At 42.3% G+C, this 144,179-nt stretch overlaps 7 protein-coding genes and 1 long non-coding RNA gene across 8 annotated transcripts; 1 reads left to right on the top strand and 7 right to left on the bottom strand.

Annotated features, from left to right (window-relative positions):
* Positions 1–3,679: 3,679 nt before the first annotated feature.
* LOC116376555 (uncharacterized) lies at positions 3,680–26,064 on the bottom strand. Its single transcript, XM_031837830.1, has 6 exons — positions 25,532–26,064; positions 24,963–25,093; positions 18,331–18,495; positions 17,443–17,554; positions 17,148–17,245; positions 3,680–4,860 (listed from the first exon to the last, which is right to left on the bottom strand). The coding sequence occupies exons 1-6, from the start codon at positions 25,812–25,814 to the stop codon at positions 3,940–3,942; spliced, it is 1,710 nt and encodes a 569-aa protein (XP_031693690.1). The 5' UTR covers positions 25,815–26,064; the 3' UTR covers positions 3,680–3,939.
* A 4,298-nt stretch (positions 26,065–30,362) lies between these two features.
* LOC109901197 (zinc finger protein 112-like) lies at positions 30,363–32,989 on the bottom strand. The gene is made up of 3 exons (XM_020497250.2): positions 32,483–32,989; positions 31,986–32,116; positions 30,363–31,778 (listed from the first exon to the last, which is right to left on the bottom strand). Exons 1-3 carry the CDS (start codon positions 32,769–32,771, stop codon positions 30,636–30,638), a joined length of 1,563 nt encoding a protein of 520 aa, XP_020352839.2. The 5' UTR covers positions 32,772–32,989; the 3' UTR covers positions 30,363–30,635.
* Positions 32,990–41,440: 8,451 nt separating this feature from the next.
* Positions 41,441–46,981, top strand: LOC116376554 (uncharacterized). The gene is made up of 3 exons (XR_004212001.1): positions 41,441–42,003; positions 42,104–42,142; positions 45,600–46,981. It is a non-coding gene; the product is annotated as an uncharacterized LOC116376554 (long non-coding RNA).
* LOC109900449 (uncharacterized) lies at positions 41,695–56,191 on the bottom strand. Its single transcript, XM_031837821.1, has 7 exons — positions 55,356–56,191; positions 54,449–54,585; positions 51,585–51,758; positions 46,379–46,543; positions 46,018–46,129; positions 45,647–45,774; positions 41,695–44,983 (listed from the first exon to the last, which is right to left on the bottom strand). Exons 1-7 carry the CDS (start codon positions 55,621–55,623, stop codon positions 44,042–44,044), a joined length of 1,926 nt encoding a protein of 641 aa, XP_031693681.1. The 5' UTR covers positions 55,624–56,191; the 3' UTR covers positions 41,695–44,041.
* A 6,319-nt stretch (positions 56,192–62,510) lies between these two features.
* LOC116376553 (zinc finger and SCAN domain-containing protein 22-like) lies at positions 62,511–97,021 on the bottom strand. Its single transcript, XM_031837825.1, has 6 exons — positions 96,532–97,021; positions 95,895–96,025; positions 95,534–95,695; positions 66,970–67,134; positions 66,540–66,651; positions 62,511–66,382 (listed from the first exon to the last, which is right to left on the bottom strand). Exons 1-6 carry the CDS (start codon positions 96,785–96,787, stop codon positions 65,490–65,492), a joined length of 1,719 nt encoding a protein of 572 aa, XP_031693685.1. The 5' UTR covers positions 96,788–97,021; the 3' UTR covers positions 62,511–65,489.
* Positions 92,616–95,527, bottom strand: LOC109901228 (zinc finger protein 502-like). Its single transcript, XM_020497283.2, has one exon. The coding sequence runs from the start codon at positions 95,522–95,524 to the stop codon at positions 94,592–94,594; it is 933 nt and encodes a 310-aa protein (XP_020352872.2). The 5' UTR covers positions 95,525–95,527; the 3' UTR covers positions 92,616–94,591.
* Positions 97,022–110,946: 13,925 nt separating the features above from the next.
* On the bottom strand, positions 110,947–122,023 carry LOC109900447 (zinc finger protein 813-like). Its single transcript, XM_031837827.1, has 3 exons — positions 121,449–122,023; positions 120,927–121,057; positions 110,947–112,321 (listed from the first exon to the last, which is right to left on the bottom strand). The coding sequence occupies exons 1-3, from the start codon at positions 121,723–121,725 to the stop codon at positions 111,038–111,040; spliced, it is 1,692 nt and encodes a 563-aa protein (XP_031693687.1). The 5' UTR covers positions 121,726–122,023; the 3' UTR covers positions 110,947–111,037.
* A 2,124-nt stretch (positions 122,024–124,147) lies between these two features.
* LOC109900446 (uncharacterized) lies at positions 124,148–135,429 on the bottom strand. Its single transcript, XM_031837823.1, has 7 exons — positions 134,921–135,429; positions 131,188–131,318; positions 130,820–130,987; positions 128,084–128,248; positions 126,929–127,040; positions 126,569–126,696; positions 124,148–125,532 (listed from the first exon to the last, which is right to left on the bottom strand). The coding sequence occupies exons 1-7, from the start codon at positions 135,195–135,197 to the stop codon at positions 124,594–124,596; spliced, it is 1,920 nt and encodes a 639-aa protein (XP_031693683.1). The 5' UTR covers positions 135,198–135,429; the 3' UTR covers positions 124,148–124,593.
* Positions 135,430–144,179: the final 8,750 nt, after the last annotated feature.

Raw genomic sequence — 144,179 nt, 5'->3', positions numbered from 1 at the left:
GACCTGGAGCCAGTGGGTCTGGCGACGAATATGTAGCGAGGGCCAGCCGACTAGAGCATACAAGTCGCAGTGGTGGGTAGTATAAGGTGCTTTAGTGACAAAACGGATGGCACTGTGATAGACTGCATCCAGTTTGCCGAGTAGAGTGTTGGAAGCCATTTTGTAGATGACATCGCCGAAGTCGAGGATCGGTAGGATAGTCAGTTTTACTAGGGTAAGCTTGGCGGCTTGAGTGAAGGAGGCTTTGTTGCGGAATAGAAAGCCGACTCTTGATTTGATTTTTGATTGGAGATGTTTGATATGAGTCTGGAAGGAGAGTTTGCAGTCTAGCCAGACACCTAGGTACTTATAGACGTCCACATATTCTAGGTCGGAACCATCCAGGGTGGTGATGCTAGTCGGGCATGCAGGTGCAGGCAGCGACCGGTTGAAAAGCATGCATTTGGTTTTACTAGCGTTTAAGAGCAGTTGGAGGCCACGGGAGGAGTGTTGTATGGCATTGAAGCTTGTTTGGAGGTTAGATAGCACAGTGTCCAAAGACGGGCCGAAAGTATATAGAATGGTGTCGTCTGCGTAGAGGTGGATCAGGGAATCGCCCGCAGCAAGAGCAACATCCTTGCGAATGATTCCCGACTATTTGCACATTCAGATTGAAATGTTTGTTAATTAATATCATCACACCCTTCAAGTTCCTTTGTCCATGACAGAAAATTATTTCACCACCCCATTCCTTTTTCCACGCAACTTCATCTAAGGATGTAGAGTGAGTTTCCTGTAAACAGTATATGTTATATTCCTTTTTTTTGCCATGTAAAGACGGATCTTTTTTTATAATCTACTAAACTATTACAATTATAACTGGCTATACTTATTTCACCTCTTACCATAACTAGATACTATTTTCAGTCTAAATTGACCATAATTAGTGCTTGTAAAGTTACTGCCATCAAAGGTATTATGACAGTCAAAACTAGAGCTTTCAAATGTCTGATATTTAGAATTCAAGAAATAGGTTCTAGCAATATTTATTTTATTCCCTTGCCTGTTTGCCTGTGAGCCAATACCACAGATGTTAGAAAATTGAAACAAGATATTATGTGTGTAGTAAATCTGAGTAGGTTGATGTGTATGATATTGGATGTAATTTATGATGTGTGTACAATGTCTGTATAAGACTATAATGTGTGAAGTCCAAATAAATATTAACTCTGCCAATTTGCATGGTTGAGTGTCTGTGTGTAACATGTAGTGTGTATAGCCTTAATATTAATTATGATAATTGTAATCCATATCATATCACCATCATAATTACCTTTAACATAATTGAAAAACACATCCCAGCATTTCCATAGCAATTGACATCTCTTTCATGATCATGTGAAACCTTGCATTACTCTAGAGATGGCTTCACTACAGTACAAATGTATTTCGTATAATATGTTATTATTCCTCAATGCCCCAATTCTGATATCTTCACCTTGCTTGTTGTAAACATATATAAACTTGTAGACAAATACATTAAAAAGAAAAACAAACACATTAAATTATAAAACAGTTTGACAAGAGGGAGAGAAGAGAAAAGAGAGGGTGAGAAGTGAGCGAGATTAGGTGTGTGTGTGTATAAATCCATATGTGTAAGCAAGCATGTAATTGAGTACGTGTGTGTCCATATCCACTTCATAATGTTCAGATATTTTTACAGTTCCCATACCTTCTTTTCTTTCGTAACCTGAAGTCCCTGTAGAATTTAGTACAGCCATGGTGTTATGGAGCTGTCTCGGAATAGCTGTCCATTTATAAAGAGTTTGTCCATAATGATAAAGACACACTTACCCTTCTCCCTTTGTAGTTTTTGTACTGGATACAGTCTCTTACGACATTCGTTTATCTCCCTTGGAAATTGGTCATTGAGACCGAATTTGGTCCCTTTAAGCTCCCTTCCCCTGCTTTTGATCAGCTCCTTTTGTTAGTAGTGCTCAAATTATGCGATGATCGGTCGGGGACCCTTGGTCTTGTCACTCTGAGCTCCAAGTCTGTGTACTCGGTGGAAGAGCCACCTTGTTTACAGTCTCTATAGGAAGTTTCAAGGCAGATTGCATGAATTCTCTGGATTATTGGATGGGTCCTCAGGAATCCTAGAAAAAAATATATTTTCACGCATGCTACGACTTTGTTTGTCTAGTAGTGACTCCATCACCCTGTTTTCCCTGAATAGACCATCCTTGTTGGAATCGTGGATTTTTAACCTTGGCTGTGAGTGTCTTGTTTTCTCTTTGGAGCGTGATAATTTCACTCTGGCTGAACTCCAAACTCCCCCTCAGCCCTGCTACCTCCTCACACAACTTTTCCAGAGTTTTATGGATTCCAGCCAGAGCACTAGCCTCTACTTCAACGGTAAGCTAATTGTCCGTGTCTGTAGATGAATCTGTTTTTCTTTTCTTTGTGTTATTTTGTGAGGTAGTCGGATCTTTCCATGATGGAGTATGTTGTTCCTCTATAGCGTAAAGCTGTTGGTAATCGTTGATTTCCCTCAGGATCTCCTTAATATCCAGGTTGGCTCTTTACTGCAACCAGTTGTTTTACAAAAAGATAACAAGTCTTCCCCCCAACGACGACAGGTGTCTGTAGTACAGCCACCTAGCACTCGCGGAACACACGCAAAGGAACACAAACTTGCAGTCCCAGCCTTAACGGCTAACCGCATCGTGGAATCCTTAGCAACAAAACTTTAGTTCTGGTTAAAATTGATTTAATTAAAATGTTTTAACATAAACAACAAACCGAGTGTAGACAGTACAATGTTCTGTTGCACGCTCTGATGACGTATCTGATTACGAACAGTGCTGTTCCTATTTTCCTGTCCCTTAATTGTTTGAAACATGGACGTTTTGTCATATTCTGAGGTATGTCTTACCTTGATTTAAAGTAACACAGCCAAAATCCCACCATATAAACAGGTAGTCAATTATTTTATAACAACTTCATCATATTCTCCAGTTCTATTGGTTTTCTTTCTTTCATTGTCTAGCAGCCAAGGCATTATCCTTGTCATATTAGCAACCCATGATAGTTGTTGCATCTTTCTTTCTTTTTACATTCCTTAACAAACCATCTGTCCATCAAATCACTTGCATGTGCAGTGCACATATTAGAAAGGTGTTTTCCCGCAAATTGCATTTTTGAACATTCACACTTAGGCCTAATGCCGTGTGCACATTGCTGCACCTAAAATGTGAAGCAACAATAGTTTATCAACATTTTATGCTAAACATTCTGATCTGTTCCATCAGCCTTATTGATGCAGCGTATACCTCCACTGCACTACTTTGACACGCATCGTGGGGATTAAGAAGCGAGTATACTCAATGCACACTGAAAAATAAGTGGGTATAGGTGTATAACTGCATATACCCTACACTACTGCAAAGGATGGACTTTTGCCCAAATAAGAAAAGACCAGAGAGAACTAGACAAATCAAGACACACCACTTCCGTTTAACACTGAAAAGAAAGGATCTCATTGGTTGCCGTCAAAGCTCAAAGGGTGTGGCTAAATTAAAAAAGGCTCGCTGTTCTTTGAAATACAGTACTGCTTCTTATAATACATGTCAAATCTGCTATGATCAGTATCTTTCAAGCTGCGAGCAATTGTTTAGAAAGAACAGTGTGTTAACAAGAATAGAGTAGAAAATTATAGAACAACTTTATTCCATCATCACCTCAGCAAGGTACATTTTCAACTGTTCTTGTTTTAGCCTAGGTTTATGGTCTCTCTAAAAACATGTATTTACGCAAGCCTGTTTCAAATGACAAGTTAACAAAGGGTTAATAAGGGGTATGTGGTTAATTACCCTCTTACCCCAAGACACTTCACAATATAACTATGTCAGCTAAAGAATGGTTTCCTGACATCCCCTGTGTACATCTCAATCCACACTGCTACGATTTCTCCCCATTGTGGACACTCCTATGTCTGATGAGGTTACTCCGGAAGGGGAAGCTCTTGTAACATAGTTTGCACTTGAAAGGCCTCTCCTTGGTGTGAACGGTCTGATGCTCCTTCAAATAGTTTGCCCTAGTAAAGTGCTTCCCACATGTGGCGCAGCTGTACGGCTTGTCGCAGTCAGTCCTAATATTCGGCCTCCCACGTTGTGACCCAATGACACCAGAGGAGGTAGAAGCAGGAGTTTTTGAGCTCCCTCCTTGACCACTTGCCATTGTTTGGGTGTTGCTGGGATTGTGTGCTATGTTATAGGCTAAATACTTCTCGTGGTGAATGCCCATCCTGACCCGGTCTGTATTGGTGGGGTAACCCTGAGGCAACTGAGGAAGGCTAGACCCAGGCCCAGGATTTCTATGAACCCAGTCACTAGGCATTAGACAAGACCCTGAAGGAGAAGACAAACTTGCTGATAGACTACCACCAAGGGTGTCTCCCACCAGTCTCTGTGAAGACTGAAGCCCAGGGTGACCTGCTCTGTTCATCATGGATACTGTGGTGTTTTTATCATAGGAACAGGAGGGTCTATCTCTATCAGCCCCAGGCCCTGCTTCATCCCTGCACTGAGACTGTGAAGAGAAGGGTCTGGGCTGCAGACTGGATCCCTGACTGGAGCCTCCGTCTCTCTGATGACCACCAGGACTGAGGTTGTTCAGTCCACCTGTCCACTGGTTGTGTTCTGTGTGGTGGTGGAGTGTCTGTCCCTCGCGGTTCGGTTCTGGTTCTGACTCGGGGAGGAAGAGCGACGGCTCCTGATCCAGGATCCTGATCAGGGGCCAGGTTTTGTGACACGCCGCTTCAGAGGTCCAGTCTCTCCCGCCAGCAACACTGGATATCAGCAGGTCCTCATGGACTGCAGACTGTAAACACAAATTGTACAGAAGAGCAAATAAAGGTTATATAAAATAAACTCTTTATTGTAGACACAGAAACATGACATGATATTACAAAATGTTAACCACAGTCAAGCCCATCTCTAAACACTGTGATTCAAGTACCCAACAATATGGAGCCATTGGAGTTTATTATAAAAAATTGCCATATTAAGTATAATGGAAACTCAGTCCCTGCAATGATACAAAAATAACCAAGTCAGTCAACACATTGTTAACTTTGACCATTTTGTTTAAATTAAATACAAACACTCACATAAGTACTTTGCATGTGTGTGATGCGTCTAGTGCCGTAGTGTAGTGGTAGTTAGTGATTGCCGCCTGCCTGCTTGTTGCTTGCTACTTTATGCTTTCAGCTACTGCCGCTGGCTAACCCCAAGCAACTCTGTGTAGCAAAAGGAGGAGCCATGTACAGTGCATTCAAAAAGTATTCAGACCCCTTTCCTTTCTCCACATTTTGTTATTTTACAGCAATATTTTAAATGGATTAAATAAATAAAAGTCCTCATCAGTCTATACACAGTACGCCATGATGACAAAGCCAAAACAGATTTCTAGAAATGTTTGCACATTTATAAAAAAACAAAAACAGAAATACCTTATTTACATAAGTATTCAGACCATTTGCTATGGCACTCAAAATTGAGCTCAGTGGCATCCTGTTTCCATTAATCATCCATGAGATGTTTCTACAACTTGATTTGAGTCCACCTGTGGTATATTCAATTGCTCGGACATGATTTGGAAAGGCACACATCTGTCTATATAAGGTCCCACAGTTGACAGGGCATGTCAGAACAAAAAACAAGCCATGAGGTCGAAGAAATTCTCCATAAAGTTCCGAAACAGGATTGTGTCGAGGCACAGATCTGGGGAAGGGTGCTCAAAAAATGTCTGCAGCATTGAAGGTCCCCAAGAACACAGTGGCCTCCATCATTCTTAAATAGAAGAAGTTTGGCACCACCAAGACGCTTCCTAGAGCTGGCCGACCTGCCAAACTGAGCAATCGGGGGAGAAGGGCCTTGGTCAGGGACGTGGCCAAGAACCTGATGGTCACTCTGACAGAGCTCCAGAGTTCCTGTGTGGAGAACCTTCCAGAAGGACAACCATCTCTGCAGCACTCCACCAATCAGGCCTTTATGGTAGCGTGGTCAGACGGAAGCTACTCCTCAGTAAAAGGCACATGACAGCCCGCTTGGAGTTTTCCAAAAGGCACCTAAAGGACTCTCCGGTGTGATGAAACCAAGATTGAAATCTTTGGTCTGAATGCCAAGTGTCACGTCTGGAGGAAACCTGGCACCATCCCTACGTTGAAGCATGATGGTACCAGCGTCATGTTGTGGGGATGCAGGAGACTGGTCAGGATCGAGGAAAAGATGAACGGAGCAAAGTACAAAGAGATCCTTGATGAAAACCTGTTCCAGAGCGCTCAGGACCTCAGACTGGGGCGAAGGTTCACCTTCCAACAGGACAACGACCCTAAGCACACAGCAAAGACAACGCAGGAGTGGATTCAGGACAAGTCTCTGAATGTCCTTGAGGGGCCCAGCCAGAGCCCAGACTTGAACCCGGTCAAACATCTCTGGAGAGTCCTGAAAATAACTGTGCAGACAACTCTGGGTCCTAGCTTTGGACGCAGAGAGAGTGGCACTGTCCCAGCGCAACAGCTCTCCCACTATAATCAACTCACGCGCAGGTATCTCGTGCTTACACCACAGCCCTACAGCAGTGGAGGAATGGCGAAGGGACAGGGAGAGATGTTCACTGGCAGTCATAGCCACGAACCTGTATGTTGGCGGTCTAGGATATTGGACACTCATCTTTGTAACCAGGACAGAGAAAATGTTCAGCAGCACCGTGGATATCTGAGCAGCCCTTTTTATGACAGCACTGTTCAACCTAACCTAGGGAAGGGGCTAGAAAAGGTGCCTTAGAAATTGCCTGCCCTACTGAATCTGGCCAGCTTACTGTGGCTGGCAGATCATCCCCAAATGGTAGAAACACAAGCAATGGGCCTCCAGAGTGGCGCAGAGTCCAGACTCTGTCGCAGACTGGAAAACCAGTTAAACCGGACAAAAAGAAGCTCGTAATAAATGCTTGGAACGTTAGAACAATAAATGAACAAAAACTCTGTCACACATCACGAGAGAAGAACTCTCTTGCTGTCCAGAGAACTGAGCAGATGTAAGATGACATAGCAGCTCTGAGTGAAACAAGGTAAGCTGACGATGGCACCATCACTGAATGTTTTTCTGGAAAGGGAAACCAAAAGATGAAGACTAAATACAGGGGTTGGGACGTGCCATAAGAACCAACCTTCACAGGCACCTGCAAGACTTACCCTCCAGAATAAATGAGAGGCTAATGAAAATCAGGATTCCTCAACAAGACCAGGCATGCTACAATAATCAGTGCCAATGCACCTACATTACCAAGCCCTGCCAATGTGAAAGAGCAGTTCTACTCATCCAACAACTCCCTGGAGTGACAAACTAATCATTGCTGGAGACTTCAATGCCAGGGTGAGCAAAGAGAGCACCAACTGGCAAGGAGTGATTAGCAAAGATGGAGTGGGAACCATGAATGGAAATGGGCTCCTACTCCTGAGCAAATACTCAGAGCATAGCCTCACCATCATAAACACCATCGTTGGGCAAACAGACAAGTACAAAACTACATGAATGCACCCAAGATCCAAGCACTGGCACCTGATGGATTATATCATTGTGCGACAGACCGACATTAAAGATGTCAAGAATACAACAGCCATGCATGGCGAAGAGTGCTGCACATAGAATGGTGAGAGTGATCCTTGGTATACACATCGTGCCAAACCACCCAAGGCGGCACATAAAAATCTACACCCTCCCCAGGGAAGCTGCAAGAAGCTCAGTTGCAAGGCAGCTTGGATACTCAACATGCAATCTACATCAACCCCACGGATACCCCTTCGGAAAAATGGGAGGAGTTCAAAGAGACTGTACAGGAATCAGCAACAAAACTCCTTGGCACTAAAAAGAGAACCCACCAAGACTGGTTCGATGACAAAGATGACGAAATCACGATGATCCTGAAGGAAAAGAACGCTGCATTGTCTTTACAAAACAACCCCCAATCTGCCTCCTAGAGAAACAAGTTCAAACACTTGCAGCAAAGACTGCAGAAGCAGCTCCGATCGATGCAAGATCAATGGTGGATGGGACTAGCAGAATGCACACAAATGTATGCAGACACACACTGCACCAAACAGTTATTTGAATGCCTCAAAACCATCTAGGGACCGGTGAAGTCTTGCACATCACCTCAGATCTGCAGATGGCAAAACCCTCCTCAGAGACGAAACAAGTGTTGCAGAGAGGTGTGTGGAACACTTAAGCAATCTCCTGAACAGACCATCCACTGTCAACCCCACAACCATAAACCTGATGCCCCAAAAGGCCATCCAACATCACCTGGACGAACCACCTATACTTGAGGAAACTGAAAAAGCTATCCCCATGGTATCGAGTCATTCTGAGTCATCCTCAATAAGTGAACCTCTCAGAAGACAACCTCCCAGAAGCGCAATGTGGATTCAGGCCTGGTCACAGTGGACATGATATTTATCATCAGGCAAATACAAGAAAAATGTATTGAGCAAAAGATGGACCTCTACTACATGTTCATAGATCTCACCCAAGGCTTTTGACACGGTGAACAGGGGGATTATGGAAGATCCTCCACAAATTTGTCTGCCAGCAAAAACGAGTCAACATTATCCATGTACTCCATGACGATGCAAGGCCAGATCCACTGTGGTGGTGATATCTCTGAAGCTTTTCCCATCTCCAATGGCATCAAGCAAGGACTTATCTTGAGCCTGATGCTGTTCAACTTCTTTTACTCTTGTCCTAAATCTCACCACGAAGGACCTTAACAAATTAATCTACATCAGATACAGGGATGATGGTTCAATCTACAACCTGTGCAGGCTAAGAGCAAAGACCAAACCACAAGAACCCTCTATGCTGATGACTGTGCCCTACTTGCACACACAGAGGCAGACCTCCAGTATTTATCAGACAACTTTGATAAAGCTTGGGAAAAAACTGGAATCATCAACCATCACCCCTGTCCAACCCAGTGGTCTCCAGCATCCACCTAAGTGGAACCGAGCTCCAGAATGTCGCCCACTTCACATATCTGGGGAGCACCATCTCCAAGGACGGCTCACTTGACCAAGAAATAACTAGCAGAATTCAGAAAGCAAGCCAGTCATTGGGAAGGCTGAGGAACAGGATAACACCATCACTCTTTCCACAAAAGTGAAAATCTACAATGTGGTAGTCATCATAACTCCGTTGTATGGCTGTGAAACTTGTACAGTCGCCACTTCAAACAGCTGGAAATATTCCATACACAATCTCTGAGATCAATTATGGGTATCCGGTGGCAAAACAAGGTCTCCAACCTGGAGGTACTGCAGAAAGCTAACAGCACCAGAATTGAGGCTACCGAAAACACAACCTCAAGTTCTGCAATATCCAGCCCAGCCAACTCAGACATTTCCTCTACCCGATCCATCTGGCACTCAAACGCTCACCGCAGTAGACAACTTTGAGCGGGACAGAAACAACTATCTGCAGCCAGAGAAAAGCGTCATACTCGCACAATCACAACACCACCAGAAGCACGTCTGTCCCTCATGCTTCAGTCTGCTCTTCAAAAAAAAGCAACTCAAGAACCCACAACAGAAATGACATCCACGAGTCGTCATCGTCGAAACCGACGGACTACTAGAGAGAGATAAGGGAAATAGCCAAGGCAGCCGACACCTAGTTAACGTTGTATTTAACAAAATGGTCACACATACTCACATAACATGAAGTATAGTACTTTTATTGCACAGAATGATGTGACAAGTAGAATAACTTTTGTCACTATGGTAACACTTGACCTTTTCTGTAAATCTGGTACCCTCGCTTTGATAAAATGAATTTTAGAATACTTAGGAAAAGGTTCAACATTACAGTACACACATCTTTACTACTCCATGTCAAGTAAACATTAATTAAGGCACGATCATTATCTGACTATAAAAGACCAGTATCAAACTAAGGTTGTCACTCTTCATCCGTGAAGTATTTTTACAGAAACCATCACACCAACCATCACCATATAATCTACTCTGCCTCATCATCATAATAATACATTATATTTGGCAGATGCCTTTCAGGGAAATCTTACATTAAAAGTAGGCCTACATTAAATAAAGTGCTGTACGAAAGATCATAAAATCAAGTGCATCAATCCAATTAATATTTAAATAAAGGACCAGATGAAACAGGTCAGATAAAAAGAGGGAGGGATTGGGTAGAGGATACGAATACGGTTTAGGGTAAGGTTTTATGTTTAAGGGGTAGGATTGGGAATAGGATACGGACCCGGTTTTGGGTGCGGGTTAGGGGGACACATATAGTGCATTAGGAAAGTATTCAGAACTTTTGACATTTTCCACATTTCATTACGTTACAGCATTATTCTAAAATTGATTCAATTGTTTTTTCCTCTCATCAATCTACACACAATACCCCACAATGACAAAGGCAAAACAGGTTTGTAATTTTTTTGCAAATAAAATATAAGTAAACAGAAATATTCCCTTTACATAAGTATTCAGACCCTTTACTCAGTACTTGGTTGAAGCACCTTTGGCAGCGATTACAGCAAAGTCTTGGGTATGACGCTACAAGCTTGGCACACCTGTATTTGGGGAATTTCTCCCATTCTTCTCTGCAGATCTTCTCAAGCTCTGTCAGGTTGGATGGGGAGCGTCACTGCAAAGCTATTTTCAGGTCTCTTCAAAGATGTTCGATCAGGTTGAAGTTCGGGCTCTGGCTGGGCCCCTCAAGGACATTCAGAGACTTGTCCCGAAGGCACTCCTGTGTTGTCTTGGCTGTGTGCTTAGGGTCGTTGTCCTGTTGGAAGGTTTACCTTTGCCTCAGTCCTGAGTGCTTTCGATCAGATTTTCATCTAGGATCTCTCTGTACTTTGCTCTGTTCATATTTCCCCACAGCACGATGCTGCCACCACCATGCTTCACCGTAGGGACGGTTCCAGGTTTCCTCCATATGTGACGCTTGGCATTTAGGCCAAAGAGTTTACTCTTGGTTTCATCAGACCAGAGACTCTTGTTTCTCATGGTCTGAGAGTCCTTTTCGGTGCCTTTTGGCAAACTCCAAGCAGGCTGTCATGTGCCTTCTTACTGAAGAGAAGCTCTGGCCAGTCTACCATAAAGGCCTGATTGGTGGAGTGCTGCAGAGATGGTATCCTTCTGTAAGGTTCTCCCATCTCCACAGAGGAACTCTGGAGCTCTGTCAGAGTGACCATCAGGTTCTTGGTCACCTCCCTGACCAAGGCCCTTCTCCCCTGATTGCTCAGTTTGCCCTGGCAGCCAGCTCTAGGAAGGGTCTTGGTGGTTCCAAACTTCTTCTATTTAAGAATGATGGAGGCCACTGTGTTCTTGGGGAACTTCAATGCTGCAGAAATGTTTTGGTACCCTTCCCCAGATCTGTGCCTGGAAGCAATCTTGTCTACCAATAATTCCTTTGAGCTCATGGCTTGGTTTTTGCTCTGACATGCACCATCAACTGTGGGACCTTACATAGACAGGTGTGTGCCTTTCCAAATCATGTCCAATCAATTGAATTTACGAGGTGGACTCCAATCAAGTTGTGGAAACATGTCAAGGATGATCAATGGAAACAGGATCCACCTGAGCACAATTTCAAGTCTCCTAGCAATGGGTCTGAATACTTATGTAAATGTGTTATTTTTAATTATAATGCACAAAAAAATCCAAAGGATGGAATAAATTAAAATCTCACCCATCTACACACAATAACCCATAATGACAGTGACAAAAAAGTGACATTTTTGCAAAATGTATTAAAAATGAAGTACAGATATGTAATTTACATAAGTATTCACACCCCCGAGTCAATGCTTTGTAGAAGCACCTTTGGCAAAGATTACAGCTGTGAGTGTTTCTGGGTATGTCTTTCAGAGCTTTTCACACCTGGACTGTGCAACATTTGCCCATTATTCTTTTCAAAATACTTCAAACTCTGTCAAATTGGTTGTTGATCATTGCTAGAAAATCCATTTCAGGTCTTGCCATAGACTTTCAAGTAGGAACGTTCATTTTCCACTCAGGAACATTCATTGTCTTCTTGGTAAGTAACGCCAGTGTAGATTTAGCCTTGTTTTAGGTCATTGTCCTGCAGAAAGTTGTCTGGTGGAAAGCAGACTGAACCAGGTTTTCCTCTAGGACTTTGCCTGTGCTTAGCTCTATTCCGTTTATTTTTATCCTGAAACTCCCCAGTCCTTCACGATTACAAGCATACCCATAACATGATGCAGCCACCACAATGCTTGAAAATATGGAGAGTGGTACTCAATAATGTACTGTATTGGATTTGCCCCAAACACAACAGTTTGTATTATGCAGTATTACTTTAATGCTTTGTTGCAAACAGGACGCATGTTATGGAATATTTTGATTCTGTACAGGCTTCCATCTTCTCACTCTGTCTATTAGGTTAGTATTGTGGAGTAACTACAATGTTGTTGATCCATCCTCTGGTTTTTCTTATCACAGCCATTAAACTCTGTAACTGTTATAAAGTCACCATTGACTTCATGGTGAAATTCCCGAGAGGTATCCTCCCTCTACGGCAACTGAGTTAGGAAGGACGCATGTATCTTTGTAGTGACTGGGTGTATTGATACACCATCCAAAGTGTAATTAATAACTTCCTCATGCTCAAAGGGATATTCAATGTCGTTCAACGATGTTTTTTTACCCATCTGTCAATAGCTGCCCTTCTTAGTGAGGCATTGGAAAACCTCCCCACTATTTGTGGTTGAATCTGTGTTTGAAATTCACTGCACGGCTGAAGGACCTTACAATTTTCTGTATGGGTGGAGTACAGAGATGAGCTGGCCATTAAAAAATCAAGGTATTATGTGACTTGTTAAGCGACGGTTTACTCTTGAACTTACAGTTGAAGTCTGAGGTTTACATACACCTTAGCCAAATACATTTAAACTCAGTTTGTCACAATTCCTGACATTTAATCCTAGTAGGAATTCTTAGGTCTTAGGTCAGTTAGGGTAACCACTATTTTAAGAATGTGAAATGTCAGAATAATAGTAGAGTGATTTATTTCAGCTTTTATTTATTTCATCACATTCCCAGTGGGTCAGAAGTTTACATACACTCAATTAGTATTTGGGAGCATTGCCTTTAAATTGTTTAACTTGGATCAAACATTTCAGGAAGCCTTCCACAAGCTTCCCACAATAAGTTGGGTGAATTTTGGCCCATGCCTCCTGACAGATGGTGTAACTGAGTCAGGTTTGTAGGACTCCTTGCTCGCAAACACTTTTTCAGTTCTGCCCACAATTTTCTAGAGGATGGAGGTCAGGGCTTTGTGATGGCCACTCCAATACCTTGACTGTGTTGTCCTTAAGCCATTTTGCCACAACTTTGAAGTATGCTTGGGGTCATTGTCCATTTGGAAGACCCATTTGTGACCAAGCTTTAACTTCCTGACTGATGTCTTGAGATGTTGCTTCAATATAATCGACATAATTTCCCTCCTCATGATGCCATCTTTTTTGTGAAGTGCACCAGTCCCTCCTGCAGCAAAGCACCCCCACAACATGATGCTGCCACCAGAGCCCCAGAGTGAATGAGAGGAGGAGGAGGGCGGCGGAGGGAAGAAGCATGATGAGCGAGTGCCTGTTTTTTCTAAATGTTTTCCATGTGTGATTTTTGTAAATAGTAGATCTTTGTTATGCTAAAGTCTTTAGGAATACACTGTTTGTACATATTTATACCGTGCTTCACGGTTGGGATGGTGTTCTTCGGCTTGCAAGCCTCCCCCTTTTCCTCCAAACATAACGATGGTCATTATGGCCAAAAAGTTATATTTTTGTTTCATCAGGCCTGAGGACAAAAAGTACAATCTTTGTCCCCATGTGCAGTTGCAAACCTAGTCTGTTTTTTTTAATGGCGGTTTTGGAGCAGTGGTTTCTTCCTTGCTGAGCGGCCTTTCAGGTTATGTCGATATAGGACTCGTTTTACTGTGGCTATAGATACTTTGTACCTGTTTCCTCCAGCATCTTCACAAGGTCCTTTGCTATTGTTCTGGGATTGATTTTCGCTTTTCGCACCAAAGTACGTTCATCTCTCTTTAACAGCGTGGATTTTTGCTCACCATTCTTGTGATCATTTTGACCCCACGGGGTGAGATCTTGCGTGGAGCCCCAGATCGAGGGAGATTATTATGCTGTTGTTTTGGGATTGATTTGCACTTTTCGCACCAAAGTACGTTCATCTCTAGGAGACAGAACACGTCTCCTTCCTGAGCGGTATGACGGCTGCGTGGTCCCATGGTGTTTATACTTGCGTACTTTTGTTTGTACAGATGAACTTGGTACCTTCAGGCATTTAGAAATTGCTCCCAAGGATGAACCAGACTTGTGGAGGTCTACAATTTTTTTCTGAGGTCTTGGCTGATTTCTTTTGATTTTCCCATGATGTCGAGCAAAGAGGCACTGAGTTTGAAGGTAGGCCTTGAAATACAAATTATGTCAATTAGCCTATCCGAAGCTTCTAAAGCCATGACATCCTTTTCTGGAATTTCCCAAGCTGTTTCAAGGCAGTCAACTTAGTGTATGTAAACTTCTGACCCACTGGTATTGTGATACAGTGAATTATAAGTGAAATAGTCTGTCTGTAAACAATTGTTGGAAAAATGACTTGTGTCATGCACAAGGTAGATGTCCTAACTGACTTGCCAAAACTATAGTTTGTTAACAAGAAATTTGTGGAGTGGTTGAAGTGAGAGTTAATGACTCCAACCGAAGTGTATGTAAACTTCCGACTTCAACTGTATTTAGGCTTGACATAACAAAGGGGTTGAATACTTAATTCCACTTTGACATTATGGGGTATTGTGTCTGTAGGCCAATGTAATTGTGTAACACAACAAAAATGTGGAAAAAGTCAAGGGGTGTTAACTGAATACTTTCAAGGCACTGTAGCTATACTGAGAAGACACGGGGGTCGGGGGGTTAAGTAGGACAGAGTCAATGACAGACCACAGGTAATAGGTTATAGGCATCCTTGAAGAGATGTGTTTTTAGGAGGTTTTTGAATGAGAATACTGTGTCTGCATATTGTATGTGTGGGGGGGGGAGTGCATTCCAGAGCCTGAGGCAGAGCAGTTGAAGGTTCAGGCAACCATGGTGGAGAGGCGGCAGGTAGCCTAGCGTTTAAGAGTATTGGGCCAGTAACCGAAAATGTTGTTGGTTCGAATCCTTCAGCAGACTAGTTGAAAAATCTGTCGATGAGCGAGGAACTTAACCCTAATTGCTCCAGTATTGCCGTCAATAATGGCTGATCCCTGGCTGTGACCTCATCTCCCAGGGTGTCTCAGATATAAAAAAAAAAAACATATTTCCATTTCACATCTAACACTCACACTGGTTAACCACTAATACATGCAGTGAAACAGGACAAATATAAGCACCCCCTATTTGACCTGTGAATGGGGGGTGACATGGAAACCAGCAGAGGAGGAGCAGAAGGGGCACGTGCTGGGTGAAGGTCAGAGAGGTAGGTGGGTGCCAAGTTGTGGGGTGCTTTGTAGGTGTCGGTCTTAAAGTTAATACGGGATTGCACAGGGAGCCAGTGTGGATTGATGAGGATTGGTGTGATGTGATCGGTTGATCTGGTGCAGGTGAGGATTCTGGCAGCAGAGTTCTGGACCAGTTGAAGTCGGTTGGTGAGTTTGGGAGGTAGAGTGTTGCAATAGTCCAAACGGGAAGTGATGAGGGCATGGATGAGGGTTTCGGTCCAGAGTGACACCGAGGCTTTTGACTTGTGTTGACAGAGGGACCGGGAAACTATCTATGGGGATGCAGAGGTTATACTGGTGTAAGTAGGTGGTGGTGGATGTCATGGATTTTCAGGAACTTGTTGCTGAAACTTGTTGCTGGGTTGATGAGGTTGCTGAGTTGATGAGGTCGGAGTAGTAAGATGTTCTTGCAGCTGAGAGGGCGTTCTTTTATATTTTAACAGGTGATCTGTGTATGCTTGAGAAGGACGTACCAGACCAGTCCTCTTGCAGCCGTCCACTGGCTTTTAACTGGCGTATCTCGGCGGCGTACCAGGGAGCAGTGGGTGAAGGAGACTGAGCAGGTTTTGAGGGGAGCGAGGGAATCCAGGGAAAAGGAAAGGCAGTCATTGCAGTTAGTGATGAGGGGACAGGGAATAAGGACTGGGGTATGTATTAATAAGGCTCATGAGATCAGTGGGGTTTATGTCATCATACTCATTTTTTCCCTCAGTTCAGCTCTTCCAGTTCCTTATATATCCAAAACCAACATAATTAACTACAAACTAACTAGTACTACATTACATGTCACTATACTATACATTGGCCATGAGCATTTTCTGCTGGTGTATTCTGAGGTAGCTGTATTCTCTCTCCTGTATGGACCTTAAGATGATCTTCAGGTGGGAGAACCTCTTCTCACACTGGGTGCAGCTGTAGGTTTTCTCCCCTGTGTGGACCCTCTGGTGCCTCTTCAGGTTGAACGAGCGGGAGAAACTGGCATGGCTCAGATAGCAGCCGAATGATTTCTCCCCCATGTGTAGCCTTTGGTGGAGCTCCACCTGTTTAGGGAAACTGAAGACTTTCCCACGGGAAGCGCTTCTCTTTTCCACCAGATCTACTGACAGTGTTACTACTACTGTCATTTGTCAATGGACTTGTGTATCCATTTAGTGTTGAGGCACTGGCATTGTCTGAGGTCTGGTTTAACATTAGGGGAGTGTGAGGAGGATGAAGGCCAGGTAGTGTCTGTGATGTCACAGGGTCCATGTTCCAGTTGATAGATCCTATAGAAGGCAGGCTGAAGGCAGCACCTGTTAGGGGGTTAATCTGAGACACCATCAGTCTCTCTGAATCACAACTATAGGAGCAGGTCGGAGCATTTCTAGCAGAGTCTGTGTCTGTTCTCTCCTGCCGCATATGGACACCTCCCCGTCCCTGCAGAACAAATCTAAACCTCGTCCTGGTCTCAGCCAGTCTGTTTCATGGAGACTAAGTTCAGACGTGGTTTTCTACTGTCTGTTTCTGGTTGTGGTTAACAGTGTTGTTCCCCAGCCCAAAGTTGAGGACGCTGTCCCATCCACTGACCTCCACTATGTTGTCCCGCGGGCCCTTGGCTGCACCTGTCTGGGTCTGGGAATCCAAGATGGCCGCCCAGTCTCCTCTGTCATCCTCCAACCAACCACCTGCAGAAAGAGGTTATAAAATAAACATGGCAGAGAAAACTTTACATATGTTTTTTTTGGTTAATTACCTGGTCAAGTTCATACATTGTGTTTTTTTAATGTAAACATAAAATTGTATTGATTTCATTTTATGTAAGTGCACCACTATTCCCATTGAAGCATATCTATTATGTTCTGTATACGTATGTCTCCCTTACCTTGCTCCCCCATCTTTATTCCACTCAGCAGGTCAATGCTCTCTGGTCCGTCTTCTACTGTCTCCTCTTTGACCAGCAGCAGATCAGGCTTCCCATCCTCCATGTCTACTGACTGTAAGAGATACAGAGTGAGAGGATGTTGGATCAAGAATTAAGGATTGCTATGAGTACTATGCAAACGTGTTAGTTGATTTGATTATTTGACACACTTTAATGGTTTGATAATTCAAAGACATGGTCCCACACTTAAGACAAAATGAATCAAGACCTGGGCCCGTATCCACTGTTGGGTTTTGAGAATGTGAAATATACTTATTCATGTCACTGATGGAGTGCTGAGGTTTAGAGGGTCTACACCAGAAGTTAAGGGTTATAGGAGGAAGGTATATAGTGTGTGCAATTAAGCTTGGTATGTGTTGAGTGCAGGGAAGCGATTACATGTGGCAGGCATTGATAAGGGAAGAGAGCCATGGATTAGTGACAGATGGGGGTTGAGGTCAGGTCAGCTTAAGGGAGAAATAGAAGTTTATGGCCCATATCACTAGTGTCCTGCCTAGGAGTAAAGAACAATGTTTGTACAGATGGGTAGGAGGAGACTCAGCCTAGGAGAAAGGGTTAAATATCAGTGCTTGTGTGAAATGTCTTTTGTCTGAATCCAGCTGTTTGGTTAAGCTTCTCTAGTGTCCGTCGAGTTATTTACTCTGAAAATAAGAACCTAACACCACAAATCATCTAAGAGTAAGAGTGCTGATCCCCACTTGTCTATATAGTCTTATTCATTAAGATCTAAAAGGCAAAGGCAAAACTGATCCTAGATCAGCACTCTGATCTTTGTGGATACAGATCCTGACCTAATACCATTCAGACAGTAGTTTACAGTGGGCTCACCTCAGTGAGACTCTGTGTAGTCCTGTGCTGCTCAGCTGGTGCCTCTGTGGGTTCAGGAGGAGGTGTCGTCTGGTTGTCCTCCATGACCATGGTCCCCTCAGGGTTCCCCAGACCCTCCTCACACCCCTCCTCCTTCACCAGCAGCACCTCTGGACTCTCCTCCTCCTGGAAGAGACAGGTGATACAGACATACACTCCCTCAGGTACGTACACACAGATAATAAACAGACTTTCAACATGGAGTGTTTACCCATCCCCACTATGTTTGAGTCCTATACTGTAGTTACAAAATGACTTCATTGTTAAACCCATCATGGTGGACATAAGTGGTTGTGGTGTACATTTTGACGTGTACAGTAGGTGTTTGTTAGTGTGTGGATATATTTTTTTATTTTTAAGTGTATATTGGTTATATAGCGCTGTCATGTTTATGCAGAATAGACTGAGATCAGATGTGATGCATACTAAAAAGAGTCTCAATGAAAGTCTGAATAAAACATCCCATTTTGTGTTCATTAAACAAACAAGTTTTAAATGACACCATATGAAAACCACACATACCCGTCTCAACAAAAAATGTGCATGAACTTGATAAACTGTAGGGGCTGTGGTATATGGAGGGGGTGGTATATGGCCAATATACCACGGCTAAGGGCTGTTCTTAGGCACGATGCAACGCGGAATGCTAGGACACAGCCCTTAGCCGTGGTATATTGGCCATATATCACAAACCCCTGAGGTGCCTTATTGCTATGATAAACTGGTTACCAACGTAATTAGAGCAGTAAAAATAAAGGTTTTGTCATACCCGTGGTATCTGATATACCATGGCTTTCAGCCAATCAGCTTTCAGGGCTCGAACCACCCAGTTTATAACAGGCTATAGGCCTAGGCTATACAAAGTGCGCGGAGAAGCACAGGGAAAAGTTATACGTCTAACTTTGTTCCTGAGTTTTTGCGCTGCTGGGATGTTGTAAATAAAAACTAGGCTACACTGCAAGTGATATTCCAATCATGAGCCCTGGTCTTCCCTGCTCTTGCTGATGTAAACATTTTTGTGCTGTCTAACTAATGGCTGTGCATGGTGGCACTTCACGAGGCAAGTCAAAGGCTTCTTCAGAAAATCATTTTTTATTTGTCCATAAAATGCAATATACTGTATCTGTGGAGGGACTGGTAGAGGGTGGACCTAGTGCTATAGTAGGATTTAACTGTACTGATTTTGACACTGTTGTCTGTGGTGATAGTTAACTGTGGAGAGGACCGTACTAGAGGTCGACCGATTATGATTTTTCAAAGCCGATACCGATTATTGGAGGACAAAAAAAAAAAAGCAGATGCCGATTAATCGGCCGATTTTAAAAATATATTTGTAATAATGACAATTACAACAATACTGAATGAACACTTATTTTAACTTAATATAATACATCAATAAAATCAATTTAGCCTCAAATAAATAATGAAACATGTTCAATTTGGTTTAAATAATGCAAAAACGAAGTGTTGGAGAAGTAAGTAAAAGTGCAATATGTGCCATGTAAGAAAGCTAACGTTTAAGTCCCTTGCTCAGAACATGAGAACATATGATAGCTGGTGGTTCATTTTAAGACGAGTTTTCAATATTCCCAGGTAAGAAGTTTTAGGTTGTAGTTATTATAGGAATTATAGGACTATTTCTCTCTATACCATTTGTATTTCATATACCTTTGACTATTGGATGTTCTTATAGGCACTTTAGTATTGCCAGTGTAACAGTTTAGCTTCCGTCCATCTCCTCGCTCCTACCTGGGCTCAAACCAGGAACACAACGACAACAGCCACCATCGAAGCAGCATTACCCATCACTCCACAAAAGCCGCGGCTCTTGCAGAGCAAGGGGAACAACCACTCCAAGTCTCAGAGCGAGTGACGTTTGAAAGCTATTAGAGCGCACCCCGCTAACTAGCTAACACCAACCTAATCTCTGGAGTTGATAGGCTTGAAGTCATAAACAGCTGCTGGCAAACGCACAAAAGTGCTGTTTGAATGAATGCTTACGAGCCTGCTGGTGCCTACCATAGCTCAGTCAGACTGCTCTATCAAATCATAGATTAAATTATAACATGATAACAAACAGAAATACGAGCCTTAGGTCATTAATATGGTCGAATCCGGAAATTATCATCTCGAAAACAAGACGATTATTCTTTCAGTGAAACACGGAACCGTTCCGTATTTTATCTAACGGGTGGCATCCATAAATCTAAATATTCCTGTTACATTGCACAACCTTCAATGTTATGTCATAATTACGTAAAATTCTGGCAAATTAGGCGGCCCAAACTGTTGCTTATACACTGACTCTGCGTGCAATGAACGCAAGAGAAGTGACACAATTTCACCTGGTTAATATTGCCTGCTAACCTGGATTTATTTTAGCTAAATATGCAGGTTTAAAAATATATACTTCTGTGTGTTGATTTTAAGAAAGGCATTGATGTTTATGGTTAGGTACACATTGGAGCAACGATACGCACCACATCGATTATATGCAATGCAGGACACGCTAGATAAACTACTAATATCATCAACCATGTGTAGTTAACCTGTGATTATGATTGATTGTTTTTTATAAGATAAGTTTGATGCTAGCTAGCAACTTACTTTGGATTACTGCATTCGCGTAACATGCAGTCTCCTCCTGGAGTGCAATGAGAGGCAGGTGGTTAGAGCGTTGGACTAGTTAACTGTAAGGTTGCAAGATTGAATCCCCCGAGCTGACAAGGTAAAAATCTGTCGTTCTGCCCCTGAACGAGGCAGTTAACCCACCGTTCCTAGGCCGTCATTGAAAATAAGAATGTGTTCTTAACTGACTTGCCTAGTTAAATAAAGATTAAATAAAGGTGTAAAAAAATAAACAAATAATAAATAAATTGGCCAAATCGGTGTCCAAAAATAAAGATTTCCAATTGTTATGAAAACTTGAAATCAGCCCTAATTAAATCGGCCATTCCGATTAATCGGTCGACCTCTAGACCGTACTGATAAATGCATAGATCTGAATAACTTGACACAACAGATGAGAAATGAAAATAATGCTGTTGAACCACCAAATCTGAAACAAATTGTATGGGGGTGGCAGGGATGTTTGGGAGGACCAGAAAGTTAATCATAATTATTTTTTTTAAATACATTTTTTGGTTACCATGCTATTTCAACGGCAATACATTCTGTTATGCAGCATAATGAAACATTTAATTTCCAATTTTGGGAGGAAGTTGCGAAAACTTTGCAATGGCGGATTGGAAAACTGTTTGTCACTAAACGTAGTGTCAAATCTTAGTCATATTTGGGACAAGAATAGAGGTCATATTTATACATTCTATTGCTAGTGACAAGGTGAAATTAAACAAAATGGTAGAAACAGAGAATGTATATGAGGCCCAGCTACAAAACCTACTGTCTGTCGAGAGTTTAAATGAGGGAATGTCAACTGCTCAGAGAAGACCCTCAGGCTGCCAACTTAATATGCAAAATGTACACACTTTGAGGATAAAGAGGTCTCCAAGAGTGTCAGTGGTGCAGCCACCCAAGACACCCAAGATATTGGGAATGAATACTACCACAGAGACAAAGTTGTAGTAGAGATTTATCAGATGAGGAAATCGTAGTGGTGGGCACCAATATTGATAATTTTATATAATATCAATACCATTTGATATTTATTTGAGTGAGGCATATCGTGATATTTGTTTATTCTTCCTTTGAACCTACACTGTTCTCTAAAGAAAGCACACATGACTGTTCCTGCATGAACAAAACCCTCTCACTGCTTAGCATACTTTTTTTAAAACGAACACTGAAACAGGCTGCCTAGCATACTTAATTGCCTGCTGATGGACCGTCAATTGTGGATGTCAGTGTGTGAACAGGCTGTGGCTCGGGTAGTAGTTGTCCTTTTTGGCATTCCTGTGACATCTGGTGCTGTAGGTGTCATGGAGGGCAGGTAGTTTGCCCCCAGGGATGCGTTGTGCAGACCGCACCACCCTCTGGAGAGCCTTGCGGTTGAGGGCAGTGCAGTTTCCAGTACCAGGCTGTGATACAGCCCGACAGGATGCTCTCAATTGTGCATCTGTAAAAGTTGTTGAGAGTTTTAGGTGACAAGCCAAATTTCTTCAGCTTCCTGAGGTTGAAGAGGTGCTGTTGCGCCTTCTTCACCACACTGTCTGTGTGAGTGGACCATTTCAGTTTGTCTGTGATGTGTATGCTGAGGAACTTAAAACGTTCCACCTTTCCACTGCTGTCCCTTCAATGTGGATAGGGGGGTGCTCCCTCTGCTGTTTCCTGAAGTCCACGATCATCTCCTGTGTTTTGTTGACATTGAGTAAGAGTTGTTTTCCTGACACCACACTCCCGAGTGCACTCACCTCCTCCATGTAGGCTGTCTCTTCTTTGTTGGTAATCAAGCCAACTACTCTTGTGTTGTCTGCAAACTTGGTGATTAAGTTGGAGGCGTGCATGGCCATGCAGTTGTGGGTGAACAAGGAGTACAGGAGGGGGCTGAGCACGCACACTTGTGGGGCCCCAGTGTTGAGGGTCAGCGAAGTGTAGATGTTGTTTCCTACCGTCACCACCTCGGGGTGGCCCGTCAGAATGTCCAGGACACAATTGCACAGGACGGGTTGAGACCCAGGACCTCCAGCTTGATGATGAGCTTGGAGGGTACTATGGTGTTGAATGCTAAGCTGTAGTCAATGAACAGCATTCTTACATAGATATTCCTTTTGTCCAGATGGGATAGGGCAGTGTGCAGTGTGATGGCGATTGCGTCGTCTGTGGTCCTGTTGGGGGGGTATGCAAACTGAAGTGGGTCTAGGGTGGCCGGTAAGGTGGAGGTGATAGGATCCTTGACTAGTCTCTCAAAGCACTTCATGAAGACTGAAGTGAGTCCTACAAGGCGGTAGTCATTTAGTTCAGTTATCTTTGCTTTCTTGGGTACTGGAACAATGTTAGCCATCTTTAAGCATGTGAGGACAATAGACTGGGATTGTGAGCGATTGAACACACCAGCCAGCTGGTCTGGGAATGCTTTGAAGACGCGGCTCGGTATGCCATCTGGGCCAGCAGCCTTTCGAGGGTTAACACATTTAAATGTTTTACTCGTGTCGGGGGGGGGGGTGGGGTGGCAATCCTTTTTAGCGGGCTACGACGGTGACACGGTATTATCCTCAAAGCGGATAATACACGTCACGGACACCGACGTCACAACTTCCAGTTTGTCTGGAAGCGTGACGTCGGTGTTCGTGGCGTGGTTTGGATCTCTTTTTGTAGTACGTTATTTTCTGTAGACCCTGCCACATGCGTCTTGTGTCTGAGCCGTAGAATTGCGACTCCACCTTGTCCTTGTACTGGCATTTCACATGTTTGATTGCCTTGCGGAGGGAATAGCTACACTGTTTATATTCAGATATATTCCCAGACCTCTTTCCATGGTTAAATGCAGTGGATCGCGCTTTCAGATTTGTGCAATGCCACCATCAATCCACAGTTTCTGTTTAGGGTAGGTTTTAATAGTCACAGTGGGCACCACATCTCCAATGCACTTTTTTATAAACGCACTCACTGAGTCAGCGTATAGGTCGATGTTGTTCTCGGAGGCTGACCGGAATATTTTCCAGTCTGCCTGATCAAAACAAACTTGAAGCGTTGCTTCCAATTGGTCGGACCAGCGTTGAATGGTTCTCGTCACCGGTACATCCTGTTTGAGTTTCTGCCTATAAGACGGAAGGAGCAAGATGGTGCATTGGTCAGATTTGCCAAAGGGACGGCGGGGGAGGGCTTTGTATGCATCACGGAAACTAGAATAGCAGTGGTCGAGGGTATTGAGCATGCGTGTAGCACAGTCAATATGCTGGAAGAATTTAGGTAGACTTGTTCTCAAATTTGCTTTGATAAAATCCCCAGCTACAATAAATGCAGCCTTAGGATGTATGGTTTCCAGTTTGCATTTTGTCCAGTGAAGTTCCTTGATGGCCGTCTTGGTGTCTGCTTGAGGGGGAATGTACACAGCTGTGACTATAACTGACGAGAATTCTCTTGGTAGGTAAAATGGCCGGCACTTGATTGTACGGAATTCTGGATCGGGTGAACAGAAGGACTTGGGGCATTGCAAGGTGGTTTCTACAGAACATACTGAGTACTCCCAACCTGAATTTTACCTCTGCACATACAATAGTCTATTTCTCTATAAGCCAATATGTAATGTAGGCCTACAGTGTATTGCATTGGGACCAATAGAGTAGGTGGAGGAGGAAGTGTTCCTGTATATAGACCTCAGTCCCCCATAAAATAACACAATTTCTAGATTCTGTTTTAAATCCACATTTAATATCACTTAAATATGCACAAATATGAATCATTGTTACTGTTATGACAATTATTTTTCATATCATCATTTAGAAAAATGTTGAAGTACTTTTTAGTGTTCCTGATGAGACGCTAATAGACGAGAGGAGATTTAACAAGCTCTCCTATGGCAGATACATTAGGATGTACATGTATGCAAATTAATAGCTATGTGGAGCCTTTCTGAAATAAAACGGGACAAATTTGATGTACTGTAACTTTTAATGTAATACTATTACACTAACCTCTATCACAATAACATGCTGGGTTGAGGTTCCACTCCCCTCATCAACAGTGATTGGTTGGTGATCTCTCCATGTATTGTGTCCCGCTGGCTTCGCAAAGCTCCTGTGGCCTCCAGTGAGATGTCCTTCACCTGAGAAAATGATTGGGTAAAAGGGGTGGTTCAATTATGTACTGTCAATGCTCAATTGTATGGTGTACATTATTGACACTGTCTACAATTGGCAAGGATGTAAAGTAACACTTCTTATGACTTCTTGATATACTATTTATTGAATGATTATGTTCCGTGCATCACATTCTTCTTGAGTATGATAATAGGACATTCAGTAAATCAATAATCTACTTGGAATATGATCTTGTCTTTGTGCAAGAATAATTAGTTCATAATTGGCCTGCCTAGTAAAAACAAACAAAGCTCAAATAAAAAAGTTGAGGATGATAGTTAAGTAATAAGGGGAAGTATTGCATACTATCCAAAAACTGTCCAAGACCAAATTCTGGACAACACACACGAGCAGAGGAGAACCGGGCGACAGGCCCCGAAGCATCGGCCTTCTGCAAAATGTACCTCTTGCCATTCCTCTGTATCGATCGAGGATCTTGACACTACTGGGACGACTGGCGAGGGCGCGCTCTCGGATTGTCCTTTCTGCGCGCTCCCGTGCCACCTTCAGTTCCATTAGCTGAAGTTTCCTCCGCAATGCCCTGTTTTCTTTCTGGCTTTGAGTTATTTCCAAACGAAACACTGCATAGTCGTCGTCTACGAGTTTACAGATATCTGCCACGGCTGAATTCGCTAGCACCTCCATGATGGAGGCTATTTGAGAGTGAAAAACCATACAGTTAGCCATTGTTATTTTTAGCTAACGTTAGCTGGCTAGCGTTACCTATATAACGTCTGTCAACCAAGTCCTGTAACCAACGCGAATTAAATACAACATCGGGTAAGTATGTGATGCTGTGTAGTTAAATTAGTCAAATTGAGTTCCCTCGTGTTAATAAACGTCTAAAATAACAATAAAAACGCTGACGTGGAAGTGCTTCTTGGTCATTGTTTACTTCCGTTTACGCTCTTCTTCATTTGCGTTTCCAGCAGACTAGATGCTGTATTGCTGCCTTTCTCAGGTCAGAGCGCGAATTACACATTTCAATACTCTACATGACCAAAAGTATTTGGACACCTGCTCGTGGAACATCTCATTCCAAAACCTTGGGCATTAATATGGAGTTGGTCCCCAGTTGTATCTATAACAGCCTCCACTTTTCTGTGAAGGCTTTCCACTAGATGTTGGAACATTGCTGCAGGGAATTGCTTCCATTCAGCCACAAGTGCATTAGTGAAGTCAGGCACTGATGTTGGACAATTAGGCCTCCAATTCATCCCTAAGGTGTTTGATGGGGTTGAGGTCAGGGCTCTGCAGGCCAGTCAAGTTCCTCCACACCGATCTCGACAAACCATTTCTGTATCGACCTCGCTTTGTGCATGGGGGCATTATCATGCCGAAACAGGAAAAGACCTTCCCAAAAACTGTTGCCACAAAGTTGGAAGCACAGAATCGTCTAGTATGCTGTAGCGTTAAGATTTCCCTTCACTGGAACTAAGGGGCCTAGCCCAAACCATTAAAATCATCCCCAGACCATTATTCCCACCTCCACCCAATTTTACAGTTAGCACTATGCATTGGGGCAGGTAGCATTTTCCTGGCATCCGCCAAACCCAGATTTTGACACTAGAAATAATGGTTGTTTTTAAATGGCCTGAGGGGCAGTTGACTTTTAACAAATCACATAATCAGTTACATAGACTCACTTGGTTAAATAACAGGGGTTGACATGATTTTTGAATGACTACACCTTCCGCTGTCCCCCATACATACAACATCTGCAAGGTCCCTCAGTCAAGTAAAGCACAGATTCAACTACAAAGACCAGGGAGCTTTTCAAAAGCCTTAAAGAAAGGCCGTGGTTTGTAGATGGGTAACAATAACAAATCAGACATTGAACAACTATTAAGCATGCTTAAGTTAATTTCCTGTACAAAAAAGATTTGCAGTTTTGAAACTACAGTAAAAGTGCAATAACTGCAGTTGACTGTGGTATTTTGGACACAGTAATTGAAGAATAACTTAATTATATTAAGTTATACTGCACTCTAACAGCAGTTGCATTGCAAAATTACTGCAGTCAAAAAACAAAGTATTTTGGTCGCAGTATTTGCAGCATACTGCAGTTATACTGCACTCTGACTGCAATATTTTTTGTAAGGGTTATGCTGTGGATGATGTATTAAACCACTCAAACATATCAAAGATGCAGTTGTCCTTCTCCACTGAGCTGCAGGAAAGGAAGGAAACTGCTCCGGGATGTCACCATGAGGCCATTGGTGATTTTAAAACAGCTACGGAGTTCAATGGCTGTGATAGAAGAAAACTGAGGATGGATCAACAACATTGTAGTGACTCCACAATAATGACCTAAATGACAGAGTGAAAAGAATACAAATATATATATTTCTCTCCAAAACATGCATCCTGTATGCAACAAGGCACAACAGTAATAGTACTCTTTTTGCTTAAACGCAAAGCCTTATGTTTGGGGCAAATCCAACACATCACTGAGTAACCGCCTCCTTATTTTCAAGCGTTGTGGTGACTGCATCATGGTATGGGTATGCTGGACATCGGCAAAAACGGGGTTTTTCAGGATGAAAAGAAACGGGATGGAGCTAGGCACAGGAATTTTGGGGGGGGGGACCTGCTTGTCACCAGACACTGGGAGAGGAATTTACCTTTCAGCAGGACAATAATCTACAACACAAGGCCAAATCTACATTGGAGTTGGTTACCATGAAGACAGGGAATGTTCCTAAGTTACAGTTTTGAATTAAATCTGCTTGGAAATGTACAGTAAGACTTAAATGGCGGTCTAGCCATGATCCTCTACTCCTTGACAGAGCTTGCAGAACTTAGAAAATAATAATGGGCAAATATTGCACAATCCAGGTGTGCAAAGCTCTTACAGGCTTACCCAATAATACTCACAGCTGTAATCACAGACTCTGGGTGATTAAAATGTTAGAATTATTCTTCCACTTTGACAGCATATGTCGTGTAGATCATTGACAAATAAATTACAATTCAGCCTCCCGAGTGGCGCAGTGGTCTAAGGCACTGCATCACAGTGCTAGCTGTGCAACTAGAGATTCTGGGTTTGTGTCCAGGCTGTCGCAGCCGGCCGCAACTGGGAGACCCATGGGGCGGCGCACAATTGGCCCAGCGTCGTCCAGGTTAGGGGAGGGTTTGGCCGGCAGGGACATCCTTGTCCCATCGCGCACTAGCGACTCCTGTGGTGGGCCCGAGCGCAGTGCACGCTGACACGGTTGCCAGGTGTATGGTGTTTCCTCCGACATATTGGTGCGGCTAGCTTCCGGGTTAAGTGGGCATTGTGTCAAGAATGCCCACTTGGTTGGGTTGTGTTTCGGAGGACACACGGCTCTCGACCTTCGTCTCAACTGAGTCCGTGCGGGAGTTGCAGAGATGAGACAAGACTAACTACTACCAATTGGATACCACGAAAAAGGAAAAAGGAAAAAAAACAACACAATTCAATCCATTTTAATCATACTTTATTAGAAAATTTGAAGAAATCAAAGGGGTGAATAAAAGTCTTCATGAAAAGTCCCATTATATGTTTATTAAACATAAACATGATTTAAATACAGAATACGAAAACTACATATACACGTCACAACTAAAAGTCTGCATGAACTTGATACTGCATTCATTTTCTCAAAGTGTTTTTGGAAAAAAATTAAGTAGTTGAATGGAAATAATGAAATAGGCATTTATGAACATTATATATCCTCCACAGTACAAACCCACTATGTAACAGACTTTTTAGGCTTGTATACATTGTGATATACACTGCTCAAAAAAATAAAGGGAACACTTAAACAACACAATGTAACTCCAAGTCAATCACACTTCTGTGAAATCAAACTGCCCACTTAGGAAGCAACACTGATGGACAATAAATTTCACATGCCGTTGTGCAAATGGAATAGACAACAGGTGAAAATGATAGGCATTTAGCAAGACACTCCCAATAAAGGAGTGGTTCTACAGGTGGGGACCACAGACCACTTCTCAGTTCCTATGCTTCCTGGCTGATGTTTTGGTCACTTTTGAATGCTGGCGGTGCTTTCACTCTAGTGGTAGCATGAGATGGAGTCTACAACCCACACAAGTGGCTCAGGTAGTGCAGCTCATCCAGGATGGCACATCAATGCGAGATGTGGCAAGAAGGTTTACTGTGTCTGTCAGCGTAGTGTCCAGAGCATGGAGGCACTACCAGGAGACAGGCCAGTACATCAGGAGACGTGGAGGAGGCCGTAGGAGGGCAACAACCCAGCAGCAGGACCGCTACCTCCGCCTTGTGCAAGGAGGAGCACTGCCAGAGCCCTGCAAAATTACCTCCAGCAGCCCACAAATGTGCATGTGTCTACTCAAACGGTCAGAAACAGCCTCCATGAAGGTGGTATGAGGGCCCGAAATCCACAGGTGGGGGTTGTGCTTACAGCCCAACACCGTGCAGGACGTTTGGCATTTGCCAGAGAACACCAAGATTGGCAAATTTGCCACTGGTGCCCTGTGCTCTTCACAGATGAAAGCAGGTTCACACTGAGCACGTGACAGACGTGACTGGAGACGCTGTGGAGAACGTTCTGCTGCCTGCAACATCCTCCAGCATGACCGGTTTGGCGGTGGGTCAGTCAAGGTGTGGGGTGGCATTTCTTTGGGGTGCAGCACAGCCCTCCATGTGCTCGCCAGAGGTAGCCTGACTGCCATTAGGTACCGAGATGAGATCCTCAGACCCCTTGTGAGACCATATGCTGGTGCGGTTGGTCCTGGGTTCCTCCTAATGCAATACAAAGCTAGACCTCATGTGGCTGGAGTGTGTCAGCAGTTCCTGCAAGAGGAAGGCATTGATGCTATGGACTGGCCCGCCCGTTCCCCAGACCTGAATCCAATTGAGCACATCTGGGACATCATGTCTCGCTCCATCCACCAACGCCACGTTGCACCACAGATTGTCCAGGAGTTGGCGGATGCTTTAGTCCAGGTCTGGGAGGAGATCCCTCAGGAGACCATCCGCCACCTCATCAGGAGCATGCCCAGGCATTGTAGGGAGGTCATACAGGCATGTGGAGGCCACACGCACTACTGAGCCTCATTTTGACTTGTTTTAAGGACATTACATCAAAGTTGGATCAGCCTGTAGTGTGGTTTTCCACTTTAATTTTGTGTGTGACTCCAAATCCAGACCTCCATGCGCTGATAAATTTCATTTCCATTGATAATTTTTGTGTGATTTTGTTGTCAGCACATTCAACTATGTAAAGACAAAAGTATTTAATAAAAATATTTAATTCATTCAGATCTAGGATGTGTTATTTTAGTGTTCCCTTTATTTTTTTGAGCAGTGTATATATCACAATGTCTGGATGCAATATTCTACCGAGGAACATTCAACACTGAAATCTGTTACTCTTGTTATTCCAAATGCATCTGTGAATCTTTTCTGATGGCGACAATGAAAATGAATCTTTTGTCTTTAATGCAGGGTTTGATCTAAATGTCAGAAGCTATCGAGTGGAATGGTTATTTTCTATGTTATAGAGTGGAATGGTTTTTCTGCTGGTGTGTCCTAAGGTAGCTCCTCTCTGAGAACCTTTTCCCGCAGTGTGTACAGGCGAATGGCCTTTCTCCCGTGTGGACCTTCAGGTGCATCTTCAGCTGGTCCTGGCGGGAGAACCTCTTCTCACACTGGGGGCAGCTGTAGGGTTTCTCCCCTGTGTGGACCCTCTGGTGCCTCTTCAGGTGGTGCTGGTGGGAGAACCTCTTCTCACACTGGGTACAGCTGAAGGATTTCTCCCCTGTGTGGACCCTCTGGTGACTCTCCACCTTCTGGAGGCAACTGAAGCCTTTGTGACAGAACATGCAGAGGAACCGTTTCTCTTTACTATTGCCTGATGTGGCTCGCCCTCCCTGAGCCTTGGCTCTAGCCCTGTCGTTTGAGTTCAATACCTGATCGAAAAGGACCCGGCCATGTGAATCGGAAGGCCCCATTGACGTAGACACTGTGTCGTGATCCCTGAATGCATGTAAAGGGGAGTGGGTTGCGACATTTGAATTTGTCTCTAAGCTTTCCCTGTAGTCTAAGAAGTCACTGGTGTTGCCCTGCGAGTGTCCTCCTAAGTGAGTTTCGTTTGCATTCCATGTCAGAGGAGTGTCGTCCTCCACTTTCACAATCATGTCATCTAAGACTATAACCTCCCGTTTCTTATTTAGGCACCCTTCAGAGTATACACTACTACTGTACCGGTTCCAGTCACCTCTCATTGGATTAGTCTGTGTATCTAAGTCCACAGATGTGTCACCAGGTATCATCTCAGTCTCTGTAGCGTATGAACAGGACGGATCATTGCCAGTCTGTAATGCATCACCTGAGTCCTGATGGGATAGAACCGGGCTCGGGTTACCGTAAAGTAAATTCTCAGAGCGGGGAGCAGGACAGCCCAGTTGCCCCAGCCCCATTAAAGTCTCTGTGTCGGTCTCTGACTTGAGTACGGTGTTCGGCGTTCCACTGACCTCCGTGATGCTACGTCGGGTCCTGTGCTGCGCTGGGGAAATGGTGGAATCATCCGTGGCTACAGGGGGCGCTCCAGTCTGGATGTCTCTGCTGTGTCGTGGGTCATCCTCTCCTTCAGACCTCTCCAGCTTGACCCCAGGACCAGCAGCTTCTGCATCTGCAGACTGATAAGAAGCGAGGAGGTTATTACCAGTACATGAGTAGAATTTTATAAATATGTTGTGAGGAAGTCTCACAAGCTCCACTATGGCAGATAAATGATGATGTACAAGTAAGCAAGTGAATTCCTAAGGGAAGCCTTTCTGAAATAAATGAGCCACATTTGATTTACAAAGTAACTATAATTTGTAATGCAACACTATTACACTGACCTCTATCATGATAACATGCTGGGTTGAGATTCCACTCCCCTCATCAACAGTGATTGGTTGGTCATCTCTCCATGTATTGTGTCCTGCTGGCTTCACAGAGATCCTGTGGCCTCCAGTGAGATGTCCTTCACCTGAGAGTGATTGGAGGAAAAGAGGTGGTTATTTGAGCTATTGTCAATGCTATTCACAGTTTTGACACTGTCTACAATTGGCAAGGATGTAAGGTAACACTTCTCATAACTTCATGATATACTATTTATTGACTGATGTATTATGTTACATGCATCATACTGTTTTCATTGAGTAAATAATAGGAAATGCAGTTAATCAAGAATATGGTTAGAATATGAAATTGTGTCTATCGTAAGGTAGCTAAATAAATAAATCAGGGGAATTATTGCATTCAAGCCAAAAAACTGATCAAGACGCATCTGAACACATGTGCAGAGGGGAACGTGGCGACAGGTACTGAACTGTACATGTTATGCTAAATGTACCTCTTGCCATTCCTCTGTATCGGTCCAAGATCTTGACACTACTCGTAGTACTCCCTGGGACGATGCGCTCTCGCATCGTTGTCCTCTCTGCGCGCTCCCGTGCCACCTTCATTTCCAGTAGCTGTAGTTTCCTCCTCAGTGCCCCGTTTTCTTTCTGGCTTTGAGTTATTTCCAAACGAAACACTGCATAGTCGTCGTCTACGAGTTTACAGATGTCTGCCACGGCTGCATTCGCTAGCACCTCCATAATGGAGGCTATTTGAGTGTGAAAAACCATACAGTTAGCCATTGTTAGCGTTAACCGCTAGCTAGCTTTACTTATATAAAACCTATAATTTAAGTCCTGTTTCCAACGCAATTAAACACTAACTTGGGTAAGGATGTGATGCTGTGCAGTTAATTTAGTCATATGTTGAGTTCTAGGGTGTTAATAAACATCTAAATACAACAATAAAACGCTAACTTGGAAAGTATTGTTCACTTCCGTTTACGGTTTTTTCTTGGTGTGGTTTTCCGGCAGATCTTTTTAATTCCGGTTGGCATCCAATATTAACGTTGCATTACCGCCATCAACTGGACTGGAGTATAAATGGGAAAAGTTCAAAGGAAAAACCTTGCCAACTAACCCAACATTCATTAAAAACCCACCTCCCATTCCACTATGTTGACCCTATCTGATCCTACACCACGCCGACAGCCTGAGAGGACAGAACACTATCATTCACCACACGGTGTAACTCTTCTGTAGTAAATTATCCTAATCCCAAGCACTTCTCTGCAGCTGCCACCACAACACCTATTTTCTGTCATTTACATTCCATTCCTGCGGTACAGTTGATAACCATGGAATTGAACATTGAAAAGCCAACCGTATCTTTCGTTCGTCGGCCTATCGCTCTGTTCTGGCAAAAGTCTACTACTCAACGGGAGCCTCTTAGGAACCCTCACGCTTGACCCATCTTCACTGCCTCAGCAAACAACACCTTCTGACTGGATACTTTGTTGCCTTATGCTGCCCTTCACAGGTCGGAGTGTTAAATACACATTTTGTTCACGGGCCTGGGTGGATGGAACCCTTTCTCTCAAAATTCCCTGAAGTTCTTCTGCACTAACATCTCTGACACCCAAAAACTTCCCTGCAGCTGCTACTACAAAATCAATCTTCGGGGATTTCCGTTACGTCTTTGCTGTACAATTAATGACCATAGCAATAAACACCAAGAAGCCAACCTTACTAAAGCACAAACTGTTGGGGTCACTCTGTACTGGCTTACTACTCACAGGAATCCTCTCAGGCTCCCTCACCCTTAGCCCTTAGCCCTCCATCCTCTACTTTCCTCACTGCCTCAGCATGACACTTTCTTCACTGCTCTATACCTGGCAACCTCAACCTGTCTCACTCGCACAGGACATTTCTGATCCCCATCAACATGGGCACCCCAACAATTGACACACTCCTTTATCCCACTGTAGGGGGTTCAGAACAAAAGCTCTCACCGGATAACTTACATATCCTAACATTACTTTATCAGGTAATAACTCTGTATCAGAACTCTAAAGTACCAACAGGGTCACTTCAGCCTTGCGTTCTCCACCGGGTCTGCATCACACCAAATGGTGCGCCCCTTTACACTGAAGAGAAAGAATCTTATTGGTTGGCATCATAAGGTACATTTGAGTCATTTAGCAGATAATCTTATCCAGAGAGACCTACAGTTAGTACATTCATCTTAAGATAGCTAGGTTGGACAACCACATAGCACAGTCATAGTAAGTACATTTTTCCTCAACAAAGAAGCTATCAGTAAATTCAATAGGTACTGCTTATTACATTCACATAAAATCTCCTATGATCAGTATCTTTCAAGCCGAGTGCAGACTTGTTTAGAAAGAACAGTGTGTTAGCAAGAATAGAGTAGAAATGAATGGCCGTTCCATTTGATTTCAATGAGTTTTTTGATATGGTGGGATATGCAAAATGGATCAACTTTAAGCACCTCTATCACCTCTATCAAATGTTTTGGCAATCAGGTCCAAATAGTCCCTTTCTGACCACTTCTACCATGTGTAAAGATGTATAGAAAGCTTCCTTCATTCAAATCAAAAGCGGTGCAGTTAAAAAGTGATTGAAATCAGATGGAACGACCCACAAATGACTATTCCATCTACATCACCTCAGTAAGGTAAGTATTCAACTGTCCTTGTTCTAGCCGAAGTTGACCGTCTCTCTAAAAACATTTACTCAAGCCTGTTTCAAATGACAAGTTAGCAAAGGGTTAATGAGGGGTATGTGGTTAATTACCCTTTTTACCCCAAGACACTTCACATGATAACTATAATATGTCAGCTAATATATCCCCTTTGTAAATCAAATAAAATCAAATGTATGCGTCACATACACATGGTAAGCAGATGATATTGCGAGTGTAGTGAAATACTTGTGCTTCTAGTTCCGACTGCAGCAATATCTAACAAGTAATGTCTAACAATTCCACAACAAATACCTAATACACACAAATCTAAGTAAAGGAATGGAATAAGAATATATAAATATATGGATGAGCAATATCAGAGCGCATAAGATGCAATAGATAGTGTAGAATACAGTATATACACTACCGTTCAAAAGTTTGGTGTCACTTAGAAATGTCCTTGTTTTCCTTGAAAACATACATGAAATGAGTTGCACAATGAATAGGAAATATAGTCAAGACGTTAACAAGGTTATAAATAGTGATTTTTAATTGAAATAATAATTGTGTCCTTCAAACTTTGCTTTCATCAAAGAATCCTCCATTTGCAGCAATTACAGCCTTGCAGACCTTTGCAATTCCAGTTGTCAATTTGTTAAGGTAATCTGAAGAGATTTCATCCCATGCTTCCTGAAGCACCTCCCACAAATTGGATTGGCTTGATGGCACTTCTTACGTATCATACAGTCAAGCTGCTCCCACAACAGCTCAATAGGGTTGAGATCTGGGACTGTGCTGGCCACTCCATTATAGACTTCCCTAAATAGTTATTGCATAGTTTGGAGCTGTGCTTTGGGTCATTGTCCTGTTGCAGAAGGAAATTGGCTCCAATTAAGTGCTCTCCACAGGGTATGGCATGGCATTGCAAAATGGAGTGATAGCCTTCCTTCTTCAAGATCCCTTTAACCCCGTACAAATCTCCCACTTTACTACCACCAAAGCACCCCCAGACCATCACATTGCCTCCACCATGCTTGACAGATGGTGTCAAGCACTCCTCCAGCATCTTTTCATTTTTTCTGCATCTCACAAATGGTCTTTGTGATATGAACACCTCAAACATAGATTAGTCTGTCCATAACACTTTTTTTTCAATCTTCCTCTGTCCAGTGTCTGTGTTATTTTGCCCATCTTAATCTTTTCTTTTTATTGGCCAGTCTGAGATATGACTTTTTCTTTGCAACTCTGCCTAGAAGGCCAGCATCCCGGAGTCGCCTCTTCACTGTTGACGTTGGGGCTGGTGTTTTGCGGGTACTATTTCATGATTCTGCCAGTTGAGGACTTGTGAGGCATCTGTTTCTCAAACTAGACACTCTAATGTACTTGTCCTCTTGCTCAGTTGTACTCCGGGGTCTCCCACTCCTCTTTCTATTCTATTTAGAGCCAGTTTGTGCTGTTCTGTGAAGGGAGTAGTACACAGCATTGTACAAGATCTTCAGTTTCTTGGCATTTTCTCGCATGGAATTTCTCAGAACAAGAATAGACTGACGCGTTTCAGAAGAAAGCTCTTTGTTTCTGACTAATTTGAGTCTGTAATCGAACCCACAAATGCTGATGCTCCAGATACTCAACTAGTCTAAAGAAGGCCAGTTTTATTGCTTCTTTAATCAGGACAACAGTTTTCAGCTGTGTTAACATAATTGCAAAAGGTTTTTCTAATAATCAATTAGTCTTTTAAAATGCTAAACTTGGATTAGCTAACACAACATGCCATTGGAACACAGGAGTGATGTTTGCTGAGAATGGGCCTCTGTACGCATATGTAGATAATCCATAAAAAAATCTGCCATTTCCAGCTACAAGTCATTTACAACATTAACAATGTATACACTGTATTTCTGACCAATTTGATGTTATTTTAATGGACAATTTTTTAAACATTTTCTTTCAAACAAGGGCATTTCTAAGTGACCCCAAACTTTTGAACAGTAGTAATGCAAGATACGTAAACATTATTAAAGTGACTAGTGTTCCATTTATTAATGTCGGCAATGGTTTCAAGTATGTATGTAGGCAGCAGCATCTCAAAGCTCAAACCACACTGCTATGATTTCTCCCCATTGTGGAGACTCCTGAAGGGATCTTCCTTTCTTGTAGTGGTCCTCATGAGAGCCAGTTTCATCATGGTGCCTTTATGGTTTTTGCGACTGCACTTGAAGAAACTTTTAAAGTTCTTGAAATGTTCCTGATTGACTGACTTCATGTCTAAAAGTAATGATGAACTGTCATTGCTCTTTACTTATTTGAGATGTTCTTGCCATAATATGGACTTGGTCTTTTACCAAATAGGGCTCTTCTCTATACCAGCCCTACCTTGTCAAAACACAACTGATTGGCTCAAAAGCATTAAGGAAAGAAATTCAAAAAATTAACAAGGAACACCTGTTAATTGAAATGCATTCCAGGTGACTACCTCATGAAGCCGGTGGAGAGAATGCCAAGATTGTGCAAAGCTGCCATCAAGGCAAAGGGTAGCTACTTTGAAGAATCTCAAATATAAAATATATTTTGATTTGTTCAACACTTTTTTTGGTTACTACATGATTCCATATGTGTTATTTCATAGTTTTGATGTCTTCACTGTTATTCTACAATGTAGAAAACAGTACAAATAAAGAAAAACCCTTGAATGAGTAGGTGTTTTCAAACTTTCAACTGGTACTGTGTATATATACACTGTTCAAAAAAATAAAGGGAACACTTAAACAACACAATGTAACTCCAAGTCAATCACACTTCTGTGAAATCAAACTGTCCACTTAGGAAGCAACACTGATTGACAATAAATTTCACATGCTGTTGTGCAAATGGAATAGACAACAGGTGGAAATTATAGGCAATTAGCAAGACACCCCCAATAAAGGAGTGGTTCTGCAGGTGGGGACCACAGACCACTTCTCAGTTCCTATGCTTCCTGGCTGATGTTTTGGTCACTTTTGAATGCTGGCGGTGCTTTCACTCTAGTGGTAGCATGAGACGGAGTCTACAACCCACACAAGTGGCTCAGGTAGTGCAGCTCATCCAGGATGGCACATCAATGAGAGCTGTGGCAAGAAGGTTTGCTGTGTCTGTCAGCGTAGTGTCCAGAGCATGGAGGCGCTACCAGGAGACAGGCTAGTACATCAGGAGACGTGGAGGAGGCCGTAGGAGGGCAACAACCCAGCAGCAGGACCGCTACCTCTGCCTTTGTGCAAGGAGGAGCAGGAGGAGCACTTCCAAAGCCCTGCAAAATGACCTCCAGCAGGCCACAAATGTGCATGTGTCTGCTCAAACAGTCAGAAACAGACTCCATGAGGGTGGTATGAGGGCCCGACATCCACAGGTGGGGGTTGTGCTTACAGCCCAACACCATGCAGGACGTTTGACATTTGCCAGAGAACACCAAGATTGGCAAATTCGCCACTGGCGCCCTGTGCTTTTCACAGATGAAAGCAGGTTTACACTGAGCACGTGACAGTCTGGAGACGCTGTGGAGAACCTTCTGCTGCCTGCAACATCCTCCAGCATGACCGGTTTGGCGGTGGGTCAGTCATGGTGTGGGGTGGCATTTCTTTGGGGGGCCGCACAGCCCTCCATGTGCTCACCAGAGGTAGCCTGACTGCCATCAGGTACCGAGATGAGATCCTCAGACCCCTTGTGAGACCATATGCTGGTGCGGTTGGCCCTGGGTTCCTCCTAATGCAAGACTATGTTAGACCTCATGTGGCTGGAGTGTGTCAGCAGTTCCTGCAAGAGGAAGGCATTGATGCTATGGACTGGCCCACCCGTTCCCCAGACCTGAATCCAATTGAGCACATCTGGGACATCATGTCTCGCTCCATCCACCAACGCCACAGACTGTCCAGGAGTTGGCGGATGCTTTAGTCCAGGTCTGGGAGGAGAGCCCTCAGGAGAACATCCGCCACCTCATCAGGAGCATGCCCAAGCGTTGTAGGGAGGTCATACAGGCACGTGGAGGCCACACACACTACTGAGCCTCATTTTGACTTGTTTTAAGGACATTAGATCAAAGTTGGATCCGCCTGTAGTGTGGTTTTCCACTTTAATTGAGTGTGACTCCAAATCCAGACCTCCATGGGTTGATAAATTTGATTTCCATTGATAATTTTTGTGTGATTTTGTTGTCAGCACATTCAACTATGTAAAGACAAAAGTATTTAATAAAATAATATTAAATTCATTCAGATCTAGGATGTTTTATTTTAGTGTTCCCTTTATTTTTTAGAGCAGTGTATATATATATAAAAATATACACACATATATACACACACAGTGGCGCAAAAACGTATTTAGTCAGCCACCAATTGTGCAAGTTCTCCCACTTAAAAAGATGAGAGAGGCCTGTAATTTTCATCATAGTACACTTCAACTATGACAGACAAAATTAGAAAAAGAAATCCAGAAAATCACATAGTAGGATTCTTTATGAATTGATTTGCAAATTACGATGGAAAATAAGTATTTGGTCACCTACAAACAAGCAAGATTTCTGGCTCTCACAGACCTGTAACTTCTTCTTTAAGAGTCTCCTCTGTCCTCCACTCGTTACCTGTATTAATGGCACCTGTTTGAACTTGTTATCAGTATAAAAGACACCTGTCCACAATCTCAAACAGTCACACTCCAAACTCCACTATGGCCAAGACCAAAGAGCTGTCAAAGGACACCAGAAACAAAATTGAAGACCTGCACCAGGCTGGGAAGACTGAATCTGCAATAGGTAAGCAGCTTGGTTTGAAGAAATCAACTGTGGGAGCAATTATTAGGAAATGGAAGACATACAAGACCACTGATAATCTCCCTCGATCTGGGGCTCCACGCAAGATCTCACCCCGTGGGGTCAAAATGATCACAAGAATGGTGAGCAAAAATCCACGCTGTTAAAGAGAGATGAACGTACTTTGGTGCGAAAAGCGAAAATCAATCCCAGAACAATAGCAAAGGACCTTGTGAAGATGCTGGAGGAAACGGGTACAAAAGTATCTATATCCACAGTAAAACGAGTCCTATATCGACATAACCTGAAAGGTCGCCCAGCAAGGAAGAAGACACTCCTCCAAAACCGCCATAAAAAAGCCAGACTAGGTTTGCAACTGCACACGGGGACAAAGATTGTACTTTTTGGAGAAATGTCATCTGGTCTGATGAAACAAAAATAGAACTGTTTGGCCATAATGACCATCGTTATGTTTGGAGGAAAAAGGGGGAGGCTTGCAAGCCAAAGAACACCATCCCAACCGTGAAGCATGGGGATGGAAGCATCATGCTGTGAGGGTGCTTTGCTGCAGGAGGGACTGGTGCACTTCACAAAATAGATGGCATCATGAGGAAAATAAAATTACGTGGATATATTGAAGCAACATCTCAAGGCATCAGTCCCGAAGTTAAAGCTTGGTCGCACATGGGTCTTCCAAATGGACAATGACCCCAAGCATACTTCCAAAGTTGTGGCAAAATGGCTTAAGGACAAAATGGCTTAAGGACAACAAAGTTAAGGTATTGGCCCTGACCTCAATCCTCAATCCTATAGAAAAAATGTGGACAGAACTGAAAAAGCTTGTGTGAGCAAGGAGGCCTACAAACCTGACTAAGTTACATAAGCTCTGTCATAAGGAATCGGACAAAATTCACCAAACTTATTGTGGGAAGCTTGTGGAAGGCTACCAGAAACATTTGACCCAAGTTAAACAATTTAAAGGCAATGCTACCAAATATTTATTGACTGTATGTAAACTTCTGACCCACTGGGAATGTGATGAAATAAATAAAAGCTTAAATAAATCTGAATGCACAGAGATACCATGACGAGATCGTGAGGTCCATTGTCGTGCCATTCATCCACTGTCCTCACCTCATATTTCAGCATGATAATGCACGGCCCCATGTCGCAAGGATCTGTAAACAATTCCTGGCAGCTGGAAATTTCAGTTTTTGCATGGCCTGCATATTCAGACATGTCACCCATTGAGCATGTTTGGGATGCTCTGGATCGACGTGTACGGCAGCGTGTTCCAGTTCGCTTGCCGTTAGCTATCTCTTTTAAAATAATAGCTGTGAAATATTGTTGCATTTAAACTTTAGATTACCTGTTAATGTGATGAACAAGATAAAACATGTTTGCAATGGGAAGTAGGCCTAATAGCAGATTTGTTCATTTCATTTTGGAAATTAAATGGTTGTGCTTCTGTATTGTTATGATTTCATGGCACCTACTGGAGTGAATGGGTTGCTTATTCTTTTAACATTAGGGACTGTACATTATTTATAAATGAGATTTACCTGGAGAAAATCGGACCTCAAATGAAAATGGATGGCCCTCCCTTCAGTAAAATATATTTTTACCCGACCCACCCTGAATGCCTGAAAAAAAAAAAAAAGTGACTCTCCCCTATACCCAAAATAATAATTAAAACATGACGTGGGTAGCAGAGAGCATGCCTACCGTTTACCAGGGATTAACACCGGTAACGGGATCCCAGAACTGTCCCAGCACCACTCTTCACATTTCCAGAAAAAAGACAAATGACAAAATGTTTGTTTATACAAGCCAGAATGTGAAATAAAATTATATTTACAGTTACTTTAGTTGTACATGCTTTTGGTCATTTTGGTAGCTGGAGGTGGAGATTAGGGTATACACAGGAAAGTGTTGTTTACCCGACTTTTTGCAATGCCGGTAGGTTCTATCGCTTGACGCATTGCACAATATGTAAACAATAGCCGAATGTCGTCAACCGGAGCACCCTTCCTCTCAATAAACTGGAAGTGTTTGCTGTTCGGCCTATAGATCGGTTAGGGTCACCCATATTGTGCAAGTGTTTGTCAGGTGTGAATTGCATCAGTATTGAAAATAAAAACATGAAATACATACCGATATAAAGACCAGCGTACTGAATGTCGAGTTGATAATACTGCAATGACCTGACTAGATCATAAAGGAACAATTGTCCAGACAGAGGATTGAGTTTACGAATTGACGGTTTATTAAACCAACTTTACACAGGCTACTGTTTGGCCGTAGCCCACGCCAAATAAATTAAAGATAACCCACAAGCCAATCGTGACCTTCTCTTGTGAAGCCCAGACGTAAGAGAGAGAACAAAGGCTAAACCTGGTCTTAACTTCCAATGCTCCATCCCCCTGCCCAACCCCCCTCCACGCCACTCCGCCAAACGCCAGGATGCCCGGCATCAGAACATTCCAGGCTTTACTGTGATGGGCAGATAGCAGGTTGATTGGCATGTCGGACTCCGCGAACACTGGGTACTGGTAAGTACAACACAACCACCTACTAGCCTAACACATAACACACAGCTGTCTGTGCGGGTCGCTCCAATACTAATACTTCCCTGTGGATATTTTGAATCAGATTACCTCCGACATATGGACAAACTCAGCGGACAAACAGGTAAAGTAAATTGAAATGAAGTCTGTACAACATTCCGCCTTGCAATGGGACTGTTCAGGAATGCTGAGCCTACATGTTAGAGACAAGTGCATAAGTATTTCACTCTTGGGTTATAAAAGAGGCAACCACACCGCTAACCTTATGCCTAACTCTAACCTTAAAGACCAAAAAGTACATTTTTGTTTTCATGAACTTCCAAGATATAGGCAATCTTTACTTTGTGGCTGTGGAATATAGTGGAAACCCTTTCCAAGCTCAGCGCAGTCAGTAATTGACCCAAAAACGAAAGACTGGCTAGAACCCATCTGTTATGGGTGTAAGATGGCACAGTGATGCCATCTGTTGGTAAATGTTCATTACTGCAACTCTTGTGTTTTACCGGGGTGCTTGAGATACTCGGATGGGTTGTGATGTACTGAACAAGACTGGTTACTCGCATCAATGCCTCTGTCTCGTCATTTAACATTCAAACACCATCTGTGGCAAGGACAGAAACCTAGAGGTTAGAAGGAACCCAAGGAGACTTAGGCCATTTTAATTCTAAATTATAAACAAGCAAATCAAAATCAACACATCAAAAGGACAACATGAATTCTCATTTATTAACAGATTTGATCACCTAACTATAGCACATAAAGGAACAGGTACCACCTGACTATATCAAATAATGTTTTGGGCGGGGGTGTTATAGCCTGAGTACCAGTCTCTTTAACTAACATTCCACTCCTGCCATTTTCAAAAATGAACATTCTATCATGAGCTGGAGGTTAACAGATGAGTGGATCCTGATTAGATAACCCTCACAGCTTTCCTCCAATCACAAATATTATCTAAATATTGGAACTGTCGCTTTTTACCCCCACATAACTCGCTGGTATCCGGTTGCTAAGCAATCGTTCTTTGTTTGTCCAGAAGTAACCAGTCTGATAAATTGTTAGCTCAAATCTAAACTCTCAAACTAAATACATACTGTAATTCCAGCCACAAAGCCTATTGCATAGCGAACAGCAACATTTTAGATTTTGACGTTATATTTCTATTTGAGGCTCCACATGTCGTGGGAAATATGAATGTTATTTCCAACAACCAATGAGCAACTCCGCTGTAAATCCAGCTGCATATTATTGAACGTTGAGATTGCAGAAAGGCCAATCTCCTGCCATTTTCAAATATGAAAACTCTACAATGATCTGGAGGTTAATAACAGAGGAGTTGATCCTGATTTGTTGAAACGTCAGAAAGGCCAGTCTCTTTGGCAATGACATGGAGTGGAAAGTTAGCTAAAAAGACTGGTACACAGACTAGGCGTGTTATAAAAACGAGGGACATTATATTTGTTATGAATAGAATTTAGGCAAAACTAAATTCAGAGGGTGAATATAGGGCGTGTTCGTACGTAAACTCAGAGCATTGGCAAATTGTCCGTCCCTCAATTCTGCTCGCACACTGGGACACGTTGATCCGTGCGTCTGACTTCACAACGGCAGTCAAGCACCCATGCTAACTGGCTGAAGTTGGCTAGCTTGCTAGCTACTTCCAGAAACAAATAAGAGAACACCTCACTCTGACCATTTTATTTGCAATAGCAGAGCTGATTAGGCTGTTTTCATGTTATCTGGAGCGTTGGTGACTGTAACTGTGCTGCTGGCAACAATTTAATGACGTTTTTTTAAGTGTTTACTGACACCAGTCATTAAATCGGAGTAGATAGCCAGAGTGAGTTTACTTACGAACTGATAGTGTTACACTTCAATTACAGTGTTATTTACTATGTCAACACACCAAACAAGTATGTATCGTGTGAGCGTACCCAGGACACTTCACATGATAACTGGAATATTTCAGCTAAAGAATAGGTCCCAGACATCCCCTATATAGCCTACATCTCAAGCCACACTGCTATGATTTCTCCCCATTGTGGACACTCCTATGTCTGATGAGGTTACTAAGGAAGGAAAACCTCTTGTAACACAGCTTACACATGAAGGGCCTCTCCTTGGTGTGAACAGTCTGGTGCTGCTTCACATAGTTCACCTTAGCAAAACGCTTCCCACACGTGGGACAGGCATACGGCTTGTCAGCGTCTGTCCTAACACTCGGCCTACCACATTGTGACTCAGTGACACCAGAGGAGGTAGAAGCAGGAGCCACCACCCCCAGGTGGTTGGTCTTTGAGCTCCTACCATGACCTCTAGCCATTGTTTGGGTGTTGTTGGGATTGTGTGCTGTGTTATAGGCTAGGTACCTCTTGTGATGAACACCCATTCTGACCCTGTCTGTATTGGTGGGGTAACCATGAGGTAACTGAGGAAGGCTAGACCCAGGTCCAGGCTTTCTATGAACCCAGTCACCAGGCATTAGACAAGACCCTGAAGGAGAAGACACACTTGCTGATAGACTACCACCAGGGGGGTCTCCCACCACTCTCTGTGAAGGCTGAAGCCCAGGGTGACCTGCTCTGTTCATCATGGATACTGTGGTGTTTGTATCATAGGAACAGGAGGGTCTATCTCTATCAGCCTCAGGCCCTGCTTCATTCCTGCACTGAGACTGTGAAGAGAAGGGTCTGGGCTGCAGACTGGAATCCTGACTGGAGCCTCTGTCTCTCTGATGACCACCAGGACTGAGGTTGTTCAGTCCACCTGTCCACTGGTTGTGTTCGGTGTGGTGGTGGAGTCTCGGTCCTTCGTGGTTCGGTCCTGGTCCTGACTTGGGAAGGAAGAGAAACGGCTCCTGATCCAGGGTTCTAATCCGTGGCCAGGGTTTGTGACCAGGTGCTTCAGAGGTCCAGTCTCTCCCCTCAGCAACACCGGATATCAGCAGGTCTTCATGGACTGCAGACTGTAAACACAAATTGTACAGAAGAACATAAAGGTTTATATAAGAAGCTTTTGCTGTACACAGAAAAACATGACATGAAATGATTAAATGTTAAGCACAGTCTAGCAATCTAACACTGTGATTCAAGTACCTAACAATATGGAGCCATTTGAGTTTATTATAAATAAATAATGTGTGTTGATTCAAGAATGAAGTATAATGTTTTGGTTCCACAGAACAAAAGGAGAAACTAAAGGCGTTCCCTTTCCTACTGTCATTTATCAATGGTCTTGTGAAGCCATTTAGTGTTGAGGCACTGGCATTGTCTGAGGTCTGGTTTAACATTAGGGGAGTGTGAGGAGGATGAAGGCCAGGAAGTGTCTGATGTCACAGGGTCCATGTTCCAGTTGATAGATCCTATAGAAGGCAGGCTGAAGGCAGCACCTGTTAGGTGGTTAACCTGAGGTACCATCAGTGTCTCTGAATCACAACTATAGGAACAGGACGGAGCATCGCTAGCAGAGTCTGTGTCTGTTCTCTCCCCCTGCATACAGACACACCTAAAATCGACACCTCACCCAGTCTGTTGTCAGTTTGGTTGTTGTTTTATGTTCAACTGTCTGTTTCTGGTTAACAGTGTTGTTCCCCAGCCCAGAGTTGAGGACGCTGTCCCTTCCCACTGACCTCCACTAGGTCTCCTCTGGTCCTGGCCTGCTCAGTGATGTCATTCCCCGGGCCCTTGGCTGCACCAGTCTGGGTCTGGGAATCCAAGATGGTCACCCAGTCTCCTCTGTTAGCTTCCAGCCAACCACCTGCAGGAAGAGGTTGCAAAATAGACTTTACAAACATGCCAGAGAGAACTCTACATATGTTTTTTTTGTCAATTACCTGGTCAAGTTCACACATTATAATGTGTGTTTTTGTATGTAAACATAAGCTGTATTGATAAAAACATTTGAATGAAGAAAATTAAGAAAAAAAACAATAGCCAGGTGCATCATTATTCCCATTGAATATCTATTACTGTATGTAAGCTACATTTATTTCTCCCTTACCTTGCTCCCCCATCTTTAGTCCACTCAGCAGGTTAATGCTCTCTGGTCCATCTTCTATGGTCTCCTCTTTGACCAGCAGCAGATCAGGCTTCCCATCCTCCATGTCTACTGACTGTAAGAGATACAGAGTGAGAGGATGTTGGATCAAGAAATCTGATAGGAGCATCCTGCTGTGGAGCATCTTCTGATTGGACAATGAAGGATTGCTATAAATACTATCCAAACATGTTAGTTGATTTGATTAGTTGACACTAATACTTGGATGATTCAAAGGCATGATACCACAGCTCTCCTCTGAGACTCTTTGTGGATACAGGCCCTGACTTAATACCATTCAGACAGTAGTTTACAGTGAGCTCACCTCAGTGAGACTGTGTGTGGTCCTGTACTGCTCAGCTGGCTCCTCTGTGGGTTCAGGAGGAGGTGTAGTCCGGTTGTCCTCCATGACCATGGTCCCCTCGGGGTTCCCCAGACCCTCCTCACACCCCTCCTCCTTCACCAGCAGCACCTCTGGACCCTCCTCCTCCTGGAATAGACAGGTGATACAGATTACACAGACATACACTCCCTCAGGTACGTACACACAGATAATAAACAGACTTTCAACATGGAGTGTTTACCCATCCCCACTACATTAGAGTCCTATACTGTAGTTACAGAATGACTTCATTGTTAAACCCATCATGGTGGACATAAATATAATGCTGTGGGTTAAAATAAGTCAGCTATGTTAAGTCAAAAGACATCAGACAAACCTTACAAAACTATTTTTATGTGTACAGTAGGTGTTTGTTAGTGTGTGGGAATGTGTAGGTATATTTACTAAGTGTTTATTGGCTATAAAGTGCTGTTAGTGTATGCAGCATAGGGTGTGTTCAGTCGTTTACTAAAGGGAGTTTTAATGAAAAGTCCCATTTTGTGTTTATTAAGCCTTTTACACGGCCTACAGCGCCTCCAGAAAGTAGTCATTTTCCACAATTTGTTGTATTACAGCCTGAATGCAAAATGTATCAAATGTAGATTTTTTTTTTTGTCACTGGCCTACATACAAATACCCCATAATGTCAAAGTGGAATGATGTTTTTAGAAGTTCTTACAAAATTAATAAAAAATGAAAAGCTGAAATGTCTTGAGTGAATAAGTATTTAACCACTTTGTTATGGCAAGCCTAAATAAGTTAATGAGTTCACATTTGCTTAATTAACAAGTCACATAAGTTGCATAGACTCTGTATGTAAACATGCTTTTTGAACTCTCAGTACCCCACAGGTTTTCCAATGACTCGCAAAGAAGGGCACCTATTGGTAGATAGGTTAAAAAAAAGAAACAGACATTGAATATCCTTTTGAACATGGTGAATTTATTAAATTACACTTTGGAATGTGTATAAATACACCCAGTCACTCCAAAGATACAGGCGTCCGTCCTTCCTAACTCAGTTGCCGGGGAGGAAGGAATCCTCTCGGGATTTCACCATGAGGCCAATGGTGCCTTTAAAAACAATTTGGAGTTTAATGGCTGTGATAGGAGAAAACTGAGGATGGATGAACAACATTGTAGTTACTCCACAATACTAACCTAATTGAGAGAGTGAAAAGAAGGAAGTCTGTAAAGAATAAAAAATATTCCAAAACATGCATGCTGTTTGCAACAAGGCAGTAAAGTAATACTGCAAAACATGTGTCAAAGCAATTTGCTTTTTGTCCTGAATACAAAGTGTTATGTTTGGGGCAAATCCAGTACAACACATTACCAAGTACCACTCTCTATATTTAAGCATAGTGGTGGCTGCATCATGTTTTGGGTATGCTTGCCATCACTAAGCACTGTGGAGTTTTTCAGGATAAAAAAAGAAACGTAACAGAGCTTAGCACAGGCAAGTGCCTAGTTTCCACCAGATACTGGGAGATTAATTCACCTTTCAACAGGACAACAACCTAAAGCATAATACCAAATCTACACTGGAGTTCCTTACCAAAAAGACAGTGAATGTTCCCGAGTGCCTGAGTTACCGTTTTGTAAATCTACTTGAAAATCTATGTCAAATCCTGAAAAAGCATGTCTAGCAAAGATCAACAACCAATTTGACAGAGCTTCAAAAATAAAATGGGAAAATGTTGCACAATCCAGTTGTTGAAAGCTCTTAGAAAATGACCCAGAAAGACTCAAAGCTGCAATCACTGCAATCACTTGCTTCCACAAAGTATTGACTCAAGGGTGTGAATACATATGTAAATTAGTTATGTCTGTATTTCATTTAATAATTTGCTAACATTTTGGAAAACATGTTTTCACTTTGTCATTATGGGGTATTGTGTGTAGATGGGTGAGAAGAAAATACTTTGAATGAAGGCACTGTATAGGGCAAAATTTTAATGTTTTTTACAGAAGAAATATGAAATGCATAAGCATGGTAGCAATTGAAAGGGAACAGTTTTGAGATTATGGAAACTGTTGTGTCCAAAGTAGAGGACACAACAGTTCACCTAACACAATACTGAATCGCAACATTCCACTGTTGATTTGATGTGCATTTTACATTTACTGAACTTTTCACCGCATTTGTTGATAACGAAATCAATAAATACTCTTGATTCATTCAGTAACATGACAACAATATTCCTGGAAAATGTGGGGTAGAAAAAGGCAGAAAAACGACAAGGGTTTGATTGAGAGGACTAACTGGTGTCTCCAAGTGGCAACACACCTCTCCAAAGTGTGCACAGTTCCTAAGTCATTTCAATGCATTTGTATGACTCAAAGAACAGTCTCCAAATACAAGGTGATTTTTTTGTTGCTCTCCTAGCTGTGCCGTTGAGGAACTGCAGCAAGCACACTTGTTGTCGCAATCCAAAACCGGACCATTTTAAAATGGCAATCGGGATGAGGTGGGCATCATTTGAAAGCTTGTTCTATTGCCAACATCATTCGCTAAATTATAAAATACGATATTACAGTGTTAGGCTTTCACAAGACAATTCAGAGAAACAGATGGTCATTTTGGTGAGCATAGAAAGGAGTCATGAGTGCATTCAGGCGCGTGTTCCATGGCTAATAGACTCATTATGTTCAGAACAGGTTCTGACACCATGTCATCTTGTAACTGTACATCAAATGTAGGGATCATAAACATTGACACTGTAAACAGTGTACAAGACATTAGGAAAGCCTTCCTACTGTTGAGTTGCAACCCCTTTTGCCCTCAGAACAGCCTCAATTCGTCTGTGCATGGACTCTGCAAGGTGTCAAATGTTCCACAGGGATGCTGGCTCATGTTGACTCCAATGCTCCCCACAGTTGTGTCAAGTTGGTTGGATCTCCTTTGGGTGGTGGACCATTCTTGATACACAAGGGAAACTGTTGAGCGTGAAAAACCCAGCAGCGTTGCAGTTCTTGACACACTCAAACGGGTGCGCCGGGCACCTACCATACACTGTGTATTTAAATATTTTGTCTTGCCTATTCACCTTCTGAATGACACACAAACATAATCCACGTCTCAAGGCTTTTCAAATCCTTCTTTAACCTCCTTCATCTACACTGATTGAAGTCGATTTAACAATAAGGAATCAAAGCCTTCACCTGGTCAGTCTGTCATTGACAGTGTTCCTAATGTTTTCACACTGTGTATATGGCATGAGTTATCATATGGAAATGTGAAGTGCACATTTTGACTTATGAGTGTTTGGTTTGCTTGTATGAAGGCAAAGCTGTATTTATTATAATCCTTAACATCTCATCTTTCAAAATACATAAGAGTCCTCTTAATTTTCAGCATTTCCTTCATTCAGACAACAAAAAGTTGCACAATTAGTGGGAGGGATGGGTGCAACTTGTCACGTGTTGTGCTCAAGTTCAGAACAGCTGTCAGTCAAAACCCATACAGAGCCTGAGCACTGACGTCATTTATTGCATGTTACTGTACAGACACTGTAGTTACAATTTAGGTGCTTATCAGTGCCCAAATCTGTCACTTTCAACCCGTATGTATACAGGTACATAAACAAGTTAAATACACCATATGAAAACCACACATACACATCTTAACAAAAAAAATCAACATGAATGTTCTCATTAAAAGTGTTGTGGGAAAAAATGGTAGTAGTTGAATGGAAACATCATATATCCTACACAGTACAAACACTACATGTAACAGACTTTTAAGGCTTATTTATATATGCCTTAGAAATCACACAATGTTTGGATGCAATATTCTACTAAGGAATATTCAACAGTAAAATCTGTTAGTCTTGTCATTCCAAATGCATCTGTGGATATGTTCTGTTGACAACAATAACAATTCAGCTTTGTCTTTAATGCAGGTTTTTGATCTAAATGTCAGAAGCTACAGTATCAAGTAGAAATGGTTACGGTCTTTGTCAGGGTTGATACAACTAGGCACCACACCTGATCAACTAAGCTAATTGATCAGTGATTGCCTAAATTCAACACACCTGGGCTTCCAGGTCAGTTAAATCAAAAAATGAAGTGCCTATAGCCCTCCAGGACCAGGGTTGCCTACCCCTGTTCTATGTTATAGAGTGGAATGTTTTTTCTGCTGGTGTACCCTGAGGTAGCTACGCAAACAGCCTTTCGTCCATGTGGATCTTCAGGTGCATCTTCAGCTGGTCCTGGCGGGAGAACCTCTTCTCACACTGGGGGCACCTAAAGGGTTTCTCCCCTGTGTGGACCCTCTGGTGCCTCTTCAGGTCACCAGCCTGGGCAAAGCGCATGTGACACTGGGTACATTTGAAGGGTTTCTCCCCTGTGTGGACCCTCTGGTGCCTCTTCAGGGTGCCAGCTTGGGCAAAGCGCATGTGACACTGGGTACAGATGAAAGGTTTCTCACCTGTGTGGACCCTCTGATGTATCTCCGACTTCTGGGTGCAGCTGAAGCCTTTGTTACAGAACTTGTAGAGGAACCGTTTATCTTTAATATTGCCTGATGTTGCTCCCCCTCCCGGAGCCTGGGCTCTAGCCCTGTCGTTTGACTTCAATATCTGATCGAAACGGACACGGTTGTTTGAATCCGAAGGCCCCGTCGATGTGGACACTGGGTCGTGACCGCTGAATGCGTGTAAAGGGGAGTGGGTCGCGACATTTGGATTTGTCTCTAAACTTTCCCTGTTTTCTAAAAAATCTCTGCCCTGTGAGTGTCCGTCTCCTATGTGACTATCTGCATTCCATGTGGGAGGAGCGTCGCCCTCCACTTTCACAGTCACTTTATCTACGACCAGACCCTTTACGCACCCTTCAGAGTATACACTACTAGTGTACTGGTTCCAGTCCTCTCTAGACAGATCAGTGTGTGTCTCTAAACCCAAGGGCATGTTGCCAGGGTCCATCCCTGTAGCGTAAGAACAAGACGGATCATTGCCAGTCTCTAACACGTCACCTAAGTGGTTACCGTAAAGTAAATACTCTGAGCCGGGAGCAGGACAGCCCAGTAGCCCCAGTCTCTCTGGGTCTGATCTGTGGTCAGATCCTGTGTGCAAAAGCCTTTGTGTTACAGTTAAAGTCTCTGTGTCGGTCTCTGACTTGAGGACGGCGTTCAGCGTTCCACTGACCTCCGTGATGCTGCGTCGCGTCCTGGGCTGCGCTGGGGCGGTGGTAGAGTCCTCTGTGGCTACAGGGGATGCTACTCCAGCCGCTGCTCCAGTCATGTCTCTGCTGTGTTGTAGCTCCTTTCCTTCGGACCTCTCCTGCTTGACCCCAGGACCTACAGCCTCTGCATCTGCAGACTTGACACAAGAAGGCTGCGTTTAGACAGCAGCCCAATTCTGATATTTTTTTCCCCTTTTGACCAATGAGATCAGCTAGGAAAAAGATCTGATGTGATTGGCCAAAAGACAACAATGACAATGTCGTAGGGATGTCTCACAAGCTCCCTTATGGGTCGTTCCATTTGATTTCAATTACTTTTTGACCGCACTACCTTTTGATTTGAATGAAACTTTCCATGGTAGAAGTGGTCAGAAAGTGACTTTTTGGACCTGAGTGCCAAAACATTCAGGAGATAGAGGTGCCCAAAGTTGACCCATTTTGCTTTCCCCACCATACCATGAGACATCCATGTCTTAATCACTGGAAAAGATAAACGGTTGAGTTTGATATTATTTAAAAGCTATACAAACAGGGTTGTCTATTTTTTTGATATCTTGAAAAATGTCTACTTTTCTTGCATACGTTGTAGCTTAGACTATTTTACATCATCTAAGATGTTTGTGTTGTGCCTGTCATCAGTTGAGGCACAGCATGCTCTTGAAAACAGGGTGGAGGGTGTCATGTTTTCTGACTGATAAATGTACTAAAATGGAAATACAATTTCAACTTTCAATTGGTACCAAAAAGATGGTTGACGGTCCATAACAATTGGACCGTCAACCATAACAAGAGAATTTTGACTTGAATGGGAATATAAGATGTTATATATTATACTGTGAATCATCCATAGGAAACCTATTGAAATCATAGAAATATAGATGACAGAATAGATATTCTTACTTAAGTTGACATTCAACTGTGAAACGACCAGCGGCTATCTTTGTGGTAGTAATTGGAGGTTTAAATGCCCACACCAGTAGAAAAACTTTTTAGAGCTGAAAGATGATGGCCACAGCTTACCCATGATTTTGCACAACGATTTAAGTCAATAAGTCATCGTTTTAGTCAAAGTATGATATATTTGGGCATGTAGTGACATCTGAGCTGCCCACTTTGTGCAAATCCGTGTGAATGCGGTGTGTTTTCCTATGATATGACATACAAATGCTTTTCAAACTACATTTCATTTCAGGGCTGGTTTTATTTGAATGTTACCACCCACCATTGTTCCTTAATCAGAAACAGCTGCAAGATTATTCAAATTAATTATTTGCCACTGAGATGAGACAAACAGCCTTGTGTCTGTATTAAATATACATTTATCTGAACATTTTATAAATGGTATAATTGCGTGATATGATGGCATTATGCCAACCCGTCACCGCAAAATGAATGGTTTTGACCATTAACATGATGGACCTAAAATGAACACCCGCATAGGCGGGTGGTCTGGACTCAACAGTGCGAGCATTTCACTTGCGTTTGTGAATAAAAACGGTAAAGTATGATCACATTTATAGTAAAATAAATGCTGCAGTAGCTGTTTTCAAATGACTTCCGCTGTTTTGTTTCATAGCTGGTACATTAAAATCGCACAAAGTCAAAGAACTACAAATGCTATATAGCCTATTCCACCTCGTCCTTCCTGGATGGAAGCTGTGCCCACGTTTAGAGCTGAGTGAAATTGACATTTTTAGAAAAGCTGTAGACAAAAGTCGACTGAAGTGAGATTTTGTCCTTGTGTTTCTTGGCTATTGAAATTATTTTGTTCACAAGCTAGTTTGTCAATGAACAAAGTCATTATAGCCTATACTTTCACTTCCCATGAGAACCATGAGCACGAGCTGACTTGGCTTTGCTATAGCAGCAGCCGAAGCATACCAGCAGCCTACCTAGCTACCAAAGGTTGCAACGTGTCCATAACAATGTAGAAAAACGCATAACAGCTATCGTTCAATAGTTATTCATATTACCGGAGTTTCATCTTATTATTTCTAACTATTTCTATAGCGGATTTGCGGCCACAATTTATGGAAGATGACAAAACTTTGGAGATGACAAAGTCAAAGATAGGCCAGTGGTTTCCATCTGTGGCAATGTTTTCCCTAATTCAGCTCCAGAACCAGACACAGAGCCAGCTGGCTAATATTTTGAATATGGTGTAGTAAGAAAATAAAAAAACAGCATCAACAAATAACATTAGCTAGCTAGATAAGTTTAGCATGCTAGGTAGCTACACTGACAGTGCCCTATTTGTCAGTGCCCCAGCCTGTAATTTTAATGAAGTAGCCGGAACTTAAATGTGCATTTCCTCTTTAGGACAGGAAATTACGTCAAAATAGTGGTAGCAACCTCTAATTAAAATGTCAATGGTGTACCAGCTAAATTGCAGTGGTCTGAATGGATAGGTCAATTTTTATGAATTAGATTTCTAGAATTCAAATGACACCCGCCATGTTTTCAAGAGTATGCTGTGTCTCAACTGATGGCGGGCACAACACAAACACCGGCAATTATGTAAATTAGGGTCTAAGTTGAATGTAAGCTTTAAAATTATATTATACTCAACTGTCATTTTTTCCCCAGTAGTAAAGACATGGATGTCCCATGGTATGGTGGGGTATGCAAAATGGGTCAACTATCTCCTGAATGTGTATGGAAAGTGCTGTTCAAATCAAAAAGGGGTGCAGTCAGAAAGTGATTGAAATCAAATGGAACGATGTAAGCAAGTGAATAGCTAAGGGGAGTGTTTCTAAAGAAGAAAAAAAATCAGGACACGTTTGATTTACAAAGTAACTAATTGTTAATGCAACACTATTCCACTAACCTCTATCACAATAATGTGCTGGGTTGAGGTTGAGGTTCCACTCCCCTCATCAACAGTGATTGGTTGGTCATCTCTCCATGTATTGTGTCCCGCTGGCTTCACCAAGCCCCTGTGGCCTCCAGTGAGATGTTCTTCACCTGAGACAGTGATTGAGGGAAAAGAGGTGGTTAGGTTAGCTACTGTCAATGCTATATTGTACACTGTGGACACGGTCTAGAATTGGCAAGGATGTAAGGTAACACTTCTCATAACTTCTTGACATACTATTTATAGGTCAATTGATTATGTTCAATGCATCAAATTGAAAATGCAGAAAATCTGGTTAGAATATTATATTGTGTCTTTGGTGTCTCAAGGCAATCAGACTGCTAAACAGGAATCACTAACTCAGAGAGGATGCTGCCTACATTGAGACCCAATCACTGGCAACTTTAATAAATGGATCACTAGTCACTTTATACAATGCCACTCTAAATAATGCCACTTGAATAATGTTTACATATCTTACATTACTCATATCACATGTATATACTGTATTTTATACCATCTATTGCACCTTGCCTTTGCTGCTCATCCATATACTTACATGTACATATTCTCAGTTTAGCCCTTTATATGTGTGTATTAGGTAGTTGTTGGAGAATTGTTAGATTACTTGTTAGATATTACTGCACTGTCGGAACTAGAAGCACAAGCATTTCGCTACACTCGCATTAACATCTGCTAACCATGTGTGTGACAAAACAAAACAAAAATGATTTGTGCAAAATATCGAAGTTGCATATTATCCAACAACTGACCAAGACCCAATTCTGGTTAACCATAATGTGGTTAACGCATCTAAAGTCACGCGCGCAGAGGAGGATGGGGACACGGTCCCGCAGCCTCAGCGTTCTGCTAAATGTACCTTTTGCCATTCCTCTGTATCGGTCGAGGATCTTGACACTACTGGGACGACTGGCGAGGACGCGCTCTGCGCGCTCCCGTGCCATCTTCAGTTCCAGTAGCTGTAGTTTCCTCCGCATTGTCCTGTTTTCTTTCTGGCTTTGAGACATTTCCAAACGGATCACTGCATAGTCGTCGTCTACGAGTTTACAGATCTCCGCCACGGCTGCATTCGCTAGCACCTCCATGATGGAGGCTATTTGAGTGTGATAAACCATACAGTTAGCCATTGTTAGCTCCTTGCTAGCGTTAATTAGATAATATTTGTTAAGTCCTGTCTCCAACGTGAATTAAACACCACCTGGGGGTAAGTATGTTATGCCGTGCAGTTAAATTAGTAATATTTTGAGTTACATGGTGTTGATGAATGTCTAAATAACAAAAATAAAAACGCTGAAGTGGAACTTGTACTCCGTCACTGTTCACTTCCGTTTACATTGAAGAGAAAGGATCTTATTGGCGTGGGTCATAGCTCAAAGGGTGTGGTTAAATGAAACGGGTACGATGGCAGCGCGCTGTTCTTTGAAATGCGGTACTGTTTTATTAAATTAGCTACACGTTCAGGGCTTTATTTACGGCTGGCGCAAACACAGCGTTTTGAGCAAAACCGTCTCCAAAAGATTGGCTGCTTCGTGGGCAAAGGTGTGAACCTATCAAAGTAAGTACATCCATTTTTACATACCGTTAGTCAAATATCACATCACTAAGTGTAACCGATGTGAAATGGCTAGCTAGTTAGCGGTGGTGCGCGCTAATAGCGTTTCAATCGGTGACGTCACTTGCTCTGAGACCGTGAAGTAGTCGTTCCCCTTGCTCTGCAAGGGCCCCTGCTTTTGTGGAGCGATGGGTAACGATGCTTCGAGGGTGGCTGGTTCGAGCCCAGGTTATACTGTTACATAAGGAATTAACATGGTCCACACACACCAACAGTGGTGTTGACAATACAACGCCTCTTCCCCCTCAGGAACCTGAATAGATTTGGCAGATTCTCAAAGTTCTACAGCTGCACCAGTGAAAGCATCTTAACTGCCAGCAACTAATTGGTATCCGACTGCAAGGCAATGACACATGTTTTATCTGGTTCAAGAGGTCAAGAGGAAGAAAATTCAAACATTCTTAAAAAAGGAAAGGGTTTCAATTGCTATGCTACAGGAGACTCATTTATCTTCAACAGAACATGCTAAATTGAAGAGGGACTGGGTGGGCCAGGTGTACTTTTCTTCTTTTAGTTCAAACAAAAGATGCACTGCCATCCTCAAATGTCCCATTTTATATTTGAGCACCAAGATACAGATCCTGAAGGATGATTTATTTTGATTACAGGTAATATACTTGGTCAACATATTACTATACTAAATGTATATGCCCCAAATACAGACTCCTCCAAATTTATGTCTGACATGATTTTATTATTTAACCAACAATGCCAGGGACTATGGCTTATTTCAGGAGATTTTAATTGTACTTTGGATAAATTGGATAAATCATCAACTGTTCCAATCTCTAAACATTTGTGATTTATGTGGTTTAGTAGACGTATGGAGAGAGCTAAATCCTAATGTCAGAGATTATACTTTCTACTCTAGACCCCATCATTCATATTCTAGATTGGACTATTTTTCATGCCTTCTTACATGCATGTTGTCCAGTCATGTGCTATTGATTCTATAGTAACTTCCGACCATGCCCCAGTGTATATAGATATTGGCAAAACAATTCCCAAAATGAGATATTGGAGACTTAATACGTCTCTGTTTAACAATGAAGGATTCTGCTCTGTGATAAATTATCACATCACTGGCTCGACAACCAACTCTCTCCTGTCTCAGCTGCAACTATCTGGGATGCTGTTAAAGCAACCAAAATGGGTCATATAATTTCCCAAGCCTCTCTGATCAAGAAGCTTAGAATTGAAAATAGGGGGAAAAAAATGGAGGCTGAAGTAAAGCATTTATAACTTCTTCATTAACAACCAACCCAGGCAAACTAGAATTCACTAGCTTGTGCTGAGGCCAAACTATGTAGAGCATACAAAACATGTCAAATAAATAAAATTAAAATTTACCAAGCAAAAATATGAGTTTGGTAACCGTCCGAGCCATCTACTTGCACACCAACTTAAAAATTAACAAAATGAAAGCTCTATTAATTCTAAGAATGGCAAATGGCTCTATTTCTTATCAAGAATATGTTTCTCTTTATACTTCACAATGTACAAGATCGAATAACAAATCAAATCAAATTTATTTATATAGCCCTTCGTACATCAGCTGATATCTCAAAGTGCTGTACAGAAACCCAGCCTAAAACCCCAAACAGCAAGCAATGCAGGTGTAGAAGCACGGTGGCTAGGAAAAACTCCCTAGAAAGGCCAATACCTAGGAAGAAACCTAGAGAGGAACCAGGCTATGTGGGGTGGCCAGTCCTCTTCTGGCTGTGCCGGGTGGAGATTATAACAGAACATGGCCAAGATGTTCAAATGTTCATAAATGACCAGCATGGTCGAATAATAATAAGGCAGAACAGTTGAAACTGGAGCAGCAGCACAGTCAGGTGGAAGTTGAAACTGGAGCAGCAGCATGGCCAGGTGGACTGGGGACAGCAAGGAGTCATCATGTCAGGTAGTCCTGGGGCATGGTCCTAGGGCTCAGGTCAGTTGAAACTGGAACAGCAGCATGGCCAGGTGGACTGGGGACAGCAAGGAGTCATCATGTCAGATGGTCCTAGGGCTCAGGTCCTCCGAGAGAGAGAGAGAAAGAAAGAGAGAAGGAGAGAATTAGAGAACGCACACTTAGATTCACACAGGACACCGAATAGGACAGGAGAAGTACTCCAGATATAACAAACTGACCCCAGCCCCCCGACACAAACTACTGCAGCATAAATACTGGAGGCTGAGACAGGAGGGGTCAGGAGACACTGTGGCCCCATCCGAGGACACCCCCGGACAGGGCCAAACAGGAAGGATATAACCCCACCCACTTTTCCAAAGCACAGCCCCCACACCACTAGAGGGATATCTTCAACCACCAACTTACCATCCTGAGACAAGGCTGAGTATAGCCCACAATGATCTCCGCCACGGCACAACCCAAGGGGGGGGCACCAACCCAGACAGGATGACCACAACAGTGAATCAACCCACTCAGGTGACGCACCCCCTCCAGGGACGGCATGAGAGAGCCCCAGCAAGCCAGTGACTCAGCCCCTGTAATAGGGTTAGAGGCAGAGAATCCCAGTGGAAAGAGGGGAACCGGCCAGGCAGAGACAGCAAGGGCGGTTCGTTGCTCCAGAGCCTTTCCGTTCACCTTCCCACTCCTGGGCCAGACTACACTCAATCATATGACCCACTGAAGAGATGAGTCTTCAGTAAAGACTTAAAGGTTGAGACCGAGTTTGCGTCTCTGACATGGGTAGGCAGACCGTTCCATAAAAATGGAGCTCTATAGGAGAAAGCCCTGCCTCCAGCTGTTTGCTTAGAAATTCTAGGGACAATTAGGAGGCCTGCGTCTTGTGACCGTAGCGTACGTGTAGGTATGTACGGCAGGACCAAATCAGAGATAGGTAGGAGCAAGCCCATGTAATGCTTTGTAGGTTAGCAGTAAAACCTTGAAATCAGCCCTTGCTTTGACAGGAAGCCAGTGTAGAGAGGCTAGCACTGGAGTAATATGATCAAATTTTTTGGTTCTAGTCAGGATTCTAGCAGCCGTATTTAGCACTAACTGAAGTTTATTTAGTGCTTTATCCGGGTAGCCGGAAAATAGAGCATTGCAGTAGTCTAACCTAGAAGTGACAAAAGCATGGATGAATTTTTCTGCATCATTTTTGGACAGAAAGTTTGATCTTTGCAATGTTACGTAGATGGAAAAAAGCTGTCCTCGAAATGGTCTTGATATGTTCTTCAAAAGAGAGATCAGGGTCCAGAGTAACGCCGAGGTCCTTCACAGTTTTATTTGAGACGACTGTACAACCATTAAGATTAATTGTCAGATTCAACAGAAGATCTCTGTTTCTTGGGACCTAGAACAAGCATCTCTGTTTTGTCCGAGTTTAATAGTAGAACGTTTGCAGCCATCCACTTCCTTATGTCTGAAACACATGCTTCTAGCGAGGGCAATTTTGGGGCTTCACCATGTTTCATTGAAATGTACAGCTGTGTGTCATCTGCATAGCAGTGAAAGTTTACATTATGTTTTCGAATAACATCCCCAAGAGGTAAAATATATAGTGAAAACAATAGTGGTCCTAAAACGGAACCTTGAGGAACACCGAAATTTACAGTTGATTTGTCAGAGGACAAACCATTCACAGAGACAAACTGATATCTTTCCGACAGATAAGATCTAAACCAGGCCAGAACATGTCCGTGTAGACCAATTTGGGTTTCCAATCTCTCCAAAAGAATGTGGTGATCGATGGTATCAAAAGCAGCACTAAGGTCTAGGAGCACGAGGACAGATGCAGAGCCTCGGTCCGATGCCATTAAAATGTCATTTACCACCTGCACAAGTGCCGTCTCAGTGCTATGATGGGGTCTAAAACCAGACTGAAGCATTTCGTATACATTGTTTGTCTTCAGGAAGGCAGTGAGTTGCTGCGCAACAGCCTTCTCTAAAATTTTTGAGAGGAATGGAAGATTCGATATAGGCCGATAGTTTTTTATATTTTCTGGGTCAAGGTTTGGCTTTTTCAAGAGAGGCTTTATTACTGCCACTTTTAGTGAGTTTGGTACACATCCAGTGGATAGAGAGCCATTTATTATGTTCAACATAGGAGGGCCAAGCACAGGAAGCAGTTCTTTCAGTAGTTTAGTTGGAATAGGGTCCAGTATGCAGCTTGAAGGTTTAGAGGCCATGATTATTTTCATCATTGTGTCAAGAGATATAGTACTAAAACACTTGAGTGTCTCTCTTGATCCTAGGTCCTGGCAGAGTTGTGCAGACTCAGGACAACTGAGGTTTGGAGGAATACGCAGGTTTAAAGAGGAGTCCGTAATTTGCTTTCTAATAATCATAATCTTTTCCTCAAAGAAGTTCATGAATTTATCACTGCTAAAGTGAAAGTCATCCTCTCTTGGGGAATGCTGCTTTTTAGTTAGCTTTGCGACAGTATCAAAAAGGAATTTCGGATTGTTCTTATTTTCCTCAATTAAGTTAGAAAAATAGGATGATCGAGCAGCAGTAAGGGCTCTACGGTACTGCACGGTACCGTCCTTCCAAGCTAGTCGGAAGACTTCCAGTTTGGTGTGGCGCCATTTCCGTTCCAATTTTCTGGAAGCTTGCTTCAGAGCTGACTGAATAAGATAACCTTGCCCACTAGATCAGAAATAGACTAAATGCTCCCTTTACTCCTGAAGAGGTTAGGGAAACTATTAAGGCAATGCCTTAAAACAATTGTAAAAATTACTTGCACAAAGTAGATGTCCTAACCGACTTGCCAAAACCAGTTTGTTATCAAGAAATTTGGGGAGTGGTTGAAGAACAAGTTTTAATGACTCCAACCTAAGTGTATGTAAACCTCCGACTTCAACAGTATCAGTTTGCTAGGAGTTGATGTTAAAATAGTCACCAAGGTTTGTCAAAGCCAGATTTGGAACGGACAATGTGAGACATGCTCTGAATATCATAAACCACCTTGGCAGAATTAAAGACTCTCTCAATGCCGAAAAGGCCTTTGATCGAGTTGAGTGAATTATTGTATTTTTATTTTTTAACCTTTATTTAACTAGGCAAGTCAGTTAAGAACAAATTCTTATTTTCAATGACAGCCTAGGAACAGTGGGTTAACTGCCTGTTCAGGGGCAGAACGACAGATTTGTACCTTGTCAGCTCGGTGGTTTGAACTTGCAACCTTCCGGTTACTCGTCCAACGCTCTAACCACTAGGCTACCCTGCCGCCCCATGCTGTATTAGAAAAAGTTTCTGGGTGACCATTTTATTAATTTAGTAAAATGACTTTGTTCTGACCCATCAGCGGCAGTTAACACAAGTGGTAAATTAGAGATGTCCTATCGATAGGGGCTGTCCTTTTTCTCCTGCTCTGTTCTCGTTAGTCATAGAACCACTGGCGGAGGCAATAAGGTCTAGCAATAACATCAGGGGCATCTTTATGGGTGATTGAAGAGCATATAATTTCATTATTTGCTGATGTGCTTTTATACATGTCTAAACCAGAGACCTCGGTCACTGCAGTAATGGACATCATACCTGAATATGGTAACCTGTCAGGGAACAAAATTAATGTGGATAAATCCATGGCATTACCTTTGTATATCCCCTCTACAATCAACTTAGAAACAATATATCCATTCCAATTGACTGAAACAGGCTTAATATACTTGGACATATGTGACTCCAAATGATATACCTTTGCTCACAAAGATAAAACAGGATTGGATTAACTGGTCTACCCTACCAAACTCTTTTTGGCAGGATTAATGTCCTTCCTCGGCTAAATTTTTATTCCAAAATATCCCCTGCCATCTATGTCCTTTTTTCAGGAGAATCTGGATACAGGGCAATCGGTGACCAGAGTGATGTTTGGAATCTGCAGGTACCTCCTTGCATCCTTCCAAGTTAAGAGTGTATTGTAAAATTGTCAGATAAGGAGTATTGGACTTCTGGACTGGAAGTTGAAGAGTTGCTGACCTCATGCCTTTTTATTTACTCAGGACACCAATAAAAACTGAGTTTGACTTACACAACAAATATTTTTTTAAGTACCTACAACTGAGACACTTCAGAGGGTCAGAAGAAAGTTGAACTACGTTTTCAAATGACTGAAGTTGAAAAACTATTTACAAATCTTACTGTTTGAGAGGTTTAATCTCTGACATTCTCTTATCGAACAGAAGTGCCTCATTGAGACATGTTTGGGAGAGACATTGGACATGCATTTGGTGAGGAAGAATGGGCTTCTATCTGCAAAAGGGTTTACCCCAAATGCACCTCCATATGCATACGAGATACATTTCTGCCTTTTTGTATCAGATTTAGCTTTTTATTCATGTTATTGTACTTAGTCTGTGTGGTGCACTCTTGTCTGTGTAACCCCTGTTAAAAGAAAATAACATTCTAATAAAAAGATGATTACAAAACAATAACCAAGTCAGTCAGCGTGAAGTACAGTACTTTAATTACATAAAATAGTTAAATGGTATTGAAAAAAACATTCCATGCCCATTTCCAAATGCCCCAGTATTACCGCCCAAGCCTACACTTAGGTACTTGACATTGAGATAAAGGCCCAATGCAGCCGTTTAAGATGAATACACTAATTGTAAGTAACTCTGGATAAGAGTGTCTGCAAAATGACAAATTAAGTAGAATTACTTTCTCACTAAACCCTACCTTTTCTATAATATGGTACCCTCGCTTGGATAAAAATAATTTTAGAATACCTTGGAAATTCTTACATCTTCACTACTTTGTCAAGTAAATTAAGGCATTATCTCACTATAAAAACACCAACCTAAAGAAACAGGTACTCATATGCTTAATTTAGAGTTATTTAAGTAAATGTGATATACATTAAGGCTGCATGGTGCAACTAATGAGGGTTTGAAAAGGAATGTGCATGAAAGGCATGAGCTCTGCTTTAATTTTTTGTGTGCAGGATGTACACATTTTAGCTGCCTCAAATACAATTTGGCAAGCACTTGATAATGCCTCGAATTTCCCAGGGGCATACCCTTTGTGTTGCTGTAATGCCTCCTGAAAAAAAACATGCCATTGGCCGTTGTGCCCTTGGGCTGGAAATAATTCCCTTCTCCTGTTTGGGTGCTGTGGCGGATTAATCAGAATGTATCCCTTTGGACTCTGGTGTTGGCAGTTGCACTTCTTACCTCAGCTGGGGCTCAGTCACTTGGGGCCCAGAGAGGGGAGAGGTCAGGCTTGTCTTTTACACGTTTCTGGTGCTATGCAGAATATCAGAAAGGGAAGAGGACAGGATGGAACATTGTCTTCATATGTGAATGTGTCTTCCTATTCTTAAACCATGTGAAGGGATGGCGTGATTAATGGGGTACCAATTACTTGTCTCCAATGTCTGTGCGCCCTCTTTTGGCAATGGGGGGAGGTGTATGGAACCATTGTATGTCCTCTTTGATGTTGTATATGTATATGACCTAGAGACTCACTCCCCTCAGTGAGCTTGTCCAGGAGTGGTGTCAAGGGGTTTTACTTGAGATGGGAGTATCTAGAGTTGACAATTGAGTTATGCCATTGGATGAGTTGGTGTTTTTGTTCTATACCGTACCAGGAAGATACCGTTCCAGTTTGGAGTAGGAGCGCCAGACACTGGTCTGTACAATAAACTGTTGACACAGCAGTTGCTGTCTGCTATGTATTATAGATACCTTTCACATAAATCTTAACCTTGTGACCATTCTATGTATCGGTTGTGCGTCATGTAGGTCGAGAGGGGTGTATCTTGGCACTTTTGTGTTGTCACTCAATAGTTCATTAGAAATAGGGATTCATTGAAAGTCAATGCTATTGCAAAGCTCTTATTATTAAAGATGTAGTTTAAATATAACTCTGGTGTGTGAAGTTTGTTTCTCCTCATTTGGTAATACAGAAACAACCACAGTGCTCTGAAGCGGCTCTCCGTCACGTGATTGGGTCTTTCTCACAGGCTACAAGTGGAGACCGACACATCGGGGACGCAACTGTGCATGTCCTTATTCAATTTCGAGGCGCATATTGAAGATATTGGAAGAACTGTCTACATTTACTTTGTCAGCCAACGAACAGCAAAAGCACTGGCCTATGTAAATCTACTATTCCCCCATAGTACAAAAGTTGACCCATTCTATTCTGCGAAAAATAAATATTCCAAACAGTCTGGGACAGTTGTGGGATGCAATAGATCCCAAATTAATATAGCTACTAGTGTCAATTTAATTTAATTTTTTAAGCAATGTGGCTGACAAAAAAGATCACAACAATTAGCTTAAAATGTTGATAACCTAAGGCTTTTTCTTCACATTATAAGCGCAGAAATGCGCACACAGCAGTTGGCTAAGTGTGAATACTCCATTAGCGGGAAAACATTCTCATAGCAAATGCGATTATGCAAGTAATGCTTTTATTAAAGGTGCATTTTAGAATCTTGACACTCACGCGCTGTGTATGTATGCCAGTTAGGCTCTACACCCTTTAACGTGGATTAATATGCGTAATTTTAAGAAGTTATTTTGCCACTTTAGTTGTGAATCAAACCTTATCCAAGCCTATGGGCTAGGCTACATGAGGTGTGACTATGATTCGAAAAAGTCGCAAAAAAAAGGAATACGCATGATTCACAAGTCAAACACTAATATTGTCATCCATCAGACTATTCTTGATTTAATCTGATTTTTACATATGCTAAATAATGTGTGTGAAATTAGTTTTTATTTGGAATGGACCATTATCATGCACCGGTCTTAAAACAGGAGCAGGAGGAAAAGAATAGCTAATGGTAGCTGCTTTTCCCGTGGTTCATTTTCATGCCAGCCAGGTAGGCTATACTCCTGTTGTAAAGAGAAGCAATGTGCTTAATATTAGGAAAGTTAAGAAATATAGTAGGCCTAGCCTATAGAAAGCTGATGGGATCCTCTTTTTAAGAGGCCATCACACTCTCATGCAATTGCATAGCCTATAGAAATGTTGCGCAACATAAGCTCATGAAGTGTTTGATTAGATTTTCAATGACATTTGCATTGCTGTCCAAGTGATAAGAGGGACAATCGAATGCTGAGCACCAGGCAGTTTAGCAAGTTTGGTAGGCTACTAATGATCAGAAGCCTAATTACCATGACAAAATGGTCACATGGAATTTGACTGCTGTAATGACTCGTGACTGCAACTAACAGCCCTACACCCACCTGGTGTCCCAGGTCTAAATCAGTGCCTGATTAGAGGAGAACAAGTAAAAAAATGCAATGGAACTGGGTTCCAGGTCAAGAGTTGAGTTTGAGGGCTATACACTATACATGGGCCGTGTGCATTTTCTGCTGGTGTATCCTGAAGTACCTTCTCTCTGAGAACTTCTTCCTTCCCACAGTGCGTACAGGTGAATGGCCTCTCTCTCGTGTGGATCTTCAGATGAATCTTCAGCTGATGCTGGTGGGAGAACCTCTTCTCACACTGGGGAAGCTGTAGGATTTCTCCCCTCTGTGGACTCTCTGGTGTCTCTTCAGGTTGGACGAGTGTGAAAAACTGGCCCGGCACATGTGGCAGCCGAATGGTTTCTCCCCTGTGTGGACCCTCTGGTGCCTCTTCAGGCTGGACAAATGTGAAAAACTGGCCCGGCAATGGTGGCAGCCAAACGGTTTCTCTCCCGTGTGGATCCTCTGGTGGATCTCCACCTGTTTGGGGAAACTGAAGGCTTTCCCACAGAACGAACACGGGAAGCGCTTCTCTTTGCCACCAGATCTACTGATAGAGTTACAACTACTGTAATTTGTCAATGGTCTTCTGTAGCCATTTAGTGTTGAGCCACTGGCATTGTCTGAGGTCTGGTTTAACAGGAGAGTGTGAGGAGGATGAAGGCCAGGTAGTGTCTGTGTTGTCGCAGGTTCCATGTTCCAGTTGATAGATCCTATAGGGTTAATCTGAGACACCATCAGTCTCTCTGAATCACAACTATAGGAGCAGGACGGAGCGTCGCTAGCAGAGTCTGTGTCTGTTCTCTCCTGCCGCATACGGACACTTCCTCGTCCCCGCGGACCAAATCTACGCCTCACCCTGGTCTCAGCCAGTCTGTTGTCACGGAGACTAATTTCGGATGTTGTTTTGTGTTCGACTGCCTGTTTCTGGTTGTGGTTTACAGTGTTGTTCCCCAGCCCAGAGTTGAGGACGTTGTCCAATCCACTGACCTCCACTATGTTGTCTCTGGTCCTGGCCTGCTCGGTGATGTTGTCCCCTGGGTCCTTGGCTGCACCCATCTGAGTCTGGGAATCCAAGATGGCCACCCAGTCTCCTCTGTTAGCCTCCAGCCAACCACCTGCAGGAAGAGGTTACAAAATAGACTTTACAAACATGGCAGAGAAGTCAACATTTTGGAGATGTTCAGTTTATGCGTTTCAAATGATATCCAGGTGCATCACTATTCCCATTGAATATCTATTACTGTATGTAGGCTATATGTATTTCTCCCTTACCTTGCTCCCCCATCTTTAGTCCACTCAGCAGATCAATGATCTCTGGTCCGTCTTCTATGGTCTCCTCTTTGACCAGCAGCAGATCAGGCTTCCCATCCTCCATGTCTTCCGACTGTAAGAGATACAGAGTGAGAGGATGTTGGATCAAGAAATCTGATATGAGCACCCTGCTATGGGGCATCTTCTGATTGGGCAATGAGGGATTTCTATGAGTACTATGCAAATGTGTTAATTTGATTACTTGACACAAGACCGTATCCACAAAGCGTCTCAGCGTAAGAGTGCTGATCTAATATCAGGTCCCCACCTGTCTACATAGCTTTATTCATTATAATAAGAAATGCTCCTAGATCAGCTCTCCTGCTCTGAAAGGCTTTGTGGATACGGGCCCTGACCTAATACCATTCAGACAGTAGTTCAGTGGGCTCACCTCAGTGAGACTGTGTGTGAGACTGTGCTGCTCAGCTAGTTTCTCTGTGGGTTCAGGAGGTGGTGTAGTCTGGTTGTCCTCCATGACCATGGTCCCCTCAGGGTTCCCCAGACCCTCCTCACACCCCTCCTCCTTCACCAGCAGCACCTCTGGACCCTCCTCCTCCTGAAAGAGACAGGTAACACAGACGGACATAAACTCCCTCAGGTATGTACACACAGATAAACACACTTTCAACATGGAGTGTTTACCCATCTCCACTATGTTTGAGTCCTATACTGTAGTTACAGAATTACTTCATTGTTGTTAAGGGTTCGTACCCTTTTTAAAAATATATATATTTTCCTTAAATGACATACCAAAATCTAGCTGCCTGTAGCTCAGGACATGCATATTGTTGATACCATTTGAAAGGAAACACTGAAGTTTGTGGAAATGTGAAATTAATGTAGGAGAACATAACATATTAGATCTAGTAAAAAAATGTTTTTGTTCCATATTTGAAATGCAAGAGAACGTCCATACTTTCAGTTAGGAGTCTAGGTGTAATTTAGATTTTGGTCACCAGATGACAGCAGTATGTGCAAAGTTTCAGACTGATCCAGTGAAGAATTCAATTACAGCACCAGGTCTGCCAGGAGTTTGTCCAAATGTACCAAATAGGTCAATTGATACATTTAAGTACATCACTATAGAGAACATACAAAATGCAAAAAGTATGTTTACACAGGAATGTCATAAATGATGGATCATTAACTTTCACTCATCTAGATGACCGGGCAGGGTGGGTGTGGAGCCAGAGACAGCAGTTGGGTCAAACTGTAGACCAAGTTCCTACGTTAACATAAAAATGAATTTTATCAAACAAAACTATGCTACATTTTCTCTGGGACCCTTGGGATGAAAAATCAGAGCAAGATTAAAAAATGTAATTTCCTTCATAGGTGAATATCAAACCAGTTGCCATGATAAGTGTTTTGTTGTGCACTCGCCTCAAAAAATAGCATGGTATTTTTTCACTAATAGCTACTGTTAATTGGACACAGCAGTTAGATTAACAAGAATTTAAGCTTTCTGCCCATATAAGACATGTCTATGTCCCCGGAAAGTTGGTGTTTAGCTAGGTGTTTAGCTTCATAGTTTGTTCTCCATATAATTTTTTAAAATAGGGAGCCAAATTTGTTTTTACAATGTAATTGTAGTCACATTAGCGCACTTTGGGGACACCGATTCCGTATAGGTTAAACCCATCATGGTGGACGTAAATGAGTCAGCAATGATAAGTCATCAGACAAACCTGACTAAACTACTTGTGTACTCTAGGTGTTTAGCTTCATAGTTTGTTCTCCATATTATTTTTAAAAATAGGGAGCCAAATTAGTTTTCACCACTTATTTCCATGACTGATCAAAATAAGTGTTCTCTCTTGTCCCTCTGCAACGACTTATGGTGAAATCTGTTTGGACCATGGAATCGCAATAAAATCAATATTTAATCATATCGGCACATTGTATCATGAGGTCCCTGGCTATTCCCAGCCCTAATTGGTTATAAAGTGCGTTTGTGTGTATGCAGAATAGGGTGAGAGCAGATGTGATGTATACTAAACAATCTCACTGAAAAGTCCCATTTTGTGTTTATTCAACATAAACAAGTTTTAAATACACGGGTACACACACACGGGTCTCTCTGCGTACCTGGCAGACATCTCAGCTTGGATGTCGGCCCACCACCTCAAGCTCAACAAGATGGAGCTGCTCTTCCTCCCAGGGAAGACCTGCCAGCTCCAAGACCACATCACGGTTGATTGACAACTCCATGGAGTGCAAAGAACATCAAAGCAGGGACCTGCTGCAACTATGATATGTGGTTGTCTCACCCAGCGATCTTAAGATTAATGCACTGCTTTTAAGTCGCTCTGGATAAGATCTGCTAAATAACTTAATGTAAAATCTGCATGAACTTGAAAAACTGCATTAATTTTCTCATTAAGTGTCTTAGGAAAAAAGAAAGTAATGAAATAGGCATTTGTGAATCAAATAGCCTACACAGTAGAATCACTATGTAACATACTTTAGGCTTATATATCATATCGGGTTGCAATATTCTATTCGGGAATATTCAACACTGAAATCTGTTACACTCATTATTGCAAATGCGTCTGGATATTTTCTGCTGTCAATAAATTAATCTTTATATTTAATGCAGTGTTTGATCTAAACAGCAGAAGCTATCGAGTAGAATGGTTACTTTCTATGTTCGAGTGGAATGGTTTTTCTGCTGGTGTATTCTGAGGCTCCTCTGAGAATCTCCCATGTGGACCTTCAGGTGCATCTTCAGGTTGCCAGCCAGGGCAAAGTGCATGTCACATTGGGTACAGCAGAATGGTTTCTCCCCTGTGTGGACCCTCTGGTGCCTCTTCAGGTCACCAGCCTGGGAAAACCTCTTCTCACACTGGGGGCAGCTGTATGGTTTCTCCCCTGTGTGGACCCTCTGGTGCCTCTTCAGGTCACCAGCCTGGGAAAACCTCTTCTCACACTGGGGGCAACTGAAAGGTTTCTCCCCTGTGTGGACCCTCTGGTGGATCTCCACATTCTGGAGGCAGCTGAAGCCTTTGTTACAGAACATGCAGAGGAACCGTTTCTCTTTACGATTGCCTGATGTTGCTCCCCGAGCCTTGGCCCTTTGGTCCTTTGAATTCAATACCTGATCGAAAAGGACGCGGCCGTGTGAATCCGAAGGTGACATTGACGTGGATACTGGGTTGTGATCCCTGAATGTCTGTAAAGGGGAGTGGGTGGCGACATTTGTCTTTAAGCTTCCCCTGTAATCTAAGAAATCTTTGCCTTGTGAGTGTCCTTCTCCTAAATGACTGTTGTCTACATTCCATGTCAGATGAGCGTTGCCCTCCACTTTCACATCATTGACAACAACTTCCCCTTTCTTATCTAGACACCCTTCAGAGTATACACTACTACTGTACTGGTTCCAGTCCCCTCTACACAGATCAGTGTGTGTCTCTAAACCCAAGGTCATGTTGTCAGGGTCCATCTCTGTAGCGTAAGAACAAGACGGATCACTGCCAATCTCTAATGCGCCACCGGAGTCCCGATGGGAATGAACCATCCTCGGACTTGGGTTACCATAAAGTAAATATTCTGAACTGGGAGCAGGGGAACAGCCCAGTGGCCCCAGTCTGTCTGTGTGTGAAAGCCTTTGTGTTACAGTTAAAGTCTCGGTGTCTGTCTCTGACTTGAGGACGGCGTTTGCCGGTCCACTGACCTCCATGATGCTGCGTCGTGTCCTAGGCTTGGGCGCAGCAGCGGTGTGTAGGTCTTCCGTGGCTACAGGGGGCGCTACTCCAGTGGTTTCTACTGTCTGGATGTCTCTGCTGTGTCGTGGGTCCTCCACTCCTTCAGACCTCTCCTGCTTGACCCCAGGAACTCTAGCCTCTGCAGCCTGACAAGAGAGGTTTATTACCGGCACATGAGTTGAATTAGTTAATGTCGTAGTGAACTCACAAGCTCTTATGACAAATAAGGACGAACATGAATAGCTGAGGAGAGCCTTTCTGAAATAAACTGGCCACATTTGATGTACTGTAATTTTGATGTAACACTATGACACTAACCTCTATCACGATAACGTGCTGGGTTGAGGTTCCACTCCCCTCATCAACAGTGATTGGTTGGTCATCTCTCCATGTATTGTGTCCCACTGGCTTCACAAAGCTCCTGTGGCCTCCAGTGAGATGTCCTTCACCTGAGACAATGATTGAGGGAAAAGTGGTTGTTAGGTTAGCTACTCTCAATGCTCAACAGTATATTGTACACTAATGACAGTATACATTTGGCAAGGATGTAAGGTAGCACTTCTAAAAACTTAATACACTATTGATTATGTTCCATGCATCATATTATTTTAAAAGTATGACAATAGGAAATGTGGTTAAAATATGATACTGTCTTTGTGGAATAAGAATTGTCTTAATTGACCTGCCTAGTAAAATGAAACAAATTGTGCAAGATAGCTAAGTAATCAGGGTAAGTATTGCACGCTATCCAAACATTAACCATAGACTTAGATAGACGTCCCATTATGGTAACGCCATTGTAGTACAGACTGAGATATGTTCCCGGATTCATCCAATAGCATTGAGGAGATTACCAATAAGTGCATAGATGACGTCGTCCCCAAAGTGTATCCAAACCAAAACCAATGGATTTCCAGCAATAGCAGCACTGGGCTCAAGTTAGAGCTAAAGTATCTATATCCACAGTAAAACGAGGCCTATATTGACATAACCTGAAAGGCCGCTCAGCACGGAAGAGGCCGCTGCTCCAAACCGCCATAAAATGTCAGACTACGGTTTGCAACTGCACATGGGGACAAAGATGGTACTTTTTTCTTATGAAACAAAAATATAACTGTTTGGCTATATTGACCATCGTTATGTTTGGAGGAAAAGGGGGAGGGTTGCAAGCAAAAGAACACCATCCCAACTGTGAAGCACGGGGGTGGCAGCAAGTTGTGGGGGTGCTTTGCTGCAGGAGGGACTGGTGCACTCACAAAATAGATGGCATCATGAGGTAAGAAAATTGTGTGGATACAGTGCCTTGCGAAAGTATTCGCCCCCCTTGAACTTTGCGACCTTTTGCCACATTTCAGGCTTCAAACATAAAGATATAAAACTGTATTTTTTTGTGAAGAATCAACAACAAGTGGGACACAATCATGAAGTGGAATGACATTTATTGGATATTTCAAAAAAATTTAACAAATCAAAAACAGAAAAATTGGGCGTGCAAAGTTATTCAGCCCCCTTAAGTTAATACTTTGTAGCGCCACCTTTTGATGCGAGTCGCTTGGTATGTCTATCAGTTTTGCACATCGAGAGTGACATTTTTTCCCATTCCTCCTTGCAAAACAGCTCGAGCTCAGTGAGGTTGGATGGAGAGCATTTGTGAACAGCAGTTTTCAGTTCTTTCCACAGATTCTCGATTGGATTCAGGTCTGGACTTTGACTTGGCCATTCTAACACCTGGATATGTTTATTTTTTAACCATTCCATTGTAGATTTTGCTTTATGTTTTGGATCATTGTCTTGTTGGAAGACAAAGCTCCATCCCAGTCTCAGGTCTTTTGCAGACTCCATCAGGTTTTCTTCCAGAATGGTCCTGTATTTGGCTCCATCCATCTTCCCATCAATTTTAACCATCTTCCCTGTCCCTGCTGAAGAAAAGCAGGCCCAAACCATGATGCTGCAACCACCATGTTTGACAGTGGGGATGGTGTGTTCAGGGTGATGAGCTGTGTTGCTTTTACGCCAAACATAACATTTTGCATTGTTGCCAAAAAGTTCAATTTTGGTTTCATCTGACCAGAGCACCTTCTTCCACATGTTTGGTGTGTCTCCCAGGTGGCTTGTGGCAAACTTTAAATGACACTTTTTATGGATATCTTTAAGAAATGGCTTTCTTCTTGCCACTCTTCCATAAAGGCCAGATTTGTGCAATATACGACTGATTGTTGTCCTATGGACAGAGTCTCCCACCTTAGCTGTAGATCTCTGCAGTTCATCCAGAGTGATCATGGGCCTCTTGGCTGCATCTCTGATCAGTCTTCTCCTTGTATGAGCTGAAAGTTTAGAGGGACGGCCAGGTCTTGGTAGATTTGCAGTGGTCTGATACTCCTTCCATTTCAATATTATCGCTTGCACAGTGCTCCTTGGGATGTTTAAAGCTTGGGAAATCTTTTTGTATCCAAATCCGGCTTTAAACTTCTTCACAACAGTATCTCGGACCTGCCTGGTGTGTTCCTTGTTCTTCATGATGCTCTCTGCGCTTTTAACGGACCTCTGAGACTATCACAGTGCAGGTGCATTTATACGGAGACTTGATTACACACAGGTGGATTGTATTTATCATCATTAGTCATTTAGGTCAACATTGGATCATTCAGAGATCCTCACTGAACTTCTGGAGAGAGTTTGCTGCACTGAAAGTAAAGGGGCTGAATAATTTTGCACGCCCAATTTTTCCGTTTTTGATTTGTTAAAAAAGTTTGAAATATCCAATAAATGTCGTTCCACTTCATGATTGTGTCCCACTTGTTGTTGATTCTTCACAAAAAAATACAGTTTTATATCTTTGTTTGAAGCCTGAAATGTGGCAAAAGGTCGCAAAGTTCAAGGGGGCCGAATACTTTCGCAAGGCACTGTATGTTTACATTTAAAAAAATAATGTATGAACTTGACCATGGGCATTTTTACTGGGATTAAATGTCAGGAATTGTGAAACTGAGTATTTGGCTAAGGTGTATGAACTTCCAACTTCAGCTGTATGTAAGAATGCTGTTCATTGACTACAGCTCAGCCTTCAACACCATAGTACCCTCCAAGCTCATCATGTAGCTCGGGGCCCTGGGTCTGAAACCCGCCCTGTGTAACTGGGTCCTAGTGTTAGATGGGCTGCCCCCAGGTGGTGAAGGTAGGCAACAACACCACCACTACGCTGATCCTCAGAGGGGCCCCACAAGGGTGCATGCTGTGCCCCCTCCTGTACTCCCTGTTTACCCATAACTGCATGGCCACTCAAGCCTCCAACTCAATCATCAAGTTTGCAGATGACAAACCAGCAGTAAGCCTGATCACCAACAACAACGAGACAGCCTACAGGGAGGAGGTGAGGGCCCTGGCGTAGAGGTGCCAAGAAAATAACCTCTCCCTCAACAAAACTAAGGACCTTATCGTGGACTTCAGGAGACAGCAGAGGGAGCATGCCCCCATCCACATCCATGGGGCCGCAGTGGAGAAGGTGAAAAGCTTCAAGTTCCTCGGCGTACATGTCACTGACAAACTGAAATGGTCCACCCACACAGACAGTGTGGTGAAGAAGGTGCAACAGCGCCTCTTCAACCTCAGGAGGCTGAAGAAATTTGGCTTGGCTAAGATCCTCAAACTTTTACGAAAGCACAATTGAGAGCATCCTGTTGGGGTGTATCACAGCCTGGTACGGCAACTGCACTGCCCGCAACCGCAGGACTCTCCAGAGGATGATGTGGTCAGCCCAACGTATCACCGGGAGCACACTGCCTGCCCTTCAGGACATCTACAGCACCCGGTGTCACAGAAGGCCAAGAATTTCATCGAGGACATCAGCCACTCGAACAACTGCTTGTTCACACACTATCATCCAGACGACGAGGTCAGTACAGGTGCATCAAAGCTTGGACCGAGAGACAGAAGCAGTTTCAATCTCAAGGCCATCAGACTACTAAATAGCCATCCCTAGCAGGCCTCCATGTAGTACCCTGCCCTGAACTTAGTCACGGTCACTAGCTGGCTACCACCCGGTTACTCATCCCTACATCTTAGAGGCTGCTGCCCTATGTACACAGACATGGAACACTGGTCACTTTAAATGTTTACATACTGTTTTTCATATGTATAGTGTATTCTAGTCAAGTTCATCCTATTCAACTATTGCTGTACATATACTATTCTAGCCACGTATTCTTCAGATATTCTATCCACATACTGTCCATAATATCTATACATCCCATCACATACATACATATATACACTGAACAGAAATATAAAAACGCAACATATGAAAGTGTTGGTCATGTTTCATGAGCTGAAAAAAACTAAAACAAATGTTCCATACACACCAAATGCTTATTTCTCTCAATGCTGTTTACATCCCTGTTACTATCTCTTTTGCCAAAACAATCCATCCACCTGACAGGTGTGGCAAATCAAGAAGCTGATGAAACAGCATGATTACACAGGTGCACCTTGTGCTGGGGACAATTAAAAGGCCCCTCTAAAATGTGCAGTTTTGAATCCAGCCCAGGATTCCACATCCGGCCTCTTTACCCGGACAGCTGATGAAACCCTTGCCTTGATGACAGCTTTGCACACTCTTGGCATTTTCTCAAATCAGCTTCACCTGGAATGCTTTTCCAACAGTCTTGAAGGAGTTCCCACATCTGCTGAGCACTTGTTGGCTACTTTTCCTTCACTCTGCGGTATAACTCATCCGTAAACATTTCAATTGGGTTGAGGTCGGGTGATTGTGGAGGCCAGGTCATCTGATGCAGCACTCCATCACTCTCCTTCTTGGTCAAATAGCGCTTACACAGCCTGGAGGTGTGTTTTGGATCATTGTCCTGTTGAAAAGCAAAATGATAGTCCCACTAAGCGCAAACCAGGTGGGATGGTGGCTACTATAGCATTCTGCAGTGATACATGCTGGTTAAGTGTGCCTTGAATTCTACATTTAAAAAAAATCTGACTGTCACCAGCAAAGCACCCCCACACCACCACCTCCGTGCTTCACGGTGGGAACCACACATGCTGAGAATCTGTTCACCTACTCTGCGCATCACAAAGACACTTAGGTTGGAACAAAAAAATCTAATTTGGACTCAGACTAATGGACAGCTTTCTTCAGGTATAATGTCCATTGCTGGTGTTTTCCTTGGGCCAAGCAACTCTCTTCCTGTTATTGGTGTCCTCTAGTAATGGCGTCTTTGCAGAAATTTGACCACGAAGGCCGGATTCAGTGTCTCCTCTGAACAGTTGATGTTGAGATGTGTCTGTTACTTGAACTCTGAAGCATTTATTTGGGCTGCCATTTCTGAGGCTGGTAACTCTAATGAGCTTATCCTCTGCAGCAAAGTAACTCTGGGTCTTTCTTTCCTGTGGCGGTCCTCATGAGAGCCAGTTTCATCATAGTGTTTGATGCTTTTTGTGACTGCATTTGAATAAGTTCTTAATTTTCCGTATTGGCTGACCTTCATGTCTTAAAGTAATAATGGACTGTTTCTATTTGCTTATTTGAGCTGTTCTTGCCACTATGGACTTGGTATTTTACCAAATAGGGCTATTTTCTGTATACCACACCTACCTTGTCACAACACATCTGATTGGCTCAAAACACATTAAGAATCAAAGAAATTCCACAAATTAACTTAACAAGGAACACCTGTTAATTGAAATGCATTCCAGGTGACTACTTCATGAAGCTGGTTGAGAGAATGCCAAGAGTGTGAAAAGCTGTCAAGGCAAAAAAGGTGTCTACTTTGAAGAAAATCAAATTAAAATATTTTGATTTAACTTTTTTGGTTACTACATTATTTCATAGTTTTGATGTCTTCACTGTTATTCTAAAATGTAGAAAATAGTACAAATAAAGAAAAACCCTGGAATGAGGTGTCCAAAATGTTTACTGGTACTGTATATATATTCATACTCCGGACTCCGACATTGCACGTCCTTATACACTGCTCAAAAAAATAAAAGGGAACACTTAAACAACACAATGTAACTACAAGTCAATCACACTTCTGTGAAATCAAACTGTCCACTTATGAAGAAACACTGATTGACAATAAATTGCACATGCTGTTGTGCAAATGGAATAGACAACAGGTGGAAATTATAGGCAATTAGCAAGACACCCCCAATAAAGGAGTGGTTCTGCAGGTGGGGACCACAGACCACTTCTCAGTTCCTATGCTTCCTGGCTGATGTTTTGGTCACTTTTGAATGCTGGCAGTGCTTTCACTCTAGTGGTAGCATGAGACGGAGTCTACAACCCACACAAGTGGCTCAGGTAGTGCAGCTCATCCAGGATGACACATCAATGCGAGCTGTGGCAAGAAGGTTTGCTGTGTCTGTCAGCGTAGTGTCCAGAGCATGGAGGCGCTACCAGGAGACAGGTCAGTACATCAGGAGACGTGGAGGAGGCCGTAGGAGGGCAACAACCCAGCCGCAGGACCGCTACCTCCGCCTTTGTGCAAGGAGGATCACTGCCAGAGCCCTGCAAAATTACCTCCAGCAGGCCACAAATGTGCATGTCTGCTCAAACGGTCAGAAACAGACTCCATGAGGGTGGTATGAGGGCCCGACGTCCACAGGTGGGGGTTGTGCTTACAGCCCAACACCGTGCAGGACGTTTGGCATTTGCCAGAGAACACCAAGATTGGCAAATTCGCCACTGGTGCCCTGTGCTCTTCAGATGAAAGCAGGTTCACACTGAGCACGTGAGTCTGGAGACGCCGTGGAGAACGTTCTGCTGCCTGCAACATCCTCCAGCATGACCGGTTTGGCGGTGGGTCAGTCATGGTGTGGGGTGGCACTTCTTTTGGGGGCCGCACAGCCCTCCATGTGCTCGCCAGAGGTAGCCTGACTGCCATTAGGTACCGAGATGAGATCCTCAGACCCCTTGTGAGACCATATGCTGGTGCGGTTGGCCCTGGGTTCCTCCTAATGCAAGACAATGCTAGACCTCATGTGGCTGGAGTGTGTCAGCAGCTCCTGCAAGAGGAAGGCATTGATGCTATGGACTGGTCTGCCCGTTCCCCAGACCTGAATCCAATTGAGCACATCTGGGACATCATGTCTCGCTCCATCCACCAACGCCATGTTGCACCACAGACTGTCCTGGAGTTGGCGGATGCTTTAGTCCAGGTCTGGGAGGAGATCCCTCGGGAGACCATCCGCCACCTCATCAGGAGCATGCCCAGGCGTTGTAGGGAGGTCATACAGGGACGTGGAGGCCACACACACGACTGAGCCTCATTTTGACTTGTTTTAAGGACATTACATCACAGTTGGATCAGCCTGTAGTGTGGTCTTCCACTTTAATTTTGAGTGTGACTCCAAATCCAGACCTCCATGGTTTGATAAATTTGATTGCCATTGATAGTTGAATGTGCTGACAACAAAATCACACAAATTATGTAATGAAAAAAGTATTCAATAAGAATATTTCATTCATTCAGATCTAGGATGTGTTATTTTAGTGTTCCCTTTATTTTTTTGAGCAGTGTATTTCTTAATTCCATTATTTTACTTTTAGATTAGTATGTATTGTTAGATATTACTGTTGGAGCTAGGAATACAAGCCTGCAATAACATCTGCTAAACCTGTGTATGTGATCAATAAGATTTGATCTCAACGTTTCAAACTGACCAATTGTCCCTGTTCCCAAGAACTCCAAGGTAACCTGCCTAAATGACTATGGTCCCGCGGCACTCACATCTGTAATTATGAGTGCTTTGAAAGGCTGGACATGACATATCAACACCCTCAACCCAGATACCCTGGACACACTCCAATTCGCGTACCGCCCCAACAGATCCACAGATGACGCAATCTCAATTGCACTTCACACTGCTCTCTCCCAAGAGGGGAAATAACTATGTGAGAATGCTGTTCATAGACTACAGCTCAGTGTTCAATGACAAAGTCCTCTCCAAGCTCGGGACCCTGCGACTGAACACCCCTCTCTGAAACTAGATCCTAGACTGCCTGGCCGGCCCTTGGTGGTAAGGGTAGGCAACAACACCTTCGCCACGCTGACCCTCAACATGGGGGCCACCCAGGTGTGTGCTTAGTCCCTTCCTTTAAACCCTGTTCACGTACAACTGCACAGCCACGCACAACTCCAATACCAACTTCACATTTGCTGACGACGCGACCGTGGTAGGCCGGCGATGAGACAGCTTACAGGGTGGAGATCAAAGACCTCGCACACATTCACATACACTACAAACCCACACATTATATACTGCTGCTAATCTGTAATTTATTTTACGCTTATTATCTATCCTGATACCTAGTCACATTACCCTGCCTTTATGTACATAACTACCTCAAATACCTCGTACCCCTGCACAGTGATATCACAGACAGAAGGGGTAACCCAGACAGGTCACAGGGGCTATAAAGCTGAAGCATCCGTTTAGAACGTTTTCCCACCACCAAATATGGTAGTGAGAGGAAGTCCAGTCGCGGATAGTGGGAAAGGATGAAACTAGGTGAAACTGGGCTGACATTCTGCACATTTTCTCATAGATTAAATGTCTTCTCTCAATTTTCTGTACCCAAAACTACAATATTTTAAACACAGTGCACTAAGTTTTATAGACTTGATGCTTTGCTAAAGTAAAAAAAAAGAAACATTGTTTAGAAGGAGTGCAACGGATTCCCATAGGGTGGCGCACAATTGGCCCAGCGTCGTCCGGGTTTGGCCGTCATTGTAAATAAGAATGTGTTCTTAACTGGCTTGCCTAGTTAAAAAAAGGTTCAATTAAAACAAAAAATATACATACTACAATGTGCCAATAGTATCTTGCTAGGTATTGCTTGGCCCACCTCCTTGCTTGTTCTGCCCACTATGCTTCACTTGTTCCCACTGTAAAACGACATCTTATCTTTGGTTAGTTATAAATATGTTTGGTGATATGGTACTGATACTCTATGTACATAGCGTCAATCTTGTGTATTTTATTCCTTGCGTTACAATTTGTATTTTGCTTCTTTTTTTACTCTGTCATTGGGAAGCACTTGTAAGCATGTATTTCACAGTAAAGTCGGCACCTGTTGTATTCGGTGCATGTAACAAATACAATTTGATTGAAGGCCATCTCCATTTTGAAGTAGTCAATTTTTTTTCTTCTACTACTTCTATGAATTGGCAAACAAACTGAAAGTGTGCATACTGCCACCTATATTGTGTTGTTTGAACAGGTATAAAGCCAAAGTTGGCGATTTACTGGCACCTGCAGTTCTGGAATTTTTACTCATGAGTATAATTCATTGGCTAGTCAAAGATACCTGAATGGAATAATGTGATCCTTAACTCATGAAGTCCCACCCAGTTTACTGCTTCAAAACGGTGAAAGTACTCAATGGCGCTGCTCATGCTAAAAGGCTTTTGAGTCCACTATCATTCTCTAGGACCAAGACACAATTGTGTGTAACACATCTGAACACATGCGTAGAGGGGAACGGAGCGATGGGCCCCGCAGCCTCTGCCTTCTGCAAAATGTACCTCTTGCCATTCCTCTGTATCGATCGAGGATCTTGACACTACTGGGACGACGCTCCCGTGCCACCTTCAGTTCCAGCATCTGTAGTTTCCTCCGCAATCCCCGGTTTTCTTTTTGGCTTTGAGACATTTCCAAACGAAACACTGCATAGTCGTCGTCTATGAGTTTACAGACCTCTGCCACGGCTGCATTCGCTAACACCTCCATGATGGAGGCTATTTGAGTGTGAAACACTACACAGTTAGCCATGTTAGCTAACGTTAACTACGAAGTTAGCGTTACCTAGAAAAATAACACCGAGTACTGTCTCCAACGTGAATTAAAGACTCCCTGGGACAAGTATGTGACGCTGTGCAGTTAAACGAGTTTGAGTTCCAGGGTGTTAATAAACGTCCAAATAACAACAAACAAGCTAACGTGGAAATTGTTATCACTTAACTTCCCTTTACACAGAAGATAAATTATATTATTGGTTGTCGTCATAGCTCTAAAGGCGTGGTTAAATGTAACATCCATGCGCACTGTTCTCTGAAATACGGTACTACTTATTACATTACACATCAACTCTCCTATGATCAGTGGTTATGTCCGAATACCAACACAAGCGTACTATATACTTAATTAAACTGCATACTAATTTCGGCATTTGATTTAGTAGAATTCACTATTTTCCGACCCGTATTTTTGTATTTTCACCCCCAGACATTATTTCTTAGCGGTCTTAATGATGTATGTTAACGTGTAAATGTGAATATGAATTATGCCCCCATTTCAGATTACTCTGACGTTTTTCTTGCGCTGTACCCAATGATTTATGTTTTTCTTGCGCTGTACCCAATGATTTATGAACGCTTGCTTGGTAGGTCGAAGTCCTTATTGTGGTTTTACAGACGTGTTTAATATGTTTTATTTTCACACATTATTTGAATATTTATGAAATGCACATTGTTATATTTGGTATCACTAATTTGTTTTCCCTCGACTCCAAACCTATTAGATGCGTGGAACGGATGTGGGTGGGGCTGTGTCTACATAAGGGTGCTAATTTAAACAACTCACAAAAGCTCTGAAGGCCGTGAGGGCGACACTTAAAGCTTATTAAAGAGCAGTGTTACTTTCAAGAGCAGTGTGTGGGTTTCTTCTTTTTCTCATGTTTGGTATAGCCCTTCGTTCACTCCAGATTTGACTGCCCTTGACCAGCACAAAAACACCCTGTGGCGTACTGCACTAGCATTGAATAGCCTCCGCGATATTCAACTTTTCGAGGAAGTCAGGAACCAATACACACAGTCAGTTAGGAAAGCTAAGGCTAGCATTTTCAAGAACAGAAATGTGCATCTTTGCAGCAATAATTCCCAAATGTTTTGGAACACTAAAGTCTGTGGAGAATAAGAGTACCTCCTCCCAGCTGCCCACTGCACTGAGGCTATCCCCACCCTGGCCAACAACTCTGCATCCTGCAGCAACTGGTCCAAGGCCCGCCCCTTCTCCTTTACCCAAATCCTGACAGCTGAGAGCTGCAAAATCTGGATCCCTACGAATCAGCTGGGCTAGACAATCTGGACCCTCTTTTCCAAAAATTATCTGTCCGCCATTGTTGCAACCCCTATTAATACTCTGTTCAACCTCTCTTTTGTATCGTCTGAGATTCCTAAAGATTGGAAAGGGGGAGACACTCTAGACCCAAACTGTTACAGACCTATATCCATCCTGCCCTGCCTTTTTTAAAGTCTTCGGAAAGCCAAGTGAACTAACAGATCACCGACAATTTCAAAACCCGCCGTACCTTCTCTGGAGTGTTGCAATCTTGTTTCCGAGCTGGTCACGGGTGCACCTCAGCCACGCTCAAGGTCCTTAATCGATATCATAACCGCCATCGATAAGAGACAGTACTGTGCAGCCATCTTCATTGACCTGGACAAGGCTTTCGACTCTGTCAATCACCAGATTCTTATCATCAGACTCAACAGCCTTGGTTTCTCTAATGACTGCTTCGCCTGGTTCACTAACTATTTCTCAGATAGAGTTCAGTGTGTCAAATCGGAGGGCCTGTTGTCCGGACCTCTGGCAATCTCTATGGGGGTGCCACAGGGTTAAATTCTCGGGCCGACTCTTTTCTCTGTATATATCAATGATGTCGCTCTTGCTGTGGGTGATTCTTTGATCCACCTCTACGCAGACAACACCATTCTGTATACATCTGGCACTTCTTTGGACACTGTGTTATTAACAAACCTCCAAACAAGCTTCAACGTCATACAACACTCCTTCCGTGGCCTCCAACTGCTCTTAAAGGCTAGTAAAATTAAATGCATGCTCTTCAACCGATCGCTGCCCGCACCCGCCCGCCCGGCTAGCATCACTACTCTGGAAGGTTCTGACCTAGAATATGTGGACAACTATAAATAACTAGGTGTCTGGCTAGACTATATAAACTCCTTCCAGACTCACATTAAGCACTATTGGCCTATTTATTGCCATACCTCCTTACTTCATTTGCACACACTGTTTACAGATTTTTATATTGTGTTATTAACTGTACGTTTGTTTATCCCATGTGTAACTCTGTGTTGTGGTTTTTGTCGCACTGCTTTGCTTTATCTTGGCCAGGTTGCAGATGGAAATGTGAACTTGTTCTCAACTGGCCTACCTGGTTAAATAAAGGTGTAATAAAAGTATGCTTACAGTGCATTTGGAAAGTTTTCACTTTTTCCGCATTTTGTTATGTTACAGCCTACATTTTTATACATTTTCACCTTTACATAAGTATTCATACCCTTTACTCAGTACTTTATTGATGGACCTTTGGCTGTGATTACAGCCTCAAGTCTTCTTAGGTATGCATAAAGCTTGGCCCACCATTTTTGGGGAGTTTCTCCCATTTTTCTCTGCAGATCCTCTCAATTTCTGTCAGGTTTGATGGGGAGCGTCGCTGCACAGCTATTTTCAGGTCTCTCCAGAGATGTTCGATCGGGTTCAAGTCCGGGGCCCTCAAGGACATTCAGAGACTTGTCCCGAAGCCACTCATGCATTTTTTTGGCTGTGTGCTTAGGGCCGTTGACCTCTTGGAAGGTAAACCTTCGCCCCAGTCTGAGGTCCCGAGTGCGCTGGAGCAGGTTTTCATCAAGGATATCTCTGTACTTTGCTCCGTTCATCTTTCACTTGATCCTGAAAAACAACCCCACAGCATGATGCTGCCACCACAATGCTTCACTGTAGGGGTGGTGCCAGGTTTCCTCCAGACGTGACACTTGGCATTCAGGCCAAAGAGTTCAATCAGGCCAAAGAGTTTCATCAGACCAGAGAATCTTGTGTCTGAGAGTCCTTTAGGTGGCCGGGGTAGGCCGTCATTGGGGACCTTCAATGCTTTTGGTACCCTTCCCCAGATCTGTGCCTTGACACAATCTTGTCCCGGAGCTCTATGGACAATTCCTATAACCTCATGGCTTGGTTTTTGCTCTGGCATCCACACTGTCACACTGGGACCTTAATATACACAGGTGTGTGCCTTTCCATATCATGTCCAATCAAATGAATTTACCACAGGTGGACTCCAATCAAGTTGTAGAAAAATAGTAAGGATGATCAATGGAAACAGGATGCACCTGAGCTCAATTTTGAGTCTAATTACAAAGGGTCTGAATACTATGTTTTGAAGAATACAATTTAAAAAAACATTTCTAAAAACCTGTTTTTGCCTTGTCATTATGGGGAATTGTGTGTAGATTGAGTTAAAAAATAATTTAATCAATTTTAGAATAAGGCTGTAACAAAATGAGGAAAAGGGAAGGGGTCTGAATATTTTCCGAATGCACTGTATACCTTTAGATGGAGCTGAATTTGTCTATGATCTTCAAAGCATTTGGGAGGGATTGAGATACATTGTCTAGATTAAGTAAGATATCATTGGCATATGCAATTATGTGATACATAGAATTGAGATATTGGTGTAATTTCATTTGATTGTCAAATTGCCTGAGCCAGGGGCTCCATAGAAGAAAATAGCAGAGGTGAGATGGGATCACCTTGTATGCTACTTCTAGCTTTTCTGAACGGAACAGAGCAGGTATTGCCTGTTATTTACTATGGCTGAGGGATTGGCATATAGTATTTTAATCATATTAATGAAATTGGACCCAAGTCCCATATGTTCCAAAACCGACCCAAGATATGACCATTCTATTCTATCAAAAGCTTTTTCTGTGTCGAAAAATAGAACTGCCCAAGGAGCTTTGTTTTCTGATAAAGCATTTAAGATATGTGATGGATGACGGCGGTTATGAGTATAATAGCTTTTTTTTAAACCTGCTTTGGTCCGGATGTATCAATTTGGGTAAGAAAGTTGAGACTGTATGACAGAATTTTCAAAAAATTGTTTGTTTGTGTGTATCAAAGATGGTGGCGATGGTAAGAAAAATAAAAGCTCAATTAGAGTTGCATTTACATCCCTTCCAAATGACCCATTGTGAACGGCTGTGTTAATCATTTCATGTAACAGTGGACCTAATTGGTTACAAAATTAATAGACCTTAATAGAGGAATACCATCCCAACCAAGTGATTTGGCTTTCTTCATGTTATCCAATGCCCTTTTGAGTTCATGGAGAGAGATTTTTTTATTTAGCCTTTTCTTAACTAGGCAAGTCGGATAAGAACAAATTCTTATTTACAATGACGGCCTACCCCGGCCATCTGACTTTGTTATGTCAGCGCCTAGTCACAGAAAAACAAAGCCATTTTCCAGCCAAAGAGAGGAGTCACAAAAAGCAGAAAGAGAAAATTAATCACTAACCTTTGATGATATTCATCAGATGGCACTCATAAAACTTAATGTTACACAATACATGTATGTTTTGTTTGATAAAGTTCATATTTATATCCAAAAATCTCAGTTTACATTGGCGCGTTATGTTCAGTAATGTTGCGCCTCCAAAACATCCGGTGATTTTGCAGAGAGCCATATCAATTTATCAGAAATACACATCATAAATGTTGATGAAAATACAAGTGTTATGCATGGAATTAAAGATATACTACTCCTTAATGCAACCGCTGTGTCAGATTTCAAAAAAGCTTTACAGCGAAAGCACACTGTGGAATAATCTGAGTAAAGTGCTCAGAGACCAAAACAAGCCATACAGATACCCGCCATGTTGTGTAGTCAACAGAAGTCAGAAATAGCATTATAAATATTCACTTACCTTTGATCTTCATCGGAATGCACTCCCAGGAATCCCAGTTCCATAATAAATGTTTGTTTTGGTCGATAAAGTCCATAATTTATGTCCAAATGTCTCCTTTTTGTCCGAGCGAGCACTAGGTCCAGACGAAAAGTCAAAACAGTTCCATTACAGTACGTGGAAACATGTCAAACGATGTATAGAATCAATCTTTAGGATGTTTTTATCATAAATCTTCAATAATGTTTCAACCGGACAATTCCTTTTTCTTTAGAAATTGCCTGACTTAGCTCATGGCATTCTGCCAGACTCCTTAGTCAAACAGCTCTTATTCTCTCCCCCTTCACAGTAGAAGCCTGAAACAAGGTCCTAAAGACTGTTGACATCTAGTGGAAGCCGTAGGAAGTGCAATCGGACCAAATGTACACTATCTTGGATAGGCAAAGACTTAAACCTACAAACCTCAGATTTCACACTTCCTGGTTGGATTTTTTATCAGGTTTTTGCCTGCCATATGAGTTCTGTTATACTCACAGACATCATTCAAACAGTTTTAGAAACGTCAGAGTGTTTTCTATCCAAATAAGAGAAATAAGAGTAGATAACAGTACAAAATCAATTCAGGAGAATGTTTTCTGCCCGTTTGAATAGAAAGTGTACTATTTTGCCTTATGGTTATGAGCTCGGCAGGCATCAATGAGGTGGTAATCAGATTGGAAAACCTTGGTTGCCTGTGGATTGTAGTCGGTCTTATTAGATTTTCCCTGCATGTCCAAGTATTGCATTCATGTCTGTCCCTATAACCAGTTGGAATTAAGTTGATTCTAAAAATTAGCTGTTCAGAGAATTAAAAAAAACTTAGGATCATATCAATTTGGAGCATACACATTAATAAATGAAATTTTCTTACCGTTATGGATACATTTAAGGAAAGTGATTCTGCCTTCTTGGTCTTCTCCTTTAGCAAGGATGGTGATTTTGAGTTTGAAACAATATGATTACACCCTTAGTTTTGTTTGGGGCTGATGAAAAAGCAGCCAAATGGTTCTCTATTAATACGCGTGTCTTTTTGGTGCAGGTGTATTTCTTGGAGCATTGCAATATCAATATGTTTTTTTTTGCTAGGATAGCTGGAACGTTTGATCAAACTATTAAGGACTTTCAAGTTCCGTGAGAGAATAGCTAGTGTTGCCATTGTTTTTGTAAAATGTCATTATCTTTTCTACTGATAAGCTCATGGATGTAAAATAAAACGCAGGCCTCACAGGGAAACCAACCCATTGCCCCCAGTCCCCTCTTCTCCCTAGCCCCCAGCCCTCCCTCCTCGACTGTCCAACTCCTGGCTGAACCCTATGTCACCGGCCACTAACAACATACAGTACCAGTTTGGACACACCTACTCATTCCAGGGTTTTTCTTTAGTTTGACTATTTTCTACATCATAGAATAATAGTGAAGACATCAAAACTATGAAATAACACATGGAATCAGTTACTCTATTACAATGGAATTGCACACTACATACATTTTCACTACTTCATGTCAAGTAAACATGAATTAAGGCACTATCATCATCTTGACAGTTGACACTTCATCGGTGAAGCATTTTTACAGACACCATCACCATATCATCTATTCTGCTTCATCATACTCATTATTTCCTCAGTTCACCTCATCCAGTACCCTACTACATCCAAAACCAACAGCATTAACTACAAACTAACTAGAACATGTCACTACTAACGAGTACTAATACATGTCACTATACTCTATTCATGGGCCGTGTGCATTTCCTGTTGGTGTATCCTGAGGTAGTTCCTCTCTGAGAACCTCTTCCTTCAGTGCGTACAGGCAAACGGCCTCTCTCCCTTGTGGAACTTCAGATGCATCTGGTGCTGGTGGGAGAACTTATTCTCACACTGGGGCAGCTGTAGGGTTTCTCCCCTGTGTGGACCCTCTGGTGCCTCTTTAGGCATGTGCAACCTCTTGTGGATTGCCACCTGTTGGGGGAAACTGAAGGCTTTCCCACAGAATGAACACGGGAAGCGCTTCTCTTTGGCGCCGCCACCTTTACTGATGCCGTCTCCACCTTTACTGATGCCGTCTCCACTACGGTCAATTGTTAATGGGCTTGTGTAGCCATTTACCGTTGAGGCACTGGCATTGTCTGGAAGAGGCATCACTACAGACCCTGGTCCGATCCCGGGCTGTATCACAACCGGCCGTGATCGGGAGTCCCATAGGGATGGCCCACAATTGGCCCATTGTCATCCGGGTTGGGAGGGTTTGGCCGTCATTGTAAATAAGAATTTGTTCTTAACTGACTTATCTAGTTAAATAAAGGTTAAATAACATTTAACCATGCATGTTGTTGACGTTAGTTCTGTATGTGCAGTTAAGGGCGAGGTGTGCTGCTCTGTTTTGAGCCAGCTGCAGCTTTGATAGGTCTTTCTTTGCTGCACTTGACCATATTACCAGACAGTAATCAGAACCGTAACAGTTGATTTTACAGTACAGTTGATTTGTGTCAAAAACACAAGACATACCCCTCCCCATCTTCACAACAACTCTGTCATTATGACTTGACCATAAGAGTGTCCGAAAGTAATTTAGCCATTCATTGTAGTCATAGCGATCTGTAGAGTTGCTATTTACGCAAGTTTTCGTGTGTCAATTAACTTGTGACATTCCTGGATTACTCATTATACCAATATAGTCAGATTTAATCAAGAAATGCAATAGTCAGTTGAAAAAATGTTGAGTGCAGGACTGTTAATATCTGGCTGTGTTGGCAAAATCACTACATATCCCATCGAGCCGAGCGGGGGGAGGCTGCCCGTTGTCACAGTTCCAAGACCAGTCAGAAACGTCCAGCTAATGATGCCGGGTGATCTCAAAACTGAACTTGCATCCACGTTAAGTAGCAATGATATCCTTTACCATCGTGCTGTTTTGTCACGCTTGTTGTGTTGTCACTCTCAACGGATCATTAGAAAATGGTGAATCGTTGAAAGTCATTGCTATTGCAAAGCTCTTAATATTAAAGATGTAGTTTAAGTATAACTCTGACTTGTGGGATAAGTTTGTCTCTCCTAATTTGATAATACAGAAATAAAACCACCACACTATTCAACAAAACAATACATCATTTAAGTTTTTCCCCAGCTAATTTCTTAGTTACATGATTGTATCACTAGCAAAGGAGTTTTGAAGTTGAGGGTGTAGTATTTATGAAGTTTGGCATAGTTCAGCTAGCCAGCTAATCTAGCCCACTGAGGTATAAGAACGTGCATGTGCACCATCTGGGCCCACATGCACACTAGGCTAATTAAGGAGACAGATTGTAGTTTGTATGCCCTGATTAGTCATTGAAATGATTGGCAATATCGAAAGGTTTTGTTATAAATGACCCATCAAAATGAACGATGGAGAAGAATTTGAGATTTCTGCCCTTGATATCATTTAAGGTACTCAAGTTTTTTTCCCATTGCGTTTCGTAACAATTTCATTTTTTGTTAAGTTTTGTAAAAAAAAATATCTACATTTACAGTATGTCAACCAATCATCTGAGGGGCCTGACTTTTCTTTGCCACCTTTTTTGCATAATTTATTTGAACTAGTGTTGTCACTATACCAACATTTTACAAATGATACATTACCAGGCCAAGTATCGCAATACCATGGTGGGGAAGGGGAAAAAAATCAGTTGCTCAGCATCCTGTGCATCGGTTCACATTTTTCAAAAATATCTCAAAACATGTCACTGAAATTCATAATTCAATACAACACATTGAACTTAACCTCACAGTGTATAATAGAATACTGCATAGAATGGCTGATTTGCTCACATTTGCAAAGGCCTACCTGTGATTTAGCTGGAGGAATGGGAGGAAGGAATACACTGTACATACAGAGGAACAGATGCACAGGAAGAGCGGACAGAGAGAAGCAGGTGAGTGAGGGCTGGTAGGGGAGGAGGCTGGCTGATGTGATATGCCCATGAAAGTGAAGTGGACATTATTGGAACTGCTTATACAAGACACTGTAGGCAATAATAGTGTTTCACATGATTTTTTTAATGACTGTGTCATCTCTGTACCCCAAACATACAATTATATGTAAGGTCCCTCAGTCAAGCAGTGAATTTCAAACAGATTCAACCACAAAGACCAGGGAGATATTCCAATGCCTCACAAAGAACCTGTTGATAGATGGGTATACATTTTTAAAAAGCAAACATTGAATATCCCTTTGAGCATGGGGAAGTTATTAATTACACTTTAGACGGTGTATCAATACACCCAGTCACTACAAGATACATATGCTCTTCCTAACTCAGTTGCCGGAGAAGAAGGAAACGACTCAGGTATGTAACCACGAGGCCAATGGTGACTTTAAAACAACAACATTGTAGTTACTCCACAATACTAACCTAATTGACAGTGAAAAGAAAGAAGCATGTACAGAATAAAAAATATTCCAAAACATGCATCCTGTTTGAAACAAAGCACTAAATAAATACTCTTAGAGACTTATCCAGAAAGACACACAGCTATAATCTCTGCCAAAAGTGCTTCTACAAAGTATTGACTCAGGGGTGTGAATAGTTCTGTAAATTAGTTATTTCCGTATTTCATCTTCAATACATTCGCAAAAAATGTCTAAAAACATGTTGTTTTCTTTTTGTCATTATGGGATAGTGTGTGTACATGGGTGGGAAATAAAAATATTTAATCCATTTTGAATCCAGGGTGTAACAACAAAATGTGGAATAGGTCAATAGGTATTAATACTGTCTGGAGGCACTGTAATTAATATGGGCTATCCGTAGCCCTTTCCTGGGTAGCTTAGCTGAGATGGACATAATATGGAGAGAAAAATAATAACATTGACTGACTCTTAGTTAAACAATCAGGCACTTGTGAGTGACAGTTGGTGTGTGTGTGGGGGGGGCTGAAGCTACTGACCCAGAAGCTTGGCTCTCACTCCTCCCAAGATTTTGTGACGGAGGGTGGACAATGAGCTTCTCGTTGCATATTTCATAGCTGGGATAAGCTATTTCTGCCTCTGGCGCACAGTCCTCGTTGAGGAAGATGTTGGTTCCTCTCAAGTTCTTGGCTCTCTTCAGAACAGCCATCATGTCCTTGAACCTTAGGAACACTATCAGCCTGGGTCTGTTACCTAGGCTGGTTACAGGTTTTCCAGAACTGTGGGCGTGGCTCCACATCAATCTTCTTTTGATCCATCTGCAGATTTTCAGTGATAATTTTCTCACTTTGTGTACACTCTATGCCAGCCACAACAATGTTATTCCTCCTGGATTGTCCCTCTAGATAGTCGGTTTCCCAGTCGTCTGTAATAGTGATTCACAAACACTTTTGATGTCATCTCGAGTGGACTTACAGTTTTATCATCTTGCTGAGAATCTCTTCCATGACATTCACCTCTCCCTGGTCAGATCGCTCATTCTTCTGTTAGTGGAGTCCACCAGTATTAGGACAAATCTCTTGAAGCCATTTTTCTGTTGCTGTAACAATTGCGTGTAGACATTTTTGTTGATTTACACTGTTTACAACCGTCTTTGACTTTGGGCGACATAATAGTAGCAACGTAGGCTAACGCTGGTAACTTACTCCACGCAATTCCAGCCAGCACAGCTCGCATGGCCGATGGAAACAGCAGAGATTTAAACAGCCACAAGTCCAGGACTATCCGAGGTCCCAGCCACAGGGGATAACTGCGTTGCAGGCTGTGTTCCTGTCAAAGAAACCTGGCTAGCTTGATAGCTAGCAGCTAGGTTATCTGCGTCGCCAAGCAGCAGCTCTTCAGACTTGAGGGTTTGGCAGTGTCCCGGGACAGATAGTAGCGGCCCCCAGCACGTCGCAGGATCCAAATTAAAGAGGTAGGCTAGTAAAAAAAGTCAAAAGGAAAATTTAAGCACAAAATTTAAAAAAGAAAAATTAGCGCGCTCTCGTTCCGCATGAATTGCGCACTGATGACGTCACTCTGCAAGCACTCAGGGGTGTGCCATTGCCACAACTGTTGACCAGGCTGTTAGAGCTGCAATCTGACCTTGATGCCTACAGAGACCTGGTTGATTTAAAATGTGTAATTAATTGTGGGCAAGACTAAATACATGTTCTCTAATTCTCACAATTTTTCAGATGGACTACATTTCATTGGGTTCCCGCCTATAAATATCTGGGCATTTTGATTGACAGAGATTGAACGTATAAAGAAAGTTATAGATGAGCTAGTTAAAAAGATAAGATTGAAAGTTGGATTCTTTTTTAGAAATAGATCTTTCCCTAAATAGCAGAAAGCAGATTGCACAGTCAACTTTCCTGACAGTTCTTGACTTTGGTGCCACCATTTACAAGATTGCAGCAGCCACTAGTTTTAAACCTTCAGATGCTGTCTACTATAGCTCCATTCGTTTTATCACAGGTGACAGTTTTAATATACACCTCTGCATCCTGTATCAAATTGGCTGGTCCTCATTAAAGTCTCATGGATCACTTCATTACTCATTTTTGTTTACAAAGCTCAACTACACAAACTTCCAACTTAACTAACTTTGTTGTTATAGTATAAAAAAATGAGATAACCAACCCTGTGAATGGGTTTGAGTAACTCTTGAGGTTCCTTTGGTCTCCCTCGAACTAGGTAAATCCACTTTTTGTTTTAATGAAACTTCAAATTGGCTGGTCCTCATTAAAGTCTCATGGATCACTTCATTACTCATTTTTGTTTACAAAGCTCAACTACACAAACTTCCAACTTAACTAACTTTGTTGTTATAGTATAAAAAAATGAGATAACCAACCCTGTGAATGGGTTTGAGTAACTCTTGAGGTTCCTTTGGTCTCCCTCGAACTAGGTAAATCCACTTTTTGTTTTAATGAAACTTGAACCAACTACAAAATATATTACAATTGGATGTTCTGGTGCCACTCTGTCTACATAGCTTTATTCATTATAATCTAAAAGGCTAAACTGATCCTAGCTATCCTGCTCTGAGGGGCTTTGTGGATACGAGCCATGACATAAACATGCAGACAGAAGTTTACAGAGGGCTCACCTCATTGAGACTGTGTGTGGTCCTGTGCTGCTCAGCTGGTTCCTCTGTGGGTTCAGGAGGAGGTGAAGTCTGGTTGTCCTCCATGACCATGGTCCCCTCAGGGTTCCCCACTCTCCTCACACCCCTCCTCCTTCACCAGCAGCACCTCTGGACCCTCCTCCTCCTGGAAGAGACAGGTGATACAGATTACTACACAGACATACACTCCCTCAGTTATGCACACACAGATAAAACACACTTTCAACATGGAGTGTTCCCCTCTACATTTGAGTCCTATACTGTAGTTACAGAATTACTTAATTATTGTTAAAACCATCATGGTGGACATACATATGTTGTGGGTAAAAACAAGTCAGCTATAAGTCAAAAGTAGCCAACAGACAAACCTGCCTAAACTATTTTGACGTGTATAGTAGGTGTTTGTTAGTGTGTAGGTATATTTAGTAAGTGTATAATGGTTATAAAGCGCTGTCAGTGTATGCAGAATAGGGTGAGATCAGATGTGATTTATACTAAAGAGAATCTCAATGAAAGTCTGCATGAAAAGTCCCATTTTGTGTTTATTAAAACACACAAGTTTTAAATACACCATATGAAAACCACACATACACACGTCTCAACTAGAAATCTGCATGATAAACTCCATTCTTGGGAAAGAAATTAAGTAGTTGAATGGAAGTAATGAAATAGGCATTTGTGAACACACAGTACAAACACAATTACATAACATACCTTTTAGGCTTATATATGCCTAGGGCTGGGCAATATGGCTTAAAAATCAGCTCGAATCTTTCAAACCTTTGGTTCAAGTTCTCTTTAAATAATCTTTGTTGCACAATTAAAGTTTAATACAATTAATTTCAAACAGTCATAAATAAATCAGGGCTTGTAAAATTATACCTACTGTAGGCTAAATTACATGCCTTCCACAACCATAAGACCCACTAATAATGTAATTATTTTATCAAAATAGTTTAAACTGCTTTTTTTGTTGTTGCAATAATCACTGATCTAGCTTTCAAGTCCATGAAAATGCCATTTTTGATAACCTTTTACCAGAACTATCCACATTCACTAATAATGACTAGCCTCTTGTAGCAGGCATTATAGAAAATGAACACAGGTCTCATAAACAATCTCTCAAGCACAAGCCCACGTGCTAGTGAGTAGCCAGCTAATATTTAGATTTAAAGTCTAGCCATCTTCAAATCCATGTTTATTGGTTAACTTGGATCTATTTGCTTGCTACCAAGGTTGAACTGTTGTGATGGCACCCTCCTGTCCATCTCCAACTGTTTGAACAACAGCCTGTTCACTTTGAGTAGATGTTCAAATCAAGTGGGTTACCTGCATAAGAATATGCTTATTTCTCAGAATGAGAACAAATTGCCAATTCCTTTTTTAATGCTCATTGCACATTTATAAAACACACTGTGGCTAAAATACTGCTAGCGGTACATGGTAACACAATGCCGAGCACACGACAGAACTGAATTTTCCACAATCATGTTCATTGATACTCTCGTTTTAGTAGGATCTGCTCTGTCTACAATTTTGAGAAAAAAAAATGGGTATAGTCAGAAAGGTTAAGTTATCTAACATCGTTGTTGTGAGTGGCATCGGAGGGGCTTGGTGTCTGTGTAGGAGTGGGAAGGTGCACAGTGCACACAGCCAGAAGGAGCGAAGGACATGAGACCAAAAAGACAGTGCCTTCAGAAAGTATTCACACCGCTTGACTTTTTCCACATTTTGTTGTGTTACAGCCTGAACGTTAAGACTGTGTGTCACTGGTCTACACACAGTACCCCATAATGTCAAAGTGAAATTGTTTTTAGAAATTTTTACAAATGTATTAAAAATAAATAGCTGAAATGTCTTGAGTCAATAAGTATTCAACCTGTGCTTAACAATAAATGTTGTAAATTTGATATCTGTATTTGCAAAAATGTATAAAAACATGTTTTCACTTTTTCATTATGGGGTGTTGTGTAGATAGTCGAAATGTATTATTTTAATTCAGGCTGTAACAAAATATGGAATAAGTTAATGGGTATGAATACTTTCTGAAGGCACTGTAGAACGCAAAAAATATCTAAAAATAAAAACAAAATTTTTGCGATACATGCATTTAAACATTGCGTTAAAACATGAATTTGAAACTCCCAGCCCTATATATGCCTTATATATCACACAATGTCTGGATGCAATATTCTACACTGAAATCTGTAACTCTCGTAATACCAAATGCGTCTGTGGATATTTTTCGTGACGACAACAATGACAGTTCATCTTTGTCTTTAATGCAGGGTTTGATACAACCGTCAGAAGCTATTGAGTGGAATGGTTGCTTTCTATGTTATAGAGTGGAATGTTTTTTCTGCTGGTGTATCCTGAGGTAGCTCCTCTCGGAGAACCTCTCCCCGCAGTGAGTACAGGCGAATGGCCTTTCTCCCGTGTGGACCTTCAGGTGCATCTTCAGCTGGCGTAAGAATCTCTTCTGACAACGGGGTCAGCTGTATTATTTCTCCCCTGTGTGGACCCTCTGGTGTCTCTTCAGGTGACCAGCCTGAGCAAAGGCCATGTGACACTGGGTACAGCTGAAGGGTTTCTCCCCTGTGTGGACCCTCTGGTGCCTCTTCAGGTCACCAGCTTGAGCGAAGGCCATGGGGCACTGGGTACAGCTGAAGGGTTTCACCCCTGTGTGGACCCGCTGGTGAATCTCCACCTTCTGGGGGCAGCTGAAGCCTTTGTTACAGAACATGCAGAGGAAACGTTTCTCTTTACTTTTGCCTAATGTTGCTCCCCCACCCCGAGCCTGGTCTCTAGCTCTGTAATTTGAGTTCAATCCCTTATCGAAAAGGACGAGGCGGTGTGGATCAGTAGGCCCTATCGATCTGGACACTGGGTTGCAATCCCTGAACGTATGTAAAGGGGAGTGGGTAGCGACATTTGCACTTGTCTCTAAGCTTTCCCTGTAATCTAAGAAATCTCTGTCCTGTGTGAGTCCATCTCCAAGGTGACTATCTGCATTCCATGTGGGAGGAACGTCGCCCTCCACTTTCACAGTCACTTCATCTACCACTATAACCTCCCCTTTCTCATCTAGGCACCCTTCAGAGTATACACGACTACTGTACCGGTTCCAGTCCCCTCTAGACAGATTAGTCTGTCTCTCTAAATCCAAGGGCATGTTGCTAGGGTCCATCTCTGTAGCGTAAGAACAAGACGGACCATCACCTCCAGTGTCTAACGAGTCACCATCACCATGGGAATGAACAGTCCTCTGGCTCTGGTGAAATACAGGTAAATACTCTGAGTCAGGAGGACAGCCCAGTCTCCCCAGGCCCAGTCTCTCTGGGTCTGATCTGTGGTCAGATCCTCTGTGTAATTGTATTTGTGTTACAGTTAAAGTCTCGGTTTCTGTCTCTGACTTGAGGACGTCGCTCGGCATTCCACTGACCTCCGTGATGCTGTGTCGGGTCCTGGGCTGCGTAGTGGTGGGGTTTTCTGTGGCTACAGGGGGCACTCCAGCCACTCCATTCTGGATGTCTTTACTGTGCCATGGGTCCTGCTTTCCTTCAGACCTCTCCTGCTTGATCCCAGGACCTTCAGCCTCTGTAGACTGACACCAGAAGAATGGAAGTTAAAAACGGTACATGAGTTAAGTTGGATAACAATGTCGTAAGGAAGTCTCACAAGCTCCCCTATGGAAGATAAATGAGGATGTACATGTAAGCAAGTGAATAGATGAGGGGAGCCTTTCTGGAATAAACTGGTCACATATGATGCACTGTAATTTAATGTAACACTATTACACTAACCTCTATCACGATAACGTTCTGGGTTGAGGTTCCACTCCCCTCATCAACAGTGATTGGTTGGTCATCTCTGCATGTATTGTGTCCCGCTGACTTCACAAAGCTCTTGTGGCCTCCAGTGAGATGTCCTTCACCTGAGAGAATGATTGGGGGAAAAGAAGAGGTTTATGTACCGTCAATGGTCAACAGTATATTGTACACTATTGACACTGTCGTCTAGAATTGGCAAGGATGTAAGGTATCCCTTATTGATATAATATTTATTGATCAGTGTATTATATTCCATGCATAACATTGTTTTCATTGAGTAAATAGAAAACGCAGTAAATCAAGAATCTGTTTCGAATATGATATTATGTCTTTGCACAAGATAGCTTACTAATCAGGGGAATTATTTCACACCATCCAACAACTGACCAAGACCCAATTCTGGATAATACATCTGAACACAGAGCAGAATGGGGCGACAGTCACTGAGCTATTTATGAACTGCAACAGTCAATGAGCTATATATGACCAGCGACAGTCAATGAGCTATTTATGAACTGCGACAGTCAATGAGCTATATATTAACAGCGACAGTCACTGAGCTATATGAACCGCGACAGGCTGCTCAACTTCGGCCGTCTGCAAAATGTACCTCTTGCCATTCTTCTGTGTTGGTCAAGGATCTTGACACTACTGGGACTAGCAACGGCGCGCTCTCGTGCCACCTTCAGTTCCAGTAGTTGTAGTTTCCTTTGCAATGACCTGTTTTCTTTCTGGCTTTGAGTCATTTCTAAACGAAACACTGCATAGTCGTCATCTACGAGTTTACAGATGTCTGCCACGGCTGCGTTCGCTAGCACCTCCATGATGGATGCTATTTGTGTGTGAAAAACCATACAGTTAGCCATTGTTAGCTAGCGTAACGTTACTTGGCAACTAGTTAGCGTTACATAGATAGCATCCATCAACCAAGTCCTGTCAACGCAAATTAAACACTAGATGGGGTACGTATGTGATGTTGTGCAGTTAAATTAGTGATATTTTGGGTTCCATGATGTTAATAAACGTATTCATAACAAGAATAAAACCTCTAACGTGTAAATTGTTCATGGTCACTGTTCACTTCCGTTTACTTCTTCTTCTCTGGTATAGTGCCAGTCGGTTTTAAATAGAACGTTGTGGGCACCGCCCGGCTATGGTGAAAACAACCTGTGGTTACCTTTTTATTTTATTTATTTTATTTTACCTTTATTTAACCAGGTAGGCAAGTTGAGAACAAGTTCTCATTTACAATTGCGACCTGGCCAAGATAAAGCAAAGCAGTTCGACAGATAAAACGACACAGAGTTACACATGGAGTAAAAACAAACATACAGTCAATAATGCAGTATAAACAAGTCTATATACAATGTGAGGTGAGAAGGTAACCTTGGTTACCTAAATGTCTCACAGCAAAAACTTGACATTTTTCACACGGAATTTTGTTGTCTGCTTGTTTTAGTCCATTACAAAACAAAATTTAAGAAAACTACAACATGTCTAAAGATTACATTGCCAGCTCCCAAGCATTCTCACTATTTTAAAAAACGTAATATTGTTCTTCACTCAAGCCCCTTTTCATGAAGGCGCTAAAGTTAGCCACGGGAGTGCTAGCAACCTTAACGTTAAACTAGCCAAGACCAACAACACACTACAAGTAATGTGTGGAGTTACAAACGGACTATCCAAAAACGAGTTAAATGTCTTACCCGTGATTACATTTTTTCCACACACATAGCTAAGTGTAGCCCCCCCCCCTTCTAATTTCCTTAATTTTGTCACTAGAGTCAAATACTTACGGGAGTGCTAGCAACCTTAACGTTAAACTAGCCAAGACCAACAACACACTACAAGTAATGTGTGGAGTTACAAACGGACTATCCAAAAACGAGTTAAATGTCTTACCCGTGATTACATTTTTTCCACACACATAGCTAAGTGTAGCCCCCCCCCCTTCTAATTTCCTTAATTTTGTCACTAGAGTCAAATACTTTCCGTGGCACACATCAGAGTCATATACTTTCTATAGAACAAATCCACATCAGGATAGGCAGCGGAAATTAATAATTGATCTATGTTAAACATAGAGGAAGGAGTAAAATGTAGGCAAGCAATAAACATTTCAGAACAACTACTAGTCGAATAAAACATGGGAGAGATGACGAATTTTGGCAAAGAGATTTATTCATAGAATAATACACTTGAAACAAATAGCCAAACTGAAAATTGCAGACATTACTAGTGCCTCCCCCGCGAGTAAACCGCCATAAAAATTTTAAAAAATGAAACGCAGCCTGACATGATCATTGATGTCTTGAAGGACACAAGTAAAAAATGCTTTCTGCTACTAAGATCAGTGAAATGTAGGCTAAACTGACAACGGGGTGAAGAGCAGAAATTTCAACTAGCAAGCAAGTCGCAGCAAAGAATTATTGAGTGTGGGGTGGGGGGGATTCTGTCATTGGGAGATTTTCGGCACAACACCGGCCCGCTCATTAGGCAGCCGCCTAGAGCGGCAGTTTAAAGGCCGCATTTTCAGTGCTAAACTGACCAAGACGCAACTCCAACAACACATAACACCTCACATTATTCCGCCCCAAAACAGTGATAACTTCTCTCAACCAGTGGCATGCGGCCTATTTAGGTGAGCGCTGATGCCGCCCCATGATAAGCAGTGCCCACTTTGCCAAAGGCAGGGGTGCAAGATATTATTTAGCTTGTCAATGCCCAGCACGCCTCTCCACCAACGCCCCATCAAATGAATTGAACATAAATGATGTAGCCTACGGTTGAAAGAGTAGTAGCCTATGTGGTTTTTCTGTAGCCTATACAATAGCATGGATATCAAATGTATTACATTGTCATGAGAAAGACACTTTTAAATCATTAACTTATTAACCAGGAGAGAGTGGAGGAGAAAGTAAACTAAAATGACACAGGCAGACAGCTTTGGAATGGCTAAGGCATCATGAAAAAGAAGTGGACAACCATTGGTGCTGAAAGTAATTCATTTCAACAATTGTCTTCATTTTGATTCGATTTCACCAACTACAAGAAGGCTTTATTGGTGCCCATTTCTTAGGCGGGCCTACCTGTATGAAAGATGCAAATATGATATCCATAGATTTGTCAGTATAGCCAAATCCTCAAATACTCCTTAATAAATACCTCCGTGTTTATTATTATTTTTATTGAACCTTTATTTAACTAGGCAAGTCAGTTAAGAACAAATTCTTATTTACAATGACACCAATCAAAAGGCCTGCGGTGATGGGAATGGGATTAAAAATAAATATAGTACACAACACACATCACGACAAGAGAGACTCCACACACTACATAAAGAGAGACATAAGACAACAACATAGCATGGCAGCAACACATGAAAACACAACATGGTAGCAACAGAACATGGCAGCAGCACAACATAATAGCAGCACAAAACATGGTACAAACATTAATGGGCACAGACAACAGCACAAAGGGCAAGAAGTTAGAGACAACAATACACACAAAGCAGCCACAACTCTCAGTAAGAGTGTCCATGATTGAGTCTTTGAATGAAGAGATGGAGATAAAACGGTCCAGTTTGAGTGTTTGTTGCAGCTCATTCCAGTCGCTAGCTGCAGCGAACTGAAAAGAGAAGCGACCCAGGGATGTGTGTGCTTTGGGGACCTTTAATAGAATGTGACTGGCAGAACGGGTGTTGTATGTGGAGGATGAGGGCTGCTGTAGGTATCTCAGATAGGGGGGAGTGAGGCCTAAGAGGGTTTTATAAAATAGCATCAACCAGTAGGTCTTGCAATGGGTATACAGAGATGAACAGTTTACAGAGTAGTATAGAGTACAGTGATGTGTCCAATAAGGAGCATTGGTGGCAAATCTGATGGCAAAATGGTAAAGAACATCTAGCCGTTCAAGCACCCTTACTGTACCTGCCAATCTATAAATTACGTCTCCGAAGTCTAGCATGGATAGGATGGTCATCTGAATCAGGGTTATTTTGGCAGCTGGGGTGAAAGAGGAGCAATTACGATAGAGGAAACTAAGTCTAGATTTAACCTTAGCCTGCAGCTTTGATATATGCTGAGAGAAGGACAGTGTACCATCTAGCCATACTCCCAAGTACTTGTATGAGGTGACTACCTCAAGTTCTAAACCCTCAGAGGTAGTAATCACACCGGTGGGGAGAGGGGCATTGTTCTTACCAAACCACATGACCTTTGTTTTGGAGGTGTTCAGAACAAGGTTAAGGGTAGAGAGTATAAGACTGTATCATCTGCATATAAACGGATGAGAGAGCTTCCTACTGCTTGAGCAATGTTGTTAATGTAAATTGAGAAGGGCGTGGCACCTAGAATTGAGCCTTAGGGTACTCCCTTGGTGACAGGCAGTGGCTGAGACAGCAGATGTTGACTTTATACACTGCACTCTTTGAGAGAGGTAGTGTTGTGGAATATTGACTCAGAAATATACCACTTTTCCTAGAACCTGTGAATTCAAAATATACTTTAATTTCAATGAAACAAAGCCGAGCCCTTCCATGGAAAGACTCCATTACATATGTAACCAAGCCGAGCCCCTCCATGAAAATACTAAATTCTCATATTATCGAGTCCTGCCTTTATAGGATTCTGTCTTTGCATAACATATAGAGTCCCCTCCCTCTATATGAAAATAGCTTTCCTTGATCTTTCTTCATTATTATCTTCTCATCTCAGTTCTTGCTTGTTAACGCCCACATCTGACAGCTCTATATATGTCCCATTCCTTATATAGCCTTTCTGTCTTAGCTCTTCAAACTGGACAGTCTAAATATTGCCTAAGTTCTGCCTGCTAATATTGGAGTCCTGCACTAGATGACATAATTTCTACATGCCAATGTAATTATTGGCTTGATGTTTTCTCAGCATAGCAACTGCACCAAGTTACATAGTTTGTAATTGACAAAAATAAGCAGACACAAGAAAATTGCATTTGAAAAAGGGTAATGTTTTTTTGAAATTATTAAATTGATTTAGTTTCTCACTCATCTACACACAATATCCCATAATGACTGTATCTTATTTACATAAGTATTCACACCTCTTTGCTATGACATTCCAGAGACAGAGTCGGTAAACAAGATTTTTTTTTGTAGTAGATTCCATCAATGTAATTGTCTGCATCATTTCCAATCCCCCATATATTTGTGTGTGTATATATATATATATATATATATATATATATAGACAAAAAATATATTTATACACAGTACCCATCAAAAGTTTGGACACGCCTACACATTCTAGGGTTTTTCTTTATTTTTTAAAACTATTTTCTACATTGTAGAATAATAGTGAAGACATAAAAACTATTAAATAACACATATGGAATCCTGTAGTAACCAAAAACGTGTTACACAAATCAAAATATATTTTATATTTGAGATTTTTCAAAGTAGCCACCCTTTGCCTTGACGACAGCTTTGCTTTGCATTAAAAATAATAATAAAAGACAAATAAAAAACCTAGAACGCTAGCTAGCTAGTAACAGGCAGCATATTGCTTTACAAGCATCATTTAACATTGACTAGCTTTGGCAATTAAATTATATCTAACACATATGACATATACACTCAGAACTTTAGTATCCACAACAATGCTTACCTTTGTCAGTCACAGTGCACATTGTGGTAGCAAGGTAAAGTAGGAGCTGGCTCGCCAGGTGAAAAATATTTTAAATCAATGTTATGAATATAAAATCAAATGAAATGCCATTATCCACGAGGAAAATTATTGGAGTCAGCCATATGGATATCATCTGAAGAAGATTCAAAATTGCAATGGCTCTGTCAGTTGAAGGCTTGACAGTGTTTATTTTCAAAATAAACATAACTAATTTTACCATGTTTCATAAGTGGCAGGTAGGCTATACATCAATAGCTGCATAATTTATTTTCAACAACACAATGATCTAACTTTTGCAGGCAAACACCACTTTGGGAACCTAATGCTAAGGTACCAGAGGTCAATAGACAACATTATCATCAGGATGAATGATCACATTTGTATGTTAACAAGGAATTTGGGTAGTGTGGTTGAAAAACGAGTTTTAACGACTCCAACCTAAGTGTATGTAAACTTCCGACTTCAACTGTACCTTAAATGAAATAAACATCCCTCTCTCTCTCTCCCCATATATTTGGAGCTGCATATATATTTATGGCAATCCTCACTCGCTCAGGGATGCAAACTGGTGAGGGCCCAAAAAACAGTTTTTTTTTGCACTGAAACATGCTAAAAAAAATCCCTGCAAGGGGGAAATGCAGGTTTTAACTAATTTAACAACAATGAATTTTCATGATCAGTCTGTGTGTAAAATAAAAAGTGGTTAATGTGAACCTAACTCACAGCAAAAAAATGTAAAGAAAGCAATCCAATGTTATGTGTTGCCTAGACTTTACTGCAAATGACACTCACGTCTTAAGGAAAAAACCATACACTAATATTGTAGTTAGCCATGGCAGCCTTTATAATAGAACGCGTGTGACCACACACATCTAAATATTGCATTTGTGAAAAAAAGATCTTAAAGTAGAAATATAATAATTGATCTCTTTCAGGCAGAGTACACCTGGCATACCCCTTTTTATCCACTGTATTGAAAAAGTGAGAAAGAAGGAAAGTGTGTGGTGATCCTTTCAATTCTATAGTGGCTTCCAGCATGAATGATTCATGGGGCCCTAGCCTGGTTAAAAATGTTAGACAAAAAATAATCTATGATGAAAATTAAAACGTATAAACATAATCAGATCAGGCATCTCTACCCAACCATCCCTTTTGTACACCCCCCCCCCCCCCCCAGAAAAAAACTGAACTGTATAAAATCATGCATGGAAAAATCTTCAGCATACCGTAACAACAGCTACAGGTATAGACAGTCAGCTGCAGAAACAAATCCAGCCAGAAATGTATAAAAACAGAGCACTTGTAGAAAGGATTTTGGATGTGACACTGTACTTAGCATCTAGGAATCTGCCCTTCTGGGGGAAATCACTCAGTCTTGATGATGTGCATAATGGACATTACCTAGGCTTACTGGAACTGTTGTCAAATTATGACCCGCTATTACGTGAGCACTTACAGAAAGTCAGAGGCAAAAAGAAAAGAGCACGACTGACTCATTACCTCAGCCCTGAGAGCCAAAACGAGTTCATAGGAATATGTGGTCAAAGGGTTTTGAAAACAATACTTTATGAAAGAGAAGATGCAATCTATTACTCAGTTATATGTGATGCAACTCCAGACATCTCCCATACTGAGCAAAATGTATTATTGGTGAGATACAGTTGAAGTCGGAAGTTTACATACACTTAGGTTAGAGTCATTAAAACTAGTTTTTCAACTACTCCACAAATTTCTTGTTAACAAACTATAGTTTTGGCAAGTCAGTTAGGACATCTACTTTGGGCATGACAAGTAATTTTTCCAACAACTGTTTACAGACAGATTATTTAACTTATAATTCACTGTATCACAATTCCAGTGGGTTAGAAGTTTATGTATACTCAGTTGACTATGCCTTTAAACAGCTTGCAAAATTCCAGAAAATGATTTCATGGCTTTAGAAGCTTCTGATAGACTAATTGACATCGTTTGAGTCAATTGGAGGTGTACTTGTGAATGTATTTCAAGGCCTACCTTCAAACTCAGTGCCTCTTTGCTTGACATCATGGGAAAATCAAAAGAAATCAGCCAAGACCTCAGAAAAAAATGGTCAACTCCCACAAGTCTGGTTCATCCTTGGGAGCAATTTCCAAATGCCTGAAGGTACCACATTCATCTGTACAAACAATAGTATGCGAGTATAAACTGCGTCCGTCATACCGCTCAGGAAGGAGACGCGTTCTGTCTCCTAGAGATGAACGTACTTTGGTGTGAAAAGTGCAAATCAATCCCAGAACAACAGCAAAGGACCTTGTGAAGATGCTGGAGGAAACAGGTACAAAGTATCTATATCCACAGTAAAACAAGTCCTATATCGACATAACCTGAAAGGCCGTTCAGCTATGAAGAAGCCACTGCTCCAAAACCACCATTAAAAAAAGCCAGACTACGGTTTTCAACTACACATGGGGACAAAGATTGTACTTTTTGGGGAAATTACCTCTGGTCTGTTGAAACAAAAATAGAACTGTTTGGCCATAATGACCATTGTTATGTTTGGAGAGAAAAGGGCGAGGCTTGCAAGCCGAAGAACACCATCCCAACCGTGAAGCGCAGGGGTGGCAGCATCATGTTGTGGTGATGCTTTGCTGCAGGAGGGACTGGTGCACTTCACAAAATAGATGGCATCATGAGGAAGAAAATGTATATATTGTGGATGTGGATATATTGAAGCAACATCTCAAGACATCAGTCAGGAAGTTAAAGCTTGGTTGCAAATGGGTATTCCAACTGGACAATGACCCCAAGCATACTTCCAAAGTTGTGGCAAAATGGCTTAAGGACAACAAAGTCAAGGTATTGGAGTGGCCATCACAAAGCCTTGACCTCAATCCCATAGAAAATTTGTGGACAGAACTGAAAAAGCATGTGCGAGCAAGGAGGCCTACAAACCTGACTCAGTTACACCAGCTCTGTCAGGAGGAATGGGCCAAAATTCACCCAACTTATTGTGGGAAGCTTGTGGAAGGCTACCCAAAACGTTTGACCCAAGTTAAACAATTTAAAGGCAATGCTACCAAATACTAATTGACTGTATGTAAACTTCTGACCCACTGGGAATGTGATGAAAGAAATGAAAGCTCAAATAAATAATTCTCTCTACTATTATTCTGGGATTTCACATTAAAATAAAGTGGTGATCCTAACTGACAATGCCAGTAACAGTTGCTGGAGGTGAACGTGCCTTCATTAAGCTGAAACTTATAAAGAACTATCTAAGATCTACAATGTGCCAAGACAGGTTGAACAGCCTTGCCATCCTTTCAATTGAAAACCAGTTGGCTAGAAAAAAAAATCTTTAAAGACATAATGAATGAGTTTCCTCACAAGAAGGCTTGATGCTGGGCTCTTGGTGCAGTGTAACCTCCCTGTTTACAGGGAACAAACACATTCTGCTATGGTTTATCTCCTGTTGAACTTACTCAGGAATGCCCACATAATGTCTTGACAATACAGTTGCCGTTTCACAGATGCATGTTCTCTGTAGGCACCACATTTATGCCTGCAGTCCAGGTAGTTCAGGATTTATTTTTATTTTGGGTATGTTATTTAGGCATATATTTAGGAATTATGCATAGGGCAGAAGAGGGTTAGCCTTGTTTATAAGAATTGGTAATAAATTCTTTAATCTGAATTGGTATTTTTTTCATTCAAATGGACAATACCATATAAAAAAAGTCACCAATTGTGTAGTTATTTATAATAATGTATCATAAAAATCTCATGACACAGACAGCTTTTGTTAACATTAAGAACCAGAAATGTTTGCAATAGTGTTAATATTGGCAAAGGATGAAGGCGGAAACAAGAATCTGCATAATTGTAGTATGGAGCAGCAGAAGCTCATAATTAGTACATCTAATAACACATATTGTTCAGTATGTTATTTTAATCTGAAACATTCTGATCTCTATGTTAGGGGTCAGTAGTTTTTTTCTCCATGGGGCCCCAAAATTCTGGCAACGTCCCTGCTTACCCTACCTGTATGCAGCAGAGGTTGCAGGAGACTGATGGAAAGCATGGTCTGTCTGCACCGCGAGCTATCACTTTGGCGGGCTTCCTGCAGGAGTGCATGTTGACCACTGGGTAGCCCCTTTCTTCCTCACAAATATCTTAATAAATTCACGAGAATAAGTTACATTTTCATCACACAATATTTAAGGCAGTGCGAAGTTACAGCTATCTTCAGACATATATCCAGTGGCCACCCAAACTAGGACTATCTGAACACCATGCGGCTTTACCTTATTGTTCTGTCAAAGATACGTCCGTAGTATGTTAATAGATTGCTAAACTGTATATATGCATAACTTTTATATGGATAATATAAACATAGGTCTGGCCTACTCTGTTTTTACCATGCAAAACCTGAGAAAATTAAACAAGTGCTCTCTTGAGACTAATCTGGATATGCTGCCCGCCTTTGAGCACTAATGCTGATGACTGGTCATTGGACAACAATCAAGCCATGCAACATTTTGGTTCTGAAGCATTGATTAGCATTGAGGCTCTGCATCTGTCCTCGTACTCGTAGACCTTAGTGCTGCTTTTGATACTATCGATCACCACATTCTTTTGGAAACCCAAATTGGTCTACACGGACAAGTTCTGGCCTGGTTTAGATCTTATCTGTCGGAAAGATATCAGTTTGTCTCTGTGGATGGTTTGTCCTCTGACAAACCAACTGTAAATTTCGGTGTTCCCCAAGGTTCCGTTTTAGGACCACTATTGCTTTCACTATATATTTTACCTCTTGGTGGTTTCATTCGGAAACATAATGTTAACATTCACTGCTATGCGGATGACACACAGCTGTACATTTCAATGAAACATGGTGAAGCCCCAAAATTGCCCTCGCTGGAAGCCTGTGTTACAGACATAAGGAAGTGGATGGCTGCAAATGTTCGACTTTTAAACTCGGACAAAACATAGATGCTTGTTCTAGGTCCCAAGAAACAAAGAGATCTTCTGTTGAATCTGACAATTAATCTTGGAGGTTGTACAGTCGTCTCAAATAAAACTGTGAAGGACCTCGGCGTTACACTGAACCCTGATCTCTCTTTTGGCGAACATATCAAGACTGTTTCAAGGACAGCTTTTTTCCATCTACGTAACATTGCAAAAATCTGAAACTTTCTGTCCAAAAATGATGCAGATGAACTAATCCATGCTTTTGTCACTTATAGGTTAGACTACTGCAATGCTCTACTTTCCGGTTACCCGTATAAAGCACAAAATAAACTTCAGGTAGTGCTAAACATGGCTGCTAGAATCTTGACTAGAACCAAAACATTTGATCATATTACTCGTGCTAGCCTCTCTACACTGGCTTCCTGTTAAGGCAAGGGCTGATTTCAAGGTTTTACTGCTAACCTACAAAGCATTACATGGGTTTGCTCCTAACTATCTCTCTGATTTGGTCCTGCCGTACATACCTACACGTACGCTATAATTTATATAGCAAACAGCTAGAGGCAGGGCTTTCTCCTATAGAGTTCAATTTTTTATGGAATGGTCTGCCTACCCATGTGAGAGACACAGACTCGGGCTCAACCTTAGTCTTTATTGAAGACTCATCTCTTCAGTAAGTCCTATGATTGAGTGTAGTCTGGCCCAGGAGTGTGAAGGTAAACGGAAAGGCACTGGAGCAACGATCCACCCTTGCTGTCTCTGCCTGGCCGGTTCCCCTCTCTTCACTGGGATTCTCTGTCTGTAACCCTATTACAGGGGCTGAGTCACTGGCTTACTGGTGCTCTTCCATGCCATCCCTAGGAGGGGTGCATCACTTGAGTGGGTTGAGTCACTGACGTGATCTTCCTGTCTGGGTTGGCGCCCCCACTTGGGTTGTGCCGTGGCGAAGATCTTTGTGGGCTATACTCAGCCTTGTCTCAGGATGGTAAGTTGGTGGTTGAAGCTTTCCCTCAAGTGGTGTGGGGGCCTGTCCAACGGTATCGTCGGATGGGGCCACAGTGTCTCCCAACCCCTCCCGTCTCAGCCTCCATTATTTATGCTGCAGTAGTTTGTGTCGGGGGGCTAGGGTCAGTCTGTTATATCTGGAGTATTTCTCCTGTCTTATCCAGTGTCCTGTGTGCATTTAAGTATGCTCTCTCTAATTTTCTTTCTTTCTTACTTACTTACTTACTCAGGGGACCTGAGCCCTAGGACCATGCCTCATACCTGGCCTAATGACTCCTTGCTGTCCCCAGTCCACCTGGCCGTGCTGCTGCTCCAGTTTTAACTGTTCTGCCTCCGGCTATGTAACCCTGACCTGTTTACCAGACGTGCTACATGTCCCAGACCTGTTGTTTTCAACTCTCTAGAGACAGCAGGAGTAGTAGAGATGCTATGAAAAGCCAACTGACATTTACTCCTGAGGTGCTGACCTGTTGCACTCTCGACAACCACTGTGATTATTATTATTTGACCCTGCTGGTCATCTATGAACATTTGAACATCTTGGCCATGTTCTGTTATAATCTCCACCCGGCACAGCCAGAAGAGGAATGGCCACCCCACATAGCCTGGTTCCTCTCTAGGTTTCTTCCTAGGTTCTGGCCTTTCTAGGGAGTTTTTCCTAGCCACCATGCCTCTTCACCTGCATTGCTTGCTGTTTGGGGTTTTAGGCTGGGTTTCTGTACAGCACTTTGATATATCAGCTGATGTAAGAAGGGCTTTATAAATACATTTAATTTGATTTGATTTCTTTGACAATAATTTGGTGGCCTACTGTATGTTAGAAACCAGAGAGAATAGGCAAAGGTATACATATAAAATATAAATGTTATGTATATGTTGCCAATTAAAATATTTATTAAGAATTTTCCTTCCTGTCTCTTTGTAGAGACTGGGTGTATTAATACACCATCAAAAGTGTAATTAATAACTTCCCCATGCTGAAAGGGATATTCAATCTCTGCTTTTTAAATGTTTTACCCATCTACCAATAGGTTCCCTTCTTTCAGAGGCATTGGAAAACCTCCCTAATCTTTGTGGTTTAATCTGTGTTTGAAATTCACTGCCCGACTGAGGGACATTACAGATAACTGTATGTGTTGGGTATAGAGAGGTACTAATTCAAAAATCATGTTAAACGCTATTATTGCATAGAGTGAGTCCATGCAACTTATGTGACTTGTTAAGCAAATGTTTACTCCTGAACTTATTTTGGCTTGCCATAACAAAGGGGTTGAATACTAATTGACTCAAGACTTTTCATTTTGTTAAAAATTCTAAAAACAAAATTCCACTTTGACATCATGGGGTATTGTGTGTAGGCCAGTGACAAGAAAACTCAATTTAATCCATTTTAAATTCAGCCTTTAACACAACAAAATATGGAAAAAGTAAAAGGGGTCTGAATACTTACTGAAGGCGCTGTAAAGATGATGTTGTGGATAAAAATAAGTCAGCTATGATAAGTCTAAAGTCATCATCAGACAAACCTGACGGAACTATTTTGAAGTGAAGCATAGGTGTTTGTTCGTGTGTATGTGTGTGTATGTGTAGGTATATTTAGTAAGTCTATAATGGTTATAAAGCGCTGTTGGGTGTAAGTCCGAATGACCAAACATTACACATCAACAAGTCTTAAATACACCACACCAACATGCTTTGAACAAAAAATCTGCATGAACTCGATGAATTGCATTAATTTTCTTATTAAAAGTGTCAAAACAATAGTTGAATGGAAGTAATGAAACAGGCATTTGTGAACATCATATAGCTTATAGTACAAACACAATATGCAACATACTTTTTAGGCTTACAGTGCCTTCGGAAAGTATTCAGACCCCTTGACCCCATAATGACAAAGTGAAAACCGTTTTTTTGTTAAATTTATTAAATTTATTAAAAATAAAAACTGAAATATCATATTTACATAAGTCTTCAGACCCTTTACTCAGTACTTTGTTGAAGCATCTTTGGCAGCAATTACAGCCTAGAGTCTTCTTAGGTGTGCCACTACAAGCATGGCACACCGTATTTGGGGATTTTCTCCCATTCTTCTCTGCAGATCCTCTCAAGCTCTGTCAGGTTGGATGGGGAGTGTTGCTGCACAGCTATTTTCAGGTCTCTACAGAGATGATCGATCGGTTTCAAGTCCGGGCTCTGGCTGGGCCACTCAAGGACATTGAGACTTGTCCCTATGCCACTCCTGCGTTGTCTTGGCTGTGTGCTTAGGGTCGTTGACCTGTTGGAAGGTGAACCTTTGCCCCAGCCTGAGGTCCTGAGCACTTTGGAGTAGGTTTTTATCAAGGATCTCTCTGTACTTTGCTCCAGTCATCTTTGCCTCGATCCTGACTAGTCTCCCAGTTCCTTCCGCTGAAAAACACCCCCAAAGCATGCTGCCATCATCATGCTTCACTGTACGGATGGTGCCAGGTTTCCTCCAGACATGACACTTGGCATTCAGGCCAAAATAGTTCAATTTTGATTTCATCAGACCAGATAATCTTGTTTCTGGTCGGAGAGTCTTTAGGCACCTTTTGGCAAACTCCAAGCGGGCTGTCATGTGCCTTTTACTGAAGAGTGGCTTCCGATGGCCATTCTACCATAAAGGCCTGATTGGTGGAGTGCTGCAGAGATGGTTGTCCTTCTGGAAGGTTCTCCCATCTCCACAAAGGAACTCTATAGCTCTGTCAGTGACCATCACGTTTTTGGTCATATCCCAGACCAAGGCCCTTCTCCTCAGGTTGGCCAGGCAGCCAGCACCAGGAAGAGTCTTGGTGGTTCTAAACTTCTTCATTTAAGAAGGATGGAGGCCACTGTGTTCTTGGAGATCTTCAATGCTGCAGAAATGTTTTGATACCCTTCCCCAGATCTGCGCCTCGACATAATCCTGTCTTGGAGCTCTACAGACAAATCCTTCGACCTCATGGCTTGGTTTTTGCTCTGACATGCTCTGTCAACTGTGTGACCTTATACAGACAGGTGTGTGCCTTGCCAAATCATGTCCAATCAATTTACTTTACCATAGGTGGACTCCAATCAAGTTGTAGAACTTGATGATTAATTGAAACAGGATGCACCTGAGCTCAATTTCCCATAGCAAAGGGTCTGAATACTTACGTAAATAAGCTATTTCTGTTTTCGCATTATGGGGTAGTGTGTGTAGATTGCTGAGGATTTTTTATTTATTTAATCCATTATAGAATAAGGCTGTAATGAAACAAAATGTGGAAAAAGTCAAGGGGTCTGAATACTTTCCAAAAGCAGGGTATATGCCTTATATATCACACAATGTCTGGATGCAATATTCTACCTAGGAATATTCAACACTGAAATCTGTAACTCTCATATACCAAATGCACCCGTGGGTCTTTTCGGTTGACAACAATAAATGCATCTTTGTCTTTAATGCAGAGTTTGACAAACTTCAGAAGCTATCGAGTAGAATGGTTACTTTTTACGTTATAGAGTGGAATGTTTTTTCTGCTGGTGTATTTTGAGGTAGCTCCTCTCTGAGAAACTTTTCCCGCAGTGCGTACAGGCAAACGACCTCTCTCCCGTGTGGACCTTCAGGTGCATCTTCAAATGGTGCTGGTGGGAGAACCTTTTCTCACACTGGGGGCAGCTGTAGGGTTTCTCCCCTGTGTGGACCCTCTGGTGCCTTTTCAGGCTGGAGGAGTGGGAGAAACTAGCCCGGCACAGGTGGCAGCCGAATGGTTTCTCCCCTGTGTGGACCCTCTGGTGCCTCTTCAGGTCACCAGTCTGGGCAAAGCGCATATGACACTGGGTACAGCTGAAAGGTTTTTCCCCTGTGTGGACCCTCTGGTGGATCTCCACCTTCTGGAGGCAGCTGAAGCCTTTGTTACAGAACATGCAGAGGAACCGTTTCTCTTTACTATTTTCTGATGTGGCTTCCTCTCCCTGAGCCTGGACTCTAGCCCTGTCGTTTAAGTTCAATTTCTGATCAAAAAGAACACGGCTGTGTGAATCGGAAGGCCCCATCGACGTGGACACTAGGTCGCGATCCCTGAATGCGTGTAAAGTGGAGTGGGTCGCGACAAGTGAATTTGTCTCTAAGCTTTCCCTGTAATCTAAGAAATCTCTGCCCTGTGAGTGTCCGTCTCCAAGGTGACCATCTCCAATCCATGTGGTAGGAACGTCGCCCTCCACTTTCACAGTCAATTCATCTACGACCAGACCCTCCCCTTTCTTATCTAGGCCCCCTTCAGAGTATAAACTACTACTGTACTGATTCCAGTGTCCTCTAGACAAATCAGCCTGTGTCTCTAAACCCAAGAGCATGTTGTCAGGGTCCATCTCTGTAGCGTAAGAACAAGACGGATCATCACTGCCATTGTCTAACGTGTCACGATCACCATCTCCACACGAACGATCCTTCCTCTGGCTCTGATGAAATACTGGTAAGTACTCTGAGCCAGGAGCCGGAGGACAGACCAGTGGCCCCAGCCTTTCTGGGTCTGACCTGTGGTCAGATCCTGTGTGTAAAAGCCTTTTTGTTACAGTTAAAGTCTCTTTGTCTGTCTCTGACTTGAGGACGGCGTTCGGCGTTCCACTGAACTCCGTGATGCTGCATCTGGTCCTGGGCTGGGGCATGGGGGTGTTGGATTGGTCCCCTGTGGCTCCAGTCTGGATGTCTCTGCTGTGCCGTGGGTCCTCTTCTCCTTCAGTCCTCTCCTGCTTGACCAGAGACGATCCTCCAGGACCTGCAGCCTCTCCATCTGCAGACTGACACAAGAAGAGAAGAGGTTATTACCGGTGCATGAGTTGAATTGGATAATTATCTCAGGTGATGAGATAATGGGCATAATACCAACCCAGAGATGGTGCTAGTGCGGCACCTATTTAGGATAGATAAACGGGTGCATTATGAGGGTCTGAGCTGTAACGTGTAACACCTGTAACGTGTTAGTTGTTTTCAATTTCCCCTGTCACCTGCTCTGCCTGAAACTGCGAGGAGTAACAGCCTAACATACGTTGCTAACTACCCTGACAAAGACCAAAGCCGGCGGGAGTACCATTGAGGACAGTGCCAGTGGTGTCTCTACAAAAAGAGACCAACAAGCAGTTGTTACAACAACAAGAAAATAGCTTTAAGTGTTTTGTCCAAATACTGGTGGATTCTACTTATAAAAGAATGGACGACCTGACCAGAGGTCCAGGACCTGAAAAACAGTTTGCAGTTCTCCCAGGGTCAGCTCGACGAGTTGAAACATGAGAACGGCAAGATGACAGGAATCTGTAAGTCATTGAGAGAGGACATCAGTTCTGTGTGTAAATCCATGATAACAATGACAGATAAATCAGACTATTTCGAGAAATGCTTCTGGGGGAGGTGTTGCTGTATATATTTAGAGCCATATCCCTGTAATGCTTAGAGAAGATATTATGTCAAGTGTTATTGAAGTGTTGTGGTTGCAGGTTCACTTGGCACATCTAAAGCCTTTTCTTTTGGGGTGTTGCTATAGGCCACCAAGTGCTAACAGTCAGTATCTAAATAATACATGTGAAATGCTTGATAGTGTATGTGATGTAAACAGAGAGGTCTACTTTCTTGGGGACCTGAATATTGACTGGTTTTCATCAAGCTGTCCACTCAAGAGGAAGCTTCTTACTGTAACCAGTGCCTGTAATCTGGTTCAGGATATTAATCAACCTACCCGGGTGTTTACAACCACTACAGGAACAAGATGTGGGGCAGGTAGCCTAGTGGTTAGAGCGTTAGAATAGTAACCGAAATGTTGCAAGATCGAATTCCCGAGCTGACAAGGTAAAAATCTGTCGTTCTGCACCTGAACAAGGCAGTTAACCCACTGTTCCTAGGCCCTCATTGAAAATAAGAATCTGTTCTTAACTGACTTGCCTAGTTAAATAAAATGTCAAATAAAAAAATCCACATGTATCAATAACATTTTTATTAATGCTGTAGAACTTTGTTCTAATTGGATGCAGTGATCCCATTGGATGCAGTGATCACAATATAGTGCCTATATCCAGGAAAGACAAAGTTCCAACAGCTGGTCATACAATAGATTTGGCTGTGACTCTTATGTGGATGATGTTAAAAATATTTGTTGGTCTGATGTGATTAATGAGGAGCTTCCAGATGCGGCACTTGATGAATTCATGAAACTGCTTCTTCCAATTATTGATAAACATGCACCTGTTAACTTCATAGGGCTTAAATCCCGTTAACGGGATTGATTTGACAACAGCCAGTGAATTGCAGGGCACCAAATTCAAACAGAAATCTCATAATTAAAATTCCTCAAACATACAAGTATTATACACCATTTTAAAGATAAACTTCTTGTTAATCCAAACACATTGTCCAATTTCAAAAAGGCTTTACGACGAAAGCATAACATGCGATTATGTTAGGTCTGCGCCTAGTCACAAAAAACATACAGCCATTTTCCAGCCAAAGAGAGGAGTCACAAAAAGCAGAAATATACCTAAATGAATCACTAACCTTTGATGATCTTTATCTTATGGCACTCATAGGACTTCATGTTACACAATACATGTATGTTTTGTTCGATAAAGTCCATATTTATATCCAAAAATCTGTTTACATTGGTTCAGTAATGTTTTGCCTCCAAAACATCCGGTGAATTTGCAGAGAACCACATAATTTACAGAAATACTCATCATAAACTTTGATGAAAGATACAAGTGTTTTACATAGGATTAAAGATAAACTTCTCTTTAATGCAACCGCTGTGTCAGATTTCAAAAAAGATTTACGGCGAATAATGCGATAATCTGCAATAATCTGAGTACAGCGCTCGGCCACCAAAACCAGCCATACAGATACTCGTCAAGTTGTGGAGTCAACAAAAGTCAGAAATAGCGTTAAATATTCACTTACCTTTGATGATCTTCATCGGAATGCACGCCCAGGAATCCCAGTTCCACAATAAATGTTTGTTTTGCTCGATAAAGTTAATCTTTATGTCCAAATACCTCCTTTTTGTTCGCGCGTTTAGTTCACTAATCCAAATGCACAAAGCTCGGGCACTAAGTCCAGATGAAAAGTCAAAAAAAGTCCCATTACAGTTCGTACAAACATGTCAAACGATGTATATAATCAATCTTTAGGATGTTTTTATCATAAATCTTCAATAATATTCCAACCGGACAATTCCGTTGTCATTTGGAAGGGAAGGGAACGGAGCTCGCGCTCACGGCCACGCACGATAAACAACTCATGGCTTTCAGCTGAGTCACCTGCTTTGAGTGGTCTTATTCTCGCACCTTTCACAATAGAAGCCTGAAACAACTTTCTAAAGACTGTTGACATCTACTGGAAGCCTTAGGAAGTGCAATCTGACCCCATTTACACTGGATATTGGATAGGCAATCACTTGAAAAACTACAAACCTCAGATTTCCCACTTCCTGGTCAGATTTTTCTCAGGTTTTTGCCTGCCATATGAGTTCTGTTATATTCAGACATTATTTGAACAGTTCTGGAAACTTGAGTGTTTTCTATCCAAATCTACTAATTATATGCATATTCTAGCTTCTGGGCCTGAGTAACAGGCAGTTTACTCTGGGCACCTTATTCATCCAAGCTACTCAATACTGCCCCCCATTCCCAAAGAAGTTAACAAAGATTTGCAGTCTGTTTTGGAATGGGTGGCCAGTAAAAACTTGTCCTGAACATCTCAAAATTAAGAGCACTGTATTTGGTACAAATCATTCCTTAAGGGCTAGACCTCAGCTGAATCTGGTAATGAATGGTGTGGCTGTTGAACAAGTTGAGGAGACGAAATGACTTGGCGTTACCTTAGATTGTAAACTGTCATGGTCAAAACATATAGATTCAATGGTTTCAACGATGGGGAGAGGTCTGTCCGTAATAAAGAGATGCTCTGCTTTTTTGACACCGAACTCCAAAAAGCAGGTTCTGCAGGCTCCAGTTTTGTCTAATCTTTATGATTGTCCAGTCGTGTGGTCCAGTGCTGCAAGGAAAGACCTAGTTCAGCTGCATCTGGCATAGAACAGAGCGGCACGTTGTGCTCTTAATTGTATTCAGGGCTGATATAAATACTATGCATGCCAGTCTCTCTTGGCTACGAGTTGAGGAGAGACTGACTGCATCACTTCTTTTTATAAGAAACAATGTGTTGAAAATCCCAAACTCTGACACACACTTATCCCACCAGACATGTCACAAGGGGTCTTTTCATAGTCCCCAAATCCAAAACAAATTCAAGAAAATGTACAGTATTATATAGAGCCCTTATTGCATGGAACTTCCTTCCATCTCATATTGCTCAACCAAACAGCAAACCTGGTTTCAAAAAACAGATAAAGCAACACCTGGCGGCACAAATCCTCTCCCCTATTTGACCTAGATAGTGCCTTTTGAAAAATGTATGTAGTTCTGTCCTTGTCTAATGATGTTATGTCATTCTGTATTATGTTTAATGTTTTTTTGGACCCCAGGAAGAGTAGCTCCTGTTTTTGCAACAGCGAATGGAGATCCTAATAAAACAACAAATACCAAAAAGATTATGCTTGGACCTTATCTAACACAGTGTCAGAGAATTGAACCCAAAGCCAAGCCCTATGGAAAACATAAGGTATGTGGACGATGTAATCAATGTCGGATAAACGCAAACAAGTGGAACAGATGAGCGAGGAAAAAGAGCCTGCAATATCTCTCAGTCAAATTCCCGGTGCCTAGCGCCATGGACATGAAAGGCAATTTGTATCGAAACTGTCTGTTTTTCCGTGATCAGTGGGAGAATTATGAAATCGCTACCGGCTTAGATAAATAAATAAAAATACCTGCATGTGCGAGTGGCAACACTGCCCAGTATTAATGGAAGACAGTGTCATATACTTCAGCGTCACCTAGGTCTGTGGGAAGAGGATTGGAATAATTCAAAGAAAATCCTTGACGTTTTACATAGACGTTTTGAACCTACTCGTAATGGGATTTATGAAAGATTCATTTTTTAACATGTGAACACACTCAAGCAGAGTTGTCGGGTCAATATGTTGTGAGGCTGCATCAATTGTCTGATTCATGTGATTTCAGTGCAATGAGAGACGAAATGATCAAGAGACAGACTTGTGATTGGCTGTAAAGATAACAGCGTAAGAGAAAGTATGCTGCGCAAACTTACACTGACTAAAGCCATAGATCTATGCAAAGCAAGCGAACAGACGCCGATCCAATTAAAAAAGATGAACACTGTCCCTGAACAGACAGAATCTGTCAATTATGCCACTCAGAACAAATACAGAAACCATGTCGATGAAAAATGGAAACAAAATTTGTCGGACAGTGACGCAAGGGGGAAAAATACTAAAGATGGCTGCATGTACTGTGGATCAACACAGGCAAGAGCCAAATGTCCAGCTTATGGGGGTTCTGTGCAAATTCGGTGGAATTGTTTTTACAATTTTGCTAAAGTGTGCAGACAAAGTAAGCCTGTCAATCTGCTCAAACAGGATATATGCAGTGATCATAATGATGATGAAGAAGCTGACATGCTACACATGACAGATGTCAATTATGTAAAGCTTTCCCCACTAACAACTGTGATTATGATCCAAGCAGCATGATCAAATGCCAGCTAGACAGTGGCTCCACTGTTAATATACTCGGCTAAAGAGACTTTATGCAAGTAATGCAGGATGGAGATGAAAAGCCACAACCAAGCAAGGCGAAGGCTGTACGGTGGCTTGGTTATGACACCAGCAGGGGAGTGTGAACTACAAGACAATCATGATGGGGAAACAAATGTGCTAAAGTTCCAAGTGGTGAAAACCTTGCAGCAGCAGCCTGTCCTTTCTGCAGAAACGTGTGAAAAGGTGCTACAGCTCAACCACCAACATGTCGTTAATCATGTCAGCACTAAAGAAAAACTAAAAACGTCCCATCAGACTTGAACACCTCCGCGGGCAAAACTGAAACAGTTTGAGGATGTTTTTGAAAGGGTGGGGGCTCTGCTAGGTGAGCTCCACCTGGTGGGGGATGAACCTGTTAGACCAGTTCAACAGCTTCCCAGCCAAATCCCCATTCCCACTGAAAGAAAAGATACTAAAGGCTGTTGATTCAATGGAGGAAGAGGGTGTCATTACAAAGGTCACCAAACCCTAAAAGGGGATAATTAACATGGTTGTGATGGAAAAGCCTGGCAAAATAAGTCTGCCTCGATCCATGTACCCTGAGCATTACCGAATGCGTACCATTGAAGAGGTACGGCCAAGCCTGGCAAAAGCAAAAACCTTTTCGGTTATGGATGCAAAAAATGGGTACTGGCAGGTACATTTGGATGAAGAGAGTAGTTACCTCACCACATTTTGGACCCTCAATGGTAGATACCGGTGGACAAGGTTACCTTTAGGAGTGTGAAACCAGCTGCAGAGGAATATCAGCGAAGGCAAACGGATGCACTTCAGGGACTGACAGGAATAAGCGTCACAGCTGATGACATCCTGGCACACGGCTGTGGTGTCACAATGGAAGAAGCAGTGCAGGACCATGACCACAACCTGACTCAACTCTTACAAATAGAAAGGGAGATGAATCTATAGCTGAATAAAGACCAACTTTAAGCTCAGGCTCACAAGTATTACATTCACAGGACATCTTTTGACAGCTGAAGGCCTGAAGCCAGACTAAGGAGGCGGAGGCAGTACAGCAAATGCCGCCACCTACCGACGCAGGTGCAGCAATGCAGCGACTGATTGGTTTTGAAAATGACTTAGCCAAATTCTTACCTCATCTGTCTGACACTTGTGAGCCATTGCGTCGGCTGACCAATAAAGATGTGCTGTGGGCATGGCGTCCTCAACATGATGCTGCATTAGCGCAAATCAAGAAATTGGTAAGCAACCAACCAATACTGAGGTTCTATGACCTCTCTGAGGAAGTGACCCTACAATGTGTTGCAAGTGACAAAGGCCTAGGGGCAGCGCTCCTGCAGAAGGGGCAGCCCATTACATTTGCTTCGAGGACATTGGCACCCACGGAGAAAGGATATGCTCAAATTGAAAAGGAGTCCCTGGCCATATTGTTCGCCTGTGACCAGTACATTCATGATGGGGACTTTATCACGTTGCACACTGATCCCAAGCCGTTTGAGGTCATCTTCAAAAAAACTCTTCTGTCTGCCCTGTAGCAACTGCAAAGGATGACGCTAAAGCTTCAGTGTTATCAACTTCAGGTAGTATACAAGAAAGGAGTAGAGCTTCACATTGCAGCTTTCTTGTCTTGAGCAGCACTACCAACAGCTAGTCACAGGCAATAACAGACAAATGAGACTGTACATGCTCTATAGGCTTAGGTTGAAGAAGTGAACCATGCTACTGATCACAACATCTCCCCATAGACATGGGATGCTATCCAAAGCTCATTCAGCAGAGGACAAGACTTCTCGAACGCTTCAGTCTTCTATCCTAAGAGGCTGGCCGGACACAAGAAAGAGTACGCCCATCCTGGTAAGGGACTGCAGGACATACAGAGACAAACAATGCAGGAAGAGGTCGTAGACAAAAGGCGACAGGGTGGTAGTGCCAGAAACTCTTCACCCGATGATTCTCTCTCGTATCCAAGCAGGGCACTCAGGGATCGAAGCCAGTCTCAGGAAAGCCAGAGACTCAGTATTCTAAATTAAAACATTTTGTGGCTGTGTGCAGCATATGGAATGATAATCGACCTAAGCAGCAAAAGGAAACCCTGCAGCCAAATGATTTACCAGCATGTCCCTGGTCTAAAGTGGGAATGGATCTGTTCACAGTAAGAGTGTTCCTTTCCTGATTATAGTGGACTACTATTACCATTTCTGGGAGGTGGAGAAAGTGATTGACACAACAGCCGCTTGCATCATCGATTGTTGTAAGCAGGTGTTTATCAGATAAGGTGTAGTTACGGATAATAAGCCCCAGTTCACGAGTCACGACTTTGCATTGTTTGCAAAAGCCTGGGAGATCCATCATGTGTCCTCCTCATCCTACCACAGTCAGTTGTAATGGTAAGGCTGAGTCAGCAGTGAAAATAGCAAAGACTCATCACAAAGGCTATACAGAAAGGCAGAGATGTGTGGCAAGCCATTTAGGCGTGGAGAAATACTCCCACAGAGGTCTTCGGCAGCAGTCCTGTACGTCGCTTAATGTCTAGACGCACTCGCTCTCTGCTGCCAACAGCTCCCAAGCTCCTCGCACCTAAGGTCATTAGGGATGTTCAGGCACACACGCGTGCACGTCAGGACAAGTCAAAACATTACTATGACCAGCATGCAAAAAAATCTGCCTGTAATAAAACAAGGCCAAACGGTCAGAGTACTCCTGTCACCTCAAGCCAGAGATGCCATATGGAGTCTTGGCACATGCATAGGGCACATCAGCGCAAGGTCATATGAAGTGGAAGTAAATGGCCGAAAGAATCGAAGGATCTGGAGGGGCATATGCCCAGTTCAGGAGAGCATAGGGTACAGGAGGGCCACATGGGAAGACTGTGAATATCACCTGGATGGTGTGGGCAGGACACATAATGAGGAGATGGGGAATAACCCACCAGGGCAGTTATCTCTGCCGACTGTTCCTCCACAATTTCAGGAGGATGTGGAAGATGAAGAAGAGGCCCTGAGGCTCCCAGAAGTGCCCAATATGCTACCAGTGCGCCACACTAGGACAAGAAAATTAAAAAGGTGTTGATAATGTAAATAGGTATTTTCACTGTGGTATTAAAATGGTATGAAGTGCTCGAGCTAATTCTATATGAAAAGGAAGATGTTAAGATAATGGGCATTAATACCAACCCAGAGATGGCGCTAGTGGGGCACCTATCTAGGATAGATAAATCACATTTTATTGGTCACATGCACATGGTTAGCATATGTTATTGCGGATTGTGGCGAAATGCTTGTGCTTCTAGTTCCGACAGTGCAGCAATATCTAACAAGTAATATCTAACAATTCCACAACAAATACCAAATACACACAAATCTAAGTAAGGAATGGAATAAGAATATATAAATATGAATGAGCAATGTCACAGCGGCATAGGCTCAGATGGATAGTATAGAACACAGTACACACATATGAGATGAGTAATGCAAGATAGAATGTCGCGACCTGTAACATGTAATACCTGAGTAAAGGATTATTCTTGCATCTTATCTCACTCGCTGGCGTGAGTTATTCACACACACATATTAACCGTAGGCAAGTCTCACAAGCTCCCCTATGGCAGATAAATGAGGATGTACATGTAAGCAAGTGAATAGCTGAGGGGAGCCTTTCTGAAATAAACTGGCCACATTTGAGTTACAAAGCAACTGTAATATTTGGTGTAACTCTATAACACTAACCTCTATCACGATAACATGCTGGTTTGAGGTTCCACTCCCCTCATCAACAGTGAATGGTTGGTCATCTCTCCATGTATTGTGTCCCGCTGGCTTCACAAAGCTCCTGTGGCCTCCAGTGAGATGTCCTTCACCTGAGAGAGTGATTGGAGGAAAAGAGGTGGTTAGGTTAGCAGTATATTGTACACTATTGAAGCTGTCTACAATTGGCAAGGATGTAAGATAACACTAATTATAACTTATTGATATACTATTTATTGTTTGATGTATTATGTGCCATGCATCACATTGTTTTCAATGAGTAAATAATAGGAAAAGCAGTAAATCAATCATCTGGTTACAATATGATAGTGTCTTTGTGCAAAATAGCCAATTAATCAAGGAAATTATTGCATTCTATCCAAACACTGACCAAGATCCAATTATGGGTAACACATTTGAACACACGTGCAGAAGGGAACGGGGCGACAGGCACTGAGCTATATATGAACGGCGACCTTCTCCGTAGCCTTTTGCAAAATGTACCTCTTGCCATTCCTCTGTATCGGTCGAGGATCTTGACACTTCTGGGACGACTGGCGAGGACGCGCTCTCGCATTGTCCTCTCTGCGCGCTCCCGTGACACCTTCATTTCCAGTAGTTTCCTCCGTAATACCCTGTTTTCTTTCCGGCTTTGAGTTATTTCTAAACGAAACACTGCATAGTCGTCGTCTACGACTTTACAGATCTCTGCCACGGCTGCATTCGCTAGCACCTCCATGATGGAGGCTATTTGAGTGTGAAAAACCATACAGTTAGCCATTGTTAGCAGCTAGCGTAACTGCTATATAACCTATATAATATCTACCAACCAAGTCCTGTCTCTAACACGAATTAAATAATACATGGGGTATGTGATGCTCAGCAGTTAAATTAGCCATATTTTGAGTTCCATGGTGTTTATAAATGTCTAAATAACAAGAATGAAAAAACGCTAATGTGTAAATTGTTCTTGGTCATTGTTTACTTCCGTATACACTGAAGAGAAAGGGCGTTATTAGTTGGCGTCAAAGCTAGGGTGTCTTCTTCGTGCAGCTTTCCAGCAGACTAGACGCTGTGTTGCTTATTGCTGCCTTTTGCAGGTCGGAGTGCGGATATAACCTTTTTGGTAAAAGAAAAAGGAATGGGAAAATCATAAAAGACACCGTTGGTTCTACATTGCTAAGTTTTATCATAAAGTTATTGGTCCCCTCTCCATGTCAAACAGTTGGATTCATTATTAAGGGGGTAAGGTGAAATCACCTTAACTCAGGATATTCTCTTACCTAATTTAAATAAGTATCAACATCGGAAAAGGCTAGTTTGCAGAGGGACGTGGTTTGTATAGCTAGATCGCTACTCTACGGGTGCCAAAATTTGACAGGGTGTCAGCAAATATAATTAAAAGTTTACACCATTCATCTACGGCAAAGATACTTCTATGTTTCCCTTTTTGGCTGTGCCTGGTGTTAGCGAGTTACTGGCTAGCTAGGTCTTCAGCCAGCATGGAACAAAAGGGTCGTTCAAAACTCCAACGCAGTTGTCAGGTCAGCACACCTGTCAGTGCTGCTGTGAACTGCATCAAAAGAGACATGCCAAACGGTAGATTTATATATATTTTAAAATTAGCTTAGCTTGAGATGATTTTACTGCAACTGCATCCAAGTTGCTTGATATAGGCATTTCAAAGAGCTGCCAGTCAAGGCAAGCTCATGAATATAAGCTGCCCACACACCCAACCTGTCTTTTCTAACTTCCTGGTAGTTAGTCATGAGAAAAAAAGCATGTTTCAGAATGACTGTTCAGGACCTCTAAATTGCACCACCATTTAACACTGCACCAATACACTATCCCCCAAAACCCACCACCCCATCCCACTACATTGGCCCTAAGAGATCCTACACCAGGCCATCAGCCTTGGAGGATGGTACCCCTTCTCTCAAAACTCCCTGTACATTTTCTGCACTAAAATCTCTCACATCCAAATATTTCTGCTGCTGCAACCACATCTATCTTCTGTGATTTCTGCTCCAACAAAATCTAATTTTCTCTGGATCTCTCTCTTCAGGCCTACTCACTAGGGGGCTCCCAGTCGAATCACTCACCCTCTACTCTCTTCCCTGCCTCAGCATAGGAAACGTTCCTCCCTAATCGAACTCTGGCAATCTCAAATTGTCTCTGAGGGCACTTCGGATCCCCAGCTGCATGGGCACAGTTGACAAACAATGCTTTCTCTATCACAACTGTAGACTCCCTTTGACTATTCCCTCCTACACATTTATCACATTGTGGGATCTCCCTTCTACACCTAGTTGCAACATGTCTGAATCTTTAGCACCTAAAGCACCGTAGCGGGCTCGAAACATAGGCCCTCACAGAATAGCAAATATAACCTAACCTGACCTTATCAGGTAGAAACTCTGTGTCAAAGCTCAACAAGACAGACAGGGTATTCTCCGTCTCACCATTGCCACTGGGTCTACAGTACATCTCACCAAACACCAGGAATATTTTTTTTCATTTGATCCACCTCTACACTCAACACTACCCCACTGATCACCCCTTTGAGCGGTGCCCTGTTCCGGAGAGCAAAGCATGGCACAGGTTGAGCCCCGAGCAGTGAAGCACCTGCTTTCTCTGACCGGAGGATGCACAAAAAAATCAAAACAATTCCACTTCTTGAAACTTTCACAGATGTAACCGTTCCAGTTTGTCCTTTACCCAGCTTGACACAACGTATGGGTCGGACAAAAAGGAGGAATCCACTCTTTCCAAAAATCTCTCTCCCACTGGTCCAAAATCTTTTCCGGTAGGATTCACAGGGCAAATATTGGAAGTCTCTACCACACCTGTCACCGCAGGTAGGCCCACTTCATCCTGGTCTATGTCGCCACTGCCCACCGATTCCATTTTGAAATCCTCAAGAGAGCAAGAAGACCTAAAGACAAGATTGTGTACTCCGGAGATGGTCTGAACTTAGCACCATTTTTAAGCTTTTGCGTCATCACACCTCCCATGCTGTTCTTTGAAATATGGTTCTGCCTATTACATTACACATCAGACTTTCTATTCATGATCGTGATCTTTCAAGCTCAGAGAAGACGATAGAAAAATTACCCTAAATTACCTAAAGAATAATGGCTGACTAGATCTCAAATCTGTGGAAAGGACGGAAACCTATAGGTTCTAACTTCGAAGGAAGCCAATGAAACTAAGACCACTTTAATTGTAAATGATAAACAAGCAAACAAAAAGTCAACATATCAAAAGGACAACATACATTTTTATTTATTAACAGATTTGATCACCTATTTATAGTACATAAAGGAACAGGCACCACCTGATTATGTCAAATGTTTTGGGGGAGTGGGTGTTAAAAAGAAGGACATTATGTTTGTTATGAATAGAACATAGACAAAGAGAAATTCATAGGGGGATTATAGTTACACTTCAATGACAGTATTTTGGCTATGCCAGCACACCAAACAACAAGTCTATCATCTGAGAATGTGAGCACACCCAGATGCTCAACTGAGGGATTCAGTCATCACCAAAAAAAACTCTTATCCCAGATCACTTCACATGATAACTATAATATGTCAGCTAAAGAATGGTTCCCAGATATCCCCTGTGTACATCTCAAGCCCCACTGCTACGATTTCTCCCCGTTGTGAATACTCCGATGTCTAATAAGGTTACTCAGGAAGGAGAAGCTCTTGTAACATAGTTTGCACTTGAAGGGCCTCTCCTTGGTGTGAACGGTCTGGTGCCTCTTCACATAAGTCGCCTCAGTGAAGCGCTTCCCACACGTGGGGCAGGCATACGGCTTGTCGGAGTCCGTCCTAATGCTTGACTTCCCATGTTGTGACCCAATGACGTCAGAGGAGGTAGAAGCAGGAGCCACCACCCTCAGGTGGTTAGTCTTTGAGCTCCCTCCTTGACCTCTAGTCATTGTTTGGGTGTTGTTGGGATTGTGTGTTGTGTTATAGGCTAAGTACCTCTTGTGGTGAATGCCCATCCTGACCTTGTCTGTATTGGTGGGGTAACCAGGAGGTAACTGAGGAAGGCTAGACCCAGGTCCGGGTCTTCTATGAACCCATTCACCGGGCATTAGATGAGATTCTGAAAGAGAAGACATACTTCCTGAAAGACTACCACCAGGGGGGTCTCCCACCACTCTCCATGAAGGCTGAAGCCCAGGGTGTCTTGCTCTGTTCATCACGGATACTATGGTGTTTGTATCATAGGAACAGGAGGGTCTATCTCTATCAGCCCCAGGCCCTGCTTCATCTCTGCACTGAGACTGTGAAGAGAAGGGTCCGGGCTTCAGTATGGATCCCTGACTGGAGCCTCTGTCTCTCTGATGACCACCAGGGCTGAGGTTGTTGAGTCCACCTGTCCACTGGTTGTGTTCTGTGTGGTGGAGTCTCTGTCCCTCGTGGTTCGGTCCTGGTTCCGACTTGGGAAGGAAGCGCGACGCATCCTGATCCAGGGTCCTGATCAGGGGCCAGGGTTTGTGACCAGCTGCTTCAGAGGTCCAGTCTCTCCCACCAGCAACACCGGATAACAGCCGGTCCTCATGGACTGCAGGCTGTAAGCAAAAATTGAAGAGAAAAGCATAACGTTTCATATACGAACGTTTTTGCTGTACACAATATTATAAAATGTTAACCACAGTCAAGCCCATCTCTAAACACTGTGATTTAAGTACCTAACAATATGGAGCCATTGGAGTTTATTATAAAAATTGTCCCTGTGTGTTGATTCAAGAATTAAGTATAATTTTTTGGTTCGACTGACATAAGGGAAACTCAGAGAGAGCACAGAGTCAATGTTGTATTTAATTTTAACAAAATGTTCATACACTCACATAACGTGAAGTACAGTAGTTTTATTGCACAAAACGACACGTGACAAGTAGAATAACTCATTGTGGTAACATTATGGTTTACCTTTTTGTGTAAATCTGGTACCATTGCATTACACACATCTTCATGTCAAGTAGACATGAATTAAAGCACTATAATTTCCTAATTAAAACACCTGCATCAAACAGGACAAGGTTCTCAATTTTCGTCAGTGAAGCATTTTTACATCATCACACCAACCATCACCATATAACCTACTCTGCCTTATCATACTCATTCTTTCCTCAGTTGACCTGAACCAGTTCCCTAATACATCTAAAACACTGGCAGAGTAGATGAAGCACAGACAATGCACTAGCATTGCCTGAGGTCTGGTTTATTATGAGTGTGTGGAGGATGAAAGTCAGGAAGTGACTGTGTTGTCGCAGGGTCCATGTTCCAGTTGATAGATCCTAAAGAAGGCAGGCTGAAGGCAGCATCTGTTAGGGGGTTAACCTGAGGCATCATCAGTCTCTCTGAATCACAACTATAGGAGCAGGACGGAGCATCGCTAGCCGAGTCTGTGTCTGTTCTCTCCCGCGGCATACTGGCACCTCCCTGTCCCTGCGGTCGAAATCTACACTTTGCCCTGCTCTCAGCCAGTCTGTTGTCATATAGACTAAGTTCAGTTGTTCTTTTGTGTTCAACTGTATGTTTCTAGTTGTGGTTAACAGTGTTGTTCCCCAGCCCAGAGTTGAGGACGCTGTCCCATCCACTGACCTCCACTATGTTGCCTCTTGTCCTGCCCTGCTCAGTGATGTCATCCCCTGGGCCCTTGGCTGCACCCATCTGGGTCTGGGAATCCAAGATGGCCGCCCAATCTCCTCTGTTAGCCTCCAGCCAACCACCTGCAGGAAGAGGTTACAAAATACTTTACAAACATGGCAGAGAGAATTCTACATATAGAGTTCAACATATGGTAAATTACCTGGTCAAGTCCATACATAATTTAAAAAAAATGTAAACATAAGTTGTATTGATTTCATTTTATGAATGAATAAAATTAAGAAATAAATTATATCCAGGCGTTCCCATTGAAGATCTATTACTGTATGTAGGCTATATGTATTTCTCCCTTACCTTGCTCCCCCATCTTTAGTCCACTCAGCAGATCAATGCTCTCTGGTCCGTCTTCTATTGTCTCCTCTTTGACCAGCAGCAGATCAGGCTTCCCATCCTCCATGTCTACTGACTGTAAGAGATATAGAGTGAGAGGATGTTGGATCAAGAAATCTGATATGAGCACCCTGCTATGGAGCATCTTCTGATTGGGCAATGAGGGATTGCTATGACTACTATGAAAACATGTTAGTTGAGTTAACACTGCAAACGTTTTAGATGATTTGATTACTTAACACTCTAAGGGTTTGATAATTGAAAGACGTGGTCCCACACTTTAAGACAGAATTGATCAAGACCAGGGGCAGTATCCACAAAGAGTCTCAGAGTAGAAGTTCTGATCGAGGATCAGGTCCCCACCTGTCTACATCAGTGGAGGCTAATTTGAGGATGAAGGGGAGGACCATCCTGCTCAGTGAATTTCATAAAAATAAAAATGGTCAAACATTTAAAAGGTTATCCTTTTTAGATAAAACACTAAATATATTCACGTCACCAAATAATTCATTAAAACACACTGTTTTGCAATGAAGGTCTACAGTAGCCTCAGCAGCACTCTGTAGGGTAGCACCATGATGTAGCCGGAGGACAGCTACTGTCGGTCCTCCTCTTGGTACCTTTACTTCAATACAAAACTTAGGAGGCCCTTGGTTCCCACCCCCTTCCATAGACTTACACAGTAATTATGACAACTTCCGGAGGACGTCCTCCAACCTATCAGAGCTCTTGCAGCATGAACTAACATGTTATCCACCCATTCAAAGGATTAGAAAATCTAGAACTGAAAGCATAAGCTACTGCTAGCTAGTACTGGAGTGCATAAAATGTGGTGAGTAGTTGACTCAAAGAGAGCGAAAGACAATAGTGTAATGATTTTCGACAAATTCATTTCTTCAAAAATAAATTAGTTTCACTTACTTAGCAAATGCAGCTGGTTATTTTAGCCAACAAACACCAGGCTCAAACAGAGGGATACTATGTTAGCTAGCTGGCTATGACTATCTAACACAACACTGGAACTTTTCCAAGTCTAGATAAGTTTTTGGTTTTATAAAACCATTGAGGATACGGGCCCTGACCTAATACCATACAGACAGCAGTTTACAGTTGGCTCACCTCAGTGAGACTGTGTGTGGTCCTGTGCTGCTCAGCTGGTTCCTCTGTGGGTTCAGGAGGAGGTGTAGTCTGGTTGTCCTCCATGACCATGGTCCCATCAGCATTCCCCAGACCCTCCTCACACCCCTCCTCCTTCACCAACAGCAACTCTGGACCCTCCTCCTCCTGGAACAGATTACACAGACATACACTCCCTCAGGTACATACATACACATAGATAATAAAACACACTTTAAAAATAGTTTATTTTATCCCTTTTTTCTCTCCAATGTTGTGGTATCCAATTGGTAGTTACAGTCTTGTCTCATCACTGCAACTCCCGTACGGACTCGGTAGAGGCGAAGGTCGAGAGCCGTGCATCCCCAGAAACACAACCCAACCAAGCTGCACTGCTTCTTGACACAATGCCCACTTAACCTGGAAGCCAGCCGCACCAATATGTCGGAGGAAACACCGTACACCTCAAATAAAATACCATTTTATTGGTCACATACACATGGTTAGCAGATGTTAATGGGAGTGTAGCGAAATGCTTGTGCTTCTAGTTTTGACAGTGCAGTAATATCTAACAAGTAATCTAACAATTCCCCAACAAGTACCTAATACACACAAATCTAAAGGGGTGAATGAGAATATATAAGTATATGGATGAGCGATGGCCGAGCGGCATAGGCAAGATGCAGTAGATGGTATAAAATACAGAATATACATGTGATATGACTTCTAGGAAGATTTTAACCCACTTAACCCCAACACTTCTTCAAGTTTTCACCATCATTTTAAAGCCATAGTTATATTGTTGCTTTCACCAAGTCATTTCTGAAGATTTTTATTTATTTCATGTTATTAGTGATTCATTTTAAACCTGTTAAACTCTGAGCCATTGTTTTGGGGCCTGTACAGGGCCTGGTGAGTGTGGGGGTCAAACATGTATTTTTATCTGAAAATAGAAAGTGACATATAATTTGAAAGCTACAGGCCTTGTCTGTTTTGAAATCTAACTAAAATCTTACTGCTGGCAATAGCATAAGAATCTCCCCCCATAAAGTCCATAAATCATGGGCTATGGACATAGAGTATTCATATAGCTCAAGTTACCAAAAGTGTAAATATTTAGTATGAATGGAAAGGGTACACCCTGATGGTCATTGTAAAGCAATGCATTTCCTTCACCATCTACATTACCTTGTATGCATCCTCCACATGCTCTGTTTAGCTTGCTCATCGTTTACATAAGTATTCAGATCCTTTGCTATGAGACTCGAAATTGAGCTTAGGTGCATCGTGTTTCCATTGATCATCTTTGATGTTTCTACAACTTGATTGGAGTCTACCTGTGGTAAATTCAATTGATTGGACATGATTTGGAAAGGCACACACCTGTCTATATAAGGTCCCACAGTTGACAGTGCATGTCAGAGCAAAAACCAAGCCATGAGGTCAAAGAATCGTCTGTAGAGCTCCGAGACAGGATTGTATTGAAGCACAGATCAGATCCGAAGCCACTCCTCAGTAAAAAGGCACATGACATCCCGCTTGGAGTGTTCCAAAAGGCACCTAAAGGATTCTCAGACCATGAGAAACAAGATACTCTGGTCTGATAAAACCAATATTAAATTATTTGGCCTTAATGCCAATCGTCATGTCTGGAGGCACCATCCCTATGATGAAGCCTGGTGGTGGCAACATCATGCTGTGGGGATATTTTTCAGCGGCAGAGACTGGGAGACTAGTCAGGATCGAGGCAAAGATGAACGGAGCAAAGTACAGAGTGGCCCAGCCAAAGCCCGGACTTGAACCCGATCTAACATTTCTAGAGAGACCTGAAAATTAGCTGTGCAGTGACGTTCCCCATCCAACCTGACAGAGCTTGAGAGGATCTGCAGAGAAGAATGGGATAAACTCCCCAAATACATGTGTGCCAAGCTTGTAGCGTCAAACCCAAGAAGACTCGAGGCTGTCATCGCTGCCAAAGGTGCTTCAGCAAAGTACTGAGTAAAGAGCCTGAATACTTATGTAAATGTGATATCAATTTCAATGATTTGTTTATTTTTTGCAAACATTTCTAACAACCTGTTTTTGTTTTGTCATTATGGGGTGTTGTGTATAGATTAATGAAGGGGGAAAAAAACTATTTAATACATTTTATAATAAAGCTGTAACGTAACAAAATGTAGAAAAAGTCAAAGGGTCTGAATATTTTCCGAATGCACTGTATATCATTCTTGTAAGACGAGAAATTAAGGTATGACATTTTGCGCAAGCCATTCACTTTCAAAATGTCTGTGTTCCAATGGGAATTTGTGAATGTTTAGAGCACCAGCATTTTTTTGGGGGGGTGGGTGGCATTGTGTATTGTGTATAGATTCATTAATCTATACACAATACCCCATAATGACAAAACTGGTGTAAATTTCAGTTTTTGTGGTCTGCTGTATCTTGGACTCTGTAGTAGTCCTATTGTTTCTGACACCTTGATCTTAATCCCACAGTTCTTACCTTTCCATCTCTGCAGTGAAAGAACAAGACAGATCAGCAATGCCAGTGTCTAACGCATCACCATCACCAAAATAATAAACTGTCCTCTGGCTCTGGTGAAATATCGGTAAATACTCTGAGCTGGGGGCAGGAGGACAGCCCAGTCTCCCCAGACCCAGTCTCTCAGTGTGTAAGATCCTTTGTGTTGCAATTCAATTCTGTCTCTGACTTGAGGACAGCGTTCGGCGTTCCACTGACCTCTGTGATGCTGTGCTGGGTCCTGGGCAGGGGTGCGGCGGAGATTAGGTCCTCCATGGCTTCAGGGGGCGCTCCAGCCTCTCCAGTCTGGACGTCTCTTCTGTGTCTTGGGTCCTCCTCTCCTTCCGGCCTCTCCTGCAGAACCACAGGACCTGCAGCCCCTGCAGACTGACACAAGAAGAAAGGAGGTTATTCCAGTACATAAATAGAATTGGATAACAATGTCATATGGAAGTCTTACAAGCTCCCCTATGGATGATAACTTAGGATGTACATGGAAGCTAATGAATAGCTGAGGGGAGACTTCCTGAAATAAATTAGACATATTTGATGTACTGTAATTTTTTATGTTACACTATGACACTAACCTCTATCGCGACAACATGCTGGGTTGAGGTTCCACTCCCCTCATCTATTGTTATGGGTTGGTCATCTCTCCACGTATTGTGTCCTGCTGGCTTTGCAAAGGTCCTGTGGCCTCCAGTGAGATGTCCTTCACCTAAGAGAGTGATTGGGGGAAAAGGGGTGGTTAAGTTAGGTACTGTCAATGCTCAACTCTATATTGTACACTATCGACATTAACCACGTTTCCATCCACAGTTTTCATACAAGTAAAGTCATACCGCAAGGTTCCACAACTGGTGGATAGTGGGCCAAATTTGGCTTTGGTTTTGTGGCCCTTAAAGTTTTCTGAGCAAATTTTTTATATTTTTTCCATTGTTGGACATACGACTAAAAACACAAGGAAATCAGTTCTAATTTATTTTAATTTAAGAAAACTGTTCCCATGTATTCCAATGAAGAATAGAGAGACAGGCGATCGTATACGTAAGCCAGGTTTAAAATGATTATGTTTAAGTCAAACATTATATCTGTTTGTGCTTCTTGCGGTTCATTTGCAGTCTCCAATTATTTGTAATTATTTTTTGGTCCCCTGACCACCCGCTCAATGAAAAAAATAAACAAATCGGGCTGTGGCTGAATCTAGTTGATGATCCCTGTCATCCCATATAAAAAGAAACAACGACAGCTGTGATGAAAACAGGAAGTTTCTGTACAATTTTTAAAATGCTGATAGATCTTTTTTTTTGATTGACATGGTGGTTGTGTGTTGGTAAAATAAATTATGCAAGAAATGGTGGGGGGAATATTGATATAACCAATCACGTGATGATATGGTGTGTGGCCCTCCCACTATGACTCGGGAAACCATGCAGTTTATTAGGCTACAGATGAAATAAATTATGCTGAACTTCATAGGGTGGTGAAAGTGGACGGTGCTCTTGATGCTCATTTCCAATAAATATCGAGGGTCTTATTCTGGTGACATGATGATCGATGCTGGACTGCCGTTTGACAAATAAAATGATTCCCGCTTTTTTCCATAATAATCTCATTATGTAGACCAGCCTACCCTCACTGTATCTGAGAGCTGTTGGATAGAGCACACGTACCAAGACCAGAGTAGGTACATTTGCTATGTAACGCAACAGTTGTGACAAAACTACCCGTGGAGTTGAAAATGTGATGGAAACACATTAACCTTTTATTCGGTTCATAAAAACGTAAACTAGAAAGTAAATTGTGTGCGCACTAAGTCATCACGCACTGATTCTTATCCACGAGTCAAATTTCGTAATAGTCGCATGAAAAACGGTCGCCAATTGGATGGAAACATAGCTAGTCAAATGTATTATGCTAGCAGTGGTGGAGAAAGTACTCAATTGTTATACTTGAGTAAAAGTAAAGATAACTTAATAGAAAATGACTCAAGTAAAAGTCACCCAGTGAAATACTTGAGTAAAAGTCTAAAAGTATCTGGTTTTGGTACACCAAAAATATAAATGCAACATGTAAAGAGTTGGTCCCATGTTTCATGGGCTGACATAAAAAATCCCAGAAATGCTTCATATGCACAAAAAAAGTATTTATCTCAAATGTGTTGATTAGCTAAAATTGTCTGTGGTGATATTCGTACTTGCAAAGACGTTTGCATTATACACCCACCCTACTTTTGTTTTTGCCTTAAGTAACCATCTGTCTTATGTAAATGTAACAGATCATACTGTATTAAACAAAAACAAATGCAACATGTAAAGTGTTGCTCCCATGTTTAAAAAGCTGAAATAAAGGATCCAAGAAATGTTCCATATGCAAAAAAAGCTTATTTCTAAATTTTTGCACACACATTTATTTACATCCCTGTTAGTGAGCATTTCTCCTTTGCCAAGATAATCCATGCAACTGACAGGTGTGGCATATCAAGAAGCTGATTAAACAGCATGACCATTACACAGGTGCACCTAATGCTGGGGACATTAAAAGGCCACTAAAATATGCAGTTTTGTCACAACACAATGCCACAGATGTCTCAAGTTTTCAGACAGTGTGCAATTTGTATGCTTACTGCAGGAATGTCCACCAGAGCCACCAGAGAATTGAATGTTAATTTCTCTACCATAAGTTGTCCTCCAACGACATTTTAGAGAATTTGGAAGTATGTCCAACCGGCCTCACAACCGAAGACCATGTGTAACCACGCCAGCACAGGACCTCCACATCCGGCTTCTTCACCTGCGGGATGGTTTCTGCACAAACTGTTAGAAACCATCTCAGGGAAGCTCATATGCGTGCTCGTCGTCCTCACCAGGGTCTTGACCTGACTGCAGTTAGGCATTGTAACAGACGTCAGTCGGCAAATGCACACCTGCACGCTGTAGAAGTGTGCTCCTCAAGGATGAATCCCAGTTTCAACTGTACAGGGCAGATGACTGACATAATGTATGATGTCCTGCTGGCAAGCGCTTTGCTGATGTCAACGTTGTGAACAGAGTGCCCCATGGTGGTGCATGCTTTTTTTTCTCCCCCTAGCACTACACAGCTGATTTAAATACCCAACTCATCATCAAGCTTTGACTATTTGAATCAGCTGTTTAGCGCTAGGGCAAAAAAAAACTAAACATGCACCCACAGGGCCCCAGAACCGAGTTTGTGAAACCCTGGGCTGCACCCGCCAAGAGTAGGCACATTTGCTATTTAATGCAAGTACATTTTGTGTGTACCATATCATCACGCACTGATTTTTATCAGCAAGAAGTCCGTTTGGTGGAAACATAACAGTAGCTACATTTCCATTCAATTGGTTTAAGATTTTCATGCAAATATTCTGGAGTCCGCAAAAAGTAAATGCGTATTTTCCCACCAGTGGAATGTTTCCACCAAATGATCTTGTCGTGGATACAAATCTGTGCGTAATAAGTGCTCACAATGTACTTTTTCACAAGTTTAAGTTTTCATGTACTGAATAGAAATCTAACGTTAAATATGTTTACATCACATTTTCAACTCTACCAATAGTTTTGTCACAGAAACTTTTGCTTTAAATAGTACATTTGCCTACTCTGGTCTTGGTACGTGCGCTCTAGCCAACACAGATATAGTGCGAGAATATTTGTATTTGTCAAACAGCAGGCAAGCATCGATCGTCACCAGAATAAGACCCTCGATATTTACTGTAAAGCAGCATCAAGCTCATCACCGTGCACTTGCACTTGCACTTTCATCTGTGGCCTAATAAACTGCATGGTTTCCTGAGTTCTAGTGGGAGAACCACACCATATCCTTGCGTGACTCCAAGTTTACTTGGATATGATGGTATATTATGATTTTATTATTTTTATTATATCAATATCTGCGCATAATTAACTTTACCGACACAAAAAGATCCCACCATGTCAAACGAACAAATTATCTGTTGGCATTTATATAATTGTTCCGAAACTTCATGTTTCCATCACAGAAGTCATTGTTTTTAATTTATGGTAGACCTATGACTTTACTCTCATAAAAACTGGATGCAAACAATATCGTGTTGGAAAAATGCGCATATTTTCTTTATGTCTATTTTTGAATATTTGCATAAAAATCTGTCGCTAATTGGATGGAAACCTTGTCTACAATTGACAAGGATGTAAGGTATCACTTATAACTTCTTGGTATACTATTTATTCATTGATTATGTTCCATGCATCCCATTATTTAAAGTGGGTGTGATTATTGGAATTTCAGGGGAACGGGGAGACCGCTCCCTGCAAAATGTACCTCTTGCCATTCCTCTGTATCGGTCGAGGACACTACTGGGACGACTGGCGAGCACGCGCTCCTGCGTTGTCTTCTCTGCGCGCTCCCGTGCCACATTCATTTCCAGTATATGTAGTTTCCTCTGCAATGCCCTGTTTTCTTTCTGGCTTTGAGTTATTTCCAAACGAAAAACCGCATAGTCGTCGTCTATGAGTTTACATATATCTGCCACGGCTGAATTCGCTAGCATCTCCATGATGGAGGCTATTTGAGTGTGAAAAACCATAAAGTTAGCCATTGTTAGCTAACGTTAGCAGCTAGCTAGTGTATAACGTGTATCAGTCCTGTCTCCAACGCGAATTAAAGACTACATGGGGTAAGCATGTGAAGCTGTGCAGTTAAATTAATCATATCTTCAGTTCCATGGTGTTTAATAAAGGTCTAAAGAACAACAATAAAACCGCTAACATGGGAAATTGTTCTTGGTCATTATTTACTACCGTTAATACTGAAGAGAAAGGATGTTATTGGGTGGCGTCATAGCTCAGAGGGCGTGACTAAATAAGACGTATGTGCGCTGTTCTTATCTCGGGTTCAACACAACTGGGATCTCAAAAAAATACGAGGTCAAATCATGACGTCAGTGATTTTCATGTAGGAAAGTCGGAGCCATAGAAAGTGGGCCGAGTTCACGAGTTGGAATTCGGAGTTGGATGAACGTTCGAACCGATTTTTCCCAGTCAGGGTCGTTTTTTCGAATGGGCCAGTTGTTCTGAACGCGTTAAAATCGGGGTTCCCAGTTTTGAACGCGGCATAAGAACCACTGTACTGCTTATTTCATTCAGAGAGGACGAGGCGAAGCGAGAGGTTTTACTCCACCCAAAATCTGTCCACGAAAATAAGCCCATGAAGTGAGGAATTTTTGTATGGTGGTCAATCAGTCGAACTTGGTCAACAACAATGTAATTTCTAATGTGCTTACATGAGACTTATTTAATCTATCTGATTGAATAGAAGTAATGTTTAGGACTGTTAGGTTGTTATGAATGCACTGATATAAGTAGACACACATGGCATTTAGGCAACTTTGGAAAAAAATACTTTATATCAGAGTTGTGCCTGTTGTCATAGAGATAGAGGACTCATGGATATAACCGGTTTTACCATGAACATTGCCATTGAGGGCGTTCACAATTTTAAAGAAATCAACTGGGTTGGGAGCAATCAGCTAATAAAGACATTTACTACTTTAAAATGGAGATAGCGCTGGTCAGGCTGTCACAGATACACGGAGGAGTATCTACAGTGCTTTGCGAAAGTATTCGGCCCCCTTGAACTTTGCGACCTTTTGCCACATTTCAGGCTTCAAACATAAAGATATAAAACTGTATTTTTTTGTGAAGAATCAACAACAAGTGGGACACAATCATGACGTGGAACGACATTTATTGGATATTTCAAACTTTTTTAACAAATCAAAAATGGAAAAATTGGGCGTGCAAAATTATTCAGCCCCTTTACTTTCAGTGCAGCAAACTCTCTCCAGAAGTTCAGTGAGGATCTCTGAATGATCCAATGTTGACCTAAATGACTAATGATGATAAATACAATCCACCTGTGTGTAATCAAGTCTCCGTATAAATGCACCTGCACTCTGATAGTCTCAGAGGTCCGTTAAAAGCGCAGAGAGCATCATGAAGAACAAGGAACACACCAGGCAGGTCTGAGATACTGTTGTGAAGAAGTTTAAAGCCAGATTTGGATACAAAAATATTTCCCAAGCTTTAAACATCCCAAGGAGCACTGTGCAAGCGATAATATTGAAATGGAAGGAGTATCAGACCACTGCAAATCTACCAAGACCTGGCCGTCCCTCTAAACTTTCAGCTCATACAAGGAGAAGACTGATCAGAGATGCAGCCAAGAGGCCCATGATCACTCTGGATGAACTGCAGAGATCTACAGCTGAGGTGGGAGACTCTGTCCATAGGACAACAATCAGTCGTATATTGCACAAATCTGGCCTTTATGGAAGTGTGGCAAGAAGAAAGACATTTCTTAAAGATATCCATAAAAAGTGTCATTTAAAGTTTGCCACAAGCCACCTGGGAGACACACCAAACATGTGGAAGAAGGTGCTCTGGTCAGATGAAACCAAAATTGAACTTTTTGGCAACAATGCAAAACGTTATGTTTGGCGTAAAAGCAACACAGCTCATCACCCTGAACCTACCATCCCCACTGTCAAACATGGTGGTGGCAGCATCATGGTTTGGGCCTGCTTTTCTTCAGCAGGGACAGGGAAGATGGTTAAAATTGATGGGAAGATGGATGGAGCCAAATACAGGACCATTCTGGAAGAAAACCTGATGGAGTCTGCAAAAGACCTGAGACTGGGACGGAGATTTGTCTTCCAACAAGACAATGATCCAAAACATAAAGCAAAATCTACAATGGAATGGGTCAAAAATAAACATATCCAGGTGTTAGAATGGCCAAGTCAAAGTCCAGACCTGAATCCAATCGAGAATCTGTGGAAAGAACTGAAAACTGCTGTTCACAAATGCTCTCCATCCAACCTCACTGAGCTCGAGCTGTTTTGCAAGGAGGAATGGGAAAAAAATTCGGTCTCTCGATGTGCAAAACTGATAGAGACATACCCCAAGCGATTTACAGCTGTAATCGCAGCAAAAGGTGGCGCTACAAAGTATTAACTTAAGGGGGCTGAATAATTTTGCACGCCCAATTTTTCAGTTTTTGATTTGTTAAAAAAGTTTGAAATATCCAATAAATGTCGTTCCACTTCATGATTGTGTCCCACTTGTTGTTGATTCTTCACACAAAAAATACAGTTTTATATCTTTATGTTTGAAGCCTGAAATGTGGCAAAAGGTCGCAAAGTTCAAGGGGGCCGAATACTTTAGCAAGGCACTGTATCTCCTACCCTATCTAGCTCTATGGCATGTTGTTCACAAGCCTATCTTTCCTCTCATTGGCTGGAATAGTCCCACCGGATCTCGCCTCCTCCTGGCTGCCTTCCACCTTTGAGGACATGTATTTCTATTTTTAAAGTGGTCACTTGCCTATCTTGTCAATATAATAGATAATCTTTGTTAAATTACACCAGAGATGGAAGAGAAAGCAGACATCCGACTCAGTCATCCCTAGGTGGGATACAGCTAACCGTTTTCCTAAACGTAACCTAATTCTTCTAACCTGCTACGTTAATTATCCTAACTTTCTGCATATGTTTTCCTAAACCTGCTACGAAAAGTACATTTTGACAAAAGCTGTGCCCCTTCTAGACAATCACCCCACTCCCTCATTGTCAATGTAAGTCAATGAAGTAGGCCAGACCCAGATGCTATCGCATTGGTGTCTATGGGAGCCACCCCATTAAGCCACCCAATTTGTCAAGCATCTTTGATTACACCTCAACCTATTCATGATCAGTATCTTTCAGGCTCAGAGCTGACTTGCTTAGAAAAAGTACAACAAATGCCATAAAAGAATGGGTTATTGAGGTGTTAAAGAAGAGGGACATTCTGTTTGTTATGAGTAGAACATAGACAAAACCAGGGGGGAATATAGTGTTACTCGTCAATGACAGTGTTTCAGCTATGCCAGCACTCCAAACAACAAGTCTATCATGTGAGAATGTGAGCATATCCAGATGCACAACTGAGGGATTTAGTAATCACAAAAACCCTCTTAATCCAAGACACTTCACATGGTAACTATAAAACTAAAGAATGGTTCCCAGATATCCCCTGTGTAAAACTTAAGCCACACTGCTACGATTTCTCCCCTTTGTGGACTCCTATGCCTGATAAGGTTACTCAGGTGGAAGGAGAAACTCTTATAATAGTTTTCACTTGAAGGGCCTCTTCTTGGTGTGACCGGTCTGATGCTGCTTCACATATTTCACCTTAGCAACGCATTTCCCACACGTGGGCAGGTGTACAGCTTGTCAGCGTCCTTGCTAATACTCGGCCTCCCACGTTGTGACCCAATGACCCCAGAGGAGGCAGAAGCAGGAGCCACCTGAGTCTTTGAGCTCCCTCCTTGAACTCTCGCCGTTGTTGTGATTGTGTGCTGTGTTATAGGCCAGGTAACTCCCATCCTGATCCTATCTGTATTCGTGGGGTAACAATGAGGCAGCTGAGGAAGGCTAGACCCAGGTCCAGGCCTTCTATGAACAAAGTCACCAGGCATTAGATGAGATCCTGAAGGAGAAGACAAACTTGCTGATAGACTACCACCAGGAGGGATCTCCTACCTCGCTCTGTGAAGGCTGAAGCCCAGGGTGACCTGCTCTGTTCATTATGGATACTGTGGTGTTTGTATCATAGGAACAGGAGGGTCTATCTCTATCAGGCCCTGCTTCATCCCTGCACTGAGACTGTGAAGAGAAGGGTCCGGGTTGCAGACTGGAGATGTTTCTTACAGAAGAAATATAAAAAGCATGTGCATAAGCATGGTAGCAATTAAAAGGGAACAGTTATGAGCTCATAGGAACATTCTCAGACTAAAGTTGAGGACACAACATTCCACATGACACAATACTGAATCCAAAAATTACACTGTTTTTACATTTACTGCACTTTTCACCGCATTTGTTGATAACGACGTCTGAAAATACTATGGATGCGTTCATTAACATGACAATAATATTCCCGGGAAATGTGGGGTAGGTGCAACATAAGACCAAAAAATGACAAGGTTTTAAGTGAGGACTAACTGGTGACTCCAAACTGCCACACACCTCTCCAAAGTGTGCACTATTCCTAAGTCATTTCAATGCACTTTTATGACACAAAGTCTTCAACTATAAGGTGCTGTTTCGAGCTCTCCCAGTTGTGCCGTTGAGGAACTAGAGCAGAAGACTTGTGGTTGTTTTGTTTGGAACACAGCCTGCATCCCTGACATCACCCAATTACTGTTGTTTATGCTGGATTAGGTGGGCATCATTTGAAAGCTTATTCTATTGCTAACATGACTAGCTAAGTTATAAGATGCGATCTTAGTGTTAAGGTTTCACAGGGCAATTCAGAGAAACAGGTTGTAATTGTATGGAAATAGAAAGGAGTCATGTGTGCATTCAGGTGCGTGTTTTGTGGCAAATTAATTTTTGTATTCAGTATTGTGTCACGTGGAATATTGTGTCCTCAACTTTGGAGGCGTTGAGGATTATAATAAATACCGCTTTGATGTCATACTATCAAGTCAAAAACCTGTGAGTCCAAAGGTGCAATTCACATTTCCATATCAAAATCATGTCATAAACACAGTCAACATTTATGATCACTATGTTTGAGGTACATTTACTAGATGACATGGCATCATACCCTCGGTTGTTCTGAACAGAATGAGTCTTTTCGCTGGGACAATTGTGCACCGCCCTAAGGGATTCCCAGTCAAAGCCGGTTGTGACACAGCCTGGGATCGAAATCCGGGTCTGTAGTGACACCTCAAGCACTGCGATGCAGTGCCTTAGACAGCCCCACCACTCAAGAGGCCCCCAAATCTGCCATTTTCAACCCATATACGGGTACAAGATTTAAGGGTTATGGCACTAACATTATCCTGCTATAAAACTCCAGTATAAACCTAAAAGGGACATAGTTGTCACTCTTCATCAGTGAAGCATTTTTACAGACATCATCACACCAACCATCACCATATCATCTACTCTGTCTCATCATACTCATTCTTTCCTGTTCACCTCATCCAGTTCCTTATACATCCAAACCAACAGCACTAACTACAAACAAACTAACTAGTAATACATAACATGTTTAGTTTATTAGGATCCCCACTAGCTACTACACATGCATCAGCTACTCTTCCTGGGGTACACATAAAACTTAAAAAATACATGACAATGTACAGAACAGTAATAGACAAGAACAACATAAGATATTAATTCAATTCTAAATAAAGAGTTCGTGTCTTCAGGAAGTATTCCCCTTGCCTTTTTCCACATTGTTACGTTACAGCCTTATTCTGAAATGGATTAAAATGTAGTTTTTTCTCTCATCAATCTACACACAATAACCCATAATGACAAAGCAAAAATATTGTTGACATTTTTGTTCATTTATTTAAAAAATGTAAAAATGAAATCATATTTATATAAGTATTCAGACACTTTACTGAGTACTTTGTTGAAGCACCTTTGGCAGCGATTACAGCATTGAGTTATCTTGGGTATGACGCTACAAGCTTGGCAGACCTGTATTTGGGGAGTTTCTCCCATTCTTCTCTGCAGATCCTCTCAAGCTCTGTCAGGTTGGATGGGGAGCGTTGCAGCTAAGCTATTTTCAAGTTTCTCCAGAGATGTTCGATCAGGTTCAAGTCCGGGCTCTGGCTGGACCACTCAAGGACATTCAGAGACTTGTCTCGAAGCCAGTCCTACGTTGTCTTGACTGTGTGCTTTGGGTTTAAATTATATATCTTTTTTCTCACTTTTATTTAACCCGGTAGGCTAGTTGAGAAAAAGTTCTAATTTGCAACTGCGACCTGACAAAGATAAAGCAAAGCAATTCGACACATACAACAACACAGAGTTACACATGGAATAAACAAACATACAATCAATAACACAGTAGAAAAATCTATATACAGCATGTGCAAATGAGGTAGGATAAGAGAGGTAAGGCAATAAATAGGCCATTGTGGCAAAGTAATTACAATATGGCAATTAAACACTGGAATGGTAGGGTGTGCAGAAGATGCATGTGCAAGTAGAGATACTGGGGTGCAAAGGAGCAAGATAAATAAATAAATACAGTATGGGGATGAGGTAGATTGGATGGGCAATTTCCAGATGAGCTATGTACAGGTGCAGTGATCTGTGAGCTGCTTTGACAGCAGGTGCTTAAAGCTAGAGAGGGAGACATGAGTCTCCAGCTTCAGAGATTTTTGCAGTTCGTTCCAGTCATTGGCAGCAGAGAACTGGAAGGAGAGGTGGCCAAAGGAAGAATTGGCTTTGGGGGTGACCAGTGAGATATACCTGCTGGAGCACGTGCTACGGGTGGGTGCTGCTATGGTGACCAGTGAGCTGAGATAAGACGGGGCTTTACCTAGCAGAGACTTGTAGATGACCTGGAGCCAGTGGGTTTGGCGACAAGTATGAAGCGAGGGCCAGCCAACGAGAGCATACAGCATACCCAGTGGTGGGTAGTATATGGGGCTTTGGTGACAAAACGGATGGCACTGTGATAGACTGCATCCAATTTGTTGAATAGAGTGTTGGAGGCTATTTTGTAAATGACATCGCCGAAGTCGAGGATCGGTAGGATGGTCAGTTTTACGAGGGTATGTTTGGAAGCATGACTGAAGGATGCTTTGTTGTGAAATAGGAAGCCGATTCTAGATGTAATTTTGGATTGGAGATGTTTAATGTGAATCTGGAAGGAGAGTTTGCAGTCTAACCAAACACCTTGGTATTTGTAGTTGTCCACATATTCTAAGTCAGAACCGTCCTGTCACGACTTCTGCCTGAAGTCGAAGCCTCTCCTTGTTCGGGCGGTGCTCGGCCTTTGACGTCACCGGTCTTCCAGCCGTCATTGATCCATTTTTCATTCTCCATTGGTTTTGTCTTCCTACACACCTGGTCTCAATCCCATTCATTACCTGTTGTGTATTTAACCCTCTGTTTCCCCTCATGTCTTTGTCAGAGATGGTTTGTTATTCAGTGTTGTGTTGTATTGGTGCGCGACGGGTCCTCGTACCCACTTTGTTTATTGTTACATTTAGTGTTTGGAGTATGTTTCGTTTATTGTTATTAAATAACTCCATAACACTCAGTTTGATTCTCCTGCGCCTGACTTCCCTGCCACCTATACACACGACTCTGACACGTCCAGAGTAGTGATGATGGACGGGTGGGCAGCGAACGGTGGAAGAGCATGAATTTAGTTTTACTTGCATTTAAGAGCAGTTGGAGGCCATGGAAGGAGGGTTGTTGTCCTGTTGGAAGGTAAAACCTTCACCCCAGTCTGATGTCCTGATCGCTCTGGAGCAGATTTTCATTGCGCCATACATCTTTACCTCGATTCTGACTAGTCGCCCAGTCCCTGCCGCTGAAAAACATCACCACAGCATGATGTTGCCACCACGCTTCACAGTAGGGATGGTGCCAGGTTACCTCCAGCTTGGCATTCAGGCCAATCTTGGTTTCATCAGACCAGATAATTTTGTTTCTCATGGTCTGAGAGTCTTTAAGTGCCCTTTGGCAAACTCCATGCGGGCTGTCATGTGCCTTTTACTGAGGAGTGGCTTCTGTCTGGCCACTCTACCATAAAGGCCTGATTGGTGGAGTGCTGCAGAAATGGTTGTCCTTCTGGAATGTTCTCCCATCTCCACAGAGGAACTCTACAGCTTTGTCAGAGTGACCATCGGGTTCTTGGTCACCTCCCTGACCAAGGCCCTTCTCCCCGAATTCATTTAAAAAAAAACTTTATTTAACTAGGCAAGTCAGTTAAGAACAAATTATTATTTACAATGACGGCCTATCGTCAGGAGCAGAACGACAGATTTTTACATTGTCAGCTTGGGGATTCGATCCAGCAACCTTTCGGTTACTGTCCCAACGCTATAACCACTAGGCTACCTGCCGCCCCAAAAGTGTTGGTTACACGGGGAACCATCTTTCTACAATTGCTCAGTTTGGCCGAGTGGCCAGCTCTAGGAAGAGTCATGGTGGTTACAAACTTGATGGAGAATGATGGAGGTCACGGTGTTCTTGTGGACCTTCAATGCTGCAGAAATGTTTCGGTACCCTTCCCCAGATCTGTGCCTCAACACAATCCTGTCTCGGAGGTCTACGAACAATTCCTTCAACCTCATAGCTTGGTTTTTGCTCTGCCACGCACTGTCAACCGTAGGACCTTATACCTGTTTGTAGACAGGTGTGTGCCCTTTCAAATCAATCAGGTGAATTTACCACCGGTGGACTCCAATCAAGTTGTAGAAACATCTCAAGGATGATCAATGGAAACAGGATGCACCTGAGCTCAATTTCGAGTCTCATAGCAAAGGGTCTTTATACTTATGTAAATAAGGTATTTATTTAATACATTTGCAAAAAAATCTAAAAACCTCGCTTTGTCATTATGGGGTATTGTGTGTAGGTTGCTGGGGAGTTTTTTAAAAATGTAATCCATTTTAGTATAAGGCTGTAACGTAACAATGTGGAAAAGGTTAAGGGGTCTGAATACTTTCTGAAGGCACTCTATATATCGGAAAGCCACCAAGAGACAACAAAAATACTATT

Source organism: Oncorhynchus kisutch, linkage group LG12, assembly GCF_002021735.2.
Source record: "Oncorhynchus kisutch isolate 150728-3 linkage group LG12, Okis_V2, whole genome shotgun sequence".
NCBI lineage: Eukaryota > Metazoa > Chordata > Actinopteri > Salmoniformes > Salmonidae > Oncorhynchus > Oncorhynchus kisutch.
This window is presented reverse-complemented; position numbering and strand designations above follow the sequence as displayed.

What these genes read in the sequence shown, in the direction of transcription:
- LOC109901197 (XM_020497250.2), bottom strand. Translation starts at nt 32,771, where the DNA reads ATGGCTAACTGTATGGTTTTTCACACTCAAATAGCCTCCATTATGGAG. An exon ending in ATACAGAGGAATGGCAAGAG is followed by an intron (nt 32,117 to 32,482) that starts GTACATTTAGCA and finishes AATCACTCTCAG; the next exon opens with GTGAAGGACATCTCACTGGA. An exon ending in AGCATGTTATCATGATAGAG is followed by an intron (nt 31,779 to 31,985) that starts GTCAGTGTAATA and finishes GCTTCTTATCAG; the next exon opens with TCTGCAGATGCAGAAGCTGC.
- LOC116376555 (XM_031837830.1), bottom strand. Translation starts at nt 25,814, where the DNA reads ATGGCTAACTGTATGGTTTTTCACTCTCAAATAGCCTCCATCATGGAG. An exon ending in AGCATGTTATTGTGATAGAG is followed by an intron (nt 18,496 to 24,962) that starts GTTAGTGTAATA and finishes TGTCTCTTCCAG; the next exon opens with GAGGAGGAGAGTCCAGAGGT. An exon ending in CGCGGGACAACATAGTGGAG is followed by an intron (nt 4,861 to 17,147) that starts GTCAGTGGATGG and finishes TTGTGTTTACAG; the next exon opens with TCTGCAGTCCATGAGGACCT.
- LOC109901228 (XM_020497283.2), bottom strand. Translation starts at nt 95,524, where the DNA reads ATGCCGAGCGACGTCCTCAAGTCAGAGACAGAAACCGAGACTTTAACT.
- LOC116376553 (XM_031837825.1), bottom strand. Translation starts at nt 96,787, where the DNA reads ATGGCTAACTGTATGGTTTTTCACACACAAATAGCATCCATCATGGAG. An exon ending in ACACAGAAGAATGGCAAGAG is followed by an intron (nt 96,026 to 96,531) that starts GTACATTTTGCA and finishes TCATTCTCTCAG; the next exon opens with GTGAAGGACATCTCACTGGA. An exon ending in AGAACGTTATCGTGATAGAG is followed by an intron (nt 95,696 to 95,894) that starts GTTAGTGTAATA and finishes TTCTGGTGTCAG; the next exon opens with TCTACAGAGGCTGAAGGTCC.
- LOC109900447 (XM_031837827.1), bottom strand. Translation starts at nt 121,725, where the DNA reads ATGGCTAACTGTATGGTTTTTCACACTCAAATAGCCTCCATCATGGAG. An exon ending in ATACAGAGGAATGGCAAGAG is followed by an intron (nt 121,058 to 121,448) that starts GTACATTTTGCA and finishes TCACTCTCTCAG; the next exon opens with GTGAAGGACATCTCACTGGA. An exon ending in AGCATGTTATCGTGATAGAG is followed by an intron (nt 112,322 to 120,926) that starts GTTAGTGTTATA and finishes TTCTTGTGTCAG; the next exon opens with TCTGCAGATGGAGAGGCTGC.
- LOC109900449 (XM_031837821.1), bottom strand. Translation starts at nt 55,623, where the DNA reads ATGGCTAACTGTATGGTTTATCACACTCAAATAGCCTCCATCATGGAG. An exon ending in AGCACATTATTGTGATAGAG is followed by an intron (nt 51,759 to 54,448) that starts GTTAGTGGAATA and finishes TCTTGTGTCAAG; the next exon opens with TCTGCAGATGCAGAGGCTGT. An exon ending in CGCGACGCAGCATCACGGAG is followed by an intron (nt 46,544 to 51,584) that starts GTCAGTGGAACG and finishes TGTCTATTCCAG; the next exon opens with GAGGAGGAGGGTCCAGAGGT.
- LOC109900446 (XM_031837823.1), bottom strand. Translation starts at nt 135,197, where the DNA reads ATGGCTAACTTTATGGTTTTTCACACTCAAATAGCCTCCATCATGGAG. An exon ending in AGCATGTTGTCGCGATAGAG is followed by an intron (nt 130,988 to 131,187) that starts GTTAGTGTCATA and finishes TTCTTGTGTCAG; the next exon opens with TCTGCAGGGGCTGCAGGTCC. An exon ending in ACTAAAGATGGGGGAGCAAG is followed by an intron (nt 126,697 to 126,928) that starts GTAAGGGAGAAA and finishes CTCTTCCTGCAG; the next exon opens with GTGGTTGGCTGGAGGCTAAC.